This window comes from Struthio camelus, chromosome 26 (assembly GCF_040807025.1).
Source record: "Struthio camelus isolate bStrCam1 chromosome 26, bStrCam1.hap1, whole genome shotgun sequence".
NCBI lineage: Eukaryota > Metazoa > Chordata > Aves > Struthioniformes > Struthionidae > Struthio > Struthio camelus.
The window spans coordinates 3,634,682-3,737,530 of NC_090967.1; the positions used below are offsets into that span (position 1 = coordinate 3,634,682).

At 55.5% G+C, this 102,849-nt stretch overlaps 2 protein-coding genes across 2 annotated transcripts; both read left to right on the forward strand.

Annotated features, from left to right (window-relative positions):
- Window positions 1-12,928: 12,928 nt before the first annotated feature.
- On the forward strand, window positions 12,929-15,865 carry LOC138062286 (mucin-13-like; the record flags this gene model as incomplete). The annotated part of the gene is made up of 5 exons (XM_068919518.1): window positions 12,929-13,078; window positions 13,454-13,531; window positions 13,976-14,122; window positions 14,726-14,836; window positions 15,818-15,865. Coding segments are annotated over exons 1-5 (534 nt in total), but the record flags the coding sequence as incomplete, so codon positions are not given.
- Window positions 15,866-49,480: 33,615 nt separating this feature from the next.
- On the forward strand, window positions 49,481-102,643 carry MUC16 (mucin 16, cell surface associated). Its single transcript, XM_068919519.1, has 141 exons — window positions 49,481-49,631; window positions 50,572-50,714; window positions 50,829-50,896; window positions 51,288-51,460; window positions 51,833-51,897; window positions 52,022-52,087; window positions 53,036-53,161; window positions 53,276-53,343; window positions 53,735-53,907; window positions 54,280-54,344; window positions 54,387-54,611; window positions 54,744-54,811; window positions 54,899-55,071; window positions 55,190-55,216; window positions 55,289-55,608; window positions 55,723-55,790; window positions 56,182-56,460; window positions 56,727-56,753; window positions 56,866-57,058; window positions 57,191-57,258; window positions 57,346-57,445; window positions 57,644-57,758; window positions 57,919-58,061; window positions 58,176-58,243; window positions 58,635-58,807; window positions 59,180-59,206; window positions 59,369-59,511; window positions 59,644-59,711; window positions 60,090-60,116; window positions 60,193-60,508; window positions 60,623-60,690; window positions 61,082-61,360; window positions 61,629-61,653; window positions 61,816-61,881; window positions 62,830-62,955; window positions 63,070-63,137; window positions 63,529-63,807; window positions 64,074-64,100; window positions 64,213-64,405; window positions 64,538-64,605; window positions 64,693-64,792; window positions 64,991-65,105; window positions 65,266-65,408; window positions 65,523-65,590; window positions 65,982-66,154; window positions 66,527-66,553; window positions 66,716-66,858; window positions 66,991-67,058; window positions 67,146-67,245; window positions 67,437-67,551; window positions 67,713-67,855; window positions 67,970-68,037; window positions 68,429-68,707; window positions 68,976-69,000; window positions 69,163-69,228; window positions 70,183-70,308; window positions 70,423-70,490; window positions 70,882-71,054; window positions 71,427-71,453; window positions 71,616-71,758; window positions 71,891-71,958; window positions 72,046-72,218; window positions 72,337-72,363; window positions 72,436-72,755; window positions 72,870-72,937; window positions 73,329-73,501; window positions 73,874-73,900; window positions 74,063-74,205; window positions 74,338-74,405; window positions 74,493-74,665; window positions 74,784-74,810; window positions 75,060-75,202; window positions 75,317-75,384; window positions 75,776-75,948; window positions 76,321-76,385; window positions 76,428-76,652; window positions 76,785-76,852; window positions 76,940-77,112; window positions 77,231-77,257; window positions 77,330-77,649; window positions 77,764-77,831; window positions 78,223-78,395; window positions 78,768-78,832; window positions 78,875-79,099; window positions 79,232-79,299; window positions 79,387-79,559; window positions 79,678-79,704; window positions 79,777-80,096; window positions 80,211-80,278; window positions 80,670-80,948; window positions 81,215-81,241; window positions 81,354-81,546; window positions 81,679-81,746; window positions 82,125-82,151; window positions 82,228-82,543; window positions 82,658-82,725; window positions 83,117-83,395; window positions 83,662-83,688; window positions 83,801-83,993; window positions 84,126-84,193; window positions 84,572-84,598; window positions 84,675-84,990; window positions 85,105-85,172; window positions 85,564-85,736; window positions 85,855-85,881; window positions 86,131-86,273; window positions 86,388-86,455; window positions 86,847-87,019; window positions 87,138-87,164; window positions 87,414-87,556; window positions 87,671-87,738; window positions 88,130-88,302; window positions 88,731-88,757; window positions 89,011-89,153; window positions 89,232-89,299; window positions 89,662-89,834; window positions 90,256-90,282; window positions 91,043-91,182; window positions 91,268-91,335; window positions 91,842-92,014; window positions 92,625-92,651; window positions 92,916-93,061; window positions 93,161-93,228; window positions 93,429-93,601; window positions 93,851-93,877; window positions 94,098-94,246; window positions 94,349-94,416; window positions 94,707-94,879; window positions 95,390-95,416; window positions 95,596-95,738; window positions 95,864-95,931; window positions 96,304-96,476; window positions 96,804-96,961; window positions 97,478-97,545; window positions 98,272-98,426; window positions 99,010-99,173; window positions 99,270-99,334; window positions 99,984-100,159; window positions 100,253-100,291; window positions 101,047-101,126; window positions 102,047-102,643. Exons 1-141 carry the CDS (start codon window positions 49,481-49,483, stop codon window positions 102,143-102,145), a joined length of 16,827 nt encoding a protein of 5,608 aa, XP_068775620.1. The 3' UTR covers window positions 102,146-102,643.
- Window positions 102,644-102,849: the final 206 nt, after the last annotated feature.

Here is a 102,849-nt window from a genome sequence, read left to right on the forward strand (position 1 = left end):
CTCCTCCAGTCACAGCAATAAAAGATTGTGCAGAGTGTTTCATAGGGAAAGATCAGATGAGTAAATCAGCAAATTGCTTTTTCTTCAGCATCCTGCGTAGGACAGGTTACGAATTTCTCCTCCCAAACTCCGTCACAAACGCATCCCACACAGTCATACGTGGCAAGATTAGACCATCGTCTGTGCAAGGGGCCATGGGGCAAATCACAGCTCGGAAGTGTTGGCAAAACTGTGCAGAGCATGCAAGATTGGCAGGTGAAGGCTGAGGCTGAGCTTTGTCACAGCTAGAATTCAAGGCTGACTTAAGCAGCCCATGAGTGTGAATCATTGGCAGGGCTGGCTGGAAAATCTAGGACTCTAAATAATTAAGGTCTTTACTAATCAAAACTAGAGGATACTGGTAAACCCACTGCACGAAATTTAGGGAAGGAACAGCAAGGAGGACACTGGCAATACTGCGTGATGATGCAGGAGTGGTGTAGCAGGGCAGAGCTGGGTGGGTGGGCATTTTTCATAGAGGTTGTGAGAAAGAGGCAAATGTTTGCTGCATAGCGTTCATTAGCTGTTAGGCAGGCGACAGTAACTTGGAAGGAGTTTGAACAAATGGTAACTGATACAATCATACAGGCACCTGATCAAAGCTGCCACATTCACAACTAAAAATTGCTCTTCCTATTTTTCACCCCGGATAGCAAAAGGAAAAAAGGATCTCGGCTCTGGTAGCAGTAAGATCCAACTTCTAGCAATAAGTCAGTGAGAGATTTGTAACATTCGCTGAGCTGCTTGGAGATCCGATTTCCTCAGAATTGTGCCCAAATCCCATTGTTCGGGTAGACAGAGAAAAGTGAGGTCCAGCGCCTTCAGTGATTTTGCCCTCAGAGAGCAAATCTCCTATACCTGAAAATTCAGCACACAAAAGAAAACCTGTCTGCGATTTCTGTACACGTGATCTGTCCCAATCCAATTCAGCACAGTGCAAATACTAGAAGTTAAAATTACAGTCAAGTCTAAGAATGCAAACATAACTTGTGGTATAACGAGAAACTGCTACAAATAAGGAATTTACAATTTATCACACAGGGCTCTTACCTGGGTCTGTAAAACTGGTCTAGCAGTCCAGAGTCAGTTATTAAAAGTGATATATATTCATTGACCATGGAAGGAAAACACCAAAAGAACCACCCATAAATCCACTCAATGAAACGCTCTACCAATATCTGACATTTTAAATTTGTCGGGATTAGTTAGCAACAGGAATGAAAGCAATATTCACAATGTGGAAATTCAGATGAAGAAGAGATATTCTCCTTAAATGAATTCTAAAGAGGTCAAATTTAAAATACTGGCGTTACTGTGTGAAAACACTCTTGCCTCCTGGGGGCTGGAGGAGAAATCTCTTCCCTTCTGAAGACCAAACACACAAAGACAGCTGTGCATCTAAGCCACTTCTTGGAAGATTTCTTGTACAAAGAGATATTTCAGGTACCTGATTGCAATAGGCTCAGCTCACCTATGCAGAAGCAGCTCCCTTTGGAGCAGATAAACCAGGAAGCCAAAGAGGCTAAAAGAGAAAAGATATAAAAGGGATGTGGAGTATGCTAAAAAGTCCCATGGAAAAAATAAAAAAGGGGGAGTGGGGGAAGGAATCCAGAAAATAAAAGAGATATTACTGTTGTTGTGCAGATATTAACCTCAAAAAAGGCATTTCATAACGTCAGTGACATCTTGAGATCTAGTTATTTCAGCAGCAGAAGCAAATAGCGCAGTAAGTGGTATAGATGAACCGCCGGTGATGCGGGGGGGCAGCAAAAGAGGAAAATGACCTGACACTAGGACTGACAGAGATGACAGAGGACAGCAGCACTCACAGCACGAGGAAAATTTGGGCTCCGCCTGCCAGCGCTGCCTCGGCTGGGGATGACCGGCCAGGCGCTGACCTCTGCCGGGCCACCCGGCCGCGGCCCCACCGTAGCCTCCAGCCCCGCTGCAGCCACCCTCACCTCCTCCTCGGCCCCCAGTGCCGGGACACAGACCTCCACGGCCCCCCGCGTGCCACCCCGGCCACGGCAGTGCAGCCCACCTCCACCACGGGTTTTTTACGTGCTCATCGTGTCTGAATTTTTGGCTTTTTCCTCATTTGTTAGCTTGAAGTAGCTGGTTTCAGGTTAGGTTTTCTTTTACTTTCAGAGATGATTCTTTTCCCAAGTATTATTTGAAATGCACTAATCTTCCCTGCAACAGGTGGATTTTTTGCCCTCCCCCCCTTTTTTTTTTAATTTGGGAACTCTTTCATTATATATGTTACCACATATGTCTGTTTACTCTTTAGAAACTCTTCTTGTGCTACGGAATTATTCTTTTTTTTACCTCTGCCTACATAGTATTCTCTTTCCCAGAGACTATCCAGAAATCCTCTTGGTTACTCAGGACTTCAGTGTCCCAGTTTGGGTCACGGCTGCAGAGTTAGTGACTGGATTGCACATCTCTTTCCTTTGGCTCCAGACAAATTTTGGTTCGATCCATCTCTCACAAAAAGCTCTGTGGAGTTTTGTTGAAATTTTTAAATGCCTTTCACCCTCTCTACTTTATACTTCGTTCCCATACTTCATTCTCGGAGATAAAGATTTAATTAATCCTTAATGTTCCTAATTCAGGAACAAACGAAAATAAAATAGTGTGGAACTAGAGGGAAGCATGTCCCCCTGCAGCCTTCATCTTGTCTATGTCCAAGTGCAATTCTGTGTTAACACCAGCAGAAGGAAGCATTCAGTTACAAACAGACATCTAAAACCTGATAAATTCGTTGTAGTCTACCCAAGTATTCATGTCAAAGTTGCTTTTCACGCTATTTAGAAAAGTACTCATTATTTCCAGGAAGATTTTCTTTTCAACACCAGCAGAAATGCAAGAATTACTTCTCTTTTAGGACTGAAGTTCACTGAAGGTAGTTCATTCCTTGTTAAACAGTGGATTTTTTTGGAAACAAAATTAGCGGCAACCTTTCTGAAGAGTGCCGCATCCTTTCAGAACTAGCCTTGCCTTCATTTTCAATTACACGTGCAAAAACGTATGTGCACACAACCACGAGTTCCTAGGGAGGCAGATATAAGCATGTAGGCGCTCTTTAAAAACTGCAGATGTGGGAGTGTGCAAATGTTAATAAAGCGGTGGCATGCCTACAAACACCCCTTTTCTTCTTTTCTTTCTCTCCTCCCCACTTTTTTTGAGGATCTCATCTCAGATGTATTAAGCATTGCCTTTAGATCACAAAGAAAGGTGCTTGTGATAGGATCTATTTCCATGAGTAGGTTTTGCTGGCAAATTCTTTTACTTGTAATAATAACATCAGGCATACGTCTTGTCTTATGACTCTGTACAGCTCCCCCATCCAGAATTTTTATCCGGAAAAAAATGGACTGAAAAAATAAGCAGACTACTTTTGAACTTAAAAGTTTAAAGTAAAACCAGGGGTTTTATGTCCTTTTTTCATACACCTTTAGGATTGTCAAAATTAATTCCAAAGCTTAGTTTGTTTCAGTTTTATTTCTCTCTCTCTCTTCTTTTTTTTATACTTCATTTCTCCTTCTTACCTAATGACGCTCAGAACGCTGAGAGGGTTTCTTTTCCTCCAATTCTTTAGCCACTTTACGCAGAAAGAATAGAGTAACAGAAAGAGCACATCAAAGACAAGTGGTTAACCAAGCAGAAGCAAACTGTGAATCACAAGTTGTTTCTCCCTTACTCACACCTGAGGAAAGGTCAAGGACGTGCGTTCAACTTACCTAACTGCTTGCCCAACCAAGCAAGAACTCAATACCTGTCAGTCCTTTAGACCATGACGTTTGTGCTCACTCTCATTTCAGAAGCTTTTGGGAGAACTTTTAATCTTCATAAGTTACCCATCCAGTGACCAAGCAATTACGGGAGTCTTTGTATCACATAAACAAATGGAAATTGGATTTTAAAGGGAAAATAATACTTAATTTGTGTGAACAAGTCAAAACTTCTAAGTTTAGTCACTCAAATAGGAAAGCTAAATTTACTTTAGTTTTGTCATAAATATATTAGCCAAGCAGTCTAGCAGTGAGAGGCCTGTGAAAAGGGCATTTTTAATGTAAATATGTCTTTTGAACTTGAAATTTTGCGTAGTGAAAGCAGAACTATACCCAGCAAGTTGTACAGTACAGCAAATGCAATGTAACTTCTCTATCCAATCAAACTGCACATTTCACTAATATTGATAAACTAGGTGATTTAATTCCAACTGTCTGCTAGCAATTAGTGATCTTTCCAAGGATGTACAGGTCATACAGCCAAATATCTACTGTTCTGGGGGCTTTACTAGCTAGTGTTTGAAAATTGACCCTTTAAACCTAGAACTGAGTTGGTAATGAAGATTCTCCATCAGGAAGCAGGCTTGAAAAGGTGTTGGTCCCTTTCCTACCTAAAATACATGGTTTAGTGAGAGTCCTTAACTACAATCTAATAGAAAATGCAGATAATGAATTTTTTTTTTCTGGGTCCACCTTGGACTAGAAATTTCCACCTTGGAAGGAGTATAAGACAAAAGAGAAACAATATTCTGGAAAGCCAATAGGGAGAGAACTTCAGAGATGAGGGAACCCAAAGCCAACCAACTCTGCGGTATAATTTACTCTTGTAGATTTTCATACTCTTTGTAGATTAATCACACTATAGAATTCAAAAGCCACAAAAATTGCGTCAAACTTATTTAACTATTGGCAGTGGTCCAAAAGAGTTGAGAAGATAGCTAAAAAGCTTTTCAATTCACTGATTATGGTAGTCCTTCTTACGTAAACTGCACTGTCCAGTTATCTAATAATATCAACACATTAATTTCCTTAATTTTGCAAACACAAAGTATCCCCCTGAATCCCACACAGGTGTTCTCCTGAGTCCTTTTGTCCATTCTCTCATTCAGCCACACTGGAAGATATTCCAGGGACCACCGAGGCTAAGCAAAATATCTTCCTGTAGTTACAGTAGTAAGATAATCTTGGCATCAAAAAAAGGTGTACCATTCAGCCAGGTAGGATGGGAGGCCAAAGAGGCTTTTCCTAACAAACAGTCTGGCCCTTAGTTAGTTATAAAGTAATTCACAAAACAGCCTCAAAAATATTTTCTCTGCACCTATAGAACAGTGGTACTACTGACATGTAAAACTCCCAGCAAAACTACCGATCGAAAGTCAGCCTGTTACGTGTGCTCCCTGAACTTGAATATCTAAGCGATGAATGCGTGATTGTGGCCTTCTTAAGGGTGTAGACTAGTCTCCATTCTTGATCATTTAATGCTCAGCTTAATGCACACTGACCTTTTCAAGCAGCAAGTTTCTTATTTACCTTACCTAGAGGGAAAGTATTGTATACTCATTTTAAAATCCTTGCGCTGTAAGGAACAGGCAGGTGTGTCACTCGCCAAACCCTCAATAAAGCGCTGGCATTATGCAAGGTACTTTAGTTTAAGAGCATTTCACCTTGACCGTCAGACTCATCTTCTCACCTTGACCGTCAGGCTCATCTTCCCTTCGTTGTGAGAGTTATTGCCGTGTTACCAAGAGCACGGCCGATACTGAAGGGAATTTTGGACTCAACTGGTAAAATTATTATCTTGTAAGAAAAAAGATGGATTGGACAACAAATTTACCTTGCTATAAACAATTTATATATGTTATCCTAGCATTATACTGCTTTTCAGGTAAGTTTATTTATTTACTACTTTGACAAGAGAGGCTTTGTCGATACGTGGTTTTAAAGTTTACATATTTTTAAAGTGAAATACTGCTACTAAAAGCTATAACGAAACATAAACACATTGTGCCCATATCTGTGTGGGTGCTTTAACAATCCTAATTTAATCAGAATTTACTTTATGATGCAAGTGACAAACCCTTAGGCATACAATTTTCCTAGTGGAACTCCTACTTTGCTCATCATCTTATTGTTTTATAGTACTCGCATTTAGTCAAGGTTTCATTGGTTAGAAAGAGAAAGTAATGGAGAGGAAAACATATAGTTTCTGGTCCAACTTTAGTGAAGAATATAAATAGGGGAGTTTTAATATTAAAAGCTGAAATGATCTGATTTTCACTTAAAAAAATCCAGAATATGTCTATATACTGAACTGCACATAAACGGCTGTTTGCTTTTAGCAACTGAAGTTCCATCTTACGTTTTCTTAAAGAATAATTGAAAATTTAATGTTTACTTGATGAACTGCTTATGTACAACCCTAAGTTAAGTTTTTAATTCAGAAAAAGAGAAAAGAGAAAAAAAATAGACTATAGCATAAATGTTTCTAGAAAATAAGCTAGAAATATTTAGAAAATGTTACCACTCTTTCAAGTTGCATACTTTTTACCTTTGAAAAAGTGGCATCTGAAAATCAAGAATGAAATTTTTAAAGCTAATGGAATGATATAAAGGTCTGAGGCTCTAGAATGCCCAAGTCACTGAAACAACATTCGTTAGAAAATGAGAGTTGGCTTTGTAAGTACCTCTGGGCCAAATGTAGAAGGTAGCCACCTGAAAATTCAAGAAGTTTTTTTTTTGAATTCAAGTTCAAATTATTTGCATTCTATATTGAAATTTTGTGTTGGTGGCTATTCAGGGAGTGTAAATCTTATTTTCTAAAATAGCTAAGACGTTTAGCAGTTTTAGTCCCAATGATTTACAGACCCATCCAAAATTATTCAGGAAAATGAATTCAAATTAATGAAAAGAGGAAATTTCAAGTGCCTTGGTTAAAAATATATAAAATCTCTTTGTTCACACAACCAGTGGCTCAATTGATATGAAGTACTGTTAAAATGGGTGCAGTTAATGCTGTTCTAATTCTAAATGACAAGGGAAAAGCAGGAGCTAAACATAGCTTTAAATGACACAGGCTCCAGAACACTCTCATGATACAAAAATTGTATTAATTTAGATCTTTCCCCATAAGCCTTCTTGGTGTTGTTTAACCTTAGCCAGTGTATAAAAATCTGCTCAGGGCAGGAGATTTCCAGAAGGGATTTCACCCCAGAACCAGATTTCAAATGGGCAGTTTTTTTGCCAGTTGACGTGAAAATATTTTCCTCTTGCAACTACATGCAAGAAAACCCACAAAAAGGAAAAAAAAAGCTTTAATTTATAGGAGGAAAGCTATTTTCCTAGGGCCCTACAAATTTCTGGCTAAGACCAGAAAGTCCAAGACATTTTCTAGAATACATACTGTGATGAAACTTTGTAATTTTGTGAATTCCTTGTGAATACTGCTCCAGTGGAAGGACCGATAATCAATCACATTCCTTGTTCTATAGTTTGCTATTTGATCCTTGTACTTCAGTGTATGCAAAGTTACAGCTTGCATATGAAGACATCCAGCTTCTGTTAGTCCAACAGGTTGTGCATCTAGTCTGCTGGTTGGGGGAATACTGTGTGACAAAAAGAGGTTAACTTCTCTGAATCTCTGAACCTCTCTGCCAGAAGCCACTCGCATGGTCTGAGAGCAAATCATATAACCTCTATTGTTAGCCCCATTGAACACATGGCAAATATTGTTCCATGTTACAGGAATACTATGAGGATAAAGATACCAAAGATGGCAAGGTATAGATATACTATCTAACAGCTACACCAAATGAAGATACAAGACATAAAATGAGCTTGTTGTGTTTAGTCTCCTCCTTTGGTATTCTGAAAAAAACATAGCAGTGCTGTTAAACTCTTAAAGCTCAGAAATGGATAAAACCCCCAAAACAGCACAGGACGAAGGTAGAATTTTGCCTTTGTTGTTCCCAGTGTCCCAGGTTTCAGAACAAAATGTTTGTTCTGCTCTTTGTACAGATCTGTACCCGCTCTTTCAATAATGCAGTGTACTTCCATCGACTCTTCTATCTGAACTTTCAAGGATTTATCTTATTGTAACCATTAGCGTTACCATGCTTGTTATTTTTAATACTCTACAGCATATCAAGCCCTCACACGCATAAAAGGCTAGAGTCTCACTTGAATGAGTTTGCAATCTAAAAGGACAATATAAACATAAAGGAATGGGGCAAAAGGCAGGGCACTATTTCTGCATATAGAGGATAGAGCTGCGCTTTACTTAGCATGACTTGCTAACTAAGATCCAAGAAAGAGCATGTATTAGTTTGCTTTGCACATCGTGTTAATGTGTTGCCTCTAGGCTGGAGGTGGCTGACAGCCAACTGGCTCAGGGTGTGGGCTTGGCAAGCTCAGGTCTTCTTGCATTGTGAGTAGAACAAACATCTGCATGCAAAAGACCACAAAAATTCTTTCTTCAGTTCTCCATCTGTCATATCAGGAGAAGAAAGAAATTGTTTGTTAGGATGCTGGGATGTGATAGTGATTTCTTATGTTTTAAGTATCTTGGATTAAGTACCTCTTCCTTTCCCTGACTCCTCTTCTGTAACGGCACTAACTGAAGCAAAATATCAGCCCTATCTCTCAGTTTCCTGGTGGGTGTCAAACCAAGTGTTACCTAACCAGATTGGTATGCCTCACAAGAAGAGAATCTTCTGAAGTGACAGAACCAACCTGACTGTGCAAAGGCATGGGGTATGATTCCTGTAAAGGACTATTAATAGAATGAGCCCCTCCTTAGAAACGTATAAGCTAGATGATTTTGAACATTTGCGTATCTGACTAATTCTTTTAGGCTGACAAACACGTGTACTGGGTTGTCATTCTGTGAGTTAGATATGGCTGAATAACAGGTTTTTCAGTTGCAGACAATTCAGAAAATCTGCAAAAAAAAATCTGATATTAAGCAATAGCTATCGTGTCCATACAGAACGGTTCAAACAATGTTTAGACTTTTAAAACATGAGACGACATTTCTAAATAACATTTTTGTTTCTATTTCAATTATTTTTTATATTGAGGGGTATGTTTTATCTTCCTTCAACTTTCAAAGGATATCCCTGCCCCACAATGAAGGGTTTGGTGAGGTCTACTCTAAATGTAGCCTCCTCTGTAGTTTACTCATGCCTAAGCTCCTGAAGTCAGGCGGTGTGATTTGTATCATAGCCTGATTTCTTGACTTCTGAGTGAATTTTTATTAGTATCTGAGTGCCAGAAATTATATAGGCCTGAAAGAAGAGAATAAAAAAAATAGTGCGCTAAAAAGAACTACATTCTTTGGCAGAGCTGGGAAGCGAGAATTGCTGTCAAATAGGTAAAGCAAAGCACCAGATGAAGGGGTACGTCCTAAAGCTACTGCATACCTTGACTCATTGATAACCCTAGTAGTAGTTGACCCTGAATTTGAAATGCAAAATGCTCAAGAATACTTGGACTGCTGGAAAAACTGCTCTTGTAACCAGGTAATGAGATTAAATACAGCTAAATAAATCTTTTTTGTACTTAAGTGGGCCACACAAAATGTCTCTTCAAAGACTGAAGACTGTAGGATTCTGTCCACCATAATAGCGCAAAGGAAATAATTGAAAAAATTATGTATTGAACAAACATGCTAGTTAACGTATTCTTTAATGGATTTTTTTCTTTTTAAACGTTTGTTGGAAAGTTATTCAAGAAGCATTATAAAACTGTTATTGTTCAAGATGACATATTAACTCGGCTACCTCAATGCTACAGTTCAGAGGCTGAACTTCAAACCAGTGGCTATAAAAGAAACCTATTATTTTCTTCAGGTTTAAACTCACACCAATCTCAAGCAGATAGCATGAAACTTCAATTAAATATAGGAAAACATATCAGATAAATAAAAAAAAGCACTTAACAACTTTCTATAAAAACCATGAATCCATGACTTTGTCTCTTTAGGGGACTTGAGTAAGTCAAAAAAATAACACAAGTATAGATTTTGGAGTAGCTTCTCTTTCAAAAAAAAAGTAATAAGCTCAAACACAGCAGAAGGAAAGGAGGTGAGGTGAAAGCATCCATGCAGAAAAGGAAGAAATAGAATTCAATCACCTGTTCCAAAAACACTGTTACGCATTCGGCAACAATTAACAAGCAAGGAGCACAACAAAAAGAAAAAGAGTTAAAAAAAATTCATACACAAAAGAAACTCCCTTAAATAATTTCGTACTAAACAAAAGTTAATATCCTCCACTAAAAAAAGGAAAAAACCCACTAATAACATTATAAACAGCTATTAATACAAAATTTTCCCCAACAGAATCAATGACTAAACTTCAGGTGTTAAAAAAAATGTTACCACAACTCCCGAGGGGAGGAGCACAAGTCTCCAAAATACCACTGCACTGCTATCAACGAATACAGCAGTCTCCTCCCCACAGGCAAAACGACTGACAACGTCCATTCAGACAATGCCAGTGCCAAATACCATATTGACAGAGAGGCCCACAAGCACAGTGGTTGAGACTACCACCACGGAGTCCACGGCTATCACCAATGCTTCACCAATTACCATAGGTGTCTCCACAACTAACACTTCTTCCTTTACTACCACAACAGCTCCCCAGGCGATGAGCACAGTTCCGGCACATACTACTGCAATCCCATCAACTAGTGCACCAGTCTCCTCCACCCAGGCACAGACATCCACAGCATCCACGCAGACAAGGCCTCGGCCCATTACCATGTCCACGGAGGGATCCACAAGCACCGCTGTTGACACAAACTCTCCCATCACAGGGTCCACGGCTATCAACACCACTGCTTCCCGAAACACCACCGCTGCCTTCACGCCTACCACTTCTTCCTCTACTCCCACAACAGCTCCCCAGCAGACCACCAAAGGTGCCTTGACAGCCACTGTCACCTCAACAACTACTACAGCAGCCTCCTCCACCCAGGCACAGTCATCCACAGCATCCACGCAGACAATGCCTCGGCCCACTACCATGTCCACGGAGGGATCCACAAGCACCGCTCTTGACACAAACACTCCCACCACAGGGTCCACGGCGAGCACCACTGCTTCCCCAGCCACCACACCTGCCTCCACGCCAACCACTTCTTCCTCTACTCCCACAGCAGCTCCCCAGCAGACAAACACAGCTCCCTCCACTACTACTGCAGTCCCAACAACTGGCACAGGAAGATCCTCCACCCAGGCACAGACATCCACAAGGCCCACTCCGGTAACGCCTGAGCCCACTACCACCTCTACGGAGCAATTAACAAGCACTGCGGTGGACACAACGGCTCCCACCACAGGATCCAGGCCTTTTACCGCTGCTTCCCCAAACACCACACCTGCCTCCACACCTTACAGTTCTTCCTCTACTCCCACAACAGCTCCCCAGCAGACCACCAAAGGTGCCTTGACAGCCACTGCCACCTCACCAACTACTACACCAGTCTCCTCCACCCAGGCACAGACATCCACAGCATCCACGCAGACAATGCCTCGGCCCACTACCATGTCCACGGAGGGATCCACAAGCACCACCGTTGACACAAACACTCCCACCACAGCGTCAACAGCTAGCACCAATGCTTCCCCAGCCACCACACCTGCCTCCACGCCTAACACTTCTTCCTCTACTCCCACAGCAGCTCCCCAGCAGACAAACACAGCTCCCTCCACTACTACTGCAGTCCCAACAACTGGCACAGGAAGATCCTCCACCCAGGCACAGACATCCACAAGGCCCACTCCGGTAACGCCTGAGCCCACTACCACCTCTACGGAGCAATTAACAAGCACTGCGGTGGACACAACGGCTCCCACCACAGGATCCAGGCCTTTTACCGCTGCTTCCCCAAACACTACAGCTGTCGCCACACCTACCAGTTCTTCCACTTCTCCCACAACAACTCCCCAGCAGACCACCAAAGGTGCCTCAACAGCCACTGCCATCTCACCAACTACTACACCAGTCTCCTCCACTCAGGCACAGTCATCCACAGCATCCACGCAGACAATGCCTCGGCCCACTACCATGTCCACGGAGGGATCCACAAGCACCACCGTTGACACAAACACTCCCACCACAGGGTCCACGGCGAGCACCACTGCTTCCCCAGCCACCACACCTGCCTCCACACCTAACAGTTCTTCCTCTACTCCCACAACAGCTCCCCAGCAGACAAACACAGCTCCCTCCACTACTACTGCAGTCCCAACAACTGGCACAGGAAGATCCTCCACCCAGGCACAGACATCCACAAGGCCCACTCCGGTAACACCTGAGCCCACTACCACCTCTACGGAGCAATTAACAAGCACTGCGGTGGACACAACGGCTCCCACCACAGGATCCAGGCCTTTTACCGCTGCTTCCCCAAACACCACAGCTGCCTCCACGCCTACCACTTCTTCCTCTACTCCCACAGCAGCTCCCCAGCAGACAAACACAGCTCCCTCCACTACTACTGCAGTCCCAACAACTGGCACAGGAAGATCCTCCACCCAGGCACAGACATCCACAAGGCCCACTCCGGTAACGCCTGAGCCCACTACCACCTCTACGGAGCAATTAACAAGCACTGCGGTGGACACAACGGCTCCCACCACAGGATCCAGGCCTTTTACCGCTGCTTCCCCAAACACCACACCTGCCTCCACGCCTAACACTTCTTCCTCTACTCCCACAGCAGCTCCCCAGCAGACAAACACAGCTCCCTCCACTACTACTGCAGTCCCAACAACTGGCACAGGAAGATCCTCCACCCAGGCACAGACATCCACAAGGCCCACTCCGGTAACGCCTGAGCCCACTACCACCTCTACGGAGCAATTAACAAGCACTGCGGTGGACACAACGGCTCCCACCACAGGATCCAGGCCTTTTACCGCTGCTTCCCCAAACACCACACCTGCCTCCACGCCTACCACTTCTTCCTCTACTCCCACAACAGCTCCCCAGCAGACCACCAAAGGTGCCTCGACACCCACTGCAACCTCACCAACTACTACACCAGTCTCCTCCACCCAGGCACAGTCATCCACAGCATCCACGCAGACAATGCCTCGGCCCACTACCATGTCCACGGAGGGATCCACAAGCACCGCTCTTGACACAAACACTCCCACCACAGGGTCCGCGGCGAGCACCACTGCTTCCCCAAACACCACACCTGCCTCCACGCCTACCACTTCTTCCTCTACTCCCACAGCAGCTCCCCAGCAGACAAACACAGCTCCCTCCACTACTACTGCAGTCCCAACAACTGGCACTGGAAGATCCTCCACCCAGGCACAGACATCCATAAGGCCCACTCCGGTAACGCCTGAGCCCACTACCACCTCTACGGAGCAATTAACAAGCACTGCGGTGGACACAACGGCTCCCACCACAGGATCCAGGCCTTTTACCGCTGCTTCCCCAAACACCACAGCTGTCGCTACACCTACCAGTTCTTCCACTTCTCCCACAACAACTCCCCAGCAGACCACCAAAGGTTCCTCAACAGCCACTGCCACCTCACCAACTACTACACCAGTCTCCTCCACCCAGGCACAGACATCCACAGCATCCACGCAGACAATGCCTCGGCCCACTACCATGTCCACGGAGGGATCCACAAGCACCACCGTTGACACAAACACTCCCACCACAGGGTCCACGGCGAGCACCAATGCTTCCCCAGCCACCACACCTGCCTCCACGCCTAACACTTCTTCCTCTACTCCCACAGCAGCTCCCCAGCAGACAAACACAGCTCCCTCCACTACTACTGCAGTCCCAACAACTGGCACAGGAAGATCCTCCACCCAGGCACAGACATCCACAAGGCCCACTCCGGTAACGCCTGAGCCCACTACCACCTCTACGGAGCAATTAACAAGCACTGCGGTGGACACAACGGCTCCCACCACAGGATCCAGGCCTTTTACCGCTGCTTCCCCAAACACCACAGCTGTCGCTACACCTACCAGTTCTTCCACTTCTCCCACAACAACTCCCCAGCAGACCACCAAAGGTTCCTCAACAGCCACTGCCACCTCACCAACTACTACACCAGTCTCCTCCACCCAGGCACAGACATCCACAGCATCCACGCAGACAATGCCTCGGCCCACTACCATGTCCACGGAGGGATCCACAAGCACCACCGTTGACACAAACACTCCCACCACAGGGTCCACGGCGAGCACCAATGCTTCCCCAGCCACCACACCTGCCTCCACGCCTAACACTTCTTCCTCTACTCCCACAGCAGCTCCCCAGCAGACAAACACAGCTCCCTCCACTACTACTGCAGTCCCAACAACTGGCACAGGAAGATCCTCCACCCAGGCACAGACATCCACAAGGCCCACTCCGGTAACGCCTGAGCCCACTACCACCTCTACGGAGCAATTAACAAGCACTGCGGTGGACACAACGGCTCCCACCACAGGATCCAGGCCTTTTACCGCTGCTTCCCCAAACACCACACCTGCCTCCACGCCTAACACTTCTTCCTCTACTCCCACAACAGCTCCCCAGCAGACAAACACAGCTCCCTCCACTACTACTGCAGTCCCAACAACTGGCACAGGAAGATCCTCCACCCAGGCACAGACATCCACAAGGCCCACTCCGGTAACGCCTGAGCCCACTACCACCTCTACGGAGCAATTAACAAGCACTGCGGTGGACACAACGGCTCCCACCACAGGATCCAGGCCTTTTACCGCTGCTTCCCCAAACACCACACCTGCCTCCATGCCTACCACTTCTTCCTCTACTCCCACAACAGCTCCCCAGCAGACCACCAAAGGTGCCTCGACACCCACTGCAACCTCACCAACTACTACACCAGTCTCCTCCACCCAGGCACAGTCATCCACAGCATCCACGCAGACAATGCCTCGGCCCACTACCATGTCCACGGAGGGATCCACAAGCACCGCTCTTGACACAAACACTCCCACCACAGGGTCCGCGGCGAGCACCACTGCTTCCCCAAACACCACACCTGCCTCCACGCCTACCACTTCTTCCTCTACTCCCACAGCAGCTCCCCAGCAGACAAACACAGCTCCCTCCACTACTACTGCAGTCCCAACAACTGGCACTGGAAGATCCTCCACCCAGGCACAGACATCCATAAGGCCCACTCCGGTAACGCCTGAGCCCACTACCACCTCTACGGAGCAATTAACAAGCACTGCGGTGGACACAACGGCTCCCACCACAGGATCCAGGCCTTTTACCGCTGCTTCCCCAAACACCACAGCTGTCGCTACACCTACCAGTTCTTCCACTTCTCCCACAACAACTCCCCAGCAGACCACCAAAGGTTCCTCAACAGCCACTGCCACCTCACCAACTACTACACCAGTCTCCTCCACCCAGGCACAGACATCCACAGCATCCACGCAGACAATGCCTCGGCCCACTACCATGTCCACGGAGGGATCCACAAGCACCACCGTTGACACAAACACTCCCACCACAGGGTCCACGGCGAGCACCACTGCTTCCCCAGCCACCACACCTGCCTCCACGCCTAACACTTCTTCCTCTACTCCCACAGCAGCTCCCCAGCAGACAAACACAGCTCCCTCCACTACTACTGCAGTCCCAACAACTGGCACAGGAAGATCCTCCACCCAGGCACAGACATCCACAAGGCCCACTCCGGTAACGCCTGAGCCCACTACCACCTCTACGGAGCAATTAACAAGCACTGCGGTGGACACAACGGCTCCCACCACAGGATCCAGGCCTTTTACCGCTGCTTCCCCAAACACCACAGCTGTCGCTACACCTACCAGTTCTTCCACTTCTCCCACAACAACTCCCCAGCAGACCACCAAAGGTTCCTCAACAGCCACTGCCACCTCACCAACTACTACACCAGTCTCCTCCACCCAGGCACAGACATCCACAGCATCCACGCAGACAATGCCTCGGCCCACTACCATGTCCACGGAGGGATCCACAAGCACCACCGTTGACACAAACACTCCCACCACAGCGTCAACAGCTAGCACCAATGCTTCCCCAGCCACCACACCTGCCTCCACGCCTACCACTTCTTCCTCTACTCCCACAGCAGCTCCCCAGCAGACAAACACAGCTCCCTCCACTACTACTGCAGTCCCAACAACTGGCACTGGAAGATCCTCCACCCAGGCACAGACATCCACAAGGCCCACTCCGGTAACGCCTGAGCCCACTACCACCTCTACGGAGCAATTAACAAGCACTGCGGTGGACATAACGGCTCCCACCACAGGATCCAGGCCTTTTACCGCTGCTTCCCCAAACACCACACCTGCCTCCACGCCTACCACTTCTTCCTCTACTCCCACAGCAGCTCCCCAGCAGACAAACACAGCTCCCTCCACTACTACTGCAGTCCCAACAACTGGCACAGGAAGATCCTCCACCCAGGCACAGACATCCACAAGGCCCACTCCGGTAACGCCTGAGCCCACTACCACCTCCATGGAGCAATTAACAAGCACTGCGGTGGACACAACGGCTCCCACCACAGGATCCAGGCCTTTTACCGCTGCTTCCCCAGCCACCACACCTGCCTCCACACCTACCACTTCTTCCTCTACTCCCACAGCAGCTCCCCAGCAGACAAACACAGCTCCCTCCACTACTACTGCAGTCCCAACAACTGGCACAGGAAGATCCTCCACCCAGGCACAGACATCCACAAGGCCCACTCCGGTAACGCCTGAGCCCACTACCACCTCTACGGAGCAATTAACCAGCACTGCGGTGGACACAACGGCTCCCACCACAGGATCCAGGCCTTTTACCGCTGCTTCCCCAAACACCACACCTGCCTCCACGCCTACCACTTCTTCCTCTACTCCCACAGCAGCTCCCCAGCAGACAAACACAGCTCCCTCCACTACTACTGCAGTCCCAACAACTGGCACAGGAAGATCCTCCACCCAGGCACAGACATCCACAAGGCCCACTCCGGTAACGCCTGAGCCCACTACCACCTCTACGGAGCAATTAACCAGCACTGCGGTGGACACAACGGCTCCCACCACAGGATCCAGGCCTTTTACCGCTGCTTCCCCAGCCACACCTGCCTCCACACCTAACACTTCTTCCTCTACTCCCACAACAGCTCCCCAGCAGACAAACACAGCTCCCTCCACTACTACTGCAGTCCCAACAACTGGCACAGGAAGATCCTCCACCCAGGCACAGACATCCACAAGGCCCACTCCGGTAACGCCTGAGCCCACTACCACCTCTACGGAGCAATTAACAAGCACTGCGGTGGACACAACGGCTCCCACCACAGGATCCAGGCCTTTTACCGCTGCTTCCCCAGCCACCACACCTGCCTCCACGCCTAACACTTCTTCCTCTACTCCCACAGCAGCTCCCCAGCAGACAAACACAGCTCCCTCCACTACTACTGCAGTCCCAACAACTGGCACAGGAAGATCCTCCACCCAGGCACAGACATCCACAAGGCCCACTCCGGTAACGCCTGAGCCCACTACCACCTCTACGGAGCAATTAACCAGCACTGCGGTGGACACAACGGCTCCCACCACAGGATCCAGGCCTTTTACCGCTGCTTCCCCAAACACTACAGCTGTCGCCACACCTACCAGTTCTTCCTCTTCTCCCACAACAACTCCCCAGCAGACCACCAAAGGTGCCTCGACAGCCACTGCCACCTCACTAACTACTACACCAGTCTCCTCCACCCAGGCACAGCCATCCACAGCATCCACGCAGACAATGCCTCGGCCCACTACCATGTCCACGGAGGGATCCACAAGCACCACCGTTGACACAAACACTCCCACCACAGCGTCAACAGCTAGCACCAATGCTTCCCCAGCCACCACACCTGCCTCCACACCTAACACTTCTTCCTCTACTCCCACAACAGCTCCCCAGCAGACAAACACAGCTCCCTCCACTACTACTGCAGTCCCAACAACTGGCACAGGAAGATCCTCCACCCAGGCACAGACATCCACAAGGCCCACTCCGGTAACGCCTGAGCCCACTACCACCTCTACGGAGCAATTAACAAGCACTGCGGTGGACACAACGGCTCCCACCACAGGATCCAGGCCTTTTACCGCTGCTTCCCCAAACACCACACCTGCCTCCACGCCTACCACTTCTTCCTCTACTCCCACAGCAGCTCCCCAGCAGACAAACACAGCTCCCTCCACTACTACTGCAGTCCCAACAACTGGCACAGGAAGATCCTCCACCCAGGCACAGACATCCACAAGGCCCACTCCGGTAACGCCTGAGCCCACTACCACCTCTACGGAGCAATTAACAAGCACTGCGGTGGACACAACGGCTCCCACCACAGGATCCAGGCCTTTTACCGCTGCGTCCCCAAACACCACACCTGCCTCCACGCCTACCACTTCTTCCTCTACTCCCACAGCAGCTCCCCAGCAGACAAACACAGCTCCCTCCACTACTACTGCAGTCCCAACAACTGGCACAGGAAGATCCTCCACCCAGGCACAGACATCCACAAGGCCCACTCCGGTAACGCCTGAGCCCACTACCACCTCTACGGAGCAATTAACCAGCACTGCGGTGGACACAACGGCTCCCACCACAGGATCCAGGCCTTTTACCGCTGCTTCCCCAAACACCACACCTGCCTCCATGCCTACCACTTCTTCCTCTACTCCCACAGCAGCTCCCCAGCAGACAAACACAGCTCCCTCCACTACTACTGCAGTCCCAACAACTGGCACAGGAAGATCCTCCACCCAGGCACAGACATCCACAAGGCCCACTCCGGTAACGCCTGAGCCCACTACCACCTCTACGGAGCAATTAACAAGCACTGCGGTGGACACAACGGCTCCCACCACAGGATACAGGCCTTTTACCGCTGCTTCCCCAGCCACACCTGCCTCCACACCTAACACTTCTTCCTCTACTCCCACAGCAGCTCCCCAGCAGACAACCACAGCTCCCTCCACTACTACTGCAGTCCCAACAACTGGCACAGGAAGATCCTCCACCCAGGCACAGACATCCACAAGGCCCACTCCGGTAACGCCTGAGCCCACTACCACCTCTACGGAGCAATTAACAAGCACTGCGGTGGACACAACGGCTCCCACCACAGGATCCAGGCCTTTTACCGCTGCTTCCCCAAACACCACACCTGCCTCCACACCTTACAGTTCTTCCTCTTCTCCCACAACAACTCCCCAGCAGACCACCAAAGGTGCCTCGACAGCCACTGCCACCTCACCAACTACTACACCAGTCTCCTCCACCCAGGCACAGCCATCCACAGCATCCATGCAGACAATGCCTCGGCCCACTACCATGTCCACGGAGGGATCCACAAGCACCACCGTTGACACAAACACTCCCACCACAGCGTCAACAGCTAGCACCACTGCTTCCCCAGGCACCACACCAGCCTCCACGCCTACCACTTCTTCCTCTACTCCCACAGCAGCTCCCCAGCAGACAAACACAGCTCCCCCCACTACTACTGCAGTCCCAACAACTGGCACAGGAAGATCCTCCACCCAGGCACAGACATCCACAAGGCCCACTCCGGTAACGCCTGAGCCCACTACCACCTCTACGGAGCAATTAACAAGCACTGCGGTGGACACAACGGCTCCCACCACAGGATCCAGGCCTTTTACCACTGCTTCCCCAAACACTACAGCTGTCGCCACACCTACCAGTTCTTCCTCTTCTCCCACAACAGCTCCCCAGCAGACCACCAAAGGTGCCTCCACAGCCACTGCCACCTCACCAACTACTACACCAGTCTCCTCCACCCAGGCACAGACATCCACAGCATCCACGCAGACAATGCCTCGGCCCACTACCATGTCCACGGAGGGATCCACAAGCACCACCGTTGACACAAACACTCCCACCACAGGGTCCACGGCGAGCACCATTGCTTCCCCAGCCACCACACCTGCCTCCACGCCTAACACTTCTTCCTCTACTCCCACAGCAGCTCCCCAGCAGACAAACACAGCTCCCTCCACTACTACTGCAGTCCCAACAACTGGCACAGGAAGATCCTCCACCCAGGCACAGACATCCACAAGGCCCACTCCGGTAACGCCTGAGCCCACTACCACCTCTACGGAGCAATTAACAAGCACTGCGGTGGACACAACGGCTCCCACCACAGGATCCAGGCCTTTTACCGCTGCTTCCCCAAACACTACAGCTGTCGCCACACCTACCAGTTCTTCCTCTTCTCCCACAACAACTCCCCAGCAGACCACCAAAGGTGCCTCGACAGCCACTGCCACCTCACCAACTACTACACCAGTCTCCTCCACCCAGGCACAGACATCCACAGCATCCACGCAGACAATGCCTCGGCCCACTACCATGTCCACGGAGGGATCCACAAGCACCACCGTTGACACAAACACTCCCACCAAAGCGTCAACAGCTAGCACCAATGCTTCCCCAGCCACCACACCTGCCTCCACACCTAACAGTTCTTCCTCTACTCCCACAACAGCTCCCCAGCAGAAAAACACAGCTCCCTCCACTACTACTGCAGTCCCAACAACTGGCACAGGAAGATCCTCCACCCAGGCACAGACATCCACAAGGCCCACTCCGGTAACGCCTGAGCCCACTACCACCTCTACGGAGCAATTAACAAGCACTGCGGTGGACACAACGGCTCCCACCACAGGATCCAGGCCTTTTACCGCTGCTTCCCCAAACACCACACCTGCCTCCACGCCTACCACTTCTTCCTCTACTCCCACAGCAGCTCCCCAGCAGACAAACACAGCTCCCTCCACTACTACTGCAGTCCCAACAACTGGCACAGGAAGATCCTCCACCCAGGCACAGACATCCACAAGGCCCACTCCGGTAACGCCTGAGCCCACTACCACCTCTACGGAGCAATTAACAAGCACTGCGGTGGACACAACGGCTCCCACCACAGGATCCAGGCCTTTTACCGCTGCTTCCCCAAACACCACACCTGCCTCCACACCTTACAGTTCTTCCTCTTCTCCCACAACAACTCCCCAGCAGACCACCAAAGGTGCCTCGACAGCCACTGCCACCTCACCAACTACTACACCAGTCTCCTCCACCCAGGCACAGCCATCCACAGCATCCATGCAGACAATGCCTCGGCCCACTACCATGTCCACGGAGGGATCCACAAGCACCACCGTTGACACAAACACTCCCACCACAGCGTCAACAGCTAGCACCACTGCTTCCCCAGGCACCACACCAGCCTCCACGCCTACCACTTCTTCCTCTACTCCCACAGCAGCTCCCCAGCAGACAAACACAGCTCCCCCCACTACTACTGCAGTCCCAACAACTGGCACAGGAAGATCCTCCACCCAGGCACAGACATCCATAAGGCCCACTCCGGTAACGCCTGAGCCCACTACCACCTCTACGGAGCAATTAACAAGCACTGCGGTGGACACAACGGCTCCCACCACAGGATCCAGGCCTTTTACCACTGCTTCCCCAAACACTACAGCTGTCGCCACACCTACCAGTTCTTCCTCTTCTCCCACAACAGCTCCCCAGCAGACCACCAAAGGTGCCTCCACAGCCACTGCCACCTCACCAACTACTACACCAGTCTCCTCCACCCAGGCACAGCCATCCACAGCATCCACGCAGACAATGCCTCGGCCCACTACCATGTCCACGGAGGGATCCACAAGCACCACCGTTGACACAAACACTCCCACCACAGGGTCCACGGCGAGCACCATTGCTTCCCCAGCCACCACACCTGCCTCCACGCCTAACACTTCTTCCTCTACTCCCACAGCAGCTCCCCAGCAGACAAACACAGCTCCCTCCACTACTACTGCAGTCCCAACAACTGGCACAGGAAGATCCTCCACCCAGGCACAGACATCCACAAGGCCCACTCCGGTAACGCCTGAGCCCACTACCACCTCTACGGAGCAATTAACAAGCACTGCGGTGGACACAACGGCTCCCACCACAGGATCCAGGCCTTTTACCGCTGCTTCCCCAAACACTACAGCTGTCGCCACACCTACCAGTTCTTCCTCTTCTCCCACAACAACTCCCCAGCAGACCACCAAAGGTGCCTCGACAGCCACTGCCACCTCACCAACTACTACACCAGTCTCCTCCACCCAGGCACAGCCATCCACAGCATCCACGCAGACAATGCCTCGGCCCACTACCATGTCCACGGAGGGATCCACAAGCACCACCGTTGACACAAACACTCCCACCAAAGCGTCAACAGCTAGCACCAATGCTTCCCCAGCCACCACACCTGCCTCCACACCTAACAGTTCTTCCTCTACTCCCACAACAGCTCCCCAGCAGAAAAACACAGCTCCCTCCACTACTACTGCAGTCCCAACAACTGGCACAGGAAGATCCTCCACCCAGGCACAGACATCCACAAGGCCCACTCCGGTAACGCCTGAGCCCACTACCACCTCTACGGAGCAATTAACAAGCACTGCGGTGGACACAACGGCTCCCACCACAGGATCCAGGCCTTTTACCGCTGCTTCCCCAAACACCACACCTGCCTCCACGCCTACCACTTCTTCCTCTACTCCCACAGCAGCTCCCCAGCAGACAAACACAGCTCCCTCCACTACTACTGCAGTCCCAACAACTGGCACAGGAAGATCCTCCACCCAGGCACAGACATCCACAAGGCCCACTCCGGTAATGCCTGAGCCCACTACCACCTCTACGGAGCAATTAACCAGCACTGCGGTGGACACAACGGCTCCCACCACAGGATCCAGGCCTTTTACCGCTGCTTCCCCAAACACCACACCTGCCTCCACGCCTACCACTTCTTCCTCTACTCCCACAGCAGCTCCCCAGCAGACAAACACAGCTCCCTCCACTACTACTGCAGTCCCAACAACTGGCACAGGAAGATCCTCCACCCAGGCACAGACATCCACAAGGCCCACTCCGGTAACGCCTGAGCCCACTACCACCTCTACGGAGCAATTAACAAGCACTGCGGTGGACACAACGGCTCCCACCACAGGATCCAGGCCTTTTACCGCTGCTTCCCCAGCCACCGCACCTGCCTCCACGCCTAACACTTCTTCCTCTACTCCCACAGCAGCTCCCCAGCAGACAAACACAGCTCCCTCCACTACTACTGCAGTCCCAACAACTGGCACAGGAAGATCCTCCACCCAGGCACAGACATCCACAAGGCCCACTCCGGTAACGCCTGAGCCCACTACCACCTCTACGGAGCAATTAACAAGCACTGCGGTGGACACAACGGCTCCCACCACAGGATCCAGGCCTTTTACCGCTGCTTCCCCAGCCACCACACCTGCCTCCACACCTAACACTTCTTCCTCTACTCCCACAACAGCTCCCCAGCAGACCACCAAAGGTGCCTCGACAGCCACTGCCACCTCACCAACTACTGCACCAGTCTCCTCCACCCAGGCACAGACATCCACAGCATCCACGCAGACAATGCCTCGGCCCACTACCATGTCCACGGAGGGATCCACAAGCACCACCGTTGACACAAACACTCCCACCACAGCGTCAACAGCTAGCACCAATGCTTCCCCAGCCACCACACCTGCCTCCACGCCTAACACTTCTTCCTCTACTCCCACAACAGCTCCCCAGCAGACAAACACAGCTCCCTCCACTACTACTGCAGTCCCAACAACTGGCACAGGAAGATCCTCCACCCAGGCACAGACATCCACAAGGCCCACTCCGGTAACGCCTGAGCCCACTACCACCTCTACGGAGCAATTAACAAGCACTGCGGTGGACACAACGGCTCCCACCACAGGATCCAGGCCTTTTACCGCTGCTTCCCCAAACACCACACCTGCCTCCACGCCTAACACTTCTTCCTCTACTCCCACAGCAGCTCCCCAGCAGACAAACACAGCTCCCTCCACTACTACTGCAGTCCCAACAACTGGCACAGGAAGATCCTCCACCCAGGCACAGACATCCACAAGGCCCACTCCGGTAACGCCTGAGCCCACTACCACCTCTACGGAGCAATTAACAAGCACTGCGGTGGACACAACGGCTCCCACCACAGGATCCAGGCCTTTTACCACTGCTTCCCCAAACACTACAGCTGTCGCCACACCTACCAGTTCTTCCTCTTCTCCCACAACAACTCCCCAGCAGACCACCAAAGGTGCCTCCACAGCCACTGCAACCTCACCAACTACTACACCAGTCTCCTCCACCCAGGCACAGACATCCACAGCATCCACGCAGACAATGCCTCGGCCCACTACCATGTCCACGGAGGGATCCACAAGCACCACCGTTGACACAAACACTCCCACCACAGGGTCCACGGCGAGCACCACTGCTTCCCCAGCCACCACACCTGCCTCCACGCCTAACACTTCTTCCTCTACTCCCACAACAGCTCCCCAGCAGACAAACACAGCTCCCTCCACTACTACTGCAGTCCCAACAACTGGCACAGGAAGATCCTCCACCCAGGCACAGACATCCACAAGGCCCACTCCGGTAACGCCTGAGCCCACTACCACCTCTACGGAGCAATTAACAAGCACTGCGGTGGACATAACGGCTCCCACCACAGGATCCAGGCCTTTTACCGCTGCTTCCCCAGCCACCACACCTGCCTCCACGCCTAACACTTCTTCCTCTACTCCCACAACAGCTCCCCAGCAGACAAACACAGCTCCCTCCACTACTACTGCAGTCCCAACAACTGGCACAGGAAGATCCTCCACCCAGGCACAGACATCCACAAGGCCCACTCCGGTAACGCCTGAGCCCACTACCACCTCTACGGAGCAATTAACAAGCACTGCGGTGGACACAACGGCTCCCACCACAGGATCCAGGCCTTTTACCGCTGCTTCCCCAAACACCACACCTGCCTCCACGCCTAACACTTCTTCCTCTACTCCCACAGCAGCTCCCCAGCAGACAAACACAGCTCCCTCCACTACTACTGCAGTCCCAACAACTGGCACAGGAAGATCCTCCACCCAGGCACAGACATCCACAAGGCCCACTCCGGTAACGCCTGAGCCCACTACCACCTCTACGGAGCAATTAACAAGCACTGCGGTGGACACAACGGCTCCCACCACAGGATCCAGGCCTTTTACCGCTGCTTCCCCAGCCACCACACCTGCCTCCACACCTAACACTTCTTCCTCTACTCCCACAACAGCTCCCCAGCAGACAAACACAGCTCCCTCCACTACTACTGCAGTCCCAACAACTGGCACAGGAAGATCCTCCACCCAGGCACAGACATCCACAAGGCCCACTCCGGTAACGCCTGAGCCCACTACCACCTCTACGGAGCAATTAACAAGCACTGTGGTGGACACAACGGCTCCCACCACAGGATCCAGGCCTTTTACCGCTGCTTCCCCAGCCACCACACCTGCCTCCACGCCTAACACTTCTTCCTCTACTCCCACAGCAGCTCCCCAGCAGACAAACACAGCTCCCTCCACTACTACTGCAGTCCCAACAACTGGCACAGGAAGATCCTCCACCCAGGCACAGACATCCACAAGGCCCACTCCGGTAATGCCTGAGCCCACTACCACCTCTACGGAGCAATTAACAAGCACTGTGGTGGACACAACGGCTCCCACCACAGGATCCAGGCCTTTTACCGCTGCTTCCCCAAACACCACACCTGCCTCCACGCCTAACACTTCTTCCTCTACTCCCACAGCAGCTCCCCAGCAGACAAACACAGCTCCCCCCACTACTACTGCAGTCCCAACAACTGGCACAGGAAGATCCTCCACCCAGGCACAGACATCCACAAGGCCCACTCCGGTAACGCCTGAGCCCACTGCCACCTCTACGGAGCAATTAACAAGCACTGCGGTGGACACAACGGCTCCCACCACAGGATCCAGGCCTTTTACCACTGCTTCCCCAAACACTACAGCTGTCGCCACACCTACCAGTTCTTCCTCTTCTCCCACAACAACTCCCCAGCAGACCACCAAAGGTGCCTCGACAGCCACTGCAACCTCACCAACTACTACACCAGTCTCCTCCACCCAGGCACAGACATCCACAGCATCCACGCAGACAATGCCTCGGCCCACTACCATGTCCACGGAGGGATCCACAAGCACCACCGTTGACACAAACACTCCCACCACAGCGTCAACAGCTAGCACCACTGCTTCCCCAGCCACCACACCTGCCTCCACGCCTAACACTTCTTCCTCTACTCCCACAGCAGCTCCCCAGCAGACAAACACAGCTCCCTCCACTACTACTGCAGTCCCAACAACTGGCACAGGAAGATCCTCCACCCAGGCACAGACATCCACAAGGCCCACTCCGGTAACGCCTGAGCCCACTACCAACTCTACGGAGCAATTAACAAGCACTGTGGTGGACACAACGGCTCCCACCACAGGATCCAGGCCTTTTACCGCTGCTTCCCCAAACACCACACCTGCCTCCACACCTTACAGTTCTTCCTCTTCTCCCACAACAGCTCCCCAGCAGACCACCAAAGGTGCCTCGACAGCCACTGCCACCTCACTAACTACTACACCAGTCTCCTCCACCCAGGCACAGACATCCACAGCATCCACGCAGACAATGCCTCGGCCCACTACCATGTCCACGGAGGGATCCACAAGCACCACCGTTGACACAAACACTCCCACCACAGCGTCAACAGCTAGCACCACTGCTTCCCCAGCCACCACACCTGCCTCCACGCCTACCACTTCTTCCTCTACTCCCACAACAGCTCCCCAGCAGACAAACACAGCTCCCTCCACTACTACTGCAGTCCCAACAACTGGCACAGGAAGATCCTCCACCCAGGCACAGACATCCACAAGGCCCACTCCAGTAACGCCTGAGCCCACTACCACCTCTACGGAGCAATTAACAAGCACTGCGGTGGACACAACGGCTCCCACCACAGGATCCAGGCCTTTTACCGCTGCTTACCCAGCCACCACACCTGCCTCCACGCCTACCACTTCTTCCTCTACTCCCACAGCAGCTCCCCAGCAGACAAACACAGCTCCCTCCACTACTACTGCAGTCCCAACAACTGGCACAGGAAGATCCTCCACCCAGGCACAGACATCCACAAGGCCCACTCCGGTAACGCCTGAGCCCACTACCACCTCTACGGAGCAATTAACAAGCACTGCGGTGGACACAACGGCTCCCACCACAGGATCCAGGCCTTTTACCGCTGCTTCCCCAAACACTACAGCTGTCGCCACACCTACCAGTTCTTCCTCTTCTCCCACAACAACTCCCCAGCAGACCACCAAAGGTGCCTCGACAGCCACTGCCACCTCACCAACTACTACACCAGTCTCCTCCACCCAGGCACAGCCATCCACAGCATCCACGCAGACAATGCCTCTGCCCACTACCATGTCCACGGAGGGATCCACAAGCACCACCGTTGACACAAACACTCCCACCAAAGCGTCAACAGCTAGCACCACTGCTTCCCCAGCCACCACACCTGCCTCCACGCCTACCACTTCTTCCTCTACTCCCACAGCAGCTCCCCAGCAGACAAACACAGCTCCCTCCACTACTACTGCAGTCCCAACAACTGGCACAGGAAGATCCTCCACCCAGGCACAGACATCCACAAGGCCCACTCCGGTAACGCCTGAGCCCACTACCACCTCTACGGAGCAATTAACAAGCACTGCGGTGGACACAACGGCTCCCACCACAGGATCCAGGCCTTTTACCGCTGCTTCCCCAGCCACCACACCTGCCTCCACACCTAACACTTCTTCCTCTACTCCCACAGCAGCTCCCCAGCAGACAAACACAGCTCCCTCCACTACTACTGCAGTCCCAACAACTGGCACAGGAAGATCCTCCACCCAGGCACAGACATCCACAAGGCCCACTCCGGTAACGCCTGAGCCCACTACCACCTCTACGGAGCAATTAACAAGCACTGCGGTGGACACAACGGCTCCCACCACAGGATCCAGGCCTTTTACCGCTGCTTCCCCAAACACTACAGCTGTCGCTACACCTACCAGTTCTTCCTCTTCTCCCACAACAACTCCCCAGCAGACCACCAAAGGTGCCTCGACAGCCACTGCCACCTCACCAACTACTACACCAGTCTCCTCCACCCAGGCACAGCCATCCACAGCATCCACGCAGACAATGCCTCGGCCCACTACCATGTCCACGGAGGGATCCACAAGCACCACCGTTGACACAAACACTCCCACCAAAGCGTCAACAGCTAGCACCACTGCTTCCCCAGCCACCACACCTGCCTCCACGCCTACCACTTCTTCCTCTACTCCCACAGCAGCTCCCCAGCAGACAAACACAGCTCCCTCCACTACTACTGCAGTCCCAACAACTGGCACAGGAAGATCCTCCACCCAGGCACAGACATCCACAAGGCCCACTCCGGTAACGCCTGAGCCCACTACCACCTCTACGGAGCAATTAACAAGCACTGCGGTGGACACAACGGCTCCCACCACAGGATCCAGGCCTTTTACCGCTGCTTCCCCAGCCACCACACCTGCCTCCACGCCTAACACTTCTTCCTCTACTCCCACAACAGCTCCCCAGCAGACCACCAAAGGTGCTTCAACAGTCACTGCCACCTCACTAACTACTACACCAGTCTCCTCCACCCAGGCACAGACATCCACAGCATCCACGCAGACAATGCCTCGGCCCACTACCATGTCCACGGAGGGATCCACAAGCACCACCGTTGACACAAACACTCCCACCACAGCGTCAACAGCTAGCACCAATGCTTCCCCAGCCACCACACCTGCCTCCACGCCTAACACTTCTTCCTCTACTCCCACAGCAGCTCCCCAGCAGACAAACACAGCTCCCTCCACTACTACTGCAGTCCCAACAACTGGCACAGGAAGATCCTCCACCCAGGCACAGACATCCACAAGGCCCACTCCGGTAACGCCTGAGCCCACTACCACCTCTACGGAGCAATTAACAAGCACTGCGGTGGACACAACGGCTCCCACCACAGGATCCAGGCCTTTTACCGCTGCTTCCCCAAACACTACAGCTGTCGCCACACCTACCAGTTCTTCCTCTTCTCCCACAACAACTCCCCAGCAGACCACCAAAGGTGCCTCAACAGCCACTGCCACCTCACCAACTACTACACCAGTCTCCTCCACCCAGGCACAGACATCCACAGCATCCACGCAGACAATGCCTCGGCCCACTACCATGTCCACGGAGGGATCCACAAGCACCACCGTTGAAACAAACACTCCCACCACAGGGTCCACGGCGAGCACCACTGCTTCCCCAGCCACCACACCTGCCTCCACGCCTAACACTTCTTCCTCTACTCCCACAGCAGCTCCCCAGCAGACAAACACAGCTCCCTCCACTACTACTGCAGTCCCAACAACTGGCACAGGAAGATCCTCCACCCAGGCACAGACATCCACAAGGCCCACTCCGGTAACGCCTGAGCCCACTACCACCTCTACGGAGCAATTAACAAGCACTGCGGTGGACATAACGGCTCCCACCACAGGATCCAGGCCTTTTACCGCTGCTTCCCCAAACACCACACCTGCCTCCACACCTTACAGTTCTTCCTCTTCTCCCACAACAACTCCCCAGCAGACCACCAAAGGTGCCTCGACAGCCACTGCCACCTCACCAACTACTACACCAGTCTCCTCCACCCAGGCACAGCCATCCACAGCATCCACGCAGACAATGCCTCGGCCCACTACCATGTCCACGGAGGGATCCACAAGCACCACCGTTGACACAAACACTCCCACCAAAGCGTCAACAGCTAGCACCACTGCTTCCCCAGCCACCACACCTGCCTCCACGCCTACCACTTCTTCCTCTACTCCCACAGCAGCTCCCCAGCAGACAAACACAGCTCCCTCCACTACTACTGCAGTCCCAACAACTGGCACAGGAAGATCCTCCACCCAGGCACAGACATCCACAAGGCCCACTCCGGTAACGCCTGAGCCCACTACCACCTCTACGGAGCAATTAACAAGCACTGCGGTGGACACAACGGCTCCCACCACAGGATCCAGGCCTTTTACCGCTGCTTCCCCAGCCACCACACCTGCCTCCACGCCTAACACTTCTTCCTCTACTCCCACAGCAGCTCCCCAGCAGACAAACACAGCTCCCTCCACTACTACTGCAGTCCCAACAACTGGCACAGGAAGATCCTCCACCCAGGCACAGACATCCACAAGGCCCACTCCGGTAACGCCTGAGCCCACTACCACCTCTACGGAGCAATTAACAAGCACTGCGGTGGACACAACGGCTCCCACCACAGGATCCAGGCCTTTTACCGCTGCTTCCCCAAACACTACAGCTGTCGCCACACCTACCAGTTCTTCCTCTTCTCCCACAACAACTCCCCAGCAGACCACCAAAGGTGCCTCGACAGCCACTGCCACCTCACCAACTACTACACCAGTCTCCTCCACCCAGGCACAGACATCCACAGCATCCACGCAGACAATGCCTCGGCCCACTACCATGTCCACGGAGGGATCCACAAGCACCACCGTTGAAACAAACACTCCCACCACAGGGTCCACGGCGAGCACCACTGCTTCCCCAGCCACCACACCTGCCTCCACGCCTAACACTTCTTCCTCTACTCCCACAGCAGCTCCCCAGCAGACAAACACAGCTCCCTCCACTACTACTGCAGTCCCAACAACTGGCACAGGAAGATCCTCCACCCAGGCACAGACATCCACAAGGCCCACTCCGGTAACGCCTGAGCCCACTACCACCTCTACGGAGCAATTAACAAGCACTGCGGTGGACATAACGGCTCCCACCACAGGATCCAGGCCTTTTACCGCTGCTTCCCCAAACACCACACCTGCCTCCACACCTACCAGTTCTTCCTCTTCTCCCACAACAACTCCCCAGCAGACCACCAAAGGTGCCTCGACAGCCACTGCCACCTCACCAACTACTACACCAGTCTCCTCCACCCAGGCACAGACATCCACAGCATCCACGCAGACAATGCCTCGGCCCACTACCATGTCCACGGAGGGATCCACAAGCACCACCGTTGACACAAACACTCCCACCAAAGCGTCAACAGCTAGCACCAATGCTTCCCCAGCCACCACACCTGACTCCACACCTAACAGTTCTTCCTCTACTCCCACAGCAGCTCCCCAGCAGACAAACACAGCTCCCTCCACTACTACTGCAGTCCCAACAACTGGCACAGGAAGATCCTCCACCCAGGCACAGACATCCACAAGGCCCACTCCGGTAACGCCTGAGCCCACTACCACCTCTACGGAGCAATTAACAAGCACTGCGGTGGACACAACGGCTCCCACCACAGGATCCAGGCCTTTTACCGCTGCTTCCCCAGCCACCACACCTGCCTCCACGCCTAACACTTCTTCCTCTACTCCCACAGCAGCTCCCCAGCAGACAAACACAGCTCCCTCCACTACTACTGCAGTCCCAACAACTGGCACAGGAAGATCCTCCATCCAGGCACAGACATCCACAAGGCCCACTCCGGTAACGCCTGAGCCCACTACCACCTCTACGGAGCAATTAACAAGCACTGCGGTGGACACAACGGCTCCCACCACAGGATCCAGGCCTTTTACCGCTGCTTCCCCAAACACTACAGCTGTCGCCACACCTACCAGTTCTTCCTCTTCTCCCACAACAACTCCCCAGCAGACCACCAAAGGTGCCTCGACAGCCACTGCCACCTCACCAACTACTACACCAGTCTCCTCCACCCAGGCACAGACATCCACAGCATCCACGCAGACAATGCCTCGGCCCACTACCATGTCCACGGAGGGATCCACAAGCACCACCGTTGACACAAACACTCCCACCAAAGCGTCAACAGCTAGCACCAATGCTTCCTCAGCCACCACACCTGCCTCCACGCCTAACACTTCTTCCTCTACTCCCACAGCAGCTCCCCAGCAGACAAACACAGCTCCCTCCACTACTACTGCAGTCCCAACAACTGGCACAGGAAGATCCTCCACCCAGGCACAGACATCCACAAGGCCCACTCCGGTAACGCCTGAGCCCACTACCACCTCTACGGAGCAATTAACAAGCACTGCGGTGGACACAACGGCTCCCACCACAGGATCCAGGCCTTTTACCGCTGCTTCCCCAGCCACCACACCTGCCTCCACGCCTAACACTTCTTCCTCTACTCCCACAGCAGCTCCCCAGCAGACAAACACAGCTCCCTCCACTACTACTGCAGTCCCAACAACTGGCACAGGAAGATCCTCCACCCAGGCACAGACATCCACAAGGCCCACTCCGGTAACGCCTGAGCCCACTACCACCTCTACGGAGCAATTAACAAGCACTGCGGTGGACACAACGGCTCCCACCACAGGATCCAGGCCTTTTACCGCTGCTTACCCAGCCACCACACCTGCCTCCACGCCTAACACTTCTTCCTCTACTCCCACAGCAGCTCCCCAGCAGACAAACACAGCTCCCTCCACTACTACTGCAGTCCCAACAACTGGCACAGGAAGATCCTCCACCCAGGCACAGACATCCACAAGGCCCACTCCGGTAACGCCTGAGCCCACTACCACCTCTACGGAGCAATTAACAAGCACTGCGGTGGACACAACGGCTCCCACCACAGGATCCAGGCCTTTTACCGCTGCTTCCCCAAACACTACAGCTGTCGCCACACCTACCAGTTCTTCCTCTTCTCCCACAACAACTCCCCAGCAGACCACCAAAGGTGCCTCGACAGCCACTGCCACCTCACCAACTACTACACCAGTCTCCTCCACCCAGGCACAGACATCCACAGCATCCACGCAGACAATGCCTCGGCCCACTACCATGTCCACGGAGGGATCCACAAGCACCACCGTTGAAACAAACACTCCCACCACAGGGTCCACGGCGAGCACCACTGCTTCCCCAGCCACCACACCTGCCTCCACGCCTAACACTTCTTCCTCTACTCCCACAGCAGCTCCCCAGCAGACAAACACAGCTCCCTCCACTACTACTGCAGTCCCAACAACTGGCACAGGAAGATCCTCCACCCAGGCACAGACATCCACAAGGCCCACTCCGGTAACGCCTGAGCCCACTACCACCTCTACGGAGCAATTAACAAGCACTGCGGTGGACATAACGGCTCCCACCACAGGATCCAGGCCTTTTACCGCTGCTTCCCCAAACACCACACCTGCCTCCACACCTACCAGTTCTTCCTCTTCTCCCACAACAACTCCCCAGCAGACCACCAAAGGTGCCTCGACAGCCACTGCCACCTCACCAACTACTACACCAGTCTCCTCCACCCAGGCACAGACATCCACAGCATCCACGCAGACAATGCCTCGGCCCACTACCATGTCCACGGAGGGATCCACAAGCACCACCGTTGACACAAACACTCCCACCAAAGCGTCAACAGCTAGCACCAATGCTTCCCCAGCCACCACACCTGACTCCACACCTAACAGTTCTTCCTCTACTCCCACAGCAGCTCCCCAGCAGACAAACACAGCTCCCTCCACTACTACTGCAGTCCCAACAACTGGCACAGGAAGATCCTCCACCCAGGCACAGACATCCACAAGGCCCACTCCGGTAACGCCTGAGCCCACTACCACCTCTACGGAGCAATTAACAAGCACTGCGGTGGACACAACGGCTCCCACCACAGGATCCAGGCCTTTTACCGCTGCTTCCCCAGCCACCACACCTGCCTCCACGCCTAACACTTCTTCCTCTACTCCCACAGCAGCTCCCCAGCAGACAAACACAGCTCCCTCCACTACTACTGCAGTCCCAACAACTGGCACAGGAAGATCCTCCATCCAGGCACAGACATCCACAAGGCCCACTCCGGTAACGCCTGAGCCCACTACCACCTCTACGGAGCAATTAACAAGCACTGCGGTGGACACAACGGCTCCCACCACAGGATCCAGGCCTTTTACCGCTGCTTCCCCAGCCACCACACCTGCCTCCACACCTACCAGTTCTTCCTCTACTCCCACAGCAACTCCCCAGCAGACCACCAAAGGTGCCTCGACAGCCACTGCCACCTCACCAACTACTACACCAGTCTCCTCCACCCAGGCACAGACATCCACAGCATCCACGCAGACAATGCCTCGGCCCACTACCATGTCCACGGAGGGATCCACAAGCACCACCGTTGACACAAACACTCCCACCAAAGCGTCAACAGCTAGCACCAATGCTTCCTCAGCCACCACACCTGCCTCCACGCCTAACACTTCTTCCTCTACTCCCACAGCAGCTCCCCAGCAGACAAACACAGCTCCCTCCACTACTACTGCAGTCCCAACAACTGGCACAGGAAGATCCTCCACCCAGGCACAGACATCCACAAGGCCCACTCCGGTAACGCCTGAGCCCACTACCACCTCTACGGAGCAATTAACAAGCACTGCGGTGGACACAACGGCTCCCACCACAGGATCCAGGCCTTTTACCGCTGCTTCCCCAGCCACCACACCTGCCTCCACGCCTAACACTTCTTCCTCTACTCCCACAACAGCTCCCCAGCAGACAAACACAGCTCCCTCCACTACTACTGCAGTCCCAACAACTGGCACAGGAAGATCCTCCACCCAGGCACAGACATCCACAAGGCCCACTCCGGTAACGCCTGAGCCCACTACCACCTCTACGGAGCAATTAACAAGCACTGCGGTGGACACAACGGCTCCCACCACAGGATCCAGGCCTTTTACCGCTGCTTCCCCAGCCACCACACCTGCCTCCACGCCTAACACTTCTTCCTCTACTCCCACAGCAGCTCCCCAGCAGACAACCACAGCTCCCTCCACTACTACTGCAGTCCCAACAACTGGCACAGGAAGATCCTCCACCCAGGCACAGACATCCACAAGGCCCACTCCGGTAACGCCTGAGCCCACTACCACCTCTACGGAGCAATTAACAAGCACTGCGGTGGACACAACGGCTCCCACCACAGGATCCAGGCCTTTTACCGCTGCTTCCCCAAACACCACACCTGCCTCCACACCTAACACTTCTTCCTCTACTCCCACAGCAGCTCCCCAGCAGACAAACACAGCTCCCTCCACTACTACTGCAGTCCCAACAACTGGCACAGGAAGATCCTCCACCCAGGCACAGACATCCACAAGGCCCACTCCGGTAACGCCTGAGCCCACTACCACCTCTACGGAGCAATTAACAAGCATTGCGGTGGACACAACGGCTCCCACCACAGGATCCAGGCCTTTTACCGCTGCTTCCCCAAACACTACAGCTGTCGCCACACCTACCACTTCTTCCTCTACTCCCACAACAGCTCCCCAGCAGACCACCAAAGGTGCCTTGACAGCCACTGCCACCTCACCAACTACTACACCAGTCTCCTCCACCCAGGCACAGACATCCACAGCATCCACGCAGACAATGCCTCGGCCCACTACCATGTCCACGGAGGGATCCACAAGCACCACCGTTGACACAAACACTCCCACCAAAGCGTCAACAGCTAGCACCAATGCTTCCCCAGCCACCACACCTGCCTCCACACCTAACAGTTCTTCCTCTACTCCCACAACAGCTCCCCAGCAGACAAACACAGCTCCCTCCACTACTACTGCAGTCCCAACAACTGGCACAGGAAGATCCTCCACCCAGGCACAGACATCCACAAGGCCCACTCCGGTAACGCCTGAGCCCACTACCACCTCTACGGAGCAATTAACAAGCACTGCGGTGGACACAACGGCTCCCACCACAGGATCCAGGCCTTTTACCGCTGCTTCCCCAGCCACCACACCTGCCTCCACGCCTACCACTTCTTCCTCTACTCCCACAGCAGCTCCCCAGCAGACAACCACAGCTCCCTCCACTACTACTGCAGTCCCAACAACTGGCACAGGAAGATCCTCCACCCAGGCACAGACATCCACAAGGCCCACTCCGGTAACGCCTGAGCCCACTACCACCTCTACGGAGCAATTAACAAGCACTGCGGTGGACACAACGGCTCCCACCACAGGATCCAGGCCTTTTACCGCTGCTTCCCCAAACACTACAGCTGTCGCCACACCTACCAGTTCTTCCTCTTCTCCCACAACAGCTCCCCAGCAGACCACCAAAGGTTCCTCAACAGCCACTGCCACCTCACCAACTACTACACCAGTCTCCTCCACCCAGGCACAGACATCCACAGCATCCACGCAGACAATGCCTCGGCCCACTACCATGTCCACGGAGGGATCCACAAGCACCACCGTTGACACAAACACTCCCACCACAGGGTCAACAGCTAGCACCAATGCTTCCCCAGCCACCACACCTGCCTCCACGCCTACCACTTCTTCCTCTACTCCCACAGCAGCTCCCCAGCAGACAACCACAGCTCCCTCCACTACTACTGCAGTCCCAACAACTGGCACAGGAAGATCCTCCACCCAGGCACAGACATCCACAAGGCCCACTCCGGTAACGCCTGAGCCCACTACCACCTCTACGGAGCAATTAACAAGCACTGCGGTGGACACAACGGCTCCCACCACAGGATCCAGGCCTTTTACCGCTGCTTCCCCAAACACTACAGCTGTCGCCACACCTACCAGTTCTTCCTCTTCTCCCACAACAACTCCCCAGCAGACCACCAAAGGTGCCTCAACAGCCACTGCCACCTCACCAACTACTACACCAGTCTCCTCCACCCAGGCACAGCCATCCACAGCATCCACGCAGACAATGCCTCGGCCCACTACCATGTCCACGGAGGGATCCACAAGCACCACCGTTGAAACAAACACTCCCACCACAGGGTCCACGGCGAGCACCACTGCTTCCCCAGCCACCACACCTGCCTCCACGCCTAACACTTCTTCCTCTACTCCCACAGCAGCTCCCCAGCAGACAAACACAGCTCCCTCCACTACTACTGCAGTCCCAACAACTGGCACAGGAAGATCCTCCACCCAGGCACAGACATCCACAAGGCCCACTCCGGTAACGCCTGAGCCCACTACCACCTCTACGGAGCAATTAACAAGCACTGCGGTGGACATAACGGCTCCCACCACAGGATCCAGGCCTTTTACCGCTGCTTCCCCAAACACCACACCTGCCTCCACACCTTACAGTTCTTCCTCTTCTCCCACAACAACTCCCCAGCAGACCACCAAAGGTGCCTCGACAGCCACTGCCACCTCACCAACTACTACACCAGTCTCCTCCACCCAGGCACAGACATCCACAGCATCCACGCAGACAATGCCTCGGCCCACTACCATGTCCACGGAGGGATCCACAAGCACCACCGTTGACACAAACACTCCCACCACAGCGTCAACAGCTAGCACCAATGCTTCCCCAGCCACCACACCTGACTCCACACCTAAGAGTTCTTCCTCTACTCCCACAGCAGCTCCCCAGCAGACAAACACAGCTCCCTCCACTACTACTGCAGTCCCAACAACTGGAACAGGAAGATCCTCCACCCAGGCACAGACATCCACAAGGCCCACTCCGGTAACGCCTGAGCCCACTACCACCTCTACGGAGCAATTAACAAGCACTGCGGTGGACACAACGGCTCCCACCACAGGATCCAGGCCTTTTACCGCTGCTACCCCAGCCACCACACCTGCCTCCACGCCTAACACTTCTTCCTCTACTCCCACAGCAGCTCCCCAGCAGACAAACACAGCTCCCTCCACTACTACTGCAGTCCCAACAACTGGCACAGGAAGATCCTCCACCCAGGCACAGACATCCACAAGGCCCACTCCGGTAACGCCTGAGCCCACTACCACCTCTACGGAGCAATTAACAAGCACTGCGGTGGACACAACGGCTCCCACCACAGGATCCAGGCCTTTTACCGCTGCTTCCCCAAACACCACACCTGCCTCCACACCTACCAGTTCTTCCTCTACTTCCACAACAGCTCCCCAGCGGACCACCAAAGGTGCCTCGACAGCCACTGTCACCTCACTAACTACTACACCAGCCTCCTCCACCCTGGCACAGACATCCACAGCATCCACGCAGACAATGCCTCGGCCCACTACCATGTCCACGGAGGGATCCACAAGCACCGCTGTTGACACAAACACTCCCACCACAGGGTCAACAGCTAGCACCACTGCTTCCCCAGCCACCACACCTGCCTCCACGCCTACCACTTCTTCCTCTACTCCCACAACAACTCCCCAGCAGACCACCAAAGGTGCCTCGACAGCCACTGCCACCTCAACAACTACTACACCAGTCTCCTCCACCCAGGCACAGACATCCACAGCATCCACACAGACAATGCCTCGGCCCACTACCATGTCCACGGAGGGATCCACAAGCACCGCTCTTGACACAAACACTCCCACCACAGTGTCAACAGCTAGCACCAATGCTTCCCCAGCCACCACACCTGCCTCCACGCCTACCACTTCTTCCTCTACTCCCACAGCAGCTCCCCAGCAGACAACCACAGCTCCCTCCACTACTACTGCAGTCCCAACAACTGGCACAGGAAGATCCTCCACCCAGGCACAGACATCCACAAGGCCCACTCCGGTAACGCCTGAGCCCACTACCACCTCTACGGAGCAATTAACAAGCACTGCGGTGGACACAACGGCTCCCACCACAGGATCCAGGCCTTTTACCGCTGCTTCCCCAAACACTACAGCTGTCGCCACACCTACCAGTTCTTCCTCTTCTCCCACAACAACTCCCCAGCAGACCACCAAAGGTGCCTCGACAGCCACTGCCACCTCACCAACTACTACACCAGTCTCCTCCACCCAGGCACAGACATCCACAGCATCCACGCAGACAATGCCTCGGCCCACTACCATGTCCACGGAGGGATCCACAAGCACCACCGTTGACACAAACACTCCCACCACAGCGTCAACAGCTAGCACCAATGCTTCCCCAGCCACCACACCTGCCTCCACGCCTAACAGTTCTTCCTCTACTCCCACAGCAGCTCCCCAGCAGACAAACACAGCTCCCTCCACTACTACTGCAGTCCCAACAACTGGCACAGGAAGATCCTCCACCCAGGCACAGACATCCACAAGGCCCACTCCGGTAACGCCTGAGCCCACTACCACCTCTACGGAGCAATTAACAAGCATTGCGGTGGACACAACGGCTCCCACCACAGGATCCAGGCCTTTTACCGCTGCTTCCCCAAACACTACAGCTGTCGCCACACCTACCAGTTCTTCCTCTTCTCCCACAACAACTCCCCAGCAGACCACCAAAGGTGCCTCAACAGCCACTGCCACCTCACCAACTACTACACCAGTCTCCTCCACCCAGGCACAGACATCCACAGCATCCACGCAGACAATGCCTCGGCCCACTACCATGTCCACGGAGGGATCCACAAGCACCACCGTTGACACAAACACTCCCACCACAGGGTCAACAGCTAGCACCACTGCTTCCCCAGCCACCACACCTGCCTCCACACCTAACACTTCTTCCTCTACTCCCACAACAGCTCCCCAGCAGACAAACACAGCTCCCTCCACTACTACTGCAGTCCCAACAACTGGCACAGGAAGATCCTCCACCCAGGCACAGACACCCACAAGGCCCACTCCGGTAACGCCTGAGCCCACTACCACCTCTACGGAGCAATTAACAAGCACTGCGGTGGACACAACGGCTCCCACCACAGGATCCAGGCCTTTTACTGCTGCTTCCCCAGCCACCACACCTGCCTCGACACCTAACACTTCTTCCTTTACTCCCACAACAGCTCCCCAGCAGACAACCACAGCTCCCTCCACTACTACTGCAGTCCCAACAACTGGCACAGGAAGATCCTCCACCCAGGCACAGACATCCACAAGGCCCACTCCGGTAACGCCTGAGCCCACTACCACCTCTACGGAGCAATTAACAAGCACTGCGGTGGACACAACGGCTCCCACCACAGGATCCAGGCCTTTTACCGCTGCTTCCCCAGCCACCACACCTGCCTCCACGCCTAACACTTCTTCCTCTACTCCCACAACAGCTCCCCAGCAGACCACCAAAGGTGCCTCAACAGCCACTGCCACCTCACCAACTACTACACCAGTCTCCTCCACCCAGGCACAGACATCCACAGCATCCACGCAGACAATGCCTCGGCCCACTACCATGTCCACGGAGGGATCCACAAGCACCACCGTTGACACAAACACTCCCACCAAAGCATCAACAGCTAGCACCAATGCTTTCCCAAACACCACACCTGCCTCCACACCTAACACTTCTTCCTCTACTCCCACAACAGCTCCCCAGCAGACAAACACAGCTCCCTCCACTACTACTGCAGTCCCAACAACTGGCACAGGAAGATCCTCCACCCAGGCACAGACATCCACAAGGCCCACTCCGGTAACGCCTGAGCCCACTACCACCTCTACGGAGCAATTAACAAGCACTGCGGTGGACACAACGGCTCCCACCACAGGATCCAGGCCTTTTACCGCTGCTTCCCCAAACACCACACCTGCCTCCACGCCTACCACTTCTTCCTCTACTCCCACAGCAGCTCCCCAGCAGACAAACACAGCTCCCTCCACTACTACTGCAGTCCCAACAACTGGCACAGGAAGATCCTCCACCCAGGCACAGACATCCACAAGGCCCACTCCGGTAACGCCTGAGCCCACTACCACCTCTACGGAGCAATTAACAAGCACTGCGGTGGACACAACGGCTCCCACCACAGGATCCAGGCCTTTTACCGCTGCTTCCCCAAACACTACAGCTGTCGCCACACCTACCAGTTCTTCCTCTTCTCCCACAACAACTCCCCAGCAGACCACCAAAGGTGCCTCCACAGCCACTGCCACCTCACCAACTACTACACCAGTCTCCTCCACCCAGGCACAGACATCCACAGCATCCACGCAGACAATGCCTCGGCCCACTACCATGTCCACGGAGGGATCCACAAGCACCACCGTTGACACAAACACTCCCACCACAGCGTCAACAGCTAGCACCACTGCTTCCCCAGCCACCACACCTGCCTCCACGCCTAACACTTCTTCCTCTACTCCCACAGCAGCTCCCCAGCAGACAAACACAGCTCCCTCCACTACTACTGCAGTCCCAACAACTGGCACAGGAAGATCCTCCACCCAGGCACAGACACCCACAAGGCCCACTCCGGTAACGCCTGAGCCCACTACCACCTCTACGGAGCAATTAACAAGCACTGCGGTGGACACAACGGCTCCCACCACAGGATCCAGGCCTTTTACCGCTGCTTCCCCAGCCACCACACCTGCCTCCACGCCTACCACTTCTTCCTTTACTCCCACAACAGCTCCCCAGCAGACAACCACAGCTCCCTCCACTACTACTGCAGTCCCAACAACTGGCACAGGAAGATCCTCCACCCAGGCACAGACATCCACAAGGCCCACTCCGGTAACGCCTGAGCCCACTACCACCTCTACGGAGCAATTAACAAGCACTGCGGTGGACACAACGGCTCCCACCACAGGATCCAGGCCTTTTACCGCTGCTTCCCCAGCCACCACACCTGCCTCCACGCCTAACACTTCTTCCTCTACTCCCACAACAGCTCCCCAGCAGACCACCAAAGGTGCCTCAACAGCCACTGCCACCTCACCAACTACTACACCAGTCTCCTCCACCCAGGCACAGACATCCACAGCATCCACGCAGACAATGCCTCGGCCCACTACCATGTCCACGGAGGGATCCACAAGCACCACCGTTGACACAAACACTCCCACCAAAGCATCAACAGCTAGCACCAATGCTTTCCCAAACACCACACCTGCCTCCACACCTAACACTTCTTCCTCTACTCCCACAACAGCTCCCCAGCAGACAAACACAGCTCCCTCCACTACTACTGCAGTCCCAACAACTGGCACAGGAAGATCCTCCACCCAGGCACAGACATCCACAAGGCCCACTCCGGTAACGCCTGAGCCCACTACCACCTCTACGGAGCAATTAACAAGCACTGCGGTGGACACAACGGCTCCCACCACAGGATCCAGGCCTTTTACCGCTGCTTCCCCAGCCACCACACCTGCCTCCACGCCTAACACTTCTTCCTCTACTCCCACAACAGCTCCCCAGCAGACAAACACAGCTCCCTCCACTACTACTGCAGTCCCAACAACTGGCACAGGAAGATCCTCCACCCAGGCACAGACATCCACAAGGCCCACTCCGGTAACGCCTGAGCCCACTACCACCTCTACGGAGCAATTAACAAGCACTGCGGTGGACACAACGGCTCCCACCACAGGATCCAGGCCTTTTACCGCTGCTTCCCCAAACACTACAGCTGTCGCCACACCTACCAGTTCTTCCTCTTCTCCCACAACAACTCCCCAGCAGACCACCAAAGGTGCCTCCACAGCCACTGCCACCTCACCAACTACTACACCAGTCTCCTCCACCCAGGCACAGACATCCACAGCATCCACGCAGACAATGCCTCGGCCCACTACCATGTCCACGGAGGGATCCACAAGCACCACCGTTGACACAAACACTCCCACCACAGGGTCAACAGCTAGCACCACTGCTTCCCCAGCCACCACACCTGCCTCCACACCTAACACTTCTTCCTCTACTCCCACAACAGCTCCCCAGCAGACAAACACAGCTCCCTCCACTACTACTGCAGTCCCAACAACTGGCACAGGAAGATCCTCCACCCAGGCACAGACACCCACAAGGCCCACTCCGGTAACGCCTGAGCCCACTACCACCTCTACGGAGCAATTAACAAGCACTGCGGTGGACACAACGGCTCCCACCACAGGATCCAGGCCTTTTACTGCTGCTTCCCCAGCCACCACACCTGCCTCGACACCTAACACTTCTTCCTTTACTCCCACAACAGCTCCCCAGCAGACAACCACAGCTCCCTCCACTACTACTGCAGTCCCAACAACTGGCACAGGAAGATCCTCCACCCAGGCACAGACATCCACAAGGCCCACTCCGGTAACGCCTGAGCCCACTACCACCTCTACGGAGCAATTAACAAGCACTGCGGTGGACACAACGGCTCCCACCACAGGATCCAGGCCTTTTACCGCTGCTTCCCCAGCCACCACACCTGCCTCCACGCCTAACACTTCTTCCTCTACTCCCACAACAGCTCCCCAGCAGACCACCAAAGGTGCCTCAACAGCCACTGCCACCTCACCAACTACTACACCAGTCTCCTCCACCCAGGCACAGACATCCACAGCATCCACGCAGACAATGCCTCGGCCCACTACCATGTCCACGGAGGGATCCACAAGCACCACCGTTGACACAAACACTCCCACCAAAGCATCAACAGCTAGCACCAATGCTTTCCCAAACACCACACCTGCCTCCACACCTAACACTTCTTCCTCTACTCCCACAACAGCTCCCCAGCAGACAAACACAGCTCCCTCCACTACTACTGCAGTCCCAACAACTGGCACAGGAAGATCCTCCACCCAGGCACAGACATCCACAAGGCCCACTCCGGTAACGCCTGAGCCCACTACCACCTCTACGGAGCAATTAACAAGCACTGCGGTGGACACAACGGCTCCCACCACAGGATCCAGGCCTTTTACCGCTGCTTCCCCAAACACCACAGCTGCCTCCACGCCTACCACTTCTTCCTCTACTCCCACAGCAGCTCCCCAGCAGACAAACACAGCTCCCTCCACTACTACTGCAGTCCCAACAACTGGCACAGGAAGATCCTCCACCCAGGCACAGACATCCACAAGGCCCACTCCGGTAACGCCTGAGCCCACTACCACCTCTACGGAGCAATTAACAAGCACTGCGGTGGACACAACGGCTCCCACCACAGGATCCAGGCCTTTTACCGCTGCTTCCCCAAACACTACAGCTGTCGCCACACCTACCAGTTCTTCCTCTTCTCCCACAACAACTCCCCAGCAGACCACCAAAGGTGCCTCCACAGCCACTGCCACCTCACCAACTACTACACCAGTCTCCTCCACCCAGGCACAGACATCCACAGCATCCACGCAGACAATGCCTCGGCCCACTACCATGTCCACGGAGGGATCCACAAGCACCACCGTTGACACAAACACTCCCACCACAGCGTCAACAGCTAGCACCACTGCTTCCCCAGCCACCACACCTGCCTCCACGCCTAACACTTCTTCCTCTACTCCCACAGCAGCTCCCCAGCAGACAAACACAGCTCCCTCCACTACTACTGCAGTCCCAACAACTGGCACAGGAAGATCCTCCACCCAGGCACAGACACCCACAAGGCCCACTCCGGTAACGCCTGAGCCCACTACCACCTCTACGGAGCAATTAACAAGCACTGCGGTGGACACAACGGCTCCCACCACAGGATCCAGGCCTTTTACCGCTGCTTCCCCAGCCACCACACCTGCCTCCACGCCTACCACTTCTTCCTTTACTCCCACAACAGCTCCCCAGCAGACAACCACAGCTCCCTCCACTACTACTGCAGTCCCAACAACTGGCACAGGAAGATCCTCCACCCAGGCACAGACATCCACAAGGCCCACTCCGGTAACGCCTGAGCCCACTACCACCTCTACGGAGCAATTAACAAGCACTGCGGTGGACACAACGGCTCCCACCACAGGATCCAGGCCTTTTACCGCTGCTTCCCCAGCCACCACACCTGCCTCCACGCCTAACACTTCTTCCTCTACTCCCACAACAGCTCCCCAGCAGACCACCAAAGGTGCCTCAACAGCCACTGCCACCTCACCAACTACTACACCAGTCTCCTCCACCCAGGCACAGACATCCACAGCATCCACGCAGACAATGCCTCGGCCCACTACCATGTCCACGGAGGGATCCACAAGCACCACCGTTGACACAAACACTCCCACCAAAGCATCAACAGCTAGCACCAATGCTTTCCCAAACACCACACCTGCCTCCACACCTAACACTTCTTCCTCTACTCCCACAACAGCTCCCCAGCAGACAAACACAGCTCCCTCCACTACTACTGCAGTCCCAACAACTGGCACAGGAAGATCCTCCACCCAGGCACAGACATCCACAAGGCCCACTCCGGTAACGCCTGAGCCCACTACCACCTCTACGGAGCAATTAACAAGCACTGCGGTGGACACAACGGCTCCCACCACAGGATCCAGGCCTTTTACCGCTGCTTCCCCAGCCACCACACCTGCCTCCACGCCTAACACTTCTTCCTCTACTCCCACAACAGCTCCCCAGCAGACAAACACAGCTCCCTCCACTACTACTGCAGTCCCAACAACTGGCACAGGAAGATCCTCCACCCAGGCACAGACATCCACAAGGCCCACTCCGGTAACGCCTGAGCCCACTACCACCTCTACGGAGCAATTAACAAGCACTGCGGTGGACACAACGGCTCCCACCACAGGATCCAGGCCTTTTACCGCTGCTTCCCCAAACACTACAGCTGTCGCCACACCTACCAGTTCTTCCTCTTCTCCCACAACAACTCCCCAGCAGACCACCAAAGGTGCCTCCACAGCCACTGCCACCTCACCAACTACTACACCAGTCTCCTCCACCCAGGCACAGACATCCACAGCATCCACGCAGACAATGCCTCGGCCCACTACCATGTCCACGGAGGGATCCACAAGCACCACCGTTGACACAAACACTCCCACCACAGCGTCAACAGCTAGCACCAATGCTTCCCCAGCCACCACACCTGCCTCCACGCCTAACACTTCTTCCTCTACTCCCACAGCAGCTCCCCAGCAGACAAACACAGCTCCCTCCACTACTACTGCAGTCCCAACAACTGGCACAGGAAGATCCTCCACCCAGGCACAGACACCCACAAGGCCCACTCCGGTAACGCCTGAGCCCACTACCACCTCTACGGAGCAATTAACAAGCACTGCGGTGGACACAACGGCTCCCACCACAGGATCCAGGCCTTTTACCGCTGCTTCCCCAAACACCACACCTGCCTCCACGCCTACCACTTCTTCCTCTACTCCCACAGCAGCTCCCCAGCAGACAAACACAGCTCCCTCCACTACTACTGCAGTCCCAACAACTGGCACAGGAAGATCCTCCACCCAGGCACAGACATCCACAAGGCCCACTCCGGTAACGCCTGAGCCCACTACCACCTCTACGGAGCAATTAACAAGCACTGCGGTGGACACAACGGCTCCCACCACAGGATCCAGGCCTTTTACCGCTGCTTCCCCAAACACTACAGCTGTCGCCACACCTACCAGTTCTTCCTCTTCTCCCACAACAACTCCCCAGCAGACCACCAAAGGTGCCTCGACAGCCACTGCAACCTCACCAACTACTACACCAGTCTCCTCCACCCAGGCACAGACATCCACAGCATCCACGCAGACAATGCCTCGGCCCACTACCATGTCCACGGAGGGATCCACAAGCACCGCTGTTGACACAAACACTCCCACCACAGGGTCCACGGCGAGCACCACTGCTTCCCCAGCCACCACACCTGCCTCCACGCCTAACACTTCTTCCTCTACTCCCACAGCAGCTCCCCAGCAGACAAACACAGCTCCCTCCACTACTACTGCAGTCCCAACAACTGGCACAGGAAGATCCTCCACCCAGGCACAGACATCCACAAGGCCGGCTCCGGTAACGCCTGAGCCCACTACCACCTCTACAGAGCAATTAACAAGCACTGCGGTGGACACAACGGCTCCCACCACAGGATCCAGGCCTTTTACCGCTGCTTCCCCAGCCACCACACCTGCCTCCACGCCTACCACTTCTTCCTCTACTCCCACAGCAGCTCCCCAGCAGACAAACACAGCTCCCTCCACTACTACTGCAGTCCCAACAACTGGCACAGGAAGATCCTCCACCCAGGCACAGACATCCACAAGGCCCACTCCGGTAACGCCTGAGCCCACTACCACCTCTACAGAGCAATTAACAAGCACTGCGGTGGACACAACGGCTCCCACCACAGGATCCAGGCCTTTTACCGCTGCTTCCCCAGCCACCACACCTGCCTCCACACCTACCAGTTCTTCCTCTTCTCCCACAACAGCTCCCCAGCAGACCACCAAAGGTGCCTCGACAGCCACTGCCACCTCACCAACTACTACACCAGTCTCCTCCACCCAGGCACAGACATCCACAGCATCCACGCAGACAATGCCTGAGCCCACTACCATGTCCACGGAGGGATCCACAAGCACCGCTCTTGACACAAACACTCCCACCACAGGGTCAACAGCTAGCACCACTGCTTCCCCAGCGACCACACCTGCCTCCACGCCTACCACTTCTTCCTCTACTCCCACAACAGCTCCCCAGCAGACCACCAAAGGTGCCTCCACAGCCACTGCCACCTCACCAACTACTACACCAGTCTCCTCCACCCTGGCACAGCCATCCACAGCATCCACGCAGACAATGCCTCGGCCCACTACCATGTCCACGGAGGGATCCACAAGCACCGCTCTTGACACAAACACTCCCACCACAGGGTCAACAGCTAGCACCACTGCTTCCCCAGCCACCACACCTGCCTCCACGCCTAACACTTCTTCCTCTACTCCCACAACAGCTCCCCAGCAGACAAACACAGCTCCCTCCACTACTACTGCAGTCCCAACAACTGGCACAGGAAGATCCTCCACCCAGGCACAGACATCCACAAGGCCCACTCCGGTAACGCCTGAGCCCACTACCACCTCTACGGAGCAATTAACAAGCACTGCGGTGGACATAACGGCTCCCACCACAGGATCCAGGCCTTTTACCGCTGCTTCCCCAAACACCACACCTGCCTCCACGCCTAACACTTCTTCCTCTACTCCCACAACAGCTCCCCAGCAGACAAACACAGCTCCCTCCACTACTACTGCAGTCCCAACAACTGGCACAGGAAGATCCTCCACCCAGGCACAGACATCCACAAGGCCCACTCCGGTAACGCCTGAGCCCACTACCACCTCTACGGAGCAATTAACAAGCACTGCGGTGGACATAACGGCTCCCACCACAGGATCCAGGCCTTTTACCGCTGCTTCCCCAAACACTACAGCTGCCTCCACGCCTACCACTTCTTCCTCTACTCCCACAGCAGCTCCCCAGCAGACAAACACAGCTCCCTCCACTACTACTGCAGTCCCAACAACTGGCACAGGAAGATCCTCCACCCAGGCACAGACATCCACAAGGCCCACTCCGGTAACGCCTGAGCCCACTACCACCTCTACGGAGCAATTAACAAGCATTGCGGTGGACACAACGGCTCCCACCACAGGATCCAGGCCTTTTACCGCTGCTTCCCCAGCCACCACACCTGCCTCCACACCTAACACTTCTTCCTCTACTCCCACAACAGCTCCCCAGCGGACCACCAAAGGTGCCTCGACAGCCACTGCCACCTCACCAACTACTACACCAGTCTCCTCCACCCAGGCACAGACATCCACAGCATCCACGCAGACAATGCCTCGGCCCACTACCATGTCCACGGAGGGATCCACAAGCACCGCTGTTGACACAAACACCCCCACCACAGCGTCAACAGCTAGCACCACTGCTTCCCCAGCCACCACACCTGCCTCCACGCCTAACACTTCTTCCTCTACTCCCACAACAACTCCCCAGCAGACCACCAAAGGTGCCTCGACAGCCACTGCCACCTCACCAACTACTACACCAGTCTCCTCCACCCAGGCACAGACATCCACAGCATCCACGCAGACAATGCCTCGGCCCACTACCATGTCCACGGAGGGATCCACAAGCACCACTGTTGACACAAACACTCCCACCACAGGGTCCACGGCGAGCACCACTGCTTCCCCAGGCACCACACCTGCCTCCACGCCTACCACTTCTTCCTCTACTCCCACAGCAGCTCCCCAGCAGACAAACACAGCTCCCTCCACTACTACTGCAGTCCCAACAACTGGCACAGGAAGATCCTCCACCCAGGCACAGACATCCACAAGGCCCACTCCGGTAACGCCTGAGCCCACTACCACCTCTACGGAGCAATTAACAAGCACTGCGGTGGACATAACGGCTCCCACCACAGGATCCAGGCCTTTTACCGCTGCTTCCCCAAACACCACACCTGCCTCCACACCTAACAGTTCTTCCTCTACTCCCACAACAGCTCCCCAGCAGACAACCACAGCTCCCTCCACTACTACTGCAGTCCCAACAACTGGCACAGGAAGATCCTCCACCCAGGCACAGACATCCACAAGGCCCACTCCGGTAACGCCTGAGCCCACTACCACCTCTACGGAGCAATTAACAAGCACTGCGGTGGACACAACGGCTCCCACCACAGGATCCAGGCCTTTTACCACTGCTTCCCCAAACACTACAGCTGTCGCCACACCTACCAGTTCTTCCTCTTCTCCCACAACAACTCCCCAGCAGACCACCAAAGGTGCCTCGACAGCCACTGCAACCTCACCAACTACTACATCAGTCTCCTCCACCCAGGCACAGACATCCACAGCATCCATGCAGACAACACCTGTGCCCCCTACCATGTCCATGGAGGGGTCCAAAAGCACCGCTGTTGACACAACCACTCCCACCACAGAATCCAAGACCCTCACCACTGCTTCCCGAATTGGAAATACTGCCTCCACAACTCCTAGTTCTTCCTCTGCTGCCACAACAACTCCCCACCGGATAAGTACAGCTCCCTTGACTACCACTGCACTCCCTCCAACTACTATAGCAGTGTCCTCCACCCAGGCACAGCCATTTATAACATCCATGCAGAAAACACCCATGCCATCTACCATGTCCACACAGGCGTCCACAAGCACTGCTGTTGACGTAACCACTTCCTCCACAGGCTCCATGGCTATGACCACTGCTTCCCCAACCACAAATGCTGCCTTTACAACTCCCAGTTCTTCCTCTACTCCCACAACAACTCCCCAGGGAACGAGTATAGTTCATCTTACTACCACTGCACTTCCTCCAACTACTATAGCAGTCTCCTCCACCCAGGCACAGCCATCAACAACGGCCACTCAGACAACACCTGTGCCAATACTTACTACCTCTTTGAAAACATGTAAGATGCTTATTTTCTTTTATTTAATTATTTTTGTGAGGAGATGTGCTTTTGGCTAAAGGTTTACAAGTGTATATTGTACATGCATCCATAGAGAGGAATGCCTTGGAAGACAACAGCGAGGCTAAGCATTCTGTGAAGTTTACTAAGGGCATAATTAAACGACTGTACTGGAGAAATATAAAAAAATTGGCATACGAAAAACATCTCAAGAAAAGGGGTAACCAAGCTGAGTACTCCAGACTGTTCTCTAAGATTAAACATAATCAAATGAGGAGCACCTTGCTTAAATATTATCGACATAAATATATTGTTATATTTTACATTAGCAATGTAAAAACAAGGAATTATTCTTCGCAGGGATATCATATTACAGAATCTCTAATTACATCTCTAGATGCATGAAATTTGATCATTACTAGCTAGAGTTCTCAACTGATAAAGCCAGGGAGAGACTATGGAGAGAGAGCAGGAATGGCTAGCAGGATATAACTGCATTTCTCCACCCAAAGCCTTGCACCTTTTCATTCCGCGTCTGTGCTCCTTGCAGCTGCCAGCCCCACACAGACAACAGTTCCCGCCCTTGAGCGCTTCACCATCAACTTCACCATCACCAATCTCCCCTACAATTCCGACCTGGCAATTCCTCACTCCGCAAAGCTCAACACTACCCAGAGAGTCATGGCCACCTTGGTAAGCAGCCCACCGCTCTGCCACGGCCAGGAGGCCTGCGGGCCTCGGGGGGCGGCAGGTGTGCAGGAGCAGGGCAGTGCCGTGCCTTAATTGTGAATCCCCTCCCCTTTGCAGCTCAAGCAGCTTCTGAAGGAAGCCAGCATCGGCCCTGCTTTCCTCGGATGCGAGCCAGCAGCTTTCAGGTACGGGGCCAGGCCAGCCCATTCCCTTGGCGGGTCCCAGGACCAGGCAGCCTGGCATGCTCCGGCCTGGTCCGCCCCCTCGCCCTCCGGAGGCAGGGCCTTGCCCCTGCTGCCCTCCCATCTCGGGGCTTCCCCCTGCTGCTCGCCCTCCCACCCGTGGAGGGTCTTGGCACGGCCCCTAGACGGCTCTCGCACCTTGCGTGCCCTGACCCCATGGGAACGACAGCAGGGCCAGGCTGCAGCCAGGAGAGCAGCGGCAAGCGTCCACGCGCAGGCGGGGACTGCCGAGCAGGCGTTGCCGCAAGCACACGGCGGAGGAAGCCCTACTGGCCAACCTCGCAACCAGAGGGTGCACGAAAGAGGAGCTCAGGCATCGCCTTGTGTTTTTCAGGCCAGTGAGGCAAGGGGACAACACCGGGGTGGACGCCGTCTGCACCTACCGGCATGACTCCTCCGCCCCGCCGTTGGACAGGGTGGGCCTTTACCACCAAGTGAGCAACAAGACCAAAGGCATCACGCAGCTGGGCCCCTACAGCCTGGACAAGGACAGCCTCTACGTCAACGGTAAGCACCTGTCCTCTGGCAAGCCTTTTTGCCCCACGCCTGCCTCTCTCTCCCATGCCTGGACAGGAATCATGCAGAGTGTGGGCCCACGCTGCAACAGGGCCTCGTAATCACAGCACCACGGGTTTGTGGTCTGCCAGTGCTCTTCTGCAAAGAGGTTGTCGCTGGACTCTCTTCCCTACAGGCTGGTTTAGGCACGGTTGGCAGTGTCGTCAGCCCAGTCTGACTCACTCGCTCGCCAGCATGGCCACGGGGCTCACAGACGTGTCCCCCAGGCTCTCGCTTTCCCCACTCGCCTTCCTCAAATTTGTCACAGTGCCCCTTGACCACCTCCTGCTGCCGCCCAGCTAACGCATTTCTCTCTCCTTCCAGAGTACACCGAGCCCCCGCTGCTGCCAAGTGAGTATCTCCAGGAGCTGGTGGTAGTGGGAGAACGGGCAATGGCCTGGGCCCCTTGACGCACGGTTTCCTGCCCATAGGCTTTTGCCTGCTCCACGGGGCCTGCCGGCAGGCGGGCAGCTCTAGCAATGGCCCACTCTGACGTTGCTCTCCTTTCCGTAGCAGCCAGGCCAACTACAACTCCAGCCACCGCCCTGGAACGGTTCACCCTCAACTTCACCCTCACCAGTCTCGCCCACACCCAAGACTTGGCAACTCCCCACTCCAGGGAATTCAACGAGACGCAAAAAGCCTTAACCTCCTTGGTAAGCGCAGGCCTGCCTGCCCTCGCTCCCTCCTTCTCAGCCACCTCGCGTTCCCCCGGGCGCGTGCTGCTCTCGAGGAACGCCAGCTCTTTGGCGCACGATGACGAGCTCCCCCAACCCTCTCTTTGGCAGCTCGACCCCATCCTTGGCAACAGCAGCCTGGGCCCCGCTTACGCAGCATGTGAAGTGACAGCGTTCAGGTAAGGGCACCGGAGACACCGCCGAGGCTCCAGCCCCTTTCCATTGGCACCGGGCACCCCAAACTAACCCCAAGTTTCCTGTGCCAGGCCTGAAGCGCGTGGCAGCGGCAGCGTGGTAGACGCCGTCTGCACCTACCGGCACGACTCCTCCGCCCCGCCGTTGGACAGGGTGGGCCTTTACCACCAAGTGAGCAACAAGACCAAAGGCATCACGCAGCTGGGCCCCTACAGCCTGGACAAGGACAGCCTCTACGTCAACGGTAAGCACCTAGGCCTCCCCACCTCCTCTGCTTTCCTGCAGCAGCCTTGCGTAGCAGCCTTTCCCAGTCCCCGGGCCCCGGTGCCAGCTCCAGCTCATGACTCGCTCTCTCTTTGCAGGTTACAACGAACAGCCAGTCCTGCCATGTGAGTAGCTCTGAGGGGAAGGCTGGCGTCCAAAGGCCGTGGGTTTCTCGCGGGTCTCCCTGCCTGGCTGAGGCAGCCGGGGGCCAAGGCTGGTGATGCCTGGGGGAAGCGGGGAGCACGCTGACCTTCCCCCTCGAGAGCAGCGCCAGGAAGGAGCGCGGGCTGGTGCGAGACCTTGGCGTTTCTCCACCCAAAGCCTTCACGCCCTGGCTCTTGCACCTTTTCATTCCGCGTCTGTGCTCCTTGCAGCTGCCAGCCCCACACAGACAACAGTTCCCGCCCTTGAGCGCTTCACCATCAACTTCACCATCACCAATCTCCCCTACAATTCCGACCTGGCAATTCCTCACTCCGCAAAGCTCAACACTACCCAGAGCGTCATGGCCACCTTGGTAAGCAGCCCACCGCTCTGCCACGGCCAGGAGGCCTGCGGGCCTCGGGGGGCGGCAGGTGTGCAGGAGCAGGGCAGTGCCGTGCCTTAATTGTGAATCCCCTCCCCTTTGCAGCTCAAGCAGCTTCTGAAGGAAGCCAGCATCGGCCCTGCTTTCCTCGGATGCGAGCCAGCAGCTTTCAGGTACGGGGCCAGGCCAGCCCATTCCCTTGGCGGGTCCCAGGACCAGGCAGCCTGGCATGCTCCGGCCTGGTCCGCCCCCTCGCCCTCCGGAGGCAGGGCCTTGCCCCTGCTGCCCTCCCATCTCGGGGCTTCCCCCTGCTGCTCGCCCTCCCACCCGTGGAGGGTCTTGGCACGGCCCCTAGACGGCTCTCGCACCTTGCGTGCCCTGACCCCATGGGAACGACAGCAGGGCCAGGCTGCAGCCAGGAGAGCAGCGGCAAGCGTCCACGCGCAGGCGGGGACTGCCGAGCAGGCGTTGCCGCAAGCACACGGCGGAGGAAGCCCTACTGGCCGACCTCGCAACCAGAGGGTGCACGAAAGAGGAGCTCAGGCATCGCCTTGTGTTTTTCAGGCCAGTGAGGCAAGGGGACAACACCGGGGTGGACGCCGTCTGCACCTACCGGCACGACTCCTCCGCCCCGCCGTTGGACAGGGTGGGCCTTTACCACCAAGTGAGCAACAAGACCAAAGGCATCACGCAGCTGGGCCCCTACAGCCTGGACAAGGACAGCCTCTACGTCAACGGTAAGCACCTGTCCTCTGGCAAGCCTTTTTGCCCCACGCCTGCCTCTCTCTCCCATGCCTGGACAGGAATCATGCAGAGTGTGGGCCCACGCTGCAACAGGGCCTCGTAATCACAGCACCACGGGTTTGTGGTCTGCCAGTGCTCTTCTGCAAAGAGGTTGTCGCTGGACTCTCTTCCCTACAGGCTGGTTTAGGCACGGTTGGCAGTGTCGTCAGCCCAGTCTGACTCACTCGCTCGCCAGCATGGCCACGGGGCTCACAGACGTGTCCCCCAGGCTCTCGCTTTCCCCACTCGCCTTCCTCAAATTTGTCACAGTGCCCCTTGACCACCTCCTGCTGCCGCCCAGCTAACGCATTTCTCTCTCCTTCCAGAGTACACCGAGCCCCCGCTGCTGCCAAGTGAGTATCTCCAGGAGCTGGTGGTAGTGGGAGAACGGGCAATGGCCTGGGCCCCTTGACGCACGGTTTCCTGCCCATAGGCTTTTGCCTGCTCCACGGGGCCTGCCGGCAGGCGGGCAGCTCTAGCAATGGCCCACTCTGACGTTGCTCTCCTTTCCGTAGCAGCCAGGCCAACTACAACTCCAGCCACCGCCCTGGAACGGTTCACCCTCAACTTCACCCTCACCAGTCTCGCCCACACCCAAGACTTGGCAACTCCCCACTCCAGGGAATTCAACGAGACGCAAAAAGCCTTAACCTCCTTGGTAAGCGCAGGCCTGCCTGCCCTCGCTCCCTCCTTCTCAGCCACCTCGCGTTCCCCCGGGCGCGTGCTGCTCTCGAGGAACGCCAGCTCTTTGGCGCACGATGACGAGCTCCCCCAACCCTCTCTTTGGCAGCTCGACCCCATCCTTGGCAACAGCAGCCTGGGCCCCGCTTACGCAGCATGTGAAGTGACAGCGTTCAGGTAAGGGCACCGGAGACACCGCCGAGGCTCCAGCCCCTTTCCATTGGCACCGGGCACCCCAAACTAACCCCAAGTTTCCTGTGCCAGGCCTGAAGCGCGTGGCAGCGGCAGCGTGGTAGACGCCGTCTGCACCTACCGGCACGACTCCTCCGCCCCGCCGTTGGACAGGGTGGGCCTTTACCACCAAGTGAGCAACAAGACCAAAGGCATCACGCAGCTGGGCCCCTACAGCCTGGACAAGGACAGCCTCTACGTCAACGGTAAGCACCTAGGCCTCCCCACCTCCTCTGCTTTCCTGCAGCAGCCTTGCGTAGCAGCCTTTCCCAGTCCCCGGGCCCCGGTGCCAGCTCCAGCTCATGACTCGCTCTCTCTTTGCAGGTTACAACGAACAGCCAGTCCTGCCATGTGAGTAGCTCTGAGGGGAAGGCCGGCGTCCAAAGGCCGCGGGTTTCTCGCGGGTCTCCCTGCCTGGCTGAGGCAGCCGGGGGCCAAGGCTGGTGATGCCTGGGGGAAGCGGGGAGCACGCTGACCTTCCCCCTCGAGAGCAGCGCCAGGAAGGAGCGCGGGCTGGTGCGAGACCTTGGCGTTTCTCCACCCAAAGCCTTCACGCCCTGGCTCTTGCACCTTTTCATTCCGCGTCTGTGCTCCTTGCAGCTGCCAGCCCCACACAGACAACAGTTCCCGCCCTTGAGCGCTTCACCATCAACTTCACCATCACCAATCTCCCCTACAATTCCGACCTGGCAATTCCTCACTCCGCAAAGCTCAACACTACCCAGAGAGTCATGGCCACCTTGGTAAGCAGCCCACCGCTCTGCCACGGCCAGGGGGCCTGCGGGCCTCGGGGGGCGGCAGGTGTGCAGGAGCAGGGCAGTGCCGTGCCTTAATTGTGAATCCCCTCCCCTTTGCAGCTCAAGCAGCTTCTGAAGGAAGCCAGCATCGGCCCTGCTTTCCTCGGATGCGAGCCAGCAGCTTTCAGGTACGGGGCCAGGCCAGCCCATTCCCTTGGCGGGTCCCAGGACCAGGCAGCCTGGCATGCTCCGGCCTGGTCCGCCCCCTCGCCCTCCGGAGGCAGGGCCTTGCCCCTGCTGCCCTCCCATCTCGGGGCTTCCCCCTGCTGCTCGCCCTCCCACCCGTGGAAGGTCTTGGCACGGCCCCTAGACGGCTCTCGCACCTTGCGTGCCCTGACCCCATGGGAACGACAGCAGGGCCAGGCTGCAGCCAGGAGAGCAGCGGCAAGCGTCCACGCGCAGGCGGGGACTGCCGAGCAGGCGTTGCCGCAAGCACACGGCGGAGGAAGCCCTACTGGCCGACCTCGCAACCAGAGGGTGCACGAAAGAGGAGCTCAGGCATCGCCTTGTGTTTTTCAGGCCAGTGAGGCAAGGGGACAACACCGGGGTGGACGCCGTCTGCACCTACCGGCACGACTCCTCCGCCCCGCCGTTGGACAGGGTGGGCCTTTACCACCAAGTGAGCAACAAGACCAAAGGCATCACGCAGCTGGGCCCCTACAGCCTGGACAAGGACAGCCTCTACGTCAACGGTAAGCACCTGTCCTCTGGCAAGCCTTTTTGCCCCACGCCTGCCTCTCTCTCCCATGCCTGGACAGGAATCATGCAGAGTGTGGGCCCACGCTGCAACAGGGCCTCGTAATCACAGCACCACGGGTTTGTGGTCTGCCAGTGCTCTTCTGCAAAGAGGTTGTCGCTGGACTCTCTTCCCTACAGGCTGGTTTAGGCACGGTTGGCAGTGTCGTCAGCCCAGTCTGACTCACTCGCTCGCCAGCATGGCCACGGGGCTCACAGACGTGTCCCCCAGGCTCTCGCTTTCCCCACTCGCCTTCCTCAAATTTGTCACAGTGCCCCTTGACCACCTCCTGCTGCCGCCCAGCTAACGCATTTCTCTCTCCTTCCAGAGTACACCGAGCCCCCGCTGCTGCCAAGTGAGTATCTCCAGGAGCTGGTGGTAGTGGGAGAACGGGCAATGGCCTGGGCCCCTTGACGCACGGTTTCCTGCCCATAGGCTTTTGCCTGCTCCACGGGGCCTGCCGGCAGGCGGGCAGCTCTAGCAATGGCCCACTCTGACGTTGCTCTCCTTTCCGTAGCAGCCAGGCCAACTACAACTCCAGCCACCGCCCTGGAACGGTTCACCCTCAACTTCACCCTCACCAGTCTCGCCCACACCCAAGACTTGGCAACTCCCCACTCCAGGGAATTCAACGAGACGCAAAAAGCCTTAACCTCCTTGGTAAGCGCAGGCCTGCCTGCCCTCGCTCCCTCCTTCTCAGCCACCTCGCGTTCCCCCGGGCGCGTGCTGCTCTCGAGGAACGCCAGCTCTTTGGCGCACGATGACGAGCTCCCCCAACCCTCTCTTTGGCAGCTCGACCCCATCCTTGGCAACAACAGCCTGGGCCCCGCTTACGCAGCATGTGAAGTGACAGCGTTCAGGTAAGGGCACCGGAGACACCGCCGAGGCTCCAGCCCCTTTCCATTGGCACCGGGCACCCCAAACTAACCCCAAGTTTCCTGTGCCAGGCCTGAAGCGCGTGGCAGCGGCAGCGTGGTAGACGCCGTCTGCACCTACCGGCACGACTCCTCCGCCCCGCCGTTGGACAGGGTGGGCCTTTACCACCAAGTGAGCAACAAGACCAAAGGCATCACGCAGCTGGGCCCCTACAGCCTGGACAAGGACAGCCTCTACGTCAACGGTAAGCACCTAGGCCTCCCCACCTCCTCTGCTTTCCTGCAGCAGCCTTGCGTAGCAGCCTTTCCCAGTCCCCGGGCCCCGGGCCCCGGTGCCAGCTCCAGCTCATGACTCGCTCTCTCTTTGCAGGTTACAACGAACAGCCAGTCCTGCCATGTGAGTAGCTCTGAGGGGAAGGCCGGCGTCCAAAGGCCGCGGGTTTCTCGCGGGTCTCCCTGCCTGGCTGAGGCAGCCGGGGGCCAAGGCTGGTGATGCCTGGGGGAAGCGGGGAGCACGCTGACCTTCCCCCTCGAGAGCAGCGCCAGGAAGGAGCGCGGCTGGTGCGAGACCTTGGCGTTTCTCCACCCAAAGCCTTCACGCCCTGGCTCTTGCACCTTTTCATTCCACGTCTGTGCTCCTTGCAGCTGCCAGCCCCACACAGACAACAGTTCCCGCCCTTGAGCGCTTCACCATCAACTTCACCATCACCAATCTCCCCTACAATTCCGACCTGGCAATTCCTCACTCCGCAAAGCTCAACACTACCCAGAGAGTCATGGCCACCTTGGTAAGCAGCCCACCGCTCTGCCACGGCCAGGGGGCCTGCGGGCCTCGGGGGGCGGCAGGTGTGCAGGAGCAGGGCAGTGCCGTGCCTTAATTGTGAATCCCCTCCCCTTTGCAGCTCAAGCAGCTTCTGAAGGAAGCCAGCATCGGCCCTGCTTTCCTCGGATGCGAGCCAGCAGCTTTCAGGTACGGGGCCAGGCCAGCCCATTCCCTTGGCGGGTCCCAGGACCAGGCAGCCTGGCATGCTCCGGCCTGGTCCGCCCCCTCACCCTCCGGAGGCAGGGCCTTGCCCCTGCTGCCCTCCCATCTCGGGGCTTCCCCCTGCTGCTCGCCCTCCCACCCGTGGAGGGTCTTGGCACGGCCCCTAGACGGCTCTCGCACCTTGCGTGCCCTGACCCCATGGGAACGACAGCAGGGCCAGGCTGCAGCCAGGAGAGCAGCGGCAAGCGTCCACGCGCAGGCGGGGACTGCCGAGCAGGCGTTGCCGCAAGCACACGGCGGAGGAAGCCCTACTGGCCGACCTCGCAACCAGAGGGTGCACGAAAGAGGAGCTCAGGCATCGCCTTGTGTTTTTCAGGCCAGTGAGGCAAGGGGACAACACCGGGGTGGACGCCGTCTGCACCTACCGGCACGACTCCTCCGCCCCGCCGTTGGACAGGGTGGGCCTTTACCACCAAGTGAGCAACAAGACCAAAGGCATCACGCAGCTGGGCCCCTACAGCCTGGACAAGGACAGCCTCTACGTCAACGGTAAGCACCTGTCCTCTGGCAAGCCTTTTTGCCCCACGCCTGCCTCTCTCTCCCATGCCTGGACAGGAATCATGCAGAGTGTGGGCCCACGCTGCAACAGGGCCTCGTAATCACAGCACCACGGGTTTGTGGTCTGCCAGTGCTCTTCTGCAAAGAGGTTGTCGCTGGACTCTCTTCCCTACAGGCTGGTTTAGGCACGGTTGGCAGTGTCGTCAGCCCAGTCTGACTCACTCGCTCGCCAGCATGGCCACGGGGCTCACAGACGTGTCCCCCAGGCTCTCGCTTTCCCCACTCGCCTTCCTCAAATTTGTCACAGTGCCCCTTGACCACCTCCTGCTGCCGCCCAGCTAACGCATTTCTCTCTCCTTCCAGAGTACACCGAGCCCCCGCTGCTGCCAAGTGAGTATCTCCAGGAGCTGGTGGTAGTGGGAGAACGGGCAATGGCCTGGGCCCCTTGACGCACGGTTTCCTGCCCATAGGCTTTTGCCTGCTCCACGGGGCCTGCCGGCAGGCGGGCAGCTCTAGCAATGGCCCACTCTGACGTTGCTCTCCTTTCCGTAGCAGCCAGGCCAACTACAACTCCAGCCACCGCCCTGGAACGGTTCACCCTCAACTTCACCCTCACCAGTCTCGCCCACACTCAAGACTTGGCAACTCCCCACTCCAGGGAATTCAACGAGACGCAAAAAGCCTTAACCTCCTTGGTAAGCGCAGGCCTGCCTGCCCTCGCTCCCTCCTTCTCAGCCACCTCGCGTTCCCCCGGGCGCGTGCTGCTCTCGAGGAACGCCAGCTCTTTGGCGCACGATGACGAGCTCCCCCAACCCTCTCTTTGGCAGCTCGACCCCATCCTTGGCAACAGCAGCCTGGGCCCCGCTTACGCAGCATGTGAAGTGACAGCGTTCAGGTAAGGGCGCCGGAGACACCGCCGAGGCTCCAGCCCCTTTCCATTGGCACCGGGCACCCCAAACTAACCCCAAGTTTCCTGTGCCAGGCCTGAAGCGCGTGGCAGCGGCAGCGTGGTAGACGCCGTCTGCACCTACCGGCACGACTCCTCCGCCCCGCCGTTGGACAGGGTGGGCCTTTACCACCAAGTGAGCAACAAGACCAAAGGCATCACGCAGCTGGGCCCCTACAGCCTGGACAAGGACAGCCTCTACGTCAACGGTAAGCACCTAGGCCTCCCCACCTCCTCTGCTTTCCTGCAGCAGCCTTGCGTAGCAGCCTTTCCCAGTCCCCGGGCCCCGGTGCCAGCTCCAGCTCATGACTCGCTCTCTCTTTGCAGGTTACAACGAACAGCCAGTCCTGCCATGTGAGTAGCTCTGAGGGGAAGGCCGGCGTCCAAAGGCCGCGGGTTTCTCGCGGGTCTCCCTGCCTGGCTGAGGCAGCCGGGGGCCAAGGCTGGTGATGCCTGGGGGAAGCGGGGAGCACGCTGACCTTCCCCCTCGAGAGCAGCGCCAGGAAGGAGCGCGGGCTGGTGCGAGACCTTGGCGTTTCTCCACCCAAAGCCTTCACGCCCTGGCTCTTGCACCTTTTCATTCCGCGTCTGTGCTCCTTGCAGCTGCCAGCCCCACACAGACAACAGTTCCCGCCCTTGAGCGCTTCACCATCAACTTCACCATCACCAATCTCCCCTACAATTCCGACCTGGCAATTCCTCACTCCGCAAAGCTCAACACTACCCAGAGAGTCATGGCCACCTTGGTAAGCAGCCCACCGCTCTGCCACGGCCAGGGGGCCTGCGGGCCTCGGGGGGCGGCAGGTGTGCAGGAGCAGGGCAGTGCCGTGCCTTAATTGTGAATCCCCTCCCCTTTGCAGCTCAAGCAGCTTCTGAAGGAAGCCAGCATCGGCCCTGCTTTCCTCGGATGCGAGCCAGCAGCTTTCAGGTACGGGGCCAGGCCAGCCCATTCCCTTGGCGGGTCCCAGGACCAGGCAGCCTGGCATGCTCCGGCCTGGTCCGCCCCCTCGCCCTCCGGAGGCAGGGCCTTGCCCCTGCTGCCCTCCCATCTCGGGGCTTCCCCCTGCTGCTCGCCCTCCCACCCGTGGAGGGTCTTGGCACGGCCCCTAGACGGCTCTCGCACCTTGCGTGCCCTGACCCCATGGGAACGACAGCAGGGCCAGGCTGCAGCCAGGAGAGCAGCGGCAAGCGTCCACGCGCAGGCGGGGACTGCCGAGCAGGCGTTGCCGCAAGCACACGGCGGAGGAAGCCCTACTGGCCGACCTCGCAACCAGAGGGTGCACGAAAGAGGAGCTCAGGCATCGCCTTGTGTTTTTCAGGCCAGTGAGGCAAGGGGACAACACCGGGGTGGACGCCGTCTGCACCTACCGGCACGACTCCTCCGCCCCGCCGTTGGACAGGGTGGGCCTTTACCACCAAGTGAGCAACAAGACCAAAGGCATCACGCAGCTGGGCCCCTACAGCCTGGACAAGGACAGCCTCTACGTCAACGGTAAGCACCTGTCCTCTGGCAAGCCTTTTTGCCCCACGCCTGCCTCTCTCTCCCATGCCTGGACAGGAATCATGCAGAGTGTGGGCCCACGCTGCAACAGGGCCTCGTAATCACAGCACCACGGGTTTGTGGTCTGCCAGTGCTCTTCTGCAAAGAGGTTGTCGCTGGACTCTCTTCCCTACAGGCTGGTTTAGGCACGGTTGGCAGTGTCGTCAGCCCAGTCTGACTCACTCGCTCGCCAGCATGGCCACGGGGCTCACAGACGTGTCCCCCAGGCTCTCGCTTTCCCCACTCGCCTTCCTCAAATTTGTCACAGTGCCCCTTGACCACCTCCTGCTGCCGCCCAGCTAACGCATTTCTCTCTCCTTCCAGAGTACACCGAGCCCCCGCTGCTGCCAAGTGAGTATCTCCAGGAGCTGGTGGTAGTGGGAGAACGGGCAATGGCCTGGGCCCCTTGACGCACGGTTTCCTGCCCATAGGCTTTTGCCTGCTCCACGGGGCCTGCCGGCAGGCGGGCAGCTCTAGCAATGGCCCACTCTGACGTTGCTCTCCTTTCCGTAGCAGCCAGGCCAACTACAACTCCAGCCACCGCCCTGGAACGGTTCACCCTCAACTTCACCCTCACCAGTCTCGCCCACACCCAAGACTTGGCAACTCCCCACTCCAGGGAATTCAACGAGACGCAAAAAGCCTTAACCTCCTTGGTAAGCGCAGGCCTGCCTGCCCTCGCTCCCTCCTTCTCAGCCACCTCGCGTTCCCCCGGGCGCGTGCTGCTCTCGAGGAACGCCAGCTCTTTGGCGCACGATGACGAGCTCCCCCAACCCTCTCTTTGGCAGCTCGACCCCATCCTTGGCAACAGCAGCCTGGGCCCCGCTTACGCAGCATGTGAAGTGACAGCGTTCAGGTAAGGGCACCGGAGACACCGCCGAGGCTCCAGCCCCTTTCCATTGGCACCGGGCACCCCAAACTAACCCCAAGTTTCCTGTGCCAGGCCTGAAGCGCGTGGCAGCGGCAGCGTGGTAGACGCCGTCTGCACCTACCGGCACGACTCCTCCGCCCCGCCGTTGGACAGGGTGGGCCTTTACCACCAAGTGAGCAACAAGACCAAAGGCATCACGCAGCTGGGCCCCTACAGCCTGGACAAGGACAGCCTCTACGTCAACGGTAAGCACCTAGGCCTCCCCACCTCCTCTGCTTTCCTGCAGCAGCCTTGCGTAGCAGCCTTTCCCAGTCCCCGGGCCCCGGTGCCAGCTCCAGCTCATGACTCGCTCTCTCTTTGCAGGTTACAACGAACAGCCAGTCCTGCCATGTGAGTAGCTCTGAGGGGAAGGCCGGCGTCCAAAGGCCGCGGGTTTCTCGCGGGTCTCCCTGCCTGGCTGAGGCAGCCGGGGGCCAAGGCTGGTGATGCCTGGGGGAAGCGGGGAGCACGCTGACCTTCCCCCTCGAGAGCAGCGCCAGGAAGGAGCGCGGGCTGGTGCGAGACCTTGGCGTTTCTCCACCCAAAGCCTTCACGCCCTGGCTCTTGCACCTTTTCATTCCGCGTCTGTGCTCCTTGCAGCTGCCAGCCCCACACAGACAACAGTTCCCGCCCTTGAGCGCTTCACCATCAACTTCACCATCACCAATCTCCCCTACAATTCCGACCTGGCAATTCCTCACTCCGCAAAGCTCAACACTACCCAGAGAGTCATGGCCACCTTGGTAAGCAGCCCACCGCTCTGCCACGGCCAGGGGGCCTGCGGGCCTCGGGGGGCGGCAGGTGTGCAGGAGCAGGGCAGTGCCGTGCCTTAATTGTGAATCCCCTCCCCTTTGCAGCTCAAGCAGCTTCTGAAGGAAGCCAGCATCGGCCCTGCTTTCCTCGGATGCGAGCCAGCAGCTTTCAGGTACGGGGCCAGGCCAGCCCATTCCCTTGGCGGGTCCCAGGACCAGGCAGCCTGGCATGCTCCGGCCTGGTCCGCCCCCTCGCCCTCCGGAGGCAGGGCCTTGCCCCTGCTGCCCTCCCATCTCGGGGCTTCCCCCTGCTGCTCGCCCTCCCACCCGTGGAAGGTCTTGGCACGGCCCCTAGACGGCTCTCGCACCTTGCGTGCCCTGACCCCATGGGAACGACAGCAGGGCCAGGCTGCAGCCAGGAGAGCAGCGGCAAGCGTCCACGCGCAGGCGGGGACTGCCGAGCAGGCGTTGCCGCAAGCACACGGCGGAGGAAGCCCTACTGGCCGACCTCGCAACCAGAGGGTGCACGAAAGAGGAGCTCAGGCATCGCCTTGTGTTTTTCAGGCCAGTGAGGCAAGGGGACAACACCGGGGTGGACGCCGTCTGCACCTACCGGCACGACTCCTCCGCCCCGCCGTTGGACAGGGTGGGCCTTTACCACCAAGTGAGCAACAAGACCAAAGGCATCACGCAGCTGGGCCCCTACAGCCTGGACAAGGACAGCCTCTACGTCAACGGTAAGCACCTGTCCTCTGGCAAGCCTTTTTGCCCCACGCCTGCCTCTCTCTCCCATGCCTGGACAGGAATCATGCAGAGTGTGGGCCCACGCTGCAACAGGGCCTCGTAATCACAGCACCACGGGTTTGTGGTCTGCCAGTGCTCTTCTGCAAAGAGGTTGTCGCTGGACTCTCTTCCCTACAGGCTGGTTTAGGCACGGTTGGCAGTGTCGTCAGCCCAGTCTGACTCACTCGCTCGCCAGCATGGCCACGGGGCTCACAGACGTGTCCCCCAGGCTCTCGCTTTCCCCACTCGCCTTCCTCAAATTTGTCACAGTGCCCCTTGACCACCTCCTGCTGCCGCCCAGCTAACGCATTTCTCTCTCCTTCCAGAGTACACCGAGCCCCCGCTGCTGCCAAGTGAGTATCTCCAGGAGCTGGTGGTAGTGGGAGAACGGGCAATGGCCTGGGCCCCTTGACGCACGGTTTCCTGCCCATAGGCTTTTGCCTGCTCCACGGGGCCTGCCGGCAGGCGGGCAGCTCTAGCAATGGCCCACTCTGACGTTGCTCTCCTTTCCGTAGCAGCCAGGCCAACTACAACTCCAGCCACCGCCCTGGAACGGTTCACCCTCAACTTCACCCTCACCAGTCTCGCCCACACCCAAGACTTGGCAACTCCCCACTCCAGGGAATTCAACGAGACGCAAAAAGCCTTAACCTCCTTGGTAAGCGCAGGCCTGCCTGCCCTCGCTCCCTCCTTCTCAGCCACCTCGCGTTCCCCCGGGCGCGTGCTGCTCTCGAGGAACGCCAGCTCTTTGGCGCACGATGACGAGCTCCCCCAACCCTCTCTTTGGCAGCTCGACCCCATCCTTGGCAACAACAGCCTGGGCCCCGCTTACGCAGCATGTGAAGTGACAGCGTTCAGGTAAGGGCACCGGAGACACCGCCGAGGCTCCAGCCCCTTTCCATTGGCACCGGGCACCCCAAACTAACCCCAAGTTTCCTGTGCCAGGCCTGAAGCGCGTGGCAGCGGCAGCGTGGTAGACGCCGTCTGCACCTACCGGCACGACTCCTCCGCCCCGCCGTTGGACAGGGTGGGCCTTTACCACCAAGTGAGCAACAAGACCAAAGGCATCACGCAGCTGGGCCCCTACAGCCTGGACAAGGACAGCCTCTACGTCAACGGTAAGCACCTAGGCCTCCCCACCTCCTCTGCTTTCCTGCAGCAGCCTTGCGTAGCAGCCTTTCCCAGTCCCCGGGCCCCGGGCCCCGGTGCCAGCTCCAGCTCATGACTCGCTCTCTCTTTGCAGGTTACAACGAACAGCCAGTCCTGCCATGTGAGTAGCTCTGAGGGGAAGGCCGGCGTCCAAAGGCCGCGGGTTTCTCGCGGGTCTCCCTGCCTGGCTGAGGCAGCCGGGGGCCAAGGCTGGTGATGCCTGGGGGAAGCGGGGAGCACGCTGACCTTCCCCCTCGAGAGCAGCGCCAGGAAGGAGCGCGGCTGGTGCGAGACCTTGGCGTTTCTCCACCCAAAGCCTTCACGCCCTGGCTCTTGCACCTTTTCATTCCACGTCTGTGCTCCTTGCAGCTGCCAGCCCCACACAGACAACAGTTCCCGCCCTTGAGCGCTTCACCATCAACTTCACCATCACCAATCTCCCCTACAATTCCGACCTGGCAATTCCTCACTCCGCAAAGCTCAACACTACCCAGAGAGTCATGGCCACCTTGGTAAGCAGCCCACCGCTCTGCCACGGCCAGGGGGCCTGCGGGCCTCGGGGGGCGGCAGGTGTGCAGGAGCAGGGCAGTGCCGTGCCTTAATTGTGAATCCCCTCCCCTTTGCAGCTCAAGCAGCTTCTGAAGGAAGCCAGCATCGGCCCTGCTTTCCTCGGATGCGAGCCAGCAGCTTTCAGGTACGGGGCCAGGCCAGCCCATTCCCTTGGCGGGTCCCAGGACCAGGCAGCCTGGCATGCTCCGGCCTGGTCCGCCCCCTCACCCTCCGGAGGCAGGGCCTTGCCCCTGCTGCCCTCCCATCTCGGGGCTTCCCCCTGCTGCTCGCCCTCCCACCCGTGGAGGGTCTTGGCACGGCCCCTAGACGGCTCTCGCACCTTGCGTGCCCTGACCCCATGGGAACGACAGCAGGGCCAGGCTGCAGCCAGGAGAGCAGCGGCAAGCGTCCACGCGCAGGCGGGGACTGCCGAGCAGGCGTTGCCGCAAGCACACGGCGGAGGAAGCCCTACTGGCCGACCTCGCAACCAGAGGGTGCACGAAAGAGGAGCTCAGGCATCGCCTTGTGTTTTTCAGGCCAGTGAGGCAAGGGGACAACACCGGGGTGGACGCCGTCTGCACCTACCGGCACGACTCCTCCGCCCCGCCGTTGGACAGGGTGGGCCTTTACCACCAAGTGAGCAACAAGACCAAAGGCATCACGCAGCTGGGCCCCTACAGCCTGGACAAGGACAGCCTCTACGTCAACGGTAAGCACCTGTCCTCTGGCAAGCCTTTTTGCCCCACGCCTGCCTCTCTCTCCCATGCCTGGACAGGAATCATGCAGAGTGTGGGCCCACGCTGCAACAGGGCCTCGTAATCACAGCACCACGGGTTTGTGGTCTGCCAGTGCTCTTCTGCAAAGAGGTTGTCGCTGGACTCTCTTCCCTACAGGCTGGTTTAGGCACGGTTGGCAGTGTCGTCAGCCCAGTCTGACTCACTCGCTCGCCAGCATGGCCACGGGGCTCACAGACGTGTCCCCCAGGCTCTCGCTTTCCCCACTCGCCTTCCTCAAATTTGTCACAGTGCCCCTTGACCACCTCCTGCTGCCGCCCAGCTAACGCATTTCTCTCTCCTTCCAGAGTACACCGAGCCCCCGCTGCTGCCAAGTGAGTATCTCCAGGAGCTGGTGGTAGTGGGAGAACGGGCAATGGCCTGGGCCCCTTGACGCACGGTTTCCTGCCCATAGGCTTTTGCCTGCTCCACGGGGCCTGCCGGCAGGCGGGCAGCTCTAGCAATGGCCCACTCTGACGTTGCTCTCCTTTCCGTAGCAGCCAGGCCAACTACAACTCCAGCCACCGCCCTGGAACGGTTCACCCTCAACTTCACCCTCACCAGTCTCGCCCACACTCAAGACTTGGCAACTCCCCACTCCAGGGAATTCAACGAGACGCAAAAAGCCTTAACCTCCTTGGTAAGCGCAGGCCTGCCTGCCCTCGCTCCCTCCTTCTCAGCCACCTCGCGTTCCCCCGGGCGCGTGCTGCTCTCGAGGAACGCCAGCTCTTTGGCGCACGATGACGAGCTCCCCCAACCCTCTCTTTGGCAGCTCGACCCCATCCTTGGCAACAGCAGCCTGGGCCCCGCTTACGCAGCATGTGAAGTGACAGCGTTCAGGTAAGGGCGCCGGAGACACCGCCGAGGCTCCAGCCCCTTTCCATTGGCACCGGGCACCCCAAACTAACCCCAAGTTTCCTGTGCCAGGCCTGAAGCGCGTGGCAGCGGCAGCGTGGTAGACGCCGTCTGCACCTACCGGCACGACTCCTCCGCCCCGCCGTTGGACAGGGTGGGCCTTTACCACCAAGTGAGCAACAAGACCAAAGGCATCACGCAGCTGGGCCCCTACAGCCTGGACAAGGACAGCCTCTACGTCAACGGTAAGCACCTAGGCCTCCCCACCTCCTCTGCTTTCCTGCAGCAGCCTTGCGTAGCAGCCTTTCCCAGTCCCCGGGCCCCGGTGCCAGCTCCAGCTCATGACTCGCTCTCTCTTTGCAGGTTACAACGAACAGCCAGTCCTGCCATGTGAGTAGCTCTGAGGGGAAGGCCGGCGTCCAAAGGCCGCGGGTTTCTCGCGGGTCTCCCTGCCTGGCTGAGGCAGCCGGGGGCCAAGGCTGGTGATGCCTGGGGGAAGCGGGGAGCACGCTGACCTTCCCCCTCGAGAGCAGCGCCAGGAAGGAGCGCGGGCTGGTGCGAGACCTTGGCGTTTCTCCACCCAAAGCCTTCACGCCCTGGCTCTTGCACCTTTTCATTCCGCGTCTGTGCTCCTTGCAGCTGCCAGCCCCACACAGACAACAGTTCCCGCCCTTGAGCGCTTCACCATCAACTTCACCATCACCAATCTCCCCTACAATTCCGACCTGGCAATTCCTCACTCCGCAAAGCTCAACACTACCCAGAGAGTCATGGCCACCTTGGTAAGCAGCCCACCGCTCTGCCACGGCCAGGGGGCCTGCGGGCCTCGGGGGGCGGCAGGTGTGCAGGAGCAGGGCAGTGCCGTGCCTTAATTGTGAATCCCCTCCCCTTTGCAGCTCAAGCAGCTTCTGAAGGAAGCCAGCATCGGCCCTGCTTTCCTCGGATGCGAGCCAGCAGCTTTCAGGTACGGGGCCAGGCCAGCCCATTCCCTTGGCGGGTCCCAGGACCAGGCAGCCTGGCATGCTCCGGCCTGGTCCGCCCCCTCGCCCTCCGGAGGCAGGGCCTTGCCCCTGCTGCCCTCCCATCTCGGGGCTTCCCCCTGCTGCTCGCCCTCCCACCCGTGGAGGGTCTTGGCACGGCCCCTAGACGGCTCTCGCACCTTGCGTGCCCTGACCCCATGGGAACGACAGCAGGGCCAGGCTGCAGCCAGGAGAGCAGCGGCAAGCGTCCACGCGCAGGCGGGGACTGCCGAGCAGGCGTTGCCGCAAGCACACGGCGGAGGAAGCCCTACTGGCCGACCTCGCAACCAGAGGGTGCACGAAAGAGGAGCTCAGGCATCGCCTTGTGTTTTTCAGGCCAGTGAGGCAAGGGGACAACACCGGGGTGGACGCCGTCTGCACCTACCGGCACGACTCCTCCGCCCCGCCGTTGGACAGGGTGGGCCTTTACCACCAAGTGAGCAACAAGACCAAAGGCATCACGCAGCTGGGCCCCTACAGCCTGGACAAGGACAGCCTCTACGTCAACGGTAAGCACCTGTCCTCTGGCAAGCCTTTTTGCCCCACGCCTGCCTCTCTCTCCCATGCCTGGACAGGAATCATGCAGAGTGTGGGCCCACGCTGCAACAGGGCCTCGTAATCACAGCACCACGGGTTTGTGGTCTGCCAGTGCTCTTCTGCAAAGAGGTTGTCGCTGGACTCTCTTCCCTACAGGCTGGTTTAGGCACGGTTGGCAGTGTCGTCAGCCCAGTCTGACTCACTCGCTCGCCAGCATGGCCACGGGGCTCACAGACGTGTCCCCCAGGCTCTCGCTTTCCCCACTCGCCTTCCTCAAATTTGTCACAGTGCCCCTTGACCACCTCCTGCTGCCGCCCAGCTAACGCATTTCTCTCTCCTTCCAGAGTACACCGAGCCCCCGCTGCTGCCAAGTGAGTATCTCCAGGAGCTGGTGGTAGCGGGAGAACGGGCAATGGCCTGGGCCCCTTGACGCACGGTTTCCTGCCCATAGGCTTTTGCCTGCTCCACGGGGCCTGCCGGCAGGCGGGCAGCTCTAGCAATGGCCCACTCTGACGTTGCTCTCCTTTCCGTAGCAGCCAGGCCAACTACAACTCCAGCCACCGCCCTGGAACGGTTCACCCTCAACTTCACCCTCACCAGTCTCGCCCACACCCAAGACTTGGCAACTCCCCACTCCAGGGAATTCAACGAGACGCAAAAAGCCTTAACCTCCTTGGTAAGCGCAGGCCTGCCTGCCCTCGCTCCCTCCTTCTCAGCCACCTCGCGTTCCCCCGGGCGCGTGCTGCTCTCGAGGAACGCCAGCTCTTTGGCGCACGATGACGAGCTCCCCCAACCCTCTCTTTGGCAGCTCGACCCCATCCTTGGCAACAACAGCCTGGGCCCCGCTTACGCAGCATGTGAAGTGACAGCGTTCAGGTAAGGGCACCGGAGACACCGCCGAGGCTCCAGCCCCTTTCCATTGGCACCGGGCACCCCAAACTAACCCCAAGTTTCCTGTGCCAGGCCTGAAGCGCGTGGCAGCGGCAGCGTGGTAGACGCCGTCTGCACCTACCGGCACGACTCCTCCGCCCCGCCGTTGGACAGGGTGGGCCTTTACCACCAAGTGAGCAACAAGACCAAAGGCATCACGCAGCTGGGCCCCTACAGCCTGGACAAGGACAGCCTCTACGTCAACGGTAAGCACCTAGGCCTCCCCACCTCCTCTGCTTTCCTGCAGCAGCCTTGCGTAGCAGCCTTTCCCAGTCCCCGGGCCCCGGGCCCCGGTGCCAGCTCCAGCTCATGACTCGCTCTCTCTTTGCAGGTTACAACGAACAGCCAGTCCTGCCATGTGAGTAGCTCTGAGGGGAAGGCCGGCGTCCAAAGGCCGCGGGTTTCTCGCGGGTCTCCCTGCCTGGCTGAGGCAGCCGGGGGCCAAGGCTGGTGATGCCTGGGGGAAGCGGGGAGCACGCTGACCTTCCCCCTCGAGAGCAGCGCCAGGAAGGAGCGCGGCTGGTGCGAGACCTTGGCGTTTCTCCACCCAAAGCCTTCACGCCCTGGCTCTTGCACCTTTTCATTCCACGTCTGTGCTCCTTGCAGCTGCCAGCCCCACACAGACAACAGTTCCCGCCCTTGAGCGCTTCACCATCAACTTCACCATCACCAATCTCCCCTACAATTCCGACCTGGCAATTCCTCACTCCGCAAAGCTCAACACTACCCAGAGAGTCATGGCCACCTTGGTAAGCAGCCCACCGCTCTGCCACGGCCAGGGGGCCTGCGGGCCTCGGGGGGCGGCAGGTGTGCAGGAGCAGGGCAGTGCCGTGCCTTAATTGTGAATCCCCTCCCCTTTGCAGCTCAAGCAGCTTCTGAAGGAAGCCAGCATCGGCCCTGCTTTCCTCGGATGCGAGCCAGCAGCTTTCAGGTACGGGGCCAGGCCAGCCCATTCCCTTGGCGGGTCCCAGGACCAGGCAGCCTGGCATGCTCCGGCCTGGTCCGCCCCCTCACCCTCCGGAGGCAGGGCCTTGCCCCTGCTGCCCTCCCATCTCGGGGCTTCCCCCTGCTGCTCGCCCTCCCACCCGTGGAGGGTCTTGGCACGGCCCCTAGACGGCTCTCGCACCTTGCGTGCCCTGACCCCATGGGAACGACAGCAGGGCCAGGCTGCAGCCAGGAGAGCAGCGGCAAGCGTCCACGCGCAGGCGGGGACTGCCGAGCAGGCGTTGCCGCAAGCACACGGCGGAGGAAGCCCTACTGGCCGACCTCGCAACCAGAGGGTGCACGAAAGAGGAGCTCAGGCATCGCCTTGTGTTTTTCAGGCCAGTGAGGCAAGGGGACAACACCGGGGTGGACGCCGTCTGCACCTACCGGCACGACTCCTCCGCCCCGCCGTTGGACAGGGTGGGCCTTTACCACCAAGTGAGCAACAAGACCAAAGGCATCACGCAGCTGGGCCCCTACAGCCTGGACAAGGACAGCCTCTACGTCAACGGTAAGCACCTGTCCTCTGGCAAGCCTTTTTGCCCCACGCCTGCCTCTCTCTCCCATGCCTGGACAGGAATCATGCAGAGTGTGGGCCCACGCTGCAACAGGGCCTCGTAATCACAGCACCACGGGTTTGTGGTCTGCCAGTGCTCTTCTGCAAAGAGGTTGTCGCTGGACTCTCTTCCCTACAGGCTGGTTTAGGCACGGTTGGCAGTGTCGTCAGCCCAGTCTGACTCACTCGCTCGCCAGCATGGCCACGGGGCTCACAGACGTGTCCCCCAGGCTCTCGCTTTCCCCACTCGCCTTCCTCAAATTTGTCACAGTGCCCCTTGACCACCTCCTGCTGCCGCCCAGCTAACGCATTTCTCTCTCCTTCCAGAGTACACCGAGCCCCCGCTGCTGCCAAGTGAGTATCTCCAGGAGCTGGTGGTAGTGGGAGAACGGGCAATGGCCTGGGCCCCTTGACGCACGGTTTCCTGCCCATAGGCTTTTGCCTGCTCCACGGGGCCTGCCGGCAGGCGGGCAGCTCTAGCAATGGCCCACTCTGACGTTGCTCTCCTTTCCGTAGCAGCCAGGCCAACTACAACTCCAGCCACCGCCCTGGAACGGTTCACCCTCAACTTCACCCTCACCAGTCTCGCCCACACTCAAGACTTGGCAACTCCCCACTCCAGGGAATTCAACGAGACGCAAAAAGCCTTAACCTCCTTGGTAAGCGCAGGCCTGCCTGCCCTCGCTCCCTCCTTCTCAGCCACCTCGCGTTCCCCCGGGCGCGTGCTGCTCTCGAGGAACGCCAGCTCTTTGGCGCACGATGACGAGCTCCCCCAACCCTCTCTTTGGCAGCTCGACCCCATCCTTGGCAACAGCAGCCTGGGCCCCGCTTACGCAGCATGTGAAGTGACAGCGTTCAGGTAAGGGCGCCGGAGACACCGCCGAGGCTCCAGCCCCTTTCCATTGGCACCGGGCACCCCAAACTAACCCCAAGTTTCCTGTGCCAGGCCTGAAGCGCGTGGCAGCGGCAGCGTGGTAGACGCCGTCTGCACCTACCGGCACGACTCCTCCGCCCCGCCGTTGGACAGGGTGGGCCTTTACCACCAAGTGAGCAACAAGACCAAAGGCATCACGCAGCTGGGCCCCTACAGCCTGGACAAGGACAGCCTCTACGTCAACGGTAAGCACCTAGGCCTCCCCACCTCCTCTGCTTTCCTGCAGCAGCCTTGCGTAGCAGCCTTTCCCAGTCCCCGGGCCCCGGTGCCAGCTCCAGCTCATGACTCGCTCTCTCTTTGCAGGTTACAACGAACAGCCAGTCCTGCCATGTGAGTAGCTCTGAGGGGAAGGCCGGCGTCCAAAGGCCGCGGGTTTCTCGCGGGTCTCCCTGCCTGGCTGAGGCAGCCGGGGGCCAAGGCTGGTGATGCCTGGGGGAAGCGGGGAGCACGCTGACCTTCCCCCTCGAGAGCAGCGCCAGGAAGGAGCGCGGGCTGGTGCGAGACCTTGGCGTTTCTCCACCCAAAGCCTTCACGCCCTGGCTCTTGCACCTTTTCATTCCGCGTCTGTGCTCCTTGCAGCTGCCAGCCCCACACAGACAACAGTTCCCGCCCTTGAGCGCTTCACCATCAACTTCACCATCACCAATCTCCCCTACAATTCCGACCTGGCAATTCCTCACTCCGCAAAGCTCAACACTACCCAGAGAGTCATGGCCACCTTGGTAAGCAGCCCACCGCTCTGCCACGGCCAGGGGGCCTGCGGGCCTCGGGGGGCGGCAGGTGTGCAGGAGCAGGGCAGTGCCGTGCCTTAATTGTGAATCCCCTCCCCTTTGCAGCTCAAGCAGCTTCTGAAGGAAGCCAGCATCGGCCCTGCTTTCCTCGGATGCGAGCCAGCAGCTTTCAGGTACGGGGCCAGGCCAGCCCATTCCCTTGGCGGGTCCCAGGACCAGGCAGCCTGGCATGCTCCGGCCTGGTCCGCCCCCTCGCCCTCCGGAGGCAGGGCCTTGCCCCTGCTGCCCTCCCATCTCGGGGCTTCCCCCTGCTGCTCGCCCTCCCACCCGTGGAGGGTCTTGGCACGGCCCCTAGACGGCTCTCGCACCTTGCGTGCCCTGACCCCATGGGAACGACAGCAGGGCCAGGCTGCAGCCAGGAGAGCAGCGGCAAGCGTCCACGCGCAGGCGGGGACTGCCGAGCAGGCGTTGCCGCAAGCACACGGCGGAGGAAGCCCTACTGGCCGACCTCGCAACCAGAGGGTGCACGAAAGAGGAGCTCAGGCATCGCCTTGTGTTTTTCAGGCCAGTGAGGCAAGGGGACAACACCGGGGTGGACGCCGTCTGCACCTACCGGCACGACTCCTCCGCCCCGCCGTTGGACAGGGTGGGCCTTTACCACCAAGTGAGCAACAAGACCAAAGGCATCACGCAGCTGGGCCCCTACAGCCTGGACAAGGACAGCCTCTACGTCAACGGTAAGCACCTGTCCTCTGGCAAGCCTTTTTGCCCCACGCCTGCCTCTCTCTCCCATGCCTGGACAGGAATCATGCAGAGTGTGGGCCCACGCTGCAACAGGGCCTCGTAATCACAGCACCACGGGTTTGTGGTCTGCCAGTGCTCTTCTGCAAAGAGGTTGTCGCTGGACTCTCTTCCCTACAGGCTGGTTTAGGCACGGTTGGCAGTGTCGTCAGCCCAGTCTGACTCACTCGCTCGCCAGCATGGCCACGGGGCTCACAGACGTGTCCCCCAGGCTCTCGCTTTCCCCACTCGCCTTCCTCAAATTTGTCACAGTGCCCCTTGACCACCTCCTGCTGCCGCCCAGCTAACGCATTTCTCTCTCCTTCCAGAGTACACCGAGCCCCCGCTGCTGCCAAGTGAGTATCTCCAGGAGCTGGTGGTAGTGGGAGAACGGGCAATGGCCTGGGCCCCTTGACGCACGGTTTCCTGCCCATAGGCTTTTGCCTGCTCCACGGGGCCTGCCGGCAGGCGGGCAGCTCTAGCAATGGCCCACTCTGACGTTGCTCTCCTTTCCGTAGCAGCCAGGCCAACTACAACTCCAGCCACCGCCCTGGAACGGTTCACCCTCAACTTCACCCTCACCAGTCTCGCCCACACCCAAGACTTGGCAACTCCCCACTCCAGGGAATTCAACGAGACGCAAAAAGCCTTAACCTCCTTGGTAAGCGCAGGCCTGCCTGCCCTCGCTCCCTCCTTCTCAGCCACCTCGCGTTCCCCCGGGCGCGTGCTGCTCTCGAGGAACGCCAGCTCTTTGGCGCACGATGACGAGCTCCCCCAACCCTCTCTTTGGCAGCTCGACCCCATCCTTGGCAACAGCAGCCTGGGCCCCGCTTACGCAGCATGTGAAGTGACAGCGTTCAGGTAAGGGCGCCGGAGACACCGCCGAGGCTCCAGCCCCTTTCCATTGGCACCGGGCACCCCAAACTAACCCCAAGTTTCCTGTGCCAGGCCTGAAGCGCGTGGCAGCGGCAGCGTGGTAGACGCCGTCTGCACCTACCGGCACGACTCCTCCGCCCCGCCGTTGGACAGGGTGGGCCTTTACCACCAAGTGAGCAACAAGACCAAAGGCATCACGCAGCTGGGCCCCTACAGCCTGGACAAGGACAGCCTCTACGTCAACGGTAAGCACCTAGGCCTCCCCACCTCCTCTGCTTTCCTGCAGCAGCCTTGCGTAGCAGCCTTTCCCAGTCCCCGGGCCCCGGTGCCAGCTCCAGCTCATGACTCGCTCTCTCTTTGCAGGTTACAACGAACAGCCAGTCCTGCCATGTGAGTAGCTCTGAGGGGAAGGCCGGCGTCCAAAGGCCGCGGGTTTCTCGCGGGTCTCCCTGCCTGGCTGAGGCAGCCGGGGGCCAAGGCTGGTGATGCCTGGGGGAAGCGGGGAGCACGCTGACCTTCCCCCTCGAGAGCAGCGCCAGGAAGGAGCGCGGGCTGGTGCGAGACCTTGGCGTTTCTCCACCCAAAGCCTTCACGCCCTGGCTCTTGCACCTTTTCATTCCGCGTCTGTGCTCCTTGCAGCTGCCAGCCCCACACAGACAACAGTTCCCGCCCTTGAGCGCTTCACCATCAACTTCACCATCACCAATCTCCCCTACAATTCCGACCTGGCAATTCCTCACTCCGCAAAGCTCAACACTACCCAGAGAGTCATGGCCACCTTGGTAAGCAGCCCACCGCTCTGCCACGGCCAGGGGGCCTGCGGGCCTCGGGGGGCGGCAGGTGTGCAGGAGCAGGGCAGTGCCGTGCCTTAATTGTGAATCCCCTCCCCTTTGCAGCTCAAGCAGCTTCTGAAGGAAGCCAGCATCGGCCCTGCTTTCCTCGGATGCGAGCCAGCAGCTTTCAGGTACGGGGCCAGGCCAGCCCATTCCCTTGGCGGGTCCCAGGACCAGGCAGCCTGGCATGCTCCGGCCTGGTCCGCCCCCTCGCCCTCCGGAGGCAGGGCCTTGCCCCTGCTGCCCTCCCATCTCAGGGCTTCCCCCTGCTGCTCGCCCTCCCACCCGTGGAAGGTCTTGGCACGGCCCCTAGACGGCTCTCGCACCTTGCGTGCCCTGACCCCATGGGAACGACAGCAGGGCCAGGCTGCAGCCAGGAGAGCAGCGGCAAGCGTCCACGCGCAGGCAGGGACTGCCGAGCAGGCGTTGCCGCAAGCACACGGCGGAGGAAGCCCTACTGGCCGACCTCGCAACCAGAGGGTGCACGAAAGAGGAGCTCAGGCATCGCCTTGTGTTTTTCAGGCCAGTGAGGCAAGGGGACAACACCGGGGTGGACGCCGTCTGCACCTACCGGCACGACTCCTCCGCCCCGCCGTTGGACAGGGTGGGCCTTTACCACCAAGTGAGCAACAAGACCAAAGGCATCACGCAGCTGGGCCCCTACAGCCTGGACAAGGACAGCCTCTACGTCAACGGTAAGCACCTGTCCTCTGGCAAGCCTTTTTGCCCCACGCCTGCCTCTCTCTCCCATGCCTGGACAGGAATCATGCAGAGTGTGGGCCCACGCTGCAACAGGGCCTCGTAATCACAGCACCACGGGTTTGTGGTCTGCCAGTGCTCTTCTGCAAAGAGGTTGTCGCTGGACTCTCTTCCCTACAGGCTGGTTTAGGCACGGTTGGCAGTGTCGTCAGCCCAGTCTGACTCACTCGCTCGCCAGCATGGCCACGGGGCTCACAGACGTGTCCCCCAGGCTCTCGCTTTCCCCACTCGCCTTCCTCAAATTTGTCACAGTGCCCCTTGACCACCTCCTGCTGCCGCCCAGCTAACGCATTTCTCTCTCCTTCCAGAGTACACCGAGCCCCCGCTGCTGCCAAGTGAGTATCTCCAGGAGCTGGTGGTAGTGGGAGAACGGGCAATGGCCTGGGCCCCTTGACGCACGGTTTCCTGCCCATAGGCTTTTGCCTGCTCCACGGGGCCTGCCGGCAGGCGGGCAGCTCTAGCAATGGCCCACTCTGACGTTGCTCTCCTTTCCGTAGCAGCCAGGCCAACTACAACTCCAGCCACCGCCCTGGAACGGTTCACCCTCAACTTCACCCTCACCAGTCTCGCCCACACCCAAGACTTGGCAACTCCCCACTCCAGGGAATTCAACGAGACGCAAAAAGCCTTAACCTCCTTGGTAAGCGCAGGCCTGCCTGCCCTCGCTCCCTCCTTCTCAGCCACCTCGCGTTCCCCCGGGCGCGTGCTGCTCTCGAGGAACGCCAGCTCTTTGGCGCACGATGACGAGCTCCCCCAACCCTCTCTTTGGCAGCTCGACCCCATCCTTGGCAACAGCAGCCTGGGCCCCGCTTACGCAGCATGTGAAGTGACAGCGTTCAGGTAAGGGCGCCGGAGACACCGCCGAGGCTCCAGCCCCTTTCCATTGGCACCGGGCACCCCAAACTAACCCCAAGTTTCCTGTGCCAGGCCTGAAGCGCGTGGCAGCGGCAGCGTGGTAGACGCCGTCTGCACCTACCGGCACGACTCCTCCGCCCCGCCGTTGGACAGGGTGGGCCTTTACCACCAAGTGAGCAACAAGACCAAAGGCATCACGCAGCTGGGCCCCTACAGCCTGGACAAGGACAGCCTCTACGTCAACGGTAAGCACCTAGGCCTCCCCACCTCCTCTGCTTTCCTGCAGCAGCCTTGCGTAGCAGCCTTTCCCAGTCCCCGGGCCCCGGTGCCAGCTCCAGCTCATGACTCGCTCTCTCTTTGCAGGTTACAACGAACAGCCAGTCCTGCCATGTGAGTAGCTCTGAGGGGAAGGCCGGCGTCCAAAGGCCGCGGGTTTCTCGCGGGTCTCCCTGCCTGGCTGAGGCAGCCGGGGGCCAAGGCTGGTGATGCCTGGGGGAAGCGGGGAGCACGCTGACCTTCCCCCTCGAGAGCAGCGCCAGGAAGGAGCGCGGGCTGGTGCGAGACCTTGGCGTTTCTCCACCCAAAGCCTTCACGCCCTGGCTCTTGCACCTTTTCATTCCGCGTCTGTGCTCCTTGCAGCTGCCAGCCCCACACAGACAACAGTTCCCGCCCTTGAGCGCTTCACCATCAACTTCACCATCACCAATCTCCCCTACAATTCCGACCTGGCAATTCCTCACTCCGCAAAGCTCAACACTACCCAGAGAGTCATGGCCACCTTGGTAAGCAGCCCACCGCTCTGCCACGGCCAGGGGGCCTGCGGGCCTCGGGGGGCGGCAGGTGTGCAGGAGCAGGGCAGTGCCGTGCCTTAATTGTGAATCCCCTCCCCTTTGCAGCTCAAGCAGCTTCTGAAGGAAGCCAGCATCGGCCCTGCTTTCCTCGGATGCGAGCCAGCAGCTTTCAGGTACGGGGCCAGGCCAGCCCATTCCCTTGGCGGGTCCCAGGACCAGGCAGCCTGGCATGCTCCGGCCTGGTCCGCCCCCTCGCCCTCCGGAGGCAGGGCCTTGCCCCTGCTGCCCTCCCATCTCGGGGCTTCCCCCTGCTGCTCGCCCTCCCACCCGTGGAGGGTCTTGGCACGGCCCCTAGACGGCTCTCGCACCTTGCGTGCCCTGACCCCATGGGAACGACAGCAGGGCCAGGCTGCAGCCAGGAGAGCAGCGGCAAGCGTCCACGCGCAGGCGGGGACTGCCGAGCAGGCGTTGCCGCAAGCACACGGCGGAGGAAGCCCTACTGGCCGACCTCGCAACCAGAGGGTGCACGAAAGAGGAGCTCAGGCATCGCCTTGTGTTTTTCAGGCCAGTGAGGCAAGGGGACAACACCGGGGTGGACGCCGTCTGCACCTACCGGCACGACTCCTCCGCCCCGCCGTTGGACAGGGTGGGCCTTTACCACCAAGTGAGCAACAAGACCAAAGGCATCACGCAGCTGGGCCCCTACAGCCTGGACAAGGACAGCCTCTACGTCAACGGTAAGCACCTGTCCTCTGGCAAGCCTTTTTGCCCCACGCCTGCCTCTCTCTCCCATGCCTGGACAGGAATCATGCAGAGTGTGGGCCCACGCTGCAACAGGGCCTCGTAATCACAGCACCACGGGTTTGTGGTCTGCCAGTGCTCTTCTGCAAAGAGGTTGTCGCTGGACTCTCTTCCCTACAGGCTGGTTTAGGCACGGTTGGCAGTGTCGTCAGCCCAGTCTGACTCACTCGCTCGCCAGCATGGCCACGGGGCTCACAGACGTGTCCCCCAGGCTCTCGCTTTCCCCACTCGCCTTCCTCAAATTTGTCACAGTGCCCCTTGACCACCTCCTGCTGCCGCCCAGCTAACGCATTTCTCTCTCCTTCCAGAGTACACCGAGCCCCCGCTGCTGCCAAGTGAGTATCTCCAGGAGCTGGTGGTAGTGGGAGAACGGGCAATGGCCTGGGCCCCTTGACGCACGGTTTCCTGCCCATAGGCTTTTGCCTGCTCCACGGGGCCTGCCGGCAGGCGGGCAGCTCTAGCAATGGCCCACTCTGACGTTGCTCTCCTTTCCGTAGCAGCCAGGCCAACTACAACTCCAGCCACCGCCCTGGAACGGTTCACCCTCAACTTCACCCTCACCAGTCTCGCCCACACCCAAGACTTGGCAACTCCCCACTCCAGGGAATTCAACGAGACGCAAAAAGCCTTAACCTCCTTGGTAAGCGCAGGCCTGCCTGCCCTCGCTCCCTCCTTCTCAGCCACCTCGCGTTCCCCCGGGCGCGTGCTGCTCTCGAGGAACGCCAGCTCTTTGGCGCACGATGACGAGCTCCCCCAACCCTCTCTTTGGCAGCTCGACCCCATCCTTGGCAACAGCAGCCTGGGCCCCGCTTACGCAGCATGTGAAGTGACAGCGTTCAGGTAAGGGCGCCGGAGACACCGCCGAGGCTCCAGCCCCTTTCCATTGGCACCGGGCACCCCAAACTAACCCCAAGTTTCCTGTGCCAGGCCTGAAGCGCGTGGCAGCGGCAGCGTGGTAGACGCCGTCTGCACCTACCGGCACGACTCCTCCGCCCCGCCGTTGGACAGGGTGGGCCTTTACCACCAAGTGAGCAACAAGACCAAAGGCATCACGCAGCTGGGCCCCTACAGCCTGGACAAGGACAGCCTCTACGTCAACGGTAAGCACCTAGGCCTCCCCACCTCCTCTGCTTTCCTGCAGCAGCCTTGCGTAGCAGCCTTTCCCAGGCCCCGGGCCCCGGTGCCAGCTCCAGCTCATGACTCGCTCTCTCTTTGCAGGTTACAACGAACAGCCAGTCCTGCCATGTGAGTAGCTCTGAGGGGAAGGCCGGCGTCCAAAGGCCGCGGGTTTCTCGCGGGTCTCCCTGCCTGGCTGAGGCAGCCGGGGGCCAAGGCTGGTGATGCCTGGGGGAAGCGGGGAGCACGCTGACCTTCCCCCTCGAGAGCAGCGCCAGGAAGGAGCGCGGGCTGGTGCGAGACCTTGGCGTTTCTCCACCCAAAGCCTTCACGCCCTGGCTCTTGCACCTTTTCATTCCGCGTCTGTGCTCCTTGCAGCTGCCAGCCCCACACAGACAACAGTTCCCGCCCTTGAGCGCTTCACCATCAACTTCACCATCACCAATCTCCCCTACAATTCCGACCTGGCAATTCCTCACTCCGCAAAGCTCAACACTACCCAGAGAGTCATGGCCACCTTGGTAAGCAGCCCACCGCTCTGCCACGGCCAGGGGGCCTGCGGGCCTCGGGGGGCGGCAGGTGTGCAGGAGCAGGGCAGTGCCGTGCCTTAATTGTGAATCCCCTCCCCTTTGCAGCTCAAGCAGCTTCTGAAGGAAGCCAGCATCGGCCCTGCTTTCCTCGGATGCGAGCCAGCAGCTTTCAGGTACGGGGCCAGGCCAGCCCATTCCCTTGGCGGGTCCCAGGACCAGGCAGCCTGGCATGCTCCGGCCTGGTCCGCCCCCTCGCCCTCCGGAGGCAGGGCCTTGCCCCTGCTGCCCTCCCATCTCGGGGCTTCCCCCTGCTGCTCGCCCTCCCACCCGTGGAGGGTCTTGGCACGGCCCCTAGACGGCTCTCGCACCTTGCGTGCCCTGACCCCATGGGAACGACAGCAGGGCCAGGCTGCAGCCAGGAGAGCAGCGGCAAGCGTCCACGCGCAGGCGGGGACTGCCGAGCAGGCGTTGCCGCAAGCACACGGCGGAGGAAGCCCTACTGGCCGACCTCGCAACCAGAGGGTGCACGAAAGAGGAGCTCAGGCATCGCCTTGTGTTTTTCAGGCCAGTGAGGCAAGGGGACAACACCGGGGTGGACGCCGTCTGCACCTACCGGCACGACTCCTCCGCCCCGCCGTTGGACAGGGTGGGCCTTTACCACCAAGTGAGCAACAAGACCAAAGGCATCACGCAGCTGGGCCCCTACAGCCTGGACAAGGACAGCCTCTACGTCAACGGTAAGCACCTGTCCTCTGGCAAGCCTTTTTGCCCCACGCCTGCCTCTCTCTCCCATGCCTGGACAGGAATCATGCAGAGTGTGGGCCCACGCTGCAACAGGGCCTCGTAATCACAGCACCACGGGTTTGTGGTCTGCCAGTGCTCTTCTGCAAAGAGGTTGTCGCTGGACTCTCTTCCCTACAGGCTGGTTTAGGCACGGTTGGCAGTGTCGTCAGCCCAGTCTGACTCACTCGCTCGCCAGCATGGCCACGGGGCTCACAGACGTGTCCCCCAGGCTCTCGCTTTCCCCACTCGCCTTCCTCAAATTTGTCACAGTGCCCCTTGACCACCTCCTGCTGCCGCCCAGCTAACGCATTTCTCTCTCCTTCCAGAGTACACCGAGCCCCCGCTGCTGCCAAGTGAGTATCTCCAGGAGCTGGTGGTAGTGGGAGAACGGGCAATGGCCTGGGCCCCTTGACGCACGGTTTCCTGCCCATAGGCTTTTGCCTGCTCCACGGGGCCTGCCGGCAGGCGGGCAGCTCTAGCAATGGCCCACTCTGACGTTGCTCTCCTTTCCGTAGCAGCCAGGCCAACTACAACTCCAGCCACCGCCCTGGAACGGTTCACCCTCAACTTCACCCTCACCAGTCTCGCCCACACCCAAGACTTGGCAACTCCCCACTCCAGGGAATTCAACGAGACGCAAAAAGCCTTAACCTCCTTGGTAAGCGCAGGCCTGCCTGCCCTCGCTCCCTCCTTCTCAGCCACCTCGCGTTCCCCCGGGCGCGTGCTGCTCTCGAGGAACGCCAGCTCTTTGGCGCACGATGACGAGCTCCCCCAACCCTCTCTTTGGCAGCTCGACCCCATCCTTGGCAACAGCAGCCTGGGCCCCGCTTACGCAGCATGTGAAGTGACAGCGTTCAGGTAAGGGCGCCGGAGACACCGCCGAGGCTCCAGCCCCTTTCCATTGGCACCGGGCACCCCAAACTAACCCCAAGTTTCCTGTGCCAGGCCTGAAGCGCGTGGCAGCGGCAGCGTGGTAGACGCCGTCTGCACCTACCGGCACGACTCCTCCGCCCCGCCGTTGGACAGGGTGGGCCTTTACCACCAAGTGAGCAACAAGACCAAAGGCATCACGCAGCTGGGCCCCTACAGCCTGGACAAGGACAGCCTCTACGTCAACGGTAAGCACCTAGGCCTCCCCACCTCCTCTGCTTTCCTGCAGCAGCCTTGCGTAGCAGCCTTTCCCAGTCCCCGGGCCCCGGTGCCAGCTCCAGCTCATGACTCGCTCTCTCTTTGCAGGTTACAACGAACAGCCAGTCCTGCCATGTGAGTAGCTCTGAGGGGAAGGCTGGCGTCCAAAGGCCGCGGGTTTCTCGCGGGTCTCCCTGCCTGGCTGAGGCAGCCGGGGGCCAAGGCTGGTGATGCCTGGGGGAAGCGGGGAGCACGCTGACCTTCCCCCTCGAGAGCAGCGCCAGGAAGGAGCGCGGGCTGGTGCGAGACCTTGGCGTTTCTCCACCCAAAGCCTTCACGCCCTGGCTCTTGCACCTTTTCATTCCGCGTCTGTGCTCCTTGCAGCTGCCAGCCCCACACAGACAACAGTTCCCGCCCTTGAGCGCTTCACCATCAACTTCACCATCACCAATCTCCCCTACAATTCCGACCTGGCAATTCCTCACTCCGCAAAGCTCAACACTACCCAGAGAGTCATGGCCACCTTGGTAAGCAGCCCACCGCTCTGCCACGGCCAGGGGGCCTGCGGGCCTCGGGGGGCGGCAGGTGTGCAGGAGCAGGGCAGTGCCGTGCCTTAATTGTGAATCCCCTCCCCTTTGCAGCTCAAGCAGCTTCTGAAGGAAGCCAGCATCGGCCCTGCTTTCCTCGGATGCGAGCCAGCAGCTTTCAGGTACGGGGCCAGGCCAGCCCATTCCCTTGGCGGGTCCCAGGACCAGGCAGCCTGGCATGCTCCGGCCTGGTCCGCCCCCTCGCCCTCCGGAGGCAGGGCCTTGCCCCTGCTGCCCTCCCATCTCGGGGCTTCCCCCTGCTGCTCGCCCTCCCACCCGTGGAGGGTCTTGGCACGGCCCCTAGACGGCTCTCGCACCTTGCGTGCCCTGACCCCATGGGAACGACAGCAGGGCCAGGCTGCAGCCAGGAGAGCAGCGGCAAGCGTCCACGCGCAGGCGGGGACTGCCGAGCAGGCGTTGCCGCAAGCACACGGCGGAGGAAGCCCTACTGGCCGACCTCGCAACCAGAGGGTGCACGAAAGAGGAGCTCAGGCATCGCCTTGTGTTTTTCAGGCCAGTGAGGCAAGGGGACAACACCGGGGTGGACGCCGTCTGCACCTACCGGCACGACTCCTCCGCCCCGCCGTTGGACAGGGTGGGCCTTTACCACCAAGTGAGCAACAAGACCAAAGGCATCACGCAGCTGGGCCCCTACAGCCTGGACAAGGACAGCCTCTACGTCAACGGTAAGCACCTGTCCTCTGGCAAGCCTTTTTGCCCCACGCCTGCCTCTCTCTCCCATGCCTGGACAGGAATCATGCAGAGTGTGGGCCCACGCTGCAACAGGGCCTCGTAATCACAGCACCACGGGTTTGTGGTCTGCCAGTGCTCTTCTGCAAAGAGGTTGTCGCTGGACTCTCTTCCCTACAGGCTGGTTTAGGCACGGTTGGCAGTGTCGTCAGCCCAGTCTGACTCACTCGCTCGCCAGCATGGCCACGGGGCTCACAGACGTGTCCCCCAGGCTCTCGCTTTCCCCACTCGCCTTCCTCAAATTTGTCACAGTGCCCCTTGACCACCTCCTGCTGCCGCCCAGCTAACGCATTTCTCTCTCCTTCCAGAGTACACCGAGCCCCCGCTGCTGCCAAGTGAGTATCTCCAGGAGCTGGTGGTAGTGGGAGAACGGGCAATGGCCTGGGCCCCTTGACGCACGGTTTCCTGCCCATAGGCTTTTGCCTGCTCCACGGGGCCTGCCGGCAGGCGGGCAGCTCTAGCAATGGCCCACTCTGACGTTGCTCTCCTTTCCGTAGCAGCCAGGCCAACTACAACTCCAGCCACCGCCCTGGAACGGTTCACCCTCAACTTCACCCTCACCAGTCTCGCCCACACCCAAGACTTGGCAACTCCCCACTCCAGGGAATTCAACGAGACGCAAAAAGCCTTAACCTCCTTGGTAAGCGCAGGCCTGCCTGCCCTCGCTCCCTCCTTCTCAGCCACCTCGCGTTCCCCCGGGCGCGTGCTGCTCTCGAGGAACGCCAGCTCTTTGGCGCACGATGACGAGCTCCCCCAACCCTCTCTTTGGCAGCTCGACCCCATCCTTGGCAACAGCAGCCTGGGCCCCGCTTACGCAGCATGTGAAGTGACAGCGTTCAGGTAAGGGCGCCGGAGACACCGCCGAGGCTCCAGCCCCTTTCCATTGGCACCGGGCACCCCAAACTAACCCCAAGTTTCCTGTGCCAGGCCTGAAGCGCGTGGCAGCGGCAGCGTGGTAGACGCCGTCTGCACCTACCGGCACGACTCCTCCGCCCCGCCGTTGGACAGGGTGGGCCTTTACCACCAAGTGAGCAACAAGACCAAAGGCATCACGCAGCTGGGCCCCTACAGCCTGGACAAGGACAGCCTCTACGTCAACGGTAAGCACCTAGGCCTCCCCACCTCCTCTGCTTTCCTGCAGCAGCCTTGCGTAGCAGCCTTTCCCAGTCCCCGGGCCCCGGTGCCAGCTCCAGCTCATGACTCGCTCTCTCTTTGCAGGTTACAACGAACAGCCAGTCCTGCCATGTGAGTAGCTCTGAGGGGAAGGCTGGCGTCCAAAGGCCGCGGGTTTCTCGCGGGTCTCCCTGCCTGGCTGAGGCAGCCGGGGGCCAAGGCTGGTGATGCCTGGGGGAAGCGGGGAGCACGCTGACCTTCCCCCTCGAGAGCAGCGCCAGGAAGGAGCGCGGGCTGGTGCGAGACCTTGGCGTTTCTCCACCCAAAGCCTTCACGCCCTGGCTCTTGCACCTTTTCATTCCGCGTCTGTGCTCCTTGCAGCTGCCAGCCCCACACAGACAACAGTTCCCGCCCTTGAGCGCTTCACCATCAACTTCACCATCACCAATCTCCCCTACAATTCCGACCTGGCAATTCCTCACTCCGCAAAGCTCAACACTACCCAGAGAGTCATGGCCACCTTGGTAAGCAGCCCACCGCTCTGCCACGGCCAGGGGGCCTGCGGGCCTCGGGGGGCGGCAGGTGTGCAGGAGCAGGGCAGTGCCGTGCCTTAATTGTGAATCCCCTCCCCTTTGCAGCTCAAGCAGCTTCTGAAGGAAGCCAGCATCGGCCCTGCTTTCCTCGGATGCGAGCCAGCAGCTTTCAGGTACGGGGCCAGGCCAGCCCATTCCCTTGGCGGGTCCCAGGACCAGGCAGCCTGGCATGCTCCGGCCTGGTCCGCCCCCTCGCCCTCCGGAGGCAGGGCCTTGCCCCTGCTGCCCTCCCATCTCGGGGCTTCCCCCTGCTGCTCGCCCTCCCACCCGTGGAGGGTCTTGGCACGGCCCCTAGACGGCTCTCGCACCTTGCGTGCCCTGACCCCATGGGAACGACAGCAGGGCCAGGCTGCAGCCAGGAGAGCAGCGGCAAGCGTCCACGCGCAGGCGGGGACTGCCGAGCAGGCGTTGCCGCAAGCACACGGCGGAGGAAGCCCTACTGGCCGACCTCGCAACCAGAGGGTGCACGAAAGAGGAGCTCAGGCATCGCCTTGTGTTTTTCAGGCCAGTGAGGCAAGGGGACAACACCGGGGTGGACGCCGTCTGCACCTACCGGCACGACTCCTCCGCCCCGCCGTTGGACAGGGTGGGCCTTTACCACCAAGTGAGCAACAAGACCAAAGGCATCACGCAGCTGGGCCCCTACAGCCTGGACAAGGACAGCCTCTACGTCAACGGTAAGCACCTAGGCCTCCCCACCTCCTCTGCTTTCCTGCAGCAGCCTTGCGTAGCAGCCTTTCCCAGTCCCCGGGCCCCGGTGCCAGCTCCAGCTCATGACTCACTCTCTCTTTGCAGGTTACAACGAACAGCCAGTCCTGCCATGTGAGTAGCTCTGAGGGGAAGGCTGGCGTCCAAAGGCCGCGGGTTTCTCGCGGGTCTCCCTGCCTGGCTGAGGCAGCCGGGGGCCAAGGCTGGTGATGCCTGGGGGAAGCGGGGAGCACGCTGACCTTCCCCCTCGAGAGCAGCGCCAGGAAGGAGCGCGGGCTGGTGCGAGACCTTGGCGTTTCTCCACCCAAAGCCTTCACGCCCTGGCTCTTGCACCTTTTCATTCCGCGTCTGTGCTCCTTGCAGCTGCCAGCCCCACACAGACAACAGTTCCCGCCCTTGAGCGCTTCACCATCAACTTCACCATCACCAATCTCCCCTACAATTCCGACCTGGCAATTCCTCACTCCGCAAAGCTCAACACTACCCAGAGAGTCATGGCCACCTTGGTAAGCAGCCCACCGCTCTGCCACGGCCAGGGGGCCTGCGGGCCTCGGGGGGCGGCAGGTGTGCAGGAGCAGGGCAGTGCCGTGCCTTAATTGTGAATCCCCTCCCCTTTGCAGCTCAAGCAGCTTCTGAAGGAAGCCAGCATCGGCCCTGCTTTCCTCGGATGCGAGCCAGCAGCTTTCAGGTACGGGGCCAGGCCAGCCCATTCCCTTGGCGGGTCCCAGGACCAGGCAGCCTGGCATGCTCCGGCCTGGTCCGCCCCCTCGCCCTCCGGAGGCAGGGCCTTGCCCCTGCTGCCCTCCCATCTCGGGGCTTCCCCCTGCTGCTCGCCCTCCCACCCGTGGAGGGTCTTGGCACGGCCCCTAGACGGCTCTCGCACCTTGCGTGCCCTGACCCCATGGGAACGACAGCAGGGCCAGGCTGCAGCCAGGAGAGCAGCGGCAAGCGTCCACGCGCAGGTGGGGACTGCCGAGCAGGCGTTGCCGCAAGCACACGGCGGAGGAAGCCCTACTGGCCGACCTCGCAACCAGAGGGTGCACGAAAGAGGAGCTCAGGCATCGCCTTGTGTTTTTCAGGCCAGTGAGGCAAGGGGACAACACCGGGGTGGACGCCGTCTGCACCTACCGGCACGACTCCTCCGCCCCGCCGTTGGACAGGGTGGGCCTTTACCACCAAGTGAGCAACAAGACCAAAGGCATCACGCAGCTGGGCCCCTACAGCCTGGACAAGGACAGCCTCTACGTCAACGGTAAGCACCTAGGCCTCCCCACCTCCTCTGCTTTCCTGCAGCAGCCTTGCGTAGCAGCCTTTCCCAGTCCCCGGGCCCCGGTGCCAGCTCCAGCTCATGACTCGCTCTCTCTTTGCAGGTTACAACGAACAGCCAGTCCTGCCATGTGAGTAGCTCTGAGGGGAAGGCCGGCGTCCAAAGGCCGCGGGTTTCTCGCGGGTCTCCCTGCCTGGCTGAGGCAGCCGGGGGCCAAGGCTGGTGATGCCTGGGGGAAGCGGGGAGCACGCTGACCTTCCCCCTCGAGAGCAGCGCCAGGAAGGAGCGCGGGCTGGTGCGAGACCTTGGCGTTTCTCCACCCAAAGCCTTCACGCCCTGGCTCTTGCACCTTTTCATTCCGCGTCTGTGCTCCTTGCAGCTGCCAGCCCCACACAGACAACAGTTCCCGCCCTTGAGCGCTTCACCATCAACTTCACCATCACCAATCTCCCCTACAATTCCGACCTGGCAATTCCTCACTCCGCAAAGCTCAACACTACCCAGAGAGTCATGGCCACCTTGGTAAGCAGCCCACCGCTCTGCCACGGCCAGGGGGCCTGCGGGCCTCGGGGGGCGGCAGGTGTGCAGGAGCAGGGCAGTGCCGTGCCTTAATTGTGAATCCCCTCCCCTTTGCAGCTCAAGCAGCTTCTGAAGGAAGCCAGCATCGGCCCTGCTTTCCTCGGATGCGAGCCAGCAGCTTTCAGGTACGGGGCCAGGCCAGCCCATTCCCTTGGCGGGTCCCAGGACCAGGCAGCCTGGCATGCTCCGGCCTGGTCCGCCCCCTCGCCCTCCGGAGGCAGGGCCTTGCCCCTGCTGCCCTCCCATCTCGGGGCTTCCCCCTGCTGCTCGCCCTCCCACCCGTGGAGGGTCTTGGCACGGCCCCTAGACGGCTCTCGCACCTTGCGTGCCCTGACCCCATGGGAACGACAGCAGGGCCAGGCTGCAGCCAGGAGAGCAGCGGCAAGCGTCCACGCGCAGGCGGGGACTGCCGAGCAGGCGTTGCCGCAAGCACACGGCGGAGGAAGCCCTACTGGCCGACCTCGCAACCAGAGGGTGCACGAAAGAGGAGCTCAGGCATCGCCTTGTGTTTTTCAGGCCAGTGAGGCAAGGGGACAACACCGGGGTGGACGCCGTCTGCACCTACCGGCACGACTCCTCCGCCCCGCCGTTGGACAGGGTGGGCCTTTACCACCAAGTGAGCAACAAGACCAAAGGCATCACGCAGCTGGGCCCCTACAGCCTGGACAAGGACAGCCTCTACGTCAACGGTGACTTTTTTTTCCCCTCTCTTATTTTGTATGATATGCAATTTCCCTTTCTCCATTTATTTTTATTTTTCCACTTATATTAAATCATTGATGTGGGGAATTTTCTCATGTAATGAGATTTAATACTTGTGTATTCTCCACCGTATAGACTGCAGTTTTTTCTTTTATTAAGTAAATACAGAAGAGTCATTTTTCAATTATATTGAATACTCTTCAATATTGTTGTTAGCCTTTTACTCACTGTAATGTAATTTAGTATAATTAATATTAATGAGGTCATCTCTGATTATTTTATTCAATTTTATTACACGTTCAGTGAACCTCTTCTCTCTTTACTTTTTGTTTCTACATCTTGTTCTTTGCTTTCCAGTTCTTTTTTTTTTTTTTTTTTTTTTTAAATCTTTAACAAATGTGTTTTTGCATTTCAGAATACAGTGAAGCATATCGTGTGCCAGGTAAATGTCTTTAGATACTATTTTACACTTTCATTAGAAACAGAATTTTTATCTGCAGGAAATTATCAGGAAAATCCTACAGATACCATAATATATCATAACTTGTGTGGTGGTGACTGTAAATAGTATATTTTCCAAGAAAAGGATAATATAGTTATAGTAACAGAAATTTTGGTATGATTACATCATCCATTGACTAATTAATGAAACTTTAGTTATTGATTTTCTTGTCACTTGCTTTTTTTTCCTCCAGGTTTGATTCCTGCTACAGCTGCATCTCCAGCAACTGAGCAATTCACAATGAATTTCACCATAACTAATCTTCCATACTCTAGTAGTCTCCGAAATCCCAATTCTGCCAAATTTAGTGCTACAGGAAGAGTTTTGATTGCTCTGGTAAGTTTGATGAATTCCTGTTTTTCTTTGATATTGTGCTTATGTAAGCATAGTTAACTTGTAATTTTTATTCTTCAGCTGGATCAACTGTTCAAAATGACCAGTATTCACTCTGTGTATACAGGATGCAAAATGATGGCATTCAGGTAAACATAATCATTTAGATTTGGAAAATGCATATTTTCATGCTATACTATGTTATGCAAATGGATCTTAATCACTTAATTCATCACTTTTTTTAATTCTGAGGCTGCACATAACTATGAGAAGTCATTACATTTCTTTACAGATGGGTCTTTATAAATGTACTTTACTTCATGCTTTTATCTGAAAAGTCAAATGCTTTTTCAGCATTTTGACGACACAGTTGAGTTAATCATCATAGGGGGGAAAAATACCTTTTCTGGTCTACCTGGCAATCTGATTGTGCTACGGAAACAAAACCCACCAATACATATCATGAATATTGAATTCTGGAACCGAACAGGATGTATTCTAATTTCTCTAGAGCTACACAAAAAAGTGAGGATACTGGAGTAGATGCTGTCTGTACCTACAAGAGAGATCCTGCTGCTCCCCAGTTTGACCGAGTGAGGGTTTACCATGAAGTGAGCAACAAGACCAATGGCATCACCAACTTAGGAATATACAAGCTGGACCAGGAAAGCCTGTATATCAATGGTAAAGTGTTGATTCCCATATGCTGTGGGGATATTCATACGGCTAATAATCTATAGTTGCCTAGTGATTAAAACACAGCAGTGACTTCTGTGCAGATGAATAGCATCTTAAATGCATATGTACTTGGGCTCAAAGCTATGTACTTGATAATTCACAAAGCTCCATCATCTACACAAGTTCTCCTCTGAAAGCAGCACTTAAATCTTCATAGCAGTAAAGGCAACTAAGTTCAGCACCATTTAGGAACCTCACCTTGTCATTTACAATGGAGTTGTCTTCAAAATAACACTGCCCTGCACTGTGTAAATAGTTTAAGTGACTGCTCAGAAACAGCACATCTTTTGTCCTCCCGTGGAATCTTTCATCTGTACAAATATCTCTGAGTCAGCAGCCTAACTCGTTATTTCCTCTCTGTTTCCAGATTACCATGAAGCCCATCTCTTGCCTTGTAAGTACTTTAAGTAATTAAAAAGGCATGATGCCTAAAGTGTCAGTACAAGAGATACACAGATGAATGCCTGATTGGAGAGCTTCCCTTTCTTAGCTTTTTCATGGAGCTATAAGTAAAAATAAGGTGCAAACATTTAACAGTGAGAAGAATCAGCTACGAAGCACAGTTGTTTATTTACAGGCTTCATTCAAATGTTTCATGAGGCATTATTTCTTCCTGGAAAACAGACTTTAGTCAAATCAAGGCCTCTGCAGAGGAGTAACTGAATAAAATCCTATGCCCTGCATTACAGAGGAGGTCAGAGGAGATGGTATGAGGAGACCCATTTGCAGAAATACATAGCTACACCTGCAGAACGCCAGAGGGTAACTAGTGTTGACATTTCAGTCTCTTCCAAAAGCAACTTCACAAGTAGAAATGGTCAGAGGTTCAAAGACCTACATGGAGTATCAAGGCTAGTGTGGTTGGAGCACAGATGGAGTTAACTTCGACTCCTCATCTGAAATGGTCAGGTACTTGTTTACAGCCTGGTCTGCTAGGACTGGCCTTCTATATGAATATGAATGAGCTACAGATTCCTCACCTGCTCTACAACTACATGCCCCACGCTGCTGCTGGCATCATCATTCCCATTCCATACTGTATTCAGTATAGTGTACATCCATTCCAGCAGAAAAGAACTGTTGAATCTGCTAAAGACAGAGATTAAAAAATAGTTTGCTTTCTACTCACAACAAATTTTGTGCTTTTTTTGCAGCAGCATCTCCAGCTCTTCCTCTTGCAAGAACAGAGCGTTTCACAGTGAACTTCACAATAATCAATCTGCTTTACAGACCAGAACTAGGAAACCCAAATTCTAAAAAATTCAATGCTACAAAAAACACTCTGACATATTTGGTGAGCATCAGTCAGGTTCTTCCTGTGGCTGTTTGTTTATTTTTATTTTATTTTCACTGACTTGATTTCTTTTTTTTTTTGACAGCTTGACCACATGCTCAAGAACAGCAGCATTAACTCTACTTACACTGGATGTACAGTGGTGGCACTAAGGTAAGAGGCACGTCCTCAAAATGTTTTTTGTTATAAAAGACAATGGCAATTCAAATTTTGGCTGACAATAGGATTATACAGAGATCTTTCCTTTGCATATAGTTCCTTCCTGCTTCTATTGTCTCCTAAGTTAGTAGATCCTGTTAAGCTCTTGAGAGTGCAGGAAAAAAATTAGACCTCATATATGATCCCACATGATGGAGGAGAGGGTTAATACATAACTTCTGATTTTACTTGCATTAATTTCACACCAATTTTGCACTAAATAAAAAGAGTAATATGACTAATTTTATATGCAGTTCAGTTAGATCATAAGAACACTGTTCTAATTGTATAAAACAGAATGAATACTGCATTTTTAAAATTTGAGGCATTATTTCATTAAATAATGGTGTTTTACAGTATTTTAACAAGAAATCCAATTCCATGGTAGTTACTGCACAAGCAAATTCAAACAAATGCATGTAAGTGCCATTCAGGCTGTAAGCAAGCACGTAACTTTTCAGATCTGTGAAGAACAGAGATGACACTGGCGTGGATGCAGTCTGCACATACAGAGCCAACACAACCGCTACTAAATTTGACCGAGTCATGGTTTATTGTGAGCTCAGCAGGATGACAGCCAGCTGCACTGAGCTAGGACCCTACAGGCTGGATGCAGCCAGCTTCTATGTTAACGGTAAGTAGCTGAGTTGATTTGACTGCTGATTTGATACTAGCTGGATGGAGAAACTGAATAAATACCTAACCACAGAAACAGTAGTACCTGCATGGAGGGTGAAAGGAAATGCCAGCCCAAACAGAAGAGCCACTGTCACTAACAGTTTTCGCACCTTGATTTTCTTTTGAACTAAATAACTGTGCCAAATATAATACATCATGTGTCATATAATAATATATCACAGGGTGCTCTCCAGAAAAGATCAGGCTTAGCCTCCCAAGACACAATGTATCCCTCTGGAGAGGAACAGCACTAGAACTGGACACTCCTTGACAAAAGGGATACTTAAATTGGATTTAGGCAATGGAAGTTTCCTTTTGACTCCTCTGAGGAAGGGAGAATTCTGTGTACTCCTCTATGAAAAGCAGCAGTTTGCCAACAATATACATTAGCGTAGGTGTTTAATATGCATTCACGCCTAGACAGTCATCAAATCAGTCTTCTTTAATAAATGTTTACACAGGGTATCTCAGGCAAAAGACATTCAAATTATGTACTCTACTGTGTACAAGAGCTTATGAATTCTAAGCCAGTTTCTCAGATACTGTCCCATTTCTTCCCCTCCCAGGTTATAATGAACCACAGCATGGACAATGTAAGTACCTTTAAATACCAATCGAAAGGGCAAGAGGATTTTGTTAGTTAGCAATAGCTTAAGACAAAGGTTGGATTAACCAACTAAAAGCACTACAACACCCATAAAGCAGTGTTATGAGAATCTGGGAGCCCTGCTAGGGTACCAAGCTGCTATGATACAGAGGTCAACTAGAACACCCAAGAATTTTTCTTCTAGTTTTTCCTCTAGGGATGATGTTCATAACTTATCTTTTCAAGCAATAATTTACCTCAATCATTACAGCTGTTAATCAAAGTACACAACTTCTGTCACCATCAATAAGGAACTTCACACTGAACTTCACTATAACCAACCTCCAGTTCACTGCAGACCTAGTGATGCCAAATTCCAAAAAATTCAAGTCAACAGAAAAAGTCATGCACTATTACGTAAGTCTGGAAGAATCACACCCTGCCTGAGCACAGTTCCTTTGATATCTCTAATGTCTTACCCTTTTGTGACGTTTTGCTTACATATTTTTGCTCTAGGTTGACCCTCTACTCCAGAAAAGCAGCATTGGCCCTGCTTACATTGGCTGCAATGGGATGGCATTCAGGTAAGAGTCACATCTGGGAAAGGTTTGGGTTACCCATTTCTTAAACATGTTGTTTCCCATTTCTCGGTCTATAGAGTGGTAATATTCAACACATTAATGCAATGCCATTCTTTGCTATGTCTTTGGTCATATATTAAAAGTTAAGACAGACTTCTCAATAGCCGGCTAAAATATATTGAAACAAATGGCCCATTTCTCAGGTCAGTGAAGAACAGAGATGACACAAGAGTAGATGCCATCTGCAGCTACAGAGATGAGCCTTCAGATCCCACGTTCAACAGAGTGACTGTTTACCATGAGCTGAGCAACATGACAAATGGCATCACCAAGCTGGGACACTACAACCTTAACAGCCAGAGCCTCTACGTTAATGGTAATGAGACCATTATTGGCCATTGGCCTCATGAGAATGAGGAGGATTAAATACTCTCCAAAACTGATAACAAAAAGCAGGGGGCAAGTTGTCAAAATCACTAAATTAACACAGTTAAGAATCAAGTTATCTTTATCCTGAAGTTAGTAATAAAAAACATGAACATGTTTAGCCCTGCTGAGCTTGGTCAGTAGGAAAGAAAAAATATTCTTGGAACATTTTCTTAATGATTGTCCCTTTGTTTTCCAGATTATAATGAACCATACACTCTCTCATGTAAGTATTATTTAAGAACAGACACATGGTAAAGCTACTCAAAGACATAAATTAATTTTTTTTTCCAAATTTGGCAATGCCCATAACAGATCTTGTAATCATGTTATTTATAAGCTTCAGTTTATCTGCTCCAGGTGTAGAGGGAAAAATAGTAATAATGTTGTATCTTATAAAGGTTCTGCACTTATTTTGTCTGTATAATTTTTATTCTTGCTTACAGTTATGAAGCCATCCACCACCCAAAGCCCAGGGCCAACAACAGAGCAGTTTACACTGAACTTCACTATAACCAACCTCAGGTTCACGACAGACCTAGCGACACCAAATTCTGCTAAATTCAATTCTACAGAGAAAATAATGCAAAGTTATGTAAGTTAAAGTCATGTTGTTCTTCGCTGAATTCACCCAGTACTTTGCTTTTCCCTTTCTCATAAGGGAATGTACTCACAAATGCTGTTCTTTCTTTATCAGATTGATCGCCTGCTTCAAAGGAGCAGCACTGGCCCTGATTTCACTGGCTGCAAAGTGATAGCATTCAGGTGAGAGCAGTATAGCTAGGAGATGAACTTAACTTTAGCAAATTAATTTATGGATGTTTGACTGACAATAACACATAGTCCTTTTCCATTTTCAGGATAACAGCACGTTATAAAAGGGCATAGAAGCTTTATTGTATGGTTTTTATCTTATAAAGCTTTTTTCCCTACAACATTATCCTATCTGAGCAAATAACTTCTGCAGTTTACCTCTGAATACTATGGATAGAATTTTTTTTTAATCACATATCAGAAAGTAACTAACAGAACTTTCATGACATTTGATTCCTCAGGTCAGTGAGGAATAGGGATAACACAGGAGTAGACACCATCTGCAACTATGGAAGTGGCTCTCAAGTGCCCAAATTTGACCGAGCTAAGGTTTACCAAGAGCTAAGGAGCATGACCAGTGGCTTTACCAAATTAGGAGTCTATAACCTGGACAACAACAGCCTCTATATCAATGGTAAATGCATGATTTTCTTATTCCTCCAGGCACTGGAGGGAGTTGGGACCTCCTTAGACTTTAGGTACTTTAGTTATTAATAGCGTAACCTTAAGGGAAAGGTGGCCCCACTGAAGTTTACTGACAACTTATGCACATAAGACAAAACATATGCTTCTAAGTTTATTGTCATATAGACATTTTGAAGATTTTAATTTCTACCTTACATTTAAGAGTGACTTAATTTTAGTCTTGTCTCAGTCTCTGAGTTGCATATGAACATTGCACCTGATATCTGTCCTACCTGTATGTGTTTCTAAGAAACGGCACATATTTTCCTCATTGCAGTCTTCACTATTATAACACTTCCTTCTACTTAATTAGTAGGTAGTTTGTTTAATGGATTGACACCTACAGGAACTGATTTTGGTGATTCATTCCCGAGTCATCTATTTCATTATTCCCTCTTCTCTTTCATTCGTGAAATGTATCATTCTCTTATGTAATCATTCTCTCGCATTTCCTTTCCAGGTTACAATGGACCACCTGAGAGAGCACGTAAGTGTTTTGTCACTCATTCCAGTGAAAGCTATCAAAGGAGTGGTGCACTCCAAAAATGAGACGGGAACAGATTCTTCAGAGTGGCCTTGAAATTTTGCTAGGATTGCAAATGTCTTTGAAAGTGAGGATGGCTTTTTGTATGGTGAGATCATAATCCTTCTTCCCTTTGATTATAGCTCTGAGCTCAACTACTGCACCAAGCCCAACATCCAGGCATTTCACACTTAATTTCACTTTGACCAACCTCCCATACACTGCAGATCTGGATGTACCAAGCACTTACAAGTTCATTTCCACAGAGAAAATTATCAAACATTATGTAAGTCTGCCTCTGGTTTTGTTCATTTTGTGTGTTATGCTGATGACCTTACTCTGTCTGCATTAAATTCAGGACATGCTTTTAAGTTTTCTCAACTTTACTCTGTTTCTTTCTCCTCCCAACAGCTTGACCCTCTTTTTAAGAGAGGCAGCATAAGCCCTGTCTACACAGGATGTAGAGTGATGAGATTTAGGTAAGAGTCCTGAAAGAAAGTTTCCCTTGTCTGCTTTTATACACCCTGGCCTGGAAGTTGTTGTAGTTCTTTCGAAGCCAAAAGACTGAGGCCTTGTCTATCTGCCTTGCCTTCTCTAGATACAATCAGCATCGTAGCTTAAAAAGGTTAAAATTTACCCTCTGCATCTTCCTAAAAATTCACAATTTCCTTGCTGGAAGTCATTTTCACATGTAAATGCTCCTGCCGCAGTTCTTGAATATCTCCTCAAAGATGTAGGAGATTGATTGCGCTGATAGGTTTCAATGTTTATCCTTCCCATTCATAAGTTACATAGGATGTTCTGTTAAGGACATTGCTGATGCTTACAATGCGTCTAACATTTTTGCATAGGTCTGTGAAAGACAGGGATGACACTGGTGTAGATGCTGTCTGCAGCTACAAAAACAACATCAGCATTGCCAGCTTTGACAGAGAAAAGGTTTATCATGAGCTGAGCACCATGACAAAGGGTGTCACCAAGCTAGGGCACTACAGCTTGGAGAAGAACAGCCTGTATGTCAATGGTAAGCATCTGTAAGCAGCATCAAGATACGACTTGAGTCACTTGGAGTGGAAGAACAAGGAGTGATCTTCATCAGGGTTTGAGTGCTAACGAATTTCTACTTTGGTTTATTGGGATTCCACAGGTTTTGGCATTATGACATAATCAATCCAGCACATTGCTGCCATTCTGGAAGGAGTGGTGTCCCTTAAATTGCACAAATTCCTGGATAATTGCATTTTGATATTCATATAAACTAAACAAGGATCTAGGCGTATTGCTTTTGTGGTGTGTGTGTATAGAGCTGATGTTAAAAAAAAAAAAAAAAATTCAACCTTTTTTTATTTAGGTTTCCACCTCACAGCTATCACCAGAAAGCCTGTCTTAACTGAAGCTCCAGCCATTTTGGGCTATAATTTCAGCTTTAGAATAATCAATGAAAATCTAACTAATTCAGACTCCCAGTCTCCAGAATACAAAGCAGCAGTGGAAAGCATCAGTAACAAGGTAAGGAGCTACAGTTCAGAAGTCACCATATCTACACCAAATGACCAGTGACTGCATAAATCTCTGCCACCTCAGAGGTGAGCACAGGTTTAATTTGTTGTAGATAGTCCAGTGCAGGTCCTCTTCAGCACCAATCCACTAACATAACAATCTGCTAAAGCCCTAGCTAGGGAAGTTCCCCCTCCCCCCCCCCAAGTGAAGCCATAATGAAGCCTCCTTCAGGTGAAACCTGAGTTGAGTCTGTTTTGCCCATGGAATATGGATCAAGATGACAGCTGTCAGACAGCAGACAAGTGTGCTTTAATAATAACTACTCAGATAAGATAAGGGCTGCCAAGCTGAAAGTCAGACTCCATCACTAGAAGGCATATTTTGAAATAAAAGCCATCTCATATGAGAACCTGATTAGCAGAGAAAAATCTGTTGTTGCTCCAAAGTTAGAGGTCCTCCTGCTGCCTGAAGCATTCCACCATGAGGTCCAGAACTTACATATTTAACGTAACATTTTTATTTCAGATGAACCAACTATATCATCAGAGCAATCTGCAAGATCACTTCCTGAACTGCAGTGTCACAAGGCTAAGGTTTGTAATACAATTTGATTTTGAATTTTGTTTTCTATGCCCTATCCAAGTCATTCATAGGCTTCCTGGAGCTCATGAGTCTGAGTATGTTCTGACTTAGTGGGGATTGACCATGGTCAGTGCTGCACAGCTAACATGGAATATGTTGGAGGGTCTCAAATACGCTTTATTAATAAAACTTTTCCTCAGTCACAGTCAGGATTCTTGTAAGGATCTGGGGGAACTGTGGCACTCTATCAGGCCTCTTTGAATATCCCTGTAATTACTGATTGCCATCAGCAATCTTACCAGAGGAATAAAGACCGAATGGTGATCATGCAACCTCTGCCTTCCTCCTCCCTTCCTCCAGACTTGGACTCTGCTGGGTTTTAAAATGACTTTGGGCATATTTGTAGTGTCCTGCTTCAGTTGGGAAGGAATTTGGACAAGGGACCCTCACACAAGGCTAAAATTTTTGAAGAAAGTCCTGATCCTTCAAGCTATACATGCAGCATAATCATAACTTAAGTTTGCATGGAGAAGAGGTAGTGGCACTTCATTTGCCATACCTGGCCTAAGGAGAAGCTCCAGAGCAGTCTATTCCACATCTCTCAGTAGCACCACGTTAGATTAAAACACTCCTTAACACTGAGAATAGCAGGAGCCCCTAGGAAACTGTCCCATATGGAGGCCTCCTGATCATCAGCTAGCCCATTTGTTTCAGAGCCTCTGTTTCTCTCTCCACAGGCCTGGATCCATAGTGGTTGACTGCAAGTGTTTCTTCCAGCCAGAGCCCAGCATCAACAGGGCTGCGGTTGAAAGGGCTTTTCAGGATGGGATTTCACATGCGACTGGGCTGCGGCTGGGAAGCAGTTACCAGCTGCAAGGATTCTCAGTAGACAGTACGTAAAGCTCATAGAAGATCATGAATGTCCCATTTCTACTCAGATTAACCCACTTTGTCATAGCATGCTCAGAATTACCCACTTCCTGATCTGTTGGGGGGGGAAGGAAACACTATGTTCCCCCACACTGAATCACTGAACTTAAGCCAGAGTTGGGCCAGTCCTTTGCCAAATTCAGTATGGCTCAGTCCAGCCAGTGGGGTTATTATATGTTAATATATTATTAACATTATTAAATATATTATTTAAGGGGTTATTATATGTTAATTAAGGCAAAGAAGTGATAACTCCTCATCAGAATTTCTAAAAGCCTGTTTCTCTCCAAGAGTTTGCTTTTTTTCCCCCCAAGATATACGTATTCCCAAAGCACTGGCCTGGGGAGTTGCTTAAGGACTGAGCTTTCAAAGGGGTATATTGGGTCTAGGGTGTCCGATCCCAGTGTGACCCATGTTCTCTTAATTTCCTAGGACCTCTCTGGATTTTTCCCAGCTGGAAGTCCACCAAGCAACACTGATCTGCATAAGAGCCTCCATGTTTCTCTTTGCTATAATTTATTTATATTTTTCCCCTCTATCTCCAGGCTTAGAACTAGCAATTGAGGCAACAACTCACAGAACACCCCTCCAATCTGAGAAAGAAAGCTTCAGATTAAACTTCAGTATCACCAACCTTCACTACTCTCCAGCACTGCAGGACACCAAGTCACAGTTGTCCAAAGTGAACAAGCAGAAGATTGAGAAGGAGGTAAAGCTAATAACAGTAGTTTAGACTGAATCCTCTTGTCCAAATTAAAGCTGTATTAGATTCATTCATTTTGCTTGTTTTGTTTCTTCTCGTCAGCTTGACGTATTCCGAACTAGCAGCCTGAAGGACTACTTTGTTGGCTGTACTGTTGAGAGCTTTGGGTATGTCCTGCCTTATAGGCTGTTATTTCAGAGCTGGTTTTCTTTAGTCCCAACAGAACATTTAGCAGAAATGGCACTCGGAACTGCAGCATGGTGTTTATGCCTCAGTGACAACCTGTATTCACTCAGTAACACATAGGAGGCACCTTAATTCATTCTCAGTCAGTTTTGCCTTTACCACAGATCATTTCTGTCCAAATAAGTTTTTTTTCCTCTCCATGCTAGCAGAGCTATTTTCAAATACAAGCAGCTCCAAAATAAAACAAATAAACTAATTATGTCACTTAACTTATTCAAACAAGTGAAGACTCAACTCAAACAGATTGGGAAAACAATCATAACTGGCCTGCCTGCTTTTTTGTGTCTTCATCTCCTTGGAGGAACAAGGAAAGCTGACTGACTTATCTCAGAAATGCCATGCCCAAGATTTAGTGGGTGGATTTCACAATGCCACGCAGCAGTTCCTTCTGTCTAGTGTAAACTGTACAAAACTGATCCTATGCTAATAAAGCATTGCTCAGACATCCGCAAACCTGAGCCCAGTGCCTGAGTCCTCTCCTGATGCCTCTCCACTTTATCTGCTCTTCTATCTAGTTCTGCGCTAGCTTTCTCTTGTCCCATAACAGCAGCTCTGGTCTTCATCCTCCAGGCCTGTCCTTGGGAAAGCTTACACAAGTGTTGCCTCCATCTGCAAATTCACACTGCACCCCTCCTCGAGGGCTTTACAAAGGGAAGTAGTATATGAGGAGCTGAAACACTTGACGCAAGGGTTCACCAAGCTGGGCCCCAGCTACCAGCTGGACGAGCATAGTTTGGGTGTTGATGGTGAGTACTGCTGAGTTGATTCAACTTTTGTTAGTTTTGTTTTCATCACATCAAGTGTCCTGTTCCCCACCTGTCCTACCCTTTCTTTTCCAGGTTACTCTCCACTCAAAACAGCTGAGCAGGAAAGATCTGGTAAGTGCTTTTGTGGAAGCGTTCACCCCAAAGCTCCTGAATACTTGTTGAGCTACGCTAAATTAGCATAACATGCCTTGAAAAGGTGACTGGACCACTGTCAAGAGCACAAAAGTTTAGGACGCCTGGGAGACAGGCAGCAAACAGCAGGGACCAGAGCCAGCGAGCCTGGGGAAACCCAAAGTGAAGGGCAGGCAAGAGCAATGGAATTTGGGAAGCTCTAGTACCAATAAGTTTCAATAACTTCAGTATTTACAAGAGCAAACAAAAAAAACAAAAAAATGATACAAACAGCGCTGAGTACTGCCACAAGCCCAGAACTAACATTAAACAAAAACAAATCGCAAGTACTCCCAAGCACTGCTTTTCCATGCACTGGGAACACCCTCACAAGCAACTACAGCTTTTTTCCCCAACACCCTTAACGCTGTCCCCTCCCTGAAAGAGACCTAGCCAGGAGCTGAGACACCTTTGTACTCTCTGAACAGCCTCAAAACCATCCAAGGACCCTAAAGCTAACTGCAATGGTATTTAGTGTTGTGGATCCTTGCACCCTCACTCTGTTCCACCAAGGCTTCTGCACATCCCTCCCATCTTCACACTGCTGGGGCACATGTGCCTGCAGCCTCCTTTCCAGTAATTTCACCTCACCCGTGCTGTATAGCACTTTTGAACTTTGACAGGGTGAAAATTGTGTCCCATGTGCAATAGCTACAAGTCAAAAGACTGATGTGCCTTGATTTTGTTTTTTGCAGAGCTTCCATTCTGGGCAATTATCCTTATCTGCCTCTTCACACTGCTTGGTTTTATCCTCCTACTCCTGTTATGCTTCCTGGTAAGTGGCCCCTTTGCTGTCACACCTCTTGCTTTTGACTCCTGCAACACCCAGCAGTCCAAAGAGTTGCAGAAAGGGCACTCAGAGACACACTCAGAGACCCTACAAGGAATCCAGGTGGGAGCAGTATATCACATGCAACATCAAACGCTGTGCCAAATCCTCTCTCAGTTACTGCCACCCCTTTCAAGGGCTTGTGCACAGGAGGATAGGGAAGAGTATTTAGCCCACTAAGCAGATTTTTAGGGAAGGAGGCAGTGGATCCTGAGTGAGATCTAGTCCTCTGGAGAGGGGAAAATATGAAAGTAGAGGAGATGAGGCAAACCCCGAGAGCAGAAGCAGGTTGAATTAGAGGACTTCCTACAAAACTCCTCTTAAACCTTTTCCCTGCACAAATTTTTGCAGAATGCCCAGTTTGGAAGAAATATTTTTAAGCAACCCACAGATGACAAGAGAATTGAGAATTTTTTGTTCGGTTCTGATAGCATGCAGACTGTAGCAGCCCTGCAGGGCCAGACCCAAGCTGTATCTCATTGGAGATGGCAGAGCAGATCTTTGTCTGGTGCATATTTGCTGGGGGAAAAGTATTTTATTAGCACTGTTTCAGCAGTAGCTGTATTTGCTTGACACCAGATAGAACAGAATGGCTAAATCCATACAGAACATGGATTGTCTTTGGAGGTTCAAGAAGAAAAATTACAGTCAGTAAGATTAGGAGAGAAAAACCTCAGATTCAAAACCAGCAGTTGTACTATTGACTGCCTATGCAGCCTTAGGCAAGTGTCTTCTTTACCGCTGAGTTATCCCATCTGTCAAATGGAGGGCATCTCTCCACCCAGTAAGGCGTTCTAAGACCCTCTAATGAAAAGCAAAGTGCATACTTGGTGTTTTGCAATTAATATTGTTCCCTTTTCCACCAGATTGTCTTTTGCCTAAGAAGAAAGTCAAACCTGTACCAGGTTCAACAGAGTATGTACGGGGTGTATTTCCCACATCTGAACACAAGAAAAGTGCATTGACATAACAGATGAAGTCTGCTTTCACAGACCAGTTCCATCCACAGATGAAGGAAAGGTGTTTACAACTGCTAGGAAAATGTTTCTTCTTTAATAAGTTATATTTAGCCTTTTCTCTTATCTTGATGCAAGTCTGCACTATTACAACAACTACTTTCATAGTATGGGAAACTGCCAACGCAGATTTTGGGAAAAATATTTTTTGAAGCACTGTAGTATTTTATATAAATATTACACCACCAGCAAAATGAAGACTGCCAGGAACTGCAGTTTTCAGGGCTGTTCAGTGTTAATGTCAGTTTTCTGAAAAGGGCTTAATTAAGCTAGTTTACAGATTTGCAGGACTGACTACCGTAAATTAAAAACAAGACAGATCACTTAGACTTTACTCTTTTTCCTGGTTTCTCTAAAATATCTATTTTAAGCTGATGAAAACATTTTATATTTAATATGTCAAAAGATTATTTAAAGATACATTGTTAACTATGAGTGTGATACAACACCCTGTCGTCTTTTAAGATCAATACCGATTTCAGATGAATAAATGTTAGATTTATTGCCATGAAACGGATTCCTTTTGTTTCCGTATATCAGCACTTCATCCCCAAACAGGAAAGATTTCTGCCCTACAAAGATCTTATATTTTACTCCTTAGTGGTCTCATTGAGACCTCACTCCTACAGTGCAGGGTCTGATATCACTTATAA

Excerpts from the sequence above, each read along its gene's own strand:
- MUC16 (XM_068919519.1), top strand. The coding sequence starts at position 49,481 with ATGTCCATGGAGGGGTCCAAAAGCACCGCTGTTGACACAACCACTCCC. Across the intron at positions 80,279-80,669 it reads TGCGAGCCAGCAGCTTTCAG|GCCAGTGAGGCAAGGGGACA; the intron begins GTACGGGGCCAG and ends TGTGTTTTTCAG. Across the intron at positions 80,949-81,214 it reads CCACGCTGCAACAGGGCCTC|AGTACACCGAGCCCCCGCTG; the intron begins GTAATCACAGCA and ends CTCTCCTTCCAG.